The following is a 137,915-nucleotide window of genomic DNA, read 5'->3' on the forward strand; positions in this document are numbered from 1 at the left end:
TCTCACCACTTACCACTTAATTTGGTGTTAATTATTGTCTTCTCCTTCCCAAAATTAAATTTTATTGCAAATTGTTTTTTTCTTTTTCGGGGGGGGGGGGGGGGGTGTCCAACTTGAGTTAGCCCCCTCCATAAGGTTTTAACATATAAATCTAAATTCATATAATTTTATATATATATATATATATATAGGGTTTTATATTGTACATTTATATTACTTATAAATTTAAAATGTAATTTTATAGGAATTATATTATGTTATATTAACATAAAAGAATACATGTGCTTAAAACATATGTACATAATATACTTTCTCAAGGGCATATGTTGACATAAAATAAATTATAATGTTATGATATTTTAATTATAATTAAGCACATTTTAAACCAAATTAGAATGCTATATTTATAATTTTTCTTAAAAAATACTTTCCTTATAACATATGTTTATTAATTTATTCTATTTTATGTTTATAGTAACATATAAATTATATAAAAAAAATTATATGTTCACAACATTTTTACAATATTTTTACAACAAGGGGGGTCCAACTTGAGTTAGCCCCCTCCATAAGGTTTTAATATATAAATCTAAATTCATATAATTATATATATAGGGTTTTATATTGTACATTTATATTACTTGTAAATTTAAAATGTAATTTTATAGGAATTATATTATGTTATATTAACATAAAAGAACACATGTGCTTAAAACATATGTACATAATATACTTTCTCAAGGGCATATGTTGACATAAAATAAATTATAATGTTATGATATTTTAATTATAATTAAGCACATTTTAAACCAAATTAGAATGCTATATTTATAAATTTTCTTAAAAAATACTTTCCTTATAACATATGTTTATTAATTTATTCTATTTTATGTTTATAGTAACATATAAATTATATAAGAGAAATGATATGTTCACAACATTTTTACAATATTTTTATAACAAATCCGAAGTGACAGGTTGTTACTGATTGTTATTACTGAAGTAAAAAAGTAATCTTAGTGTTAGGTTCAAATTTGAACCAATAACAACTAACCACCTATGATTTGTTGTGAAAATATTGTAAAAAATGTTATGGACGTAGTACCTCTCATTATATAATAATATGTTATAGCAGAATGAATTATAATTATAATACTATGTTAATTCCCAATGGTGTAAGAACATAGACCATTTTACTCAAAAAAGAAAATCATTTAAACAGAGCTGTTGAAGAGAGAGGGTGAGTTTGAGCATGTACTCTACACCACGCTGCTGCTGCCAACTAGCCGATCATATCGTGCATAGTCAAGGATAGCAATTTATACAGATATACTACTTCCTATAGGTGCCATGGTTCAAGGATAGCAATATTTGTACCATGTCTGCTTCACATTTTCATAAATTATTCTTATTATAAACCAAGACCGTCAACGGACTTCAATTGAGGCATGGGACCATGGTGATTTTGCAGGGCAGGAATACGAAAGACAGGCACAGAAGCTGATAGTGAATGTAAAGGATTTGTTTGCGGAAGCAGTTGACAAAGTGGCAAAGTTAGAGCTCATTGACAGCGTTGAAAAGTTAGGCCTAGACAGCCATTTTGATGTGGAAATCAAGGAGGCTCTAGACATCATATCATCCACTAAGAATAAAAATCCTAGTTCAAAAGAGGATCTCTACACTACTGCACTATGCTTTAGGCTTCTTAGGCAGCATGGCTATGAAGTTTCACAAGGTAAAATAATCTTAGCATTTAAAAATCCTGTTTTTCTTATTCAAGTTCGTCTCCAATTATACTTTGCTTTCTAAATCCAGTACATCATGTGGAATGCAGATATGTTTAGAGGCTTCCTGGATGAAAAAGCCGGTTTGTTCAAGAAAAGCACACGCACAAATATCAAAGAAATGCTTGAACTTTTGGAGGCCTCACACTTGGCTTTAGAAGGTGAAGACCTCATGGATGCTGCTAGAGATTTCTCAACAGAAACTCTCAAAGATTGCATTCCTAATTTAGACTCTGACCTTGCTGAACAAGTGTCCCATGTTTTTGAGCTTCCGTCACAAAGGAGATTGCAGTGGTTTGACTTCAAATGGCACATCAACGCATATGAGAAAGACAGACATATGAATGCTATGTTACTTGAACTTGCTAAACTTCATTTCAACATAAAGCCACACCTCAAAAAGAGATGAGGGAATCATCCAGGTGAGTATAGCGACAAATAAATAGTAATCTGTGAATATCTTAAACAAGGAACTCACCATGCACAACGTATATAATATAGCAGGAGAGAAATTGAGAAAAAGATTTTTTTTTTTTTTTGGAGAAATTGAGAAAAGAACTAACTTTTTCCTTTTGTGTCATTTAGGTGGTGGAGGTATCTGGGCCTCTCAAAGGAATTGAGTTTCGCTAGAGACCGACTGGCTGAAAGTTTTATGTGCTCGGTGGGCTTTGCTTCTGAGCCTAAGTACACATATCTAAGAAAATTGCTAACTAAAGTCACTAATCTGATAGCGATAATTGATGATGTTTATGGCACACTGGAAGAACTAAAGCTGTTCACCAATGCCGTAAATAGGTAAGTATTGCAGCATATAAAATAGGCACATATGCTTGTTTTAATTCTGACCAAAATATTAATTTTGGGTGGGATGTCAGTGAAACTCAACACCTGCCGGAGTGTTTGAAGAATTGCTTCCTAGCACTTTACAATACGGTCAATGAAATCGCTAATGAAATTCAAAAAGAGAAGGGTTCGAATCAATTATTACCTCATGCAAAAAAAGTGGTACTTTTTGAGAATATCCTTTTTTTTTTTTCCCCTCACTATCATGTGGAATATACACAATAGGTAGATATCAGTCATTGGATCTTTTATTGAAAATCTTCTTTTTTCTTTTTTTTTGGGTTGATAGTGGACAGATTTTTGTAAGCAAAGTGGTACAACATGGGCTACACACCATCCCTTCAAGAATATCTAAGCAATGCATGGACTTCATCGGCTGGCGCTATATTTTTGGTTCATCAATTTTTTTCTATGGGACATGAGGTAACGAAGGGAATGGAAGATTTTCTGCAATGATCTTGTGACTTCTGTGGTAATTACTATTCCTTTTAAGTGAATAAAGAACCCTATAATAATTATTTTCTTATTATGCATTCCTTATAGAACATTTATTATATTTTTGTTCATTCATTACGGAGCATAAGTTGGTACAATAACTTGTAACAGGCTGAGCAAGAGAGAGGCGATGCTCCTTCATCAATTGTATGTTATATGAGAGAAGCGAATGTTTCAGAGGAAATAGCCCGGATGCACATTCAAGGAATGATAAAACAAAACTTGGAAGAAAATAAATGGGCAATGCTTTAATCAATATCCGACGCAGCAATTTGTTAATATTGCTACAAATACTGCGCGTATGACACATAGCCTTTACCAAAATGGAGATGGATTTGGTGTTCAAGACCAAGGCACACGGGAAAATATCATGTTTTTGCTAGTTGAACCTTTCATGCTTTATTGAAATGTGAGAGAAGGAAACACTAAGTTATCATATTCCATGAGCTAGTACCTAATAATTTTCATTAATAAAACTTGCCATTTTATTATTTATAATGTTTGTATTCTAATAAGAGTAGTTTTATTATACACACTCTGTTACACACATTTATATACAAAAATGAAAAATCATTTGAAATTGTGATTTAAAGTAATAATTTTCAAGTTGTAAATTATTACTTTAAGTCACAATTTTAATTACTTTTTAATATTTGTAAATGTGTATATAACATGTATGTAATTGCTTTTATCCTCCTAATAACGCACGACATGTGATTTGTAACTTGAATCGGTATCTAGGTTAAGTCATAAGTGCATGGTCTTGTCCTTACCATGCAAAATAAGTATGATGGGTTTGTAAAACATTTTACGTAGTGTAATGAAAGTGTCTTATCTTGTGTGTGTGGAATACCCCTCCTTTTAAACAAATATATTTGGTGTTTTGTTTTATATATGTTTAATTGTATGTATCTACTATGATTTTCGTATTCTTGACTTGGAACTCTAAAGTCGTGGGCCTTGTGGCTGAAAAATAAATGGCTTGAATCTTGGCTAAAACAACGAATTTCTCACAGGCACCATAACAATTAGCCCTTTAATTTATATTTAAATTAATTTTATATATAGTTTAATAAATTTATACATATTTTATTTACATATACCTAAGTCAAAAAAGTTAAGTGAGCCTTTATATATTTTTATATCACTTAAATAATATTTAATTTTTTTCATCAATTTAATTAATGTTCTATATTATTATTTTTATTTAAAATTCATTATTTTCATGATTTAATATAATTAATTCATTTGAATGATATTAAGGATTTTATAAATTTTACTACATAAGCATTACAAATTTACGTGTTAATTTTATCCAGTTAGATAGCCCACTAGCAAGGAGGCCAAAAAGAGGTCTGCAGCCATCTACTTCCCCAGATAATGGGCTGAATTGAAAACTAATCCTAACCTTTTACATAACATTTAATTAGGGCAAGACTTAAGTACGGTACTTAGGTGTTGTTCATTAGGTTTTCCTCTTAAGATTTTGCCATGTGGCATTTTTCTTATAAGATGAATGTGTATTTTTTAGTTAAATAGCCATATGACAGAATCTTAAGAATGAAACTTAAGTAACAACACCGTACATAAGTTTTGTACTTTAACTAAGCTAAGGATCCTAGGTTCCTAGTTTGGCCATGCGACCATGCCCATGCTAGGTTTTTCATAAGAATAAGGTAATCCTAAATCTTAATCCCGCTTTCCCCACATCTTCATGAGAGAAATAATACAAAAAATAAAATGGTAAACTTAATCCAAATCATTTATTAATTCAAGAGAACCGGCCTCACTTGTCAACGCCACTAAAACCAATGTGTGATTTGTTAATGCCATTACCATTGGCCCATTGTCAATTCTTGTATCCAATCTAATCCTAAGACAAAACTATTGGCCATTACCATTACCATTGGTCTATATATAATCAATATGTACAAGGTTTTGCGGTTTGACTTCAAGGCCTCTCGATCTCTTAGCCAGCCCAGACAAAACTAGGTTTTGACAAAGACCAAGATAATGATATCATGTACTATCCCTTGGGTTTTTGAAACCATGTCAGCTAAGTCACTTTTTTTTTTTTTTTTTTTCTTTTGGTTAAAAATTAAGTCACTTTCAATCACCATCGAGTTTAATTAATAAGACAAATTTTAAGGGACAAAGTCTAATACTATGATTAATAAATAAAAAGATGATATATGTCTCTGTAAGGTTTGTAATACACGTATTCACTTAAAATAATTGGGTAAAATGTCTTAAACTTACTTTAACAAGCCATATACATTGCATCTATCTGCGCATGATTTTGAGTTATCAGAAACATATGAAGTACTGACTTTATTACGTCTTTGTTCAATCAAAGGAATGACACACCTATATAAGAGTTTGCAGGGCCTACTGTTTCAAGTGCACAAGCACGTGATTTGCGTGGTCCTATTGCTAGTGACATAATTTGCAGATAAAATCAACTAAAACATGCTGCACTAATTAGAATGGAGGTAAAAAAAGATAAATCACATATTTCTCTTCAAGGCAGAATGGTAAGCTTAACCCCATGAATATTGCTCATCTGCATTACCCGACCCTTTAAATCAGTACTTCTAAGTCTGCTATGGTCATACGTTGTTTTTTTTTTTTTTTTTTGGATAAAATGCATCTAATAAAAATAACAATGTATATAAACTCCTGCATTCTTAGGCTTCCAATCACAAAATCTTCAAGAAAAATTTCACTTAAGACTAAATATAGTTTGAAAAAAACAAGCCGTCCAAATAATCTAAATAACAACTCATTCTATACGTTGTTAAGAGTATAATACAAATGATTATTTGTTTTTTTCTTTTTCTTTTTTCACTTACATGCTCTGTTTTGGACCTATGGTATTAGAGTAAGATAATACAAATTTTCCCTAAAAATCCATATAAGAAGAATTCAATCAACATGTCTCACAAGCCACAACCAACATCAGTACTTTAAATCAGAAATCCCTTTCACATCCAACAAAAAACCCAAACCAGACCAGGGACATGGAAAATGGAGAGGGAGAGAGAGAGATTTACTGCACCTGGGAGATAATATTATCCAAATGAATACTTAGGTTTATTATTCAGATCTAAGTTAAAACAATAACAATCATATAATGTAAAGTAGTAGAAATATAAAGAACACAATGATATGATGACCCAGGAAAACCAAATCGGTAAAAAACCTAGGGAGCATTTAACCTAGTTATTCTCAAGGTAAACAACAAATCCACTATGAAAGAATTGAAGTTTGTACAATAGAACTTAGACCACTAACATTCTATTGCTACCTCGAGTAGAAAACTTACTACCACGACCCCATGATAACTCCGAGTCCACGGACTACTTCTTTTCTTGGCCTTTGCAACATCACAACCTCACCTGCTTGTGACTTTGAGACTTCACTCAAAGGTTTTGGATCTCCTTAAATGTTGATCTTGTATGCAGCAACTTCTACAACACTAGATCTTAAGATTCTTCAAGGAATAATATCGATAGAAGACATTAGAAAGCTTTTGGGTACAAAACCCTAGATCTACAAAAGAGGCACAAGATGCACTCTAATCTCTCTAAAAAATTTTGAAAACCCCACCTAGGGTTAGTTTATAATTTCCTTTAAATACTGGAAAAAACGGCTCACAATTTGGGCTTCAAACGGTTAAGTTATGGGCTTTTTACGTTTGCTGATATTCGATTTTCGATTGATCGAGTACCAATCGAACGAAACAGCTTGTAACTCATTTTCTTCATCCTGAACTTGAGTTTTTTTGTCTTGGACTTCAATGTAGACCATTCTAAACCAATGAGACTTAGTTTTTGTCATGCTTTGTCATGATTTGCCAACATTACAAACTCAAAACCTAACAATCTCCCCCTTTGGCAATCCGTGACAAAACACACATACAACATAATGCCCATATACAATAAAATGCCCAAATATATCACAAATCCTAATCTAAGACTCCTAACCTAGAAGTTGCAAGAAGAGGTAGAAGGTCTTGATCAAAATGTACCTATCTTTCCTAAAAACACTCAAAAGAACACATCACCACATGTGTGGAAAGAAAAACATATAAACAATAATATGAAACACAATATGAAAACAAAAGTAAACTAACTCTCCCCCTAAGTTAGATACATCAAAAAGTTTTTATATTCTCCCCCTTTCAAAAACAATTTTATCTCCTCCTAAAAAAACATTTTAAAAACCTTTTTAAACAGGATTCCTATCACATTTCATCTATTTCTCCCCCTTTTTGTCACGTATTGACAAAGAAAACTCAAATAAAGAGTAAACAAAAACATATGCAACAAAAGTCAAGAGCAAATAGAGAATCAAGGAAACAAAAGAATCTAGCTCTATAGAGAATAGAGGCAGCTCCCTCTATGAAGAGCAACAACTCCTTCTAAGAACAACAAAGATTAAAAAAAAACTTTTCTCCCTCTATAAAAATAGGAAAAGCAAAACATGTTTTGGGAAAAATAGTTTTGAGGAAAATTTAGCTCTGATACCACTTGTACGTTTTTAGACCCTTGTAAACTAAATTGTTTAACCTAATTAATTAACCAAGTGAATACTTAGGTTTATTATTTAGATCTAGGTTAAAACAATAATAATCATATCATGTAAAGTAGCGGAAAATATAAAGAACACAATGATATGATGACCTAGGAAAACCAAACCGGGTAAAAAACTTGGGGAGGATTTAACCTAACTATTTTCAAGGTAAAAAGCAAATCCACTATGAAAGAATTGAAATTTGTACAATAAAATTTAAACCACTAACATTCTATTACTACCTCGAGTAGAAAACTTACTACCACGACCTTATGATAGCTCCGAGTCCACAAACTGCTTCTTTCCTTGGTTTTTGCAACAACACAAGCTCATTTGCTTGTGACTTTGAGACTCCACTCAAAAGTTTTGGATCTCCTTAAATGTTGATCTTGTATGCAGCAACTTCTACAACACCGGATCATGAGATTCTTTAAGGAATAACACTGGTAGAAGACATTAGAGAGCTTTTGGGTACAAAACCCTAAATCTACAAAAGAGGCATAAGATGCACTCTAATATCTCTAAAAAACTCTGAAAGCCCCACCTAAGGTTAGTTTATAATGTCCTTTAAATACTGGAAATAATGGCTCGCGATTTGGGCTTTAAACGGTCAAGTTATGAGCTTTTTACGTTTGTTGGTTTTTGCTGATATGCGATTTTCGATTGATCGAGTACCAATCAAACGAAACAACTTGTAACTCATTTTTTTCATCCTGAACTTCAGTTTTTTTTTTTGTTGTTGTTGTTGTTGTTGTTGTTGTCTTGAACTTCAATGTAGACCATTCTAAACCAATAAGACTTAGTTTTTGTCATGGTTATATATAGAAAGAAAAGTGATTGTAGCCTTGTGTTATTTATTATTATTTATTTTCGTCATGCTATATTTATATATGTAATATAATAAAATAATCAAAAAGTTTAATAAACCAATTGAATTTAATAAAAAATAAATAAATAAAAAACTTTAACAATTATTTCTATTAATTGGTTAGGTTAGTTAAATTGACCAAGCTCAAAAAAAGAGTGCACCTAATTGAAATTAAAATCTTCAAATTGAAATGAGACTCGTAGTTAATCTGTGCCAACATTACAAACTCAAAACCTAACAATTGGTGTGTTTGTTCTTTTATAGTTGACATTGATGACTATGGTCCCTAGCAATACTTTGGTTAGATGCATCTTTAGGTTGTCTGTGGTCCCATGGAGACAAATTTTTTAGTTGGTTGTGTTTCTTGTCTCTAACCCCATGTTAAATGGTATTTTTTGTGCAACTGAAATTATTTTGCTTTTGTCATTGTTGCTCTGTGTGCATGTGTTGGTTATGTATTTAATTACTGTTGTTTGTGCATGTGTTTTAACTCCTGCAGATGGCTGCTGAAATTCATTTTGATTTTACTATTCACCATAGTGGGACTTTTGAGTGGAACCCTGGTTTTGAGTATGTAGGTGGTGAGGTATCTACAATGGGTAATGTTGATCCAGATCTACTAAGTCATTTTGAGATACAAGACATTTGTGCTGAGACTGGGGAACCCATTAACAGTAGGATTTATTATTTAATACCTGGTGGTGACTTAGAGTAAGGGTTAAGGTTAATTACTTCAGATAATGATGTGACCTACATGTGTGAACTAAATGCTGAATGCCCAACAAATAAAATCACACTTTATGTAGAACTTGAAGTTGAACCAATTGCTGTTGAAGAAATTATAGTTAAACTAGATCAACCAATTGAAATAGACCAGCCATGGGAAATGAATGATGAAGATGATGATACTGATTGTGAGGAGGTGACCAATACTGTTAGATCATTTGTGGTTGACCAAAATGATGTTAGTGAAGAACCTGTCGAGGGTTTAAAGGATGGTAGTGTTGGTGGAACTGTGCATGTGGATGACCATGCTACCCATGGATAAACTGTTGGTAGTGAAGATGTTCATGTGAATGAACCTAATTGGCTAGATAAAGGGTATGAAGGACTAGATTATCTTGATGACATATTTGGTGCTCAGAACAATGAGGTGCCCAATATGAGAAAGCATCAAAGAGATACTGAAAATGTAAATGAGGGAGATGGTATGAGAAAGCCAGTTACAAATAATGGAAAGAGACTAGAAGCTGCTGCCAGTGATTAAGCTGTTGCCAGTGATTAAGCTGGTGATGATAATGATTAGGCTGAAAAAGCTCTTGATGATGATGACACTAGGAGCATAAACAATTTAGAGAATGAGGATGAAAGGGTGAGATGTCTAGAGTTTAATGAGAAGACTGGCATGAGTAACCCTCAGTTATGTAAGGGTATGAAGTTTCCAAATGGAAAGGTGTTTAGGGCTGCCTTGAGGGAATATGCAGTGAAAAAATTTGTGGACATTAAGTTCAAGCTTAATGAAAAGATCAAAGTTTTTGTCCACTACAAGTATGAATGTGGTTGGAGGGTATATGCATCACAGATTTCAGGGGAGTTAACCTTCCAGATAAAGACTATGGTTCCAACTTGTACATGTGAGAGGACATTTAAGCATAGTCAGGTCACTTCTACATATGTGGCTAGGAAATACTTGGATGATTTCAACAAAAATCCTGCTTGGGCAATTTCTGGTGTAAAGCATCGAGTTATGTAGGATGTGTCTGTGGACTTGAGCATAAATCAATTGTACAAAACTAAAAGGAAAGCTAGAGAGTTCATATTAGGTGATGAGAGGTTGCAGTATGGGAAGCTTAAGGACTATGCAGAGATGATAAGAGTAACTGATGTGGGGAGCAAGGTGATTTTGCAAACAGAGATTACTAAGCCTAACACACAACCCAAGTTCAAGAGGATATATGTGAGATACAATGCACAGAAAGTTGGATTCTTGGTGGGGTGTAGGCCACTTGTAGGATTAGATGATTGCCACTTGAAGGGCAAGTTTGGTGGACATATATTATCAGCAACTGCAAGGGATGAGAATGACAATATTTTCCCTGTTGCATTAGGTTTAGTTGAGCAAGAAAAAAATGATTCTTGGGTGTGGTTTTTACAAACATTTGCAGATGATATTGGAAGGCTAGATGAGCTGAATGTGGTATTCATTTTAGATAGGCAGAAGGTAATACAATTCACTTGCTTTTTTAGGTTGTTGTTTGTTCTTAATCATTATATTTCTACTTTTTAAAAGTTTTGTTTTTATTCTTAGGCAGATGGTGTTCATTTTTGTTCTTTGGATGTTTTTTATTGTATTTATGATAACCAAGGATTGATACCTGCCATGGAGATATTGCTCCCAACAATTGAACATAAATTTTGTGTGAAGCATATTTACAACAACTTTAAGTTAAACTTCAATGATTTAGAATTGAAGGCTGCATTATGGAGCTGTGTTGCAGCAACAACAGTTAAGGAGTTTGAGAAGAGAATGCAAGATATGAAGGAATTGGACAAAGAAGCATTGGAGTATCAAGCAGACATCCAACCAACCCAATGGACCAAGTCACATTTCCCTTTAAGGGCCATCTCTGATTGTTATGTGAACAATCTTAGTGAGTCATTTAATTCTATGATACTAGAAGTTAGGGATAAGCCTATCATTGTCATGCTAGAGTGGATTAAGGTTAGGTTGATGACTAGAACGTACAGTAAGAGGACTGAGACTTGAGAGGCAAAAAGAATTTGTAAGTAAAGCAAGAATGTGTTCACTATGACAATTATATTACAAATCTATTTTTGATGCAAGGCAATTCTTTTTGTAGGGACAAAAGGGACAAGGAACAAGCACTGAGCAACCAAGTCAGAGTGCAACTTCAGTACCTTAGCCAACAAGTTAGCTAGCCAAAAGGTTTGTAAGGCAGCCACCCTGGTTTGTCAACCAGGCAGCTAGCCACCTAGGCAACCACCAAGGAGGTTTGCAAGGCAACCACCTTAGTTTGCCAAGCAAGCAGGTAGGCAGCCAACCAGCCAACTAGCCGGCCAGCCAGCCAAGCAACCACCAAGGATATTTGCAAGGCAACCAACTACCTAAGCAGCTAACCAGGCAACCAATTAGCAAGCAAGACAGTCAACAAGATTAGCAAACAAGAAGGCCAACCAAGCAACCACCATTCAGGCAAGGTAGCCACCTAGATCTACAAACAAGGTAGCCAACCAGCAAGCAGGGCACCCAATTGGACCAGTAAACAATGCAGCCAAGCAGACAACCAGTCAACCAACAAGTGGGGTAGCTAGCCATTCAACAAGAAAGCCAACCACCCATCAAGTAAGTCAACCAGCCATAAAAGCATCCACTGAGGCAGCCAACAAGCAAACCCTACACATAGCCAACTGAAACATCTGCTTCAGCTTCAAGCAGACCACCACCATCTGTAGTAGATTCAAGCACACCACCACCAAGTAAAGCACCCACAGTTTAATGGTTCTCATGCAGCCAGCCCCATCTCTCATACTCTTAAGGAAACATAGGACATAAGAAAACTTCAATTTTAGTTATATACATAAACATAAATACCACCCTTTATACTTACATAAAATACTGGATTAGATCTTGATATGGAGTTGCTATGTATTTTATAGCCTCTAAGGGGGTTGGTACCATCAAGGGTAGTTGGGAGCAGTCATCTGTTCTCATATGGGAGAGAAGGTGGATTAAGAGCTGAGATATCTGGTGCAATGTTTTCAACAGGCAGGGACAAAGGTAAGGACAAGAGCAAGGGCAAGGGCAAGGTCTTTGGGAAATGAAGATTGGAGAATATGCAAGCAGAAACTTTACTTTTTTTGTTATTGTGCATGTCTGATAGTGGCATGTCACCACTTTTTTGTTATTGTGTAGAACATTATATTCTAAAGTTATTTTGTTATTGTCTTAGTGGGGATAGAACCACCTATTATGTAGATGAAATTTGGCAGTGTTTAGCCATTAATGTTAGGTGGAGTCCACTTGTTTTGAACAATGCTTATTATATATGTATGGAATGGTACTCTTGCTTTAAAACATATTTCTTTATGCTTCTTCAATTGATGTAAACAAAATCTTGTGGGGTGCATGTCCTTGACTACCTAATTGATGTAAAACATACACAATCTTTATAAAGAAGAATAGATTGCATACCCTATTCAAGTTACAAGAACACATTACATAAAGAACACATTACAAGGCAACATTACACATTACATAAACAAGGCAACATACTCTATTTAAATTACAAGATCACATTACATAAAGAAGGTAGCATTACATAAACAAGAACATATTACATAAAGAAGAACACATCACATAAAGAATAAATTGCATACTCTATTCAAATAAACAACAACATTACATAATGTCAAATACATGGAATACACTTGTCAAAAGTGGTAGTACCCAAAATTATACAATAACTATAACAACTTGCCTTCAAGGCAGACTCAATGGCTTTGTTCCAAATTCTCCCATCCTACTAAAAAACACAAAAAAATAGCAAAAAACCCCCATGACACAACAAGTGCAGATTTGTACTTCTGTAACTTCTCTTTAGCTATCCTCTCTCTCACCCTAGCTTTTTCTTCCCTTCGCTTGGCTATTTTTTCCCTCTCAATAGCTACTGTTTCCCTATCATTAGCCTTCTTTTCCTTTTCCTTTGCAACTCTTGCTTGATTTTTGTACATATTGTATCTTGCAAGGACAATGGGTGCAACTTTAGACCCACGATTACATGTTTTGCCATCTAACCACCTAAAGTATTTACAAGTAGGTTCATCATCCTACAAACAAAATCAAATTAGGGTTATTCATAAAGCCAACAAAACCAGAAAACCAACATAACCAGAAAATAAAAAAAATTAAAAAAGGAAAAAAAAATCTGAAAACTAACCATTACTCACCACATCATAGTAGCTGCACCCATAAAACCTTCTCCCAAAATTGTTCAAGGTTAGAGCAGTTCGTAGTCGACAACGTCAGCAAAGCATGAATGGTGACTGGAACCCGAGTAATAACTTGAAGAAGACATGTTCAGATTTCACTTTGGCAATCGGAGTGCAGAGAAAAATGGGTTTGGGGATTTTTAGGGATCTTGATATAGAGGAAATGGGTTTGGGGTTCTAAGGTAGAGAGAGGGAGAGAGCTCATTCCTTTTTTTAGGGTTCTAATTGGGTTTTAATTTTGGCTTATATAGTAAAGGGGATTTTCTGATGGAAAGGGCAGAGGCGGGTAACGGGGGTCTAACGGAGACCACCTCAGGTGGGTTAAGTGATAATTTTTAAACCACAGGTGAATACTGTTAAAATGGGCCAAACCACAGGTGGCTAAAGTGCAATTTCCCTTTTTTTTTTTTAATAGAAGGATTAAGAAAGTTAATAATTTCCTTTTTAATTTCCAAAAATACCTCTAATTTAATTAACTTATCCTTATTCCTAAAACATAAAAAATGGGTTTAAAACCGTAAAGTTAAACAGACAAAAATTAAAAACAAAAAACCTATACTAGATAGATACAAAGTTCCTATCCAACTTGTCACCAAAAAAAAAAAAAAACCACATTAGCCTCGTGCTCAGAGGCTCCTTTAATTTTTTTTTTTTTTTTTTGGAAAAAAGTTAATAATCTCAATTGATCAAAATTTGGATTATTGTATTTTCTAATCACAAAAATATCTAGCCATTGAGCACGCACTCATTTATCTTTTTTTTTTTTTGGTAAAGATTAATAGTTTTCATTTATTATAATTTGAAGTAGCTACATTAAAAAATAAATAAATAAATAAATAAATAAAAAGAAGAAAGAAAGAAAGAAAGAAAGAAAGAAAGAAGGTTTGCCACTGGTTTTGGCTGCCACTGATGCATTAGGCTGGCAAAGCAGATGCAACGATTAAAAACAAAATTTTAAGTCCAAGCCCTCCCCCTCTCCATAGCATCCGATTGCCATAAAAAATCTCTCTAAATAGATTAATAACAGACAAAAATTTTGTTGATCAACGAATACCTTTTACCTTTATTATTTTTAAAGAAGAGTTATTAGATTTGTATTTTCCTCTCCCATTAGCCAATCTAATCCTATTGGATAGCCTATCAGCAAGGAGGCCCAAAAGGTGTCTGTTTCCCCTACAGCATGGGCTATATTAAAAACCAATATCCTACTTTCTTTTTACAACCTAGCTTTAACAAAGGATCCTAGGTTCCTAGCTGGGCCAGGTTCGCTTGGGCTGCTTGTTATTATGTCTAACCTTTAGAGCTACAATCTGGACCATTCCCTCATAGAAGGCCGTAGTTAGGAAACACGATTGACCCATTTGATGTACTTCAAGTTCAAGGCCTATAATCCATATATACAAGGTTTTTGTTTTACATCATAAGAGTGTTAGTATTGGTGGTGCTAAAAAGTTAAATTGCTATTTTTAGAGCTTTTTAGCACCATCTTATACAAAAAATGTACAACACAAGTGGTGGTATAGATAAAATTTTTACCTACTTAGCTACAATGCACAGCCATTTATGGCTATACACTGTAGCTCAAAGCTAAAAGAAAATAATATTTTTTATTCCCACTGCTCATTAAAATAATGTTTCTTTCTTTCTTTTTTCTATTTCTTTTTTCCTTTTTCCATTTCACTCATTCTCTCTTTCTCAAAAACAAAACTCTCACCTCTCTCTCAATCTCTTGCCCATCATCCTCCTCATCAAACTCTCACCTCCGATTCGTCCATCATCCTCACCGTTTTAATCGGCATGAAGCTTAATTTTTTTTCCCTCTCTTTTTTTCTTTCTTTCAGTGATGGAAAAGAGAGAGCTAGCGAAATGAGGGAGGAAAGTGAAAGAACTTTTACAAAATGAAGACGGTGAAAATAGCCAAATATCACGTTTTGGAAAAATTTTTGGCAAACTAGCACTGTTTCACGTTTTGGAAAATTTTTTGGCAAACTAGCACTGTTTTGGAAATATTAAGCAATTTACCACTTTTTTAGTACCCGAGTTTCACAAAATCGAGTTCTAAATAGTACTCGAGTTCATTGAACTCGAGTTCCTAGTAAGTTGTCAGTGTGACATTGTTGACCTGGAATTTGTGTAATTAAAAAAATAATGTGGTACTCGATATTACTAAAATTGAGTTTCTTTATAGTACTCGAGCTTCATACCATTGGGTACCTTTTTTTTTCGTACAAAACTTTTACTTAGGAAATGTTAACTTGTTTTCTGCACAACTATTGTGTTGACTCTATCTATATATACAGCTATATATGCTATATGCCATTCTTATCCTTGAATATCTAACTAAATGGCTTTCTTTGTTTGCTCCTTACTCTTGTGATTGTTGTGTCCACCAAACTAAGGTTGCCTATTTCTCCAAAGCTTCAACACTTTCATGAAACTTGTCAAGTCAAAGAAAATGACAAGCATTTATGGCCAAAGTGTCATCCATTTCGGCCAAACGAAAACATGCATGAATTTGGTTTGCATGTTAGGTGTTGTTCCTGGCCATCTTCTTTGACAATTTATGAAGAACATTTAATGCAAGCTCTTGCATTTTTTCACGCATGAAGCTTCTTGAATATCATGCATCTTCCTGACATGGGCATGCAAGCCATTTAATGGTTTGTTGGCTAATGTCAAGCTACTAAGTTTGACTATTTAAGCCATTTCAACAAAAATAAAACGTAGAGAAAGGAAAAAAAAGAAAAAAGAAAAAGAAAAACAAGGTACTCAACTGCACTAAGCTCGAGGACTATAAAGAGATACTTGATTTCAATAATATCGAGTACTACATTATTTTTTGGCAAAAAGCACCTTTTAATCTCTACATTTTCAGGCTATTCCCATTTTAGTCCCTACATTTTATTTTTACCGCTTTTAGTCCTTATCCTAAAAAATGCTTCCCGTTTTCGTTACTGTCGTTATATCAGAAACGGAGAAAGCTGACGTGGCAAACGACAGGAATAAATAATACTAAATTAATGTCCACGTGGCCTAAATTAATAATAACAATTTTTTTTTTGGCATTAAAAAAATGCCATGTTCGCATCTAAATTAAAAAAAATTAATTTATTAATTTTAACTAAATAAAAAAAATTAAAAAAAGAATTAAAAACTAAAAATCATATGAATTGAGATCTAAGTGTGTTTTGAACAAGAGCAACAAGAACACAAACCCATATCCAAGAACACAAACCCAAAAATTAAAAAAATTAAAAAAAAAAAAAAACCTAAACTCAAAATTCTGAACAAATCAAACTTAAATTCTCTAATTTCAGTCAAAGCACAGCCATGAATCAAAGCAAAAAATCTTAAACCCAAATTTAATCAGAAACGGAGAAAGCTGACATGGCAAACGACAGGAATAAATAACACTAAATTAATGTCCACGTGGCCTAAATTAATAATAACAAATTTTTTTTGGCATTAAAAAAATGCCACGTTCGCATCTAAATTAAAAAAAAATTAATTTATTAATTTTAACTAAATAAAAAAAATTAAAAACAGAATTAAATACTAAAAATCATATGAATTGAGATCTAAGTGTGTTTTGAACAAGAGCAACAAGAACACAAACTCATATCCAAGAACACAAACCCAAAAATTTTAAAAATTTAAAAAAAAAAAAAAAAAAAACCTAAACTCAAAATTCTGAACAAATCAAACTTAAATTCTCTAATTTCAGTCAAAGCACAGCCATGAATCAAAGCAAAAAATCTTAAACCCAAATTTTAATTTCTCTACAAACTCACCCAAACTCAAATTAGCTACCCAAAAAAAAAAAAAAAAAAAAAAAAAAAAAAAAAAAAAAAACTCGATATTGGTAAAAACCCAGCAAGATTGAAACCCAGCAAACTCAAGTGGTCTTTCATAGTTTTTTGCAAAACAAACCATGCGACTAAAAACCAGTGGTAGAACCCAGATTGACATACAAACCTGGTGGTAGAAACTAAGATCGGCATCCACAAACAATCCCAAAACCCATATTGAGGAGACAAAACTAGATCGGCGGTGAGATTGGCAGACTTGATTGACGTTGCAAACTGAGAAATTGAACCTAAGAATTGGCTGTGACAACGATGGTGGAGCCGGTGATGAGTTGCGCCAACGAAATATGGAAGGGGAGAGAAGAACCAAGAGATGGAAGGTGATGAGCCCAAGGGTGAGTGATTGGCTGGGTTGCAAAATGTTTTTTTTTTTTTTTAAATTTTTTTAAATTTTCTAGGGTTGTGTTCTTGTTGTTCTTGTTCAAGACACATTTAGATCCCAATTCATATGATTTTTAGTTTTTAATTTTTTTTATTTAGTTAAAATTAATAATTTTTTTTTTTAAATTTAGATGCTGACATGGCATTTTTTAATTCCAAAAAATATTTTTTATTATTAATTTAGGCCACGTGGACATTAATTTAGTATTATTTATTCCTGTTGATGTAACGGCAGGAATCAAAACAGGAAGCGTTTTTCAAGATAGAGACTAAAAGCGGTAAAAATAAAATGTATGGACTAAAATGGAAATATTCTGAAAATGTAGATACTAAAAGGTGCTTTTCGCCTTATTTATTTTAATTACATAAATTCCAAGTCAGCAATGTCACACTGGCGACTCACTAGGAACTCAAGTTCATTGAATTCGAGTATTAATTAAAACTCGATTTTGTGGAACTTGAGTACTAGAAAAGTGGTAGATTTCTAAATATTTTCGAAACAATACTAGTTTGCCACAAATTTTACCCAAACATGGTATTTGGCTATTTTCACCAAATGAAGACCATAGACTCACCTGTTTCTACTCTGGGCAATTGCATAAGCTTGTAAATTGTAGGAAAGAAAAAGAAGAATGGTGCGAACTGAGAAGAAGGAAACAAAGAACTGAAGAAGAAGAATGAAAAAGGAGAGAAGTATATTATATTATTATTATTATTATTATGGAGTGGAGATTTTTTTAAGGTCTTGTGGTGCATATTAAACATTGGAAAGTGAAGCATTATATTTTAAAAGTGGTTGAGATGAGACATGAGAGTGATGGTTGGCAGGTGAATTAAGAGAAACATGTACTTCTTAAAAACATCATTGTGTACTAAAATAAGAAACCCGTGCAAAGCATGGGCCAACAACTAGTGATGATAAAAAACAATAGTGGATAAAAATGACCATAATTGTCTTCTATAAATGAAATAGGAGAAAGTTCAGTCTCATCTAGTTGGATATAATATTTATGGCTCACTTAAAATAGTTACATACAATACACATGCCTCACTTATCATATTCGTGAAACGTCTACCAAATATGTCAACTCACTTCTATCTTAAAATAATTGTACTAAAACCAGTGGATGCTTGGTGGCCATACGTATGAATTATGTGGAGCCACCACTGTATGAATGAAACAATTGAGCCAAAGTCCTGTGAGTTGATGGCGTGAGTAAACTCAGTGCCCATGGATTTGAAACCATGCTATTGTGGCACTGTTGTTGTGGGGTAATCGAGTTCTTGAATGCAGATTTGTGGTGGCACTGTGGAGGCGGCCACAAAGAGAACCCTAAGGAAGCATGAGTGCGCCGATTTGGCCGGCACACCCGAGTTGGATTTGCGTGGATGCGCCATGCGGCCATGGACAAATTTTTTTTTTTTCAAAGTGGCCCGATTCGGTCTAAAACGGTCTGAAATAGGACCCAATTCGGTCCGATATGGGCCGATACAGTCTGATTTGGTCCGATATGGGACAAAATACTGTTTAAAAAAAGAAAACGTAAAAGATTAGATCAAAACACACTATTTTGTCAGCAGGATTTAAAGGAAACAACCCTAAAATCATCTAAATTCTCACTTTATTATCTATTATTGTTCTTAAATTGATATATATTTACCATTATATGAAAAAAAAGCCTAGAAAATACAAAAAAAAAAAAAAAATACATTTAATAATTAATAAATAAATGTATTCTGCTGCGTCCGTATCCTACTTTTTCAAAAATTTCCCTATCGCTGCATTGCACCCCCATCCACTCCCGAACCCAAATCCACACTCGTGCTTCCTTGGAGAAACCAATGAAGGTTGTTGAGTACTATGAAATAAAGGAGGTGCAGCAACATAGATGAATTTGGCTTGTGGCAACAGTGTGTCCTTGCTAAGGCGAGGTGGCCTCTCTTGACGGTGGCTGGTGTTTTGGTGGTGGCAGAGATTTGGGATTTGCGATGGTAGTCACGAAGAAACTGGATTGGTGTCCAATGGTGTTGTTATGAAGTATGGTTGGTGGTTTGTTGAGTAGTTAGATCTTGTGGTTGATGTTGTTGCTGTTAGTGATAAGCAGAAGCATGAAAGAGAGAGCACACACAAAAATTTTTATGGTTTGGCTTGTGTACACGATGGGAAAGCTCTTGATGGCCACATATTAATATTAAACACTTATGTTACAATAAACCTATAGAGTTTTTTATATTAGAGAATACTTCACTAACCGTAGACTAACCATAGACTAACTTAACTTTAATATGCTTGTTCTACAAGTACATATCCCTATAATTTGTTTGGGCAATTGAGCCATTAATATATCTAACATGATACATGAAAGGCGATTTGCCAATCATAATCCAAACAGGGTAAAAGGGGTATTTATCCCTAATTTGAAAACTATGTAGCAAAATACTCATATTTCCAAAATATTTAGCAAAATACCCTTGTTTTGAAACTTGATTTTAACAAATCGATTTCTGTGTAAAACTCAATATCCTCAAAATTGAGTCTTCTGTATATTTTTAAATAGAACTTGACATTAGCAATGTTGAGTTCCACTTAAAATTTCAAAAAAAAAAAAAAAAAAAAAAAATTAAGTGGCAAAATATGCATAGAACTCAACATTGCTAATGTTGAATTCGACCTGTAACTTGATTTTGTTAAAATTGAGTTCCAAAAATAGGGGCATTTTGCTAAATACTTTGAAAAAAAGGGCATTTGTTACATAGTTTTCAAATTAGGAATAAATACCCATTTTGGCCAAGCCAAACATATGGAACTATGATTAACTACAATCTCTTTTCAGCATATATGACATAAGAATCATTCCCATCTATATTCTATGAGAACATTATTGTGACTACAATTTTTGTGCCATAACTTTTATAAGTTCAACAAGAACTCTAAGTTAGTAGCAAAAGAATATAGAAAACTTCTCAAAAGAAAATTTTATTGCTAACAATTTAATAAATTAATCGCCTCCTGCATCTAATTAAAGAGTATTTATACAAAAAGTTCTCCTACTCCTTTTAAGTTAAAGAAATAACAAAGTGCTATTTTTACTAGAAACAAAAAGTAACTTAACTAGGAAAGGAAAACAAATAAAATCCTTATTAAACTAGGAAAAGGAAAAAAAAAATATTGTCATAACTAATTTGCAACATCTTCCTCGGATTGGAAAAAACTCGTAGTCAAGTTTTGAGTCTTCATTGGAATTTGTTTCCATGATAAGAAACAAGATACTTCTCATTAAACATGTTACATGTACATATGACTTGGAAGCTTCAACCGGTAGGCATTAGAATTAAGTTCATAAGTGGCAAAGTTTGGCTACAACAATATAGGAAGATAACATATATCCTTAAAATATTCATTGGAATAGGAAGATGATATATCATCTTTTTATAGTTGGTTATAGCTAAATTTATAGCCAATCATTGTTTTTTCCAAAGGACGAATCTTTCGAATAGCTAGCTAGCTTGTTGTACTCTCCCACAAGAAAGAGATCTGTGGTCAAAATTGCCCAAAAAAATCACTTACCTCGATTTCCACTTCACAACGTTTCTTCTTTGTGACCAGTTAATACTTAGTAGAAAGTCTCTCTTGTAAGTTCTAATACTTGGCAGAAAGTCTCTCTTGTAAGTTCTTAGTGGTGGCCATATGAACCTCTTGCATTTGCATGATTAAATCTTCGTTTGGTTTGGGTGTAGTAAAGTGGAAAGAGAGGAAATGGGGAAGGGATGAAAAGGGGGAGGGGAGGGGGAGGATAGAAGATATTTTAGTTTTCCCTCATGGTATTTAGTTGGGGGTGGAAAAGTGAACTTTTTTGTTTGATTAAAAAATAAAAATGAGATGATGGAAAATAGAGTTTGTATAAATTTACTCTCATACTCCTATTAAATTTATAAGGAAAAGTAATTGTAAGGACTCGATTTGTAACGATCCCAAACTGGTCTTGGGTTCGTACGTTAGAGACCCAAATAATAAAATTTGTAGAGCGTGGGCTGAAAGGCTAGGCCTTGGTTATCGGATAGTGGTTAGTCATGATACTCATGGTGGACGCCCAGAAGTGAACTAAGGTTGTCCAGGGATCTCGTCCAAGAAACTTCATGTTCTTATTATTCCTCTCTCTTTTTTGGGTCTCCTTCCCCCCCCCCCCCCTCTTTTGGCACACGAATCCTTACATTATATAGCCCTTCTCAGTTGATCCCTACCTTCCATCTGTTGATCAGGCAGACACCTACTCGAGTGCCTGTCCCATCAGTCGCCTCCCCCTACTTTTTGTTAGTTGTAACAACCAAAACCACACTGTTCAGGAGTTTTTTCCCATCAATGCGGCTAGGATGTTTGTTGGCGCATTCAATGCGGAGGTGACGTCTTCTCCTTGAATTAATCCCACATTGTACCCCTGTGCGTGTTCCATTCTTCTCGCTTTTTCTTCTGGGAGCTCTTTGGAGGTTGCCTTTGATGACGTGTCGTTCTTCCCTTTTAGGCCTTGGGATGCCAAGGACATGATCATCCTCGGCTGCATTCCTAGGCTATTTGGTATTTTAATAGTTGTCTTCGGCAACTACTCTCCTCGGCGCGGGCCTTGGGCCCTAATGGAAAGTGGACCGTGATCACAAATTCTCTAGCCCCACAATAGCCCCTCAAAATCCTGTTATTCGGATCCTCGGACGGAGAAGAGGGTTTTGATGACATCAGGTCTCTGTCAAAGCTTGTCAATCCTTGTCATCTATCAGTTCCAGAGACTCTTCATCTGCCTGAGACACGTTCTTGAAGTCTTGGAAGGCGAAACGTGTTTTAATTAAATGCGAGCGGCTCTGTGCTTCCCACGTTCAATGGTGCGATGATGATCTAACGGTGGAGATTTCTTTACCTTTATGGGCGGGAAAATTCATGCAATTACTTTCGATGGGAGGTATAAATAATTTTTGGAACTGATTGGTCTCTTCACTTTTGCACTTAAGAGTTCTAGCGCACATATCTTGGGTTCAGCCAAACTTTCATCCCAATTCAAGTTTATCACCAGCACAAAAAGCCTGTCCGAGGAACCTTTCCTCCTTTCTGTAAGTTTTCTACCTTCACTAACTCGTGCTTTTTCTTTTCTGGGTTTATTTTTCTCTTGTTCCTTTCCTTCTCCCGTCATCCTTTGAGTTTGTTTAGTAGTTCCTAGAGATGGTTAAATTGAAAAAATTGGTTGATACCGAAGAGGCGATGGAAAAGTTCATCGTCGACTATAGGATTCCCCCCAACCTAAGTTTGAGGTACTGCAAGGTGGGGGGAGTGGCATCTACAGAGAAGGACGGGCGAGGTGGTAATTCCCATTCTCGCATTTATAGAGGAGGGGATGAGAATCTCCATGGGGCCGGTAATGAGGAGTTACCTTAGGCATTTCCGATTAGCTCCCACCCAGTGCGGTGCCAATATGTTTAGGATTCTGGGTTGTGTGGTTGCCTTAAACGAAAAAATGAGGCTAAGACTAACCCATCATGACTTAAATTGGTGCTACAATCTCCAAAATTTAAAGGGCAAATCCTACTACATGAAGATGAGAGACGATAGGGTTCGGCTAATCCAGTGCCTCCTCGACTCCAACAAGGGGCTGAACAAGGACTTTCTTATCGTATCTGGTGAATGGCATGATGGCCTTCCTTGCCCAATGGTGGAGGGAGAACCAGGTGGGGTATAGAGAATAGGAAGGTGCCATTCCTTTGCTTCGTCTTAATTTGGTGTGGATCGGTTACTAACCATGTACGTGCCCCCTTTTTTTTTTGTAGATCCACACGCCTTTCATCGACACTTTCATCTGGTCAACCGAGTGGATTTAGAGATTGTTCTTCAAGCAGCGGTTTTTGTAAATGACGAGGATGGTCAAGTCAGAGCCGCTCACAAAATCCTAGGGTACGATCCCATTTAGAAGTCATTCGCCGACCCAAAGCACGTGATTAGCGCTAACAATCCTCAGCTTCCGAAAATCACTGTAGTCGAGGACGGGTTTTTGATATCAGAAGGATCTCCTATCCCTTAGTGGGCTCTTCCTCGTCTCACCAGGCAGCGGAGGGATTTGGGGCATTTGACCAAGTTGACCTATCCAAGGATCCTTCTGGTGACCTGAGTGACCCGGACTTGTCCGAAGTGGAGCTGTTGTTAGTAGGAACATCCTCTCGATCCGAGATGGGTCTTAAGAGAAAGCCCCCGACCAGTTTATTCGACCTCATTGAGGGTCAGCCGGGGAAGGGTACACAGGGAAAGCAGCAATCCAATGTTCCAACTCCCTCGCTCTAGTCCCAGCCCGTCCAGACTAGGTCCTCCTCTACTAAGTCGCAGCCACAATCTCCCCGACCGAAACTTCCTGCTACTCCTCAATCAGCTCTGCCTCCTTAGCTGGAGTCCACTGACTCAAAGAGAAAGAGGAGCCCTAAGAGTAAGGAACCCTAAGAGTAAGGAACCCATGGATAGGGGAAAATTTCAACCTTCCCAAGAGAGGGACGAAGCCCCGCGAGCTTAAAAACAGTTAAAGATCAGGCACCAAAGCCAGGGGAAAGGGATCGAAGCCCAATCCGCGCCGAATGCTTGGCTTCCCGCCCCAATGCTCCACGGGGAGCCATTGTTGGAAAATGCGTCCATGAGGAACCTTGGGGACGACAAAGGCGGTTATGTGGCCGACGCGTTAGGGAGGACCCTGCTGCTTCCCACTGATATGGAAGAGTTGAAAAATATGAGGATGCAGGAGGTTTTCCTTAGCGCGAAGAGGTACCTGGGTATGGTAAGGCTCCTAAAACTTATAATTTCGACAATTCATGCTCCTAGATTCTTGTTCATCATGTGTTTGTTTCAATTCCCATCCAGACTACTTATAGGATGGAGGAAGAAGTTAAGGGATAGAGTAAGGCCGCCGAGCTTGAGCGCAATAAACGTATAGATGCTGCGCGGACCCTTAAAACTTCCGAGACTGACTTCGCGAAGGCCAGGGAAGAGGCTGCCAGAGCCAGGGATAGTGCCGAGGCAGGTTTGTCTGGTGCCTAAAAACAGGCCGAGGAATACACGAAGTGCCTATTTGCTGCTGAGGAGCAATTGCAGATTGCTAAGGAGCAGATCAGTGATTTAAAGAAGAAACTGATCAAGGCAGACAATGCTAAGGGCGTGGCAGAATTTGCCAGGGATGAAACCGTGAGGGCCAAGCAGGAGGCTAAGTTTGCCAGAATCGAGGCTGAAACTGCTAAGGACAAGGCCGAGGAGGAGGGCTACGAGGCGGGGGTGGCTGAAACCCAGGCCTCCGTTAAAGCTCAAATCCCTGGAGTATGCAGGCTATACTGCTCCCAGGTTTGGAATGAGGCCCTCAAACGAGCCGGGGTGGAGGCTTCGTCCGACTTGTGGAAGGCGGAGAGCGTATTTTATCCTCCAGCCATCCATGAGACTACCTCCGCCAGGTTCGAGACTATAAGCGCTCCATAGGAGACTGAGGCTGCTCAGCCAGAAGCTACTTAGATCATCGTCATTCTTGGCGAGTCGACTGAGGGAGGAGAGCCTCATGATGAGACAGAAACACCTGGAGGCCTGAATCCCGAGATTCCTCAAGAGGCTGCCGAGTCTACGGTCCGTGCTTAGATCTCTGGTGCCGAGGAGCCAGCCATTTTTGTTCAACCCTTTCAGGTCATTCCCCTCACTGATGTCCCCAAGAGCACCGAGACTGTTCCAGCTCAACCTTCCCATGAAGGGGATGTCTCCTAGGGCCCCGAGGCTGATCTTGCTCGGCCTTCCCAGGTTGTGGCCAAAACGAAATCGAAGAAGTAGAAGCCCTGACCAACTTTTGTATTTGTTTCTAGTTTAATTATTAACTAGTTTCCCTTTTGTTTTGAGGACTTTAGAGTTTGCTGGCAGTTTGAACCCTTTGACCACTTATGTGAAATTCTTTTATTCCTTTTTCCTTTAAATTACATATTTGTTGCCCTTGCCGATATTTACTATTGTTGCGAACCTCATGGTTTTTGAACTAGTTATTTTAACATGTATGAATGGTTGTGCATACAATTTATTTAGGATTACATCCCGGAATTCTAACTTACCCATGCCCATGGGGCGTTGAACTTGTATCTGAACATACTTCTAGGGAGCCAAAGGTATTATCCGAGGTGTCGAGTGTGTTGTTAGGCCGAGCCTGGTACTTAGATTTTCTTTAAGTAGTTAGTTTCCCCATAGGGTTGAGTCCGAGGACCATGCAATACTTTGGTTCTGTCCAAAACTTAAGTAGTTGGTTTCCCCATAGGTTTGAATCTGAGGACCATGCAATACCTTGATTCTGTCCAAAACTTAGAATTTCTTTAAGAAGTTGGTTTTCCCATAGGTTTGAGTTCAAGGACCATGCAATACCTTGGTTTTGTCCAAAATTTAGGATTTTCTTTAAGTAGTTGGTTTTCCCATAGGTTTGAGTCTGAGGACCATGCAATACCTTGGTTCTATCCAAAACTTAGGATTTTCTTTAAGTAGTTGGTTTTCCCATAGGTTTGAGTCCGAGGACCATGCAATACCTTGGTTCTGTCCAAAACTTAGGATTTTCTTTAAGTTTCGAGGATTAGCCCCTCAGCCAAGGTGTGAGGCGTTGACTTGATGTTGGAAGCCCCTAGAACCGCCCGTGTCATTGGTGCTTCGAAGCGTAGCCCCTAGTGGAACTCTATATTAGGGCAACAACAACGGGTTGCTGGAAGTGATGGAGGGGCTTTCACAGGCCCTGGTTTGACAGGAGCTCGATCCACCGTCTGTGCCAACGCACAAACCCTCCCTATAGACAGCGCCAATTGTAAGGACTCGATTTGTAACAATCCCAAACTGGTCTTGGGTTCGTACGTTAGAGGCCTAAATAATAAAATTTGAAGAGCGTGGGCTGAAAGGTTAGGTTTTGGTTACCAGACAGTAGTTAGTCATGATACTCATGGTGGACACTCAGAAGTGAACTAAGGTTGTCCAGGGATCTCGTCCATGAAACTTCATGTTCTTATTATTCCTCTCTCTTTTTTGGGTCTCCTTCCCCCCCTCCTTTTGGCGCACGAATCCTTACATTATATAGCCCTTCTCAATTAATCCCCACCTTCCATCTGTTGATCAAGCAGACACCTACTCGAGTGCCTGTCCCATCAGCCGCCTCCCCCTACTTTTTTTTAGTTGCAACAACCGAAGCCACACTATTCAGGAGTCTTTTCCCATCAATGCGGTTAGGACGTTTGTTGGCGCATTCAATGTGGATGTGACGTCTTCTCCTTGAACCAATCCCACACTGTACCCCCGTGCGTGTCCCATTCTTCTCGCTTTTTCTTCTGGGAGCTATTTGGAGGCTGCCTTTGATGACATGTCGTTCTTCCCTTTTAGGCCTTAGGATGCCGAGGACATGATCATTCTCAGCTGCATTCCTAGGCTATTTGGTATTTTAATACTTGTCCTCGACAACTACTCTCCTCGGCTCGGGTCTTAGGCCCTAATGGAAAGTGGACCGGGATCACAAATTCTCTGGCTCCACAGTAACAAATTATATTTTTATTAAAAAATTGTGTATGGATGGACACTGCATTAAAAAAAAAAAAGAATGAGAAGGAATAGAAAAAGACAAAAACCAAAAAAGAAAATGACAAAAGAGAAAATAAAAACCAAAACATTGCATAGGGACATTTTTGTCCATAATGTGTGGGAACTTCTATTTTCTCCCCAATTTGGGGGAGATTGCATTTTGATGGACTTGAGATTAAGCTACTTGGGCCCCATTGGTTTAACCTCACATTTTCTCCTCCAACCAAACACTCAAAATATCATTTTCTCTCTAATTTTCGCTTCCCTTTTTCCATCCCCCCAAAAATCACTCCAAACAAATGGGTGAAAGTAACTAAATACCATATTTGGCAGAAATATTTAGTATTCTACCATTGTTTACGAAATAATTAGTGATCTACTACTATTTTGAAATTCAAGTTTGTCGTGTAATTTGAGTTCGATACAAAATAGCAATCAAGTTTGCCGTGTAACTTGATGGCTATTTATTTTTTAATGAAATTCGAGTTCCTGGAACTCGAATTACACGACAAACTTGGTGGCTATTTTGTATGGAACTTAATTTCTTAGAATCTGAGTTACACGACAAACTCAAGTTTCAAAATAGTAGTAGATCACTAATTATTTTACAAACAATGGTAAAACACTAAAAATTTCGGCCAAAGATGCTATTTGACCATTTTCACCCAACCAAATGGGGCCGAAAAGTTCTCCCTGATATTGTGTGTATACATAGGCCTAAAAGGCCAAACTATGTAAATCTTTTTCTTCCTTGTGTGTGTGTGTTTTTAATTCTATTTTTCAATTTTTGTTTTGCATAAACTCAATATTTTTTGCTACATTCACAACAAATACCACTATCTCAACAAGATCCTTTCTTAAAAAAAAAAAAAAATCGTTCTTTTCATTTAATATGCCCATACATTTATAAAATTGCAAATGGATCAAATTTATAATTAAAAAAAAAAACTCATAATTGATCATACAGAATTTATGTGGTATAACAAGTTTCAAAATTCTCTATAATATTAAGTAGAATATACCATATCTTTTTCAAATTTGAGCGAGAGCATTGCACCTACTCAGTAATATGTGGCTCCGCCACGTCCTACTGATCAGATATTTAAGAGTTGCTAGGTTTTAAGTATGATTTTTTTTTTTTTTTTTGACTGAAAATATATAAGGTTCTACGTAGGCCCTAGATTATTGCTTTCTGAATTATTGCTTTCTTATATGTGTCATTTTGTGTGCCTCGTTGCCTATATAAAACAGTCCGAAGCAAATTTTGGAAATCCATCAGCTTTGCATTCCTCAACTCAAACTTTCTTAACTTTTCCTTTAGCTTTTCCTTTTAAGTAATTCCATCTGTATGGAGTTTAAGAAACAATTGCAAGCTTTGCAGCAAACTTTACCATGCCAGACGAATCCTCCAGCCAGTGATGTGGTACATCAAAGACGATCTGCCAATTATAAGCCAAACATTTGGAACTATGATTACCTAGAGTCTCTTTCCAGCATATATGACGTAAGAATGGTTCCCAACTATGTTCTATTTGGGTGGAAATATTATGTTTTTTGTCCAAAAATCTAGAACCACATTTTTTTTGTGTCAAAATTTTTGTATAATTCTAATTCTGAAAAAGTAATGATTTCATGTGAATGTAACATAAAAACATATAGCCATATGAGATAGTTGTGGAAAAAGGTGTGGTCTTAAAATTACTTCATTTTTATTGTTTCCCTTTCTTATTTTATGTTTTGTACGGTTTTATGTATCAGAAAGATTACAAATTTTATTACATAAGCTTTAGAAATTGAAAGATTAACTTTAAATTCAAAACAAAAAATAATAATACTTAAAATTTTATTTATTATGTTGTTGATGTGAATGACATTTATTACTATGCAGTAGCTTTAGCATTCCCTTAAAATTTTATTTGTTTGTGTATTATTTGCATAACATTCATATAATGTGCCCGTACATATAAAAGTTCTACAATGAACATCTTGATTACTTTGAGGTTAATTTGCAATATTCATCTCATCAACTGGATGCTTTTCTAAGTCGATATGTTATTAGTGGACAAAACCACGTTCTAAATTATATATGTGGGCGTTTGTAATGTTCTCCAATCAAACCTAACTTGAGATTTATTAGCTAACTAATCTATTAATTCACATGCTAACTCAATTAGATGATAGCGTGAACATAACAAAATTAAGGTTTTGAAAGAAATTTTTTTTAAGGAAAATGCTAAAGTCGTAAACTATTTTGCAGGGGCAAGAATACGAAAGACAGGCACAGAAGCTGATAGTGAATGTAAAGGATTTGTTTGCGGAAGCAGTTGACAAAGTGGCAAAGTTAGAGCTCATTGACAGCGTTGAAAAGTTAGGCCTAGACAGCCATTTTGATGTGGAAATCAAGGAGGCTCTAGACATCATATCATCCACTAAGAATAAAAATCCTAGTCCAAAAGAGGATCTCTACACTACTGCACTATGCTTCAGGCTTCTTAGGCAGCATGGCTATGAAGTTTCACAAGGTAAAATAACCTTAGCATTAAAAAAAAAATCCTGTTATTCTTATTCAAGTTCATCCCCAATTATACTTTGCTTTTAAATCTAGTTCATCATGTGGAATTCAGATATGTTTAGAGGCTTCGTGGATGAAAAAGCCGGTTTGTTCAACAAAAACACACGCACAAATATTAAAGAAATGCTTGAACTTTTGGAGGCCTCACACTTGGCTTTAGAAGGTGAAGACCTCATGGATGCTGCTAGAGATTTCTCAACAGAAACTCTCAAAGATTGCATTCCTAATTTAGACTGTGACCTTGCTGAACAAGTGTCCCATGTTTTTGAGCTTCCATCACAAAGGAGATTGCAGTGGTTTGACGTCAAATGGCAAATCAACGCATATGAGAAAGACAGACATATGAATGCTATGTTACTTGAACTTGCTAAACTTAATTTCAACATAGTTCAAGCCTCACTTCAAAAAGAGTTGAGGGAATCATCCAGGTGAGTATAGCGACAAATAAATAGTAATCTGTGAATATCTTAAACAAGGAACTCACCATGCACAACATATATAATATAGCAGGAGAGAAATTGAGAAAAAGAATTTTTTTTTTTTTTTTTTTTTTTGGAGAAATTGAGAAAAGAACTTACTTTTTCCTTTTGTGTCATTTAGGTGGTGGAGGAATCTGGGCCCCTCAAAGGACTTGAGTTTCACTAGAGACCGACTGGCTGAAAGTTTTATGTGCTCGGTGGGCTTTGCTTCCGAGCCTAAGTACACATATCTAAGAAAATCGCTAACTAAAGTCACTAATCTGATAGCGATAATTGATGATGTTTATGATGTAAATAGGTTAGTATTGCAGCATATAAAATAGGCACATATGGTTGTTTTAATTCTGACCAAAATAATAAATTTAGGTGGGATGTCAGTGAAACTCAACACCTGCCAGAGTGTTTGAAGAATTGCTTCCTAGCACTCTACAATACGGTCAATGAAATCGCTAATGAAATTCAAAAAGAGAAGGGTTCGAATCAATTATTACCTCATGCAAAAAAAGTGGTACCTTTTGAGAATATCTTTTTTTTTTCCCGATCATTATCATGTGGAATATACACAATAGGTAGATATCAGTCATTGGATCTTTTATTGAAAATCTTTTTTTATATATTTTTTTTTGGGTTGATAGTGGACAGATTTTTGTAATGCATTATTTGTGGAAGCGAAGTGGTACAACATGGGCTACACACCATCCCTTCAAGAATATCTAAGCAATGCATGGATTTCATTGGCTGGCGCTATATTTTTGGTTCATCAATTTTTTTCTATGGGACATGAGGTAACAAAGGGAATGGAAGATTTTCTGGGGAAAAATCAAGAAATTGTGTACAATATATCTATGATAATTTGACTCTGCAATGATTTAGTGACTTCTGTGGTAATTACTATTCCCTTTAAGTGAATAAAGAACCCTATAATAATTATTTTCTTATTATGCATTCCTTATAGAACATTTATTATATTTTTGTTCATTCATTATGGAGCATAAATTGGTACAATAACTTGTAACAGGCTGAGCAAGAGAGAGGCGATGCTCCTTCATCAATTGTATGTTATATGAGAGAAGCGAATGTTTCAGAGGAAATAGCCCGGATGCACATTCAAGGAATGATAAAACAAAACTTGGAAGAAAATAAATGGGCAATGCTTTAATCAATATCCGACGCAGCAATTTGTTAATATTGCTACAAATACTGCGCGTATGGCACATAGCCTTTACCAAAATGGAGATGGATTTGGTGTTCAAGACCAAGGCACACGGGAAAATATCATGTTTTTGCGAGTTGAACCTTTTGTGCTTTATTGAAATGTGAGAGGAGGAAATACTAAGTTATCGTATTCCATGAGTACCTAATAATTTTCATTAATAAAACTTGTCATTTTATTATTTATAATGTTTGTATTCTAATAAGAGTAGTGTTTATTATACACACTCTGTTACACACATTTATATACAAAAATGAAAAATCATTTGAAATTGTGATTTAAAGTAATAATTTTCAAGTTGTAAATTATTACTTTAAGTCACAATTTTAATTACTTTTTAATATTTGTAAATGTGTATATAACATGTATGTAATTGCTTTTATCCTCCTAATAACGCACGACATGTGATTTGTAACTTGAATCGGTATCTAGGTTAAGTCATAAGTGTATGGTCTTGTCCTTACCATGCAAAATAAGTATGATGGGTTTGTAAAACATTTTACATAGTGTAATGAAAGTGTCTTATCTTGTGTGTGTGGAATTCCCCTCCTTTTAAACAAATATATTTGGTGTTTTGTTTTATATAAGTTTAATTGTATGTATCTACTATGATTTTCGTATTGTTGACTTGGAACTCTAAAGTCGTGGGTCTTGTTGCTGAAAAATTTAATTGAATCTTGGCTAAAACAAAGAATTTCTCACAGGCACCATAACAATTAGCCCTTTAATTTATATTTAAATTAATTTTATATATAGTTTAATAAATTTATACATATTTTATTTACATATACCTAAGTCAAAAAAGTTAAGTGAGCCTTTATATATTTTTATATCACTTAAATAATATTTAATTTTTTTCATCAATTTAATTAATGTTCTATATTATTATTTTTATTTAAAATTCATTATTTTCATGATTTAATATAATTAATTCATTTGAATGATATTAAGGATTTTATAAATTTTACTACATAAGCATTACAAATTTACGTGTTAATTTTATCCAGTTAGATAGCCCACTAGCAAGGAGGCCAAAAAGAGGTCTGCAGTCGTCTACTTCCCCAGATAATGGGCTGAATTGAAAACTAATCCTAACCTTTTACATAACATTTAATTAGGGTAAGACTTAGGTACAGTACTTAGATGTTATTCATTAGGTTTTCCTCTTAAAATTTTGCCATGTGGCATTTTTCTTATAAGATGAATGTATATTTTTTAGTTAAATAATCACATGATAGAATCTTAAAAATGAAACTTAAGTAACAACACTGTACATAAGTTTTGTACTTTAACTAAGCTAAGGATCCTAGGTTCCTAGTTTGGCTATGCGACCATGCCCATGCTAGGTTTTTCATAAGAATAAGGTAATCTAAATCTTAATCCCGCTTTCCCCACATCTTCATGAGAGAAATAATACAAAAAATAAATTGGTAAACTTAATCCAAACCATTTATTAATTCAAGAGAACCGGCCTCACTTGCCAACGCCACTAAAACCGATGTGTGATTTGTTAATGCCATTACCATTGGCCCATTGTGAATTCTTGTATCCAATCTAATCCTATATATTGGATAGCCCATCAACAAAGAGGCCTTTTTTTTTTTTTTTTTTTTGGAGAAAGAGGCCTAAGTTGTGAAACACGATTGACCCATTTGATGTAATTCAAGGTCTATATATAATCAATATGTACAAGGTTTTACGGTTTGACTTCAAGGCCTCTCGATCTCTTAGCCAGCCCAGACAAAACTAGGTTGTGACAAAGACCAAGATAATGAATTAATGATATCATGTACTATCCGTTGGGTTTTTGAAACCATGTCAGCTAAGTCACTTTTTTTTTTCTTTTTTTTTTTTTTCCGTATTTGGTTGAAAGTTAAGTCACTTTCAATCACGAGTTTAATTAATAAGGCAAATTTTAAGAGACAAAATCTAACTCTATGATTAATAAATAAAAAGATCATATATGTCTCTGTCAGATTTGTAATACACGTAATACACTTAAAATAATTGAGTAAAATGGGCCAAAATGGTCCATTAGCATTAATTTTTGAAATATTTAGCAACAGAGCACTGTTTCGAAAATAATTAGGGAAATACCACTTTTTATGGTACTCAAGCTTGGTGAGCTTGAGTACCATCTTTTCATTGGTCAAACATTTTATAAAAAAAAAAAGGCCGCTATAGGGCCCGAAAACGTCATTATAGGGCCTAAAAACGTCACTATAGGGCCCCTTGAACCTGTTATGGGGACTATAAAAAAATTTTGCAGGAAAACGCCGCTATAGGGCCCAAAAACGTCACTATAGGGCTTAAAAACGCCACTATAGGGCCCCTTGAACCTGTTATGGGGACTTCTAAAAAAAATTTTGCAGGAAAACGCCGCTATAGGGCTCGAAAACGTCACTATAGGGCCCTTGAACCTGGTATGGGGGCTTAAAAACGCCGCTATAGGGTCCGAAAACGTCACTATAGGGCCCTTGAACCTGGTATGGGGGCTTAAAAACGCCGCTATAGGGCCCGAAAACGTCACTATAGGACTTAAAAACGCCACTATAGAGCTCCTTGAATATAGGGCGATGGTGGATTAAAAAAATATGGTACTCGACCTCACCAAGCTCGAGTACCAGAAAAAGTGGTATTTCCCTAATTATTTCTGAAACAGTGCTCTATTGCTAAATATTTCAAAAATTAATGCTAATGGGCCATTTTGGCCGAGTAAAATGTCTTACACCTACTTTAACAAGCCATATACATTGCATCTATCCGCGCATGATTTTGAGTTGTCAGAAACATATAAAGTACTGACTTTATTACGTCTTTTGTTCAATCAAAGGCAGTGGCGGAGCCACATACAAAGGTGGGGGGCCAAGGCCCCCCCAAAATTTAAAAAAATTATTTTATAGTATGTATATTATTTTCATTTTTAAAAATGTAGCATGTAAAAATTGAAGTTGGCCCCCCCCAAATTTTGAGTTATTTCAATGGTGCTCTTAAAAGAAAAAGGAATTGTATTAAAATCAAATAATTTAAGAGGTTTAACAAATTAAATTATGTAGAAAAGATAAATTTTTGTACATGTCTAATAGAAGAAATACATGACTTTTATATACTCATTAAAATTTAGAAAATGATAAATTCTCTTAGTAAATTAATTTATATACATGTGTGTGTAGAAGTTTGTCTTAACTAATATATTAGCATTACAACTTGGCCCCCCCAAACCAAAATTTCTGGCTCCGCCCCTGATCAAAGGAATGACACACATATATAAGAGTTTGCAGGGCCTTCTGTCTCACGTGCACAGGCACGAGATTGGCGTGGTCCGCGTCTGTACTTGATACATGATAGGAACATCACCGGTGAATACAATACGACTTATTTAATAATTATATCAATTTTTTATTAATTCTTTTATGAAAGGACAATACTCAAAATCCAACAACCTAGAAGCTCATTCGGGAATCGGAATTTGATTAATAACATTTTGGAAGTTTTTGAACCGACGAACCATATTTCCTCAACCCACTGAAGGTGATGTTCTTAAATAGCTACTAATAGACCCAGACCAACATTTCATTAACCATGATAATGACACGGGGGCGGCTGCATAAGCACCTGACTTTTTAAATAAAAAAAAATTATATATATAAATTATTTTTTTATTAATTTAATAACCTTAAAAGTATTTTTGCACAACTTGACTTAAATCTTATACACACTGATCACAAATCAATGCCCAAAATCAAACAACATAGATCAACTCAACCCAAAACTAATTAACAACACAAATCACTCTTCCTTTCTCTTATAAATCTCATCTCATCTCTGTTTTCTATCTGACTTTCTATGTATCTCTGACCCAAAAAGTAAAAGGTGAGTATTTGTGAGTTCTGAATATCTTTTTTTATTATAAATTTATATTATATATGTGTGAGAAAGTGTGTGTGTGTTTGATACTAATTGTGTGCATTATTTATTTATTTATTTTTTGATATAATGTTATCTGTGTGAATTATGAAGTGTGTGAATGTGTACATGGTATAAATATAATATAATTTTATATAATTTAATAACCAAGAAATACAGATGATTTGTTACATGCGTATATTGTTATCATGTTATAATAACTTTTTGTTATAAAACTAGTGATTCAAAGAAAAAAAATAGTAAAGTTAGTGATTGTTTTTATTATTATTAGTAAACAGTAATCTTATTAGAACACACATGAAAATAGTAATACTAATGTTTTAAATTAGGTTTATAATACATTACATAACCAGAGTACAACTACGTATAAAATGGCCTAATCTTTGTAATTGTAGACTGAGGTTATAAACAACGGATACTAGATACACACAACTAATGTGGGATAAACATCCCTAGTTTTTTTTTGAAGTTAGCGATTGTTAAATGTATTATTTATGTTTGGATGGGTGTGATTATGTGCGTCAATAATTTATAAAAAACAATAACAAATAAATAATGAAAATTACATAAAAATAAAAATGTTATACATACTTAATAAAATAAAATGGTCACATCTACATTGACAATAGATAATCACAATTGATAATAAACTATCATGTGATGATTTTAAAATATGAAAACTCGTAGAAAGAAATTATAAAATTTCATATATTTGTGTTTTTTTTTTTTTTTTTGTCAATAATACATATTCAAGTTCTTTTTTTATTAAAATTTTTTTAATTTAAGTTTCTTAACGACCCCCTTCAAAACATTTCCTAGAGCTGCCACTATAATGACAAAAGGAGAAAATTTCTAAATACTATGTCATTAATTCAACTCGATTATTTAGGATATACTAAAATGGAACTCTAGAAATCATCAATGATTAATGTTATATGAAATTTTGCAACAATTTTGTTTTAATGGACAACATCAAAAAGTCCATTAGAATATCATCTATTATTTTGTTGTGAGATCTAGTTTTGATATTATATATATATATATATATATATTTATTTATTCATGATTGAAAATTTCCATTTCAAAGTTATGATAGAAATTGTAAGAGTAAGAATAATCTCTCTATAAATAAATTGCTAGACTATTGATTTTTTATTCATTACTGGCCATATTGGCATGATCATGACGCTAGAGATTTCTCAACAGAAGTTCTCAATGAAAGCAGTCCTAATTTAGACTGTGACCTTGTCATCACCTTGCTGAACAATGAGCTTCCATCACAATGGAGAGTGCAGTGGTTTGACATTAAATGGTACATCGATGCAAATGAGAAGTACACAATTATGGACCATGCCATGGATTATTCTTTGAACTTGCTAAACTTCATTTCAATATATATAGCTCAAGCCCAACTTCAAAAAAGATCTAAGGGAATCATTCAAGGTAGCTACCAAAGAAGGTGATACGTCATATGTCATACATCACAAAAGAAAAGGACTCACTTGTACTTTTATGTCATTTAGGTGCTGGTGGAGTAATCTGGACCTCACAAAAAACTTGAGCAAGAGACAGATTGAGATCTGTATAAATAACTAAGGCTATTGCAGCATACAATAGCAATGGTTAATTGCACGCGCAATAGTATATTGCTATCGCATCAGATCTCAATCAACAATAGACTAGCCAAAATGTAATATGCGCACTCAATAGATGACTAGACGTTGCTTTCAAGCCTTAGTACACACGTATTAATAAATGGCTTACAAAAGTCACTAATTTGATACTAGTAATTGATGATGTTTACTGTTTAGTTCATTAACATCTAATGTTCTAAAAAAAATCAATTTTTACAAATCAAAAAGTTATTTTTACTATTTTAGCACAGCATTTAAATTAAAGATGTACGTACACATTATATCCAATATGCTATTTTAGCATACAACCCATTAAAATAACCTAAGATAACTTGTACAGCATGTAGATACATACATACATACATATATACATATATATATTGATGTACGTAGGTCAGATTGAGTGGGGTGGAAAAATTTTTAACCAATCCACCATTGGTATGTTGGAAAATTCCAAATTAACCACTGCCCAACCTGCTTGGAATAATATCATATCCATGAGGGGCATGCAGTGTGGAGCGGAGCAGGACGGGGACATTGAGTAGGTTGTTGCAAACGCATAAAGCTGCCACCAATAGAGTTGTCGCCGTCGCACATGAGAGAGAGAGAGAGAGAGAGAGAGAGAAGAAAAAAATAGTATTGTTACAGTGATCTACTACTAGCAAATGCTAAAAAAATTGGCAAATGGCACATTAAATGGAAGTCATTTTTTTTGGTATTTGGTGAACCAAAATAGCATTTTGGATGTTTTGGCACACCCAATTCTAGTGCTCTTATGGTACAATGGAAGAACTAAAGCATTTCACAAATGCCATGAATAACCCCCTTGAAAATGTTTGAGGCATTTGGGCTCATGTTAAGATTGCATCATGGGTTCGTTTGGTTAGGCGTTTTGAGAGTATAAAAATCATTTTTAAAACCCAAAATTTTGTTTTGTCACCACAACTCCTCATAACGTTTTTACAAACACTCATTTTAAACTCAAAACATAGTTTTCCAACAGTTTATATGAACACACCCTAAATATATTAAAATAGCATACTTTATATGGGATTGAGAAAAATGCTAACCAATGAACTTGTGTGTTATAAATAACTATGCTACACACCTAATATCACAACTTAACGAGATGGTCAATTGTGAATGGTAGAGAAAAAGTAATAACCCTATGAAAAAATTGGTGGATAGAAAATTTTCATAATTAACCATATCAACATGTGAAAATGAGTGTGAAATTTGTGTTATAACAACATAGTCGAAAAGGGACCGCAGGATGATTCTAGCACACTCTATTAAGTACTTCCTTGTCCATTGCCTTAGGATACCCATTAACCGACCCAATTATCAATATAAAATATGCACGTATTTATTTTAGAGTAGCAAGAATTCTAACAATATTATTTAATTCAAGTCAGGGGTAAGTGAAACTCAACAACTTCTAGAGTGTATGGATATTTGCTTCCTAGCTAGTACTGTACAATACGTCTAATGAAATTCAACAACTTAGAGGGTGTAAGTGAAACTCAACAACCTCTAGTGCATGGAGATTTGCTTCCTAGTACTGTACTACGTCTAATGAAACTCAACAACTTCTAGAGTGTATGGAGATTTGCATCCTAGCACTCTACAATACGTCTAATGAAATCGCAAATGAAATCCAAAAGGAGATTCGGGTTGGAACCAATTATTACCTTATCTTAAAAAAGCGCTATGCTCACTGTTCATTTTTCATCATGTGAAATATAAAATATAAATAAAGATTATTGTTATTAGAACTTCTAATGAAAATCTTTCTATTTTTTGGTTAATAGTGGACAAATTTCTGTAATACATTATTTATGGAGGCAAAGTGGTAAAATAGGTTAGGATCCTCTAGAATTTTTAGGATAATTATGTAAAGTTTTTAAAATTTTAATATCCATTAATTTTTAAAAAGTAGATTATATTTAACTTCAAAGATTAAATGATGGACATATTAAAAGCTTTAATGACTATTTCAAAAACACAAGCCAGACATTTAGGAACATAATATTAATTAACCCACAAAACAAAATAAAAACAATCCAATGAATTTTAGAGAACTTCTACATCCATAATATTTTCACAACACTTTTATAATAAATCTTAAGTGACAAATCTTTCTTAGAAAAAAATCCACAATTGAAATTACTTTTTTTGCCTTCCTATAACAACATAATAACAAGTTAACAACTTGCCAAATAGCACTTATTGTAAAATTGTTATGAAAATATTGTAAACATAACATTTTTCAATAATTTTACTTACATAGCACACATGGTGACCAAGCATTTAATATCACATAGACGGTTAAAAAGCAAGCGTATGATTTTGAGATTTAAGAAACATTGTAAGTTTTATTTTCTTCTCCTTCAATCAAAATTAGATGTGCTGCAAGCATGACTATTTGTTTCACGTACCCATGCAAGTATGCACTAGACATAAAATTAGCAACTTCAATTGCTCCTGTGATTAATGTGCTCCAATTTTACGTGGGTTCCAGTTAGTTCAATTAGTAAAGTCTTTGATGGTTGAATAAGAGATTTGGGGTTTAATCCTCGCATACACCAAAAACTGATTAGTATCTTGGTCTAATGATAAAGAGCTATTATTAGGAGTGGATGCCATAGGTTAAAACTAGCATTGTCGACTATCGTATATGCGTATATTACACAACTATTTCATGTGTCAAACTTGCCAATTTCGTACTCATACATGCATGTTGTTACTCGTGCATGCATACATTTACGATAAAACAACGTGTGCCATACCCATGTGTTCAAAAAATTAATGGATGCTCTTGAAACACGATGATGCAGTACTTCTTTCTCTCACATTTATAAGAAATTTCACCAATTTGTGAGATTCTTTATAAAATGTAAAAGAAGTGCATCACTACGCTCTGATAGCACATAATAATTACTCAATTCATTCTCAGGAGTCAGGACAACCAATTATCCATCAGTCAACAAGCCCACAAACACAAAAAAAAAAAAAAAAAAAAAAAAAAAAAAAAAAAAACTCAAAATGTGATTGGTAGCATTAACAGTAATTAATTTTCATGCATCTTTTCTTCTTTTTTCTAGAAAAAAAAAACAAAAAAAAAAAAAAAAAAAACCAAAAAACAAAAACAAAAAAACCAAAACAAAACAAAAATTCCATGTGTATTCAACTAACATCTCTATATGATAGGAACACCGCCCGTGAATATATAGTTCAAGACTCCTTTAATAATTATGTCAAAACCCATTATTATTACTATTATTGTTGTTGTTGTTGTTGTTTTGTGGATAAATGGTCAAAATCCATCAACCTACAACCTCATTTGGAAGTTGATAATATTTTGGAAGTTTTGGACCCATTTAAGGCACTTCCTTAGCCCACTAAAGATGATGTTGTTCTTAATTTTAAACAACTACAATAGACCCAATTCAACATCTTCTTACAGGGATCACTTATGACCTCCTATGCACATTGCCAATCTCTACTCAAGCTACTAAACCAAATCCAAATTTCCATTAATACCACACTTGAGGCCTTAAATGTCATTATTGAGTCTTTGAGTTATGAAACCTCCTTTGTGTTTTCCAATACGGATTTACCACACAATGAGTATAAGTATATGAGTTATATTAACGAGTACCTTTAGGACAATTGTATTAAATGATATTAGAAAAATTTTAATATCAATTTTATGAAAAATATAAAAAGCCGTTAATAAAATTGTTTTATCATTTTTCCATAAAATATTTCTAAAAATAGTTTCTAAACCAATGTCCTTAGGGCATTTTTTAACATTTCTCTAAGTGTATTAAACTTTACACATCTCCACTGTTTCAAAAGGGAGGAGTGCCCCCATGGTTATTGACAATGAAAGTGCTCTCAATATTTGCCTTGGAAAACAAATTGTTGGGCATTGGAGTGGAAGAATTGGCACCATCTAGTCAAAGTGTATGGGAGTAAAGGTGTATGACAATACTAAGAGTCTGTTTGGTTGGGAGAATTAAAAAGAGATAGCATAGAAAAGTGGAAGAATAAAAAATCTTTAGTTTTTTCTCACATTATTTTATTTGGTCAGGGGTGTAAAAATGAAAAGAAAGAAAATGTTATCTTAATAAATTTACTATTATACCCTTATTACATAAGAAGATGATATTTTAAATTGTAAGTAATATGGGTAAAATAGTAAATCACATGTAAAAACACATTTTCTATCCACTTTTCCTCTCAATTTGGGAGGATGGTTCTTGGTGGGTCAGGTAAAAAATCCATTCTCCCAATTTTCTATCTACCCTTTTTTTTACCACATAAAATAAGGGAAAACTCCACGTTTTTCCATCATTCCCATTTTCTACCCAACCAAATAGACCGTAAGAGAAAAATTTTGGGAATAGTACCATTGACGAAACAATTCAGGTAGTTGTACAAAATATATAATTTCAAGTAATGCACATCCCTGCTTGTTTCAACATGCTTTTAGGTTGACCTTGGATATCCATGAGCATAAATTAAGTAGTTCCATCCTTGTTGCACCAGAAAGTAAAATTTCCTCACAAGAATTATATGGTGACAATCCATGGAGGTACTCAAGTAAGTAATTATATGTCCATTCATATAGGATATATTTTAATTTCTATAAAATTCACATAATGAGCCTATTTAATTTTTTAGCAAGATCTTTCTCAAAAAAAAAAAAAAAAAAAAAAATTAGCAAGATAATTGTAGGCATCCCATTTTGAAATCGGGCATTCTCTCAAGGCAACATTATAATTTTAAAACAGTCTAGGTGTTAGAATTTCATTATGACCATTCAATGAACAAAAATTATGTTCCAAAATACATATGAGTTCACAATGATAAAAATGACATGCTGAACATGATGATCGGATCATTTGATCAAAAGATCAAGCCATATCAAGTTAAATTCAACGTTTGATATGCATTCTAGCATTAAAGGCTAAAACAATGTAATTATGATTCATTTATCATGATTGGTGTAGAGAGGGAAAATTCCCGACCTATCACAAGCTGACACATCACATTACCAAGTCCACAAAATACAGCCAATTACAGAACACCATGTATTACTGCTAGGTTTTGCTATCACTATTCAGAAGCCAACAGAAATTTGCCAAGTGTCATGCAAGAGCCAATCACGCAGCAGCGCACGTGTAAGCGATGACTCAAGCAACCTCGCACGTGTAAGCGATGACTCAAGCAGCCTCGCACGTGTAAGCGATGACTCAAGCAACTTCGCATGTGTAAGCGATGACTCAAGCGGACCAATCAAGCTGTGACATGTGTCACCAATCAAGCTCCGCCACGTGTCGCTCACCCACCCCAAAACTCCTATAAATAGAAGCCTTCCTGAGACATTTAGGGGGACCAGAATTCAGAAGTGAAAAAGCTCTGTGAAGATCAAGCCTCAAAACCTTCAAGAACTTCAAGAACTTCAACCCCAAAATCGAAGAACATTCGAAGCAGAATCATCCAGATCATCTGCTTAGATCTTAAAGTTCACGGGAATCAAGCCAAAAGTGTCCGAAAACATCAACAAATCACAAATCAGTGAAGCTCAACGGATTCAAGCCTCTAAAGCTCCGAAGAACTTCCACCACAAACCTTCGAAGACGAAGAACACGAAGAACAAAGGATTTCTAAACAAGCTCATAGCCAGAGATTCATTGTAATTCTGTTTCAGTAATCTTCGATCCATCCCTCAACCAAATTGAAGGATATTTTGTGTTCAAGTCAAAACCACATTACCACAAATCCAATCAATAAATCTTGCAAGGAGATCGAATCAGAGGATCACTCTTTTGTAATTTCAGAGAATTGTACCACACAATCATAAATACAAATTCGCATTTGTGAAACTATTTTACTTGTTTGATTTATTTCGAACTAGAAATTTAGTCGCTTACAAATTCTGGCACGCCCAGTGGGACATCTCTGCCTCTCATCTCTTTCTTCTTCAAAAGAAAAGAAATTTGACATCATTTGCTACTAGCTTCAATGGCCTCTAGCAAGAATGTCCGAAAATCAGTGGTTGATGATTCCAGTACTGATGAGTATGTCGGCCCAATCACTCGCAGTCGATCCAAAGCTTTTGATCGACTCCAACCTCAACCAACCCAAGAAAACCAATCTCCTGCTGTCATCTCTTTGGACTCTCTTGCAAATAGGAAAGCTACCACTGAAGATTCATCTGCCTCGAAAGATTTGGGGACCAGTAATGAATCATCCCCAACAAAGACCTTTTCTATCAACTCTTCACCCGTGATGAGAAACTTAAGGAGTGAAGCACCTCTAACTCATCCTGTTTCATCATTTTCTCCATCATCTATAGAGGTCATGCCAGTGATGATGACTAACACCTCTACCATGGAAGAAAAAATGGCTGAAATGGAACAAAGGGTCATCCTTCTCACAAAGGCACTTGAAGAAAAGGATGTCAAAATTGCAACCCTAATGAACAAGCTGGAGGTACAAGATTCGGGTGAATCAAGTCTTGACCCCGAGCAGCCACCTGGCTTTACCTTCAAAGGAGGAAATGCCAGGGGTGATAAAGAAAAAAGAGGTGAAGGCACTTCTCAACATGGACATTCCACCTCAATGGCCTCGATGTCTGTCCAACAACTGCAGGATATGATTACAAATACCATTCGAGCACAATATGGAGGTTCTTCCACAAGTTCTCTCATATATTCCAAACCCTATACAAAGCGCATTGATAACATGAGAATGCCAAATGGGTATCAACCTCCCAAGTTCTTGCAATTTGATGGCAAAGGAAACCCTAAGCAACACATTGCTCACTTTGTAGAAACTTGCGAGAACGCAGGGACGCAAGGAGGCCTCTTTGTAAAGCAGTTTGTTCGTTCACTGAAAGGGAATGCCTTTGATTGGTATACAGACTTAGAGCCCGAGTCAATCGATAGTTGGGAACAACTTGAAAGGGAGTTTCTCAACCGATTCTACAGCACACGACGCACGGTAAGCATGATGGAGCTTACCAATACTAAACAGTGGAAGGATGAGCCCGTCGTTGATTATATCAATCGGTGGCGTTCTTTGAGTCTAGATTGCAAGGATAGACTTACTGAAATATCTGCTATAGAGATGTGCATCCAAGGCATGCATTGGGGACTTCTTTACATCCTTCAAGGAGTAAAGCCTCGAACATTTGAAGAGTTGGCAACTCGTGCGCATGACATGGAATTAAGTATTTCTAGCCATGGGAATACGAAACCTCCTGTACCTGAAGAAAGGAAAGAAAGACGGGAAATAAGGAAAAACGACAGGAATGCAAAAAGTAATATCAAAGACTCAATGAATGTCAATCCTGCCCCAGTCAAAATTTCAACAAGAAATGTGAAGGCCAATGAAAAGAGGCCCGAAGGAGGTCAACAGCGTGAGACGCGTCGCTCATCACTTAAGGAGTGGGAACAAAAAGTCTATCCTTTCCTAGACGCTGATATGCCTGAAATGTTAGAACAACTGCTCAAATTGAAATTAATTGAATTGCCAGAATGCAAACGACCGGAAGAGATGAGAAAAGTTGATGACCCGAACTATTGTAAGTATCATCGCATCATAAGTCATCCAATCCAAAAATGTTTTGTTCTTAAAGAACTCATCATGAAGCTGGCCAAGGAAAGGAAAATCGACTTGGATTTTAATGATGTTGCTCAGTCAAACCTTGTCACATTTTCTTGTGGGTTACCTAGTTCCATGTCTCCAACTACTAAGCAAGGGACAAATACCACGCTCATCCATTTTGGTTCTTTGGAACCGGTTCAAGTTCAGCTCTCACAAAAAGCACCTGATTATAATTCAAATGATGATAAAATGTCAACGATGGATGAGGAAGAAGGTTGGACGATAGTTACTCGCAAGAGATGGAAGAAGAAACGAGCATTCCCTCTTCATTTGATCACCCGAGAGTCCAGAAGAGCACAAAACCAGATTCAGCCTTGGTCAAAAAGAATGAGTGATAAGAGGCAAGGGAAACTGGGAACAAAAGTGTATGAAGATTCAGCACAAATCCAAAAATCTCGAAAGCTCATCACATTGGAAGAATTCTTCCCCAGAAAATTCTTTCAAAATGACTCAGCCGAGGCCGTCCACACAATTTCTCGTTGCGAAATCCAGGACGAAAAAGAGGACGTTGACCATGGTGATCCAAAAGAGACCGTGTCATCCTTGGAGGAACTCCAATCTCAGGTCGATGAAGTTGAACCCTTGCAATCCTCCACATCACCAAAAGAAGTGCTCACCCAAACTCTTGAGGAGCCAGAGATATACGCCCCTCATACCAATACGCTTCAACAAACACAGGGATGTTACGCATGCTCTCCAGATTTAACTTTCACTGATGAGGATCTATTGTTAGGCTCTAAGCCCCACAATCGCCCACTCTATGTCTCTGGTTATGCTCGTGAACAAAGGATCGAGCGTATCCTTGTGGATGGAGGTTCAGCCGTTAACATACTTCCAAAAATGACCATGAAACGACTGGGTTTTACTATGGAAGAATTATCACACAGTCGTTTGGTCATCCAAGGTTTTAATCAAGGAGGACAACGTGCAATCGGCGTGATCCACCTAGAATTATCCATTGGGGAATTGAAAAGCAACGTCTTGTTCCACGTCATTGACGCTAGGACGACCTACAACATGTTGTTAGGACGTCCTTGGATCCATGAAAATGGAATAGTGCCATCAACTTTGCATCAATGCTTCAAGTTCTTTCAAAATGGAATAAAAAAGGTCGATGCCGATTTAAAGCCTTTTGCAGAAACCGAAGCTCATTTTGCTGATGCAAAATTCTATGCAAAAGAAGACATTTCTAGCGAGGTTCTTCCAGTTGAGATCCCGTCTATGAAAAGTAAACAGGATGAAAAGGAGCATGTTAAATTCATCGCCAAAAAGGACATTTCTTCCCCAAAGAAAGGCCCAGAGCCCTTCCTCCGGTATATACCATTATCGCATCGCAAAAATGGACAATCACCATTCGCAGAATGCCTTCAACCTACAAAAGACATGGGAAGACCTGCAAAGCTCACGATGGAGGATGTAGCCATATTGAAAGAAAATCATGTCATGCCTTTAACTTCATCCACAAACCCTTTGCCCTCGAAGCCGTTAAATGGATTCGTGAGGTCTTCGCAAAGTCCGATAGAGCATGGTATTCTACCAAGTGAGCGGACGAAAGAATGGTTCGACCCAAAGGCATATAGGCTGTTAGCCAAAGCAGGCTACGATTTCTCAAAACAAGAAGACTTAGGGAAGCTAATTCCAGAAGCCACCGGAGAAAAGATGCATGGCCTTAGCAAAACACAAAGGAAAATGCGGCTTGAAGGGCATGAAATTCATATCCCAAAGACCGGATTAGGTTATACTCCCGAACAACCAGCTCAGATATGGATCAAGAAAAGAAGCGATCCTTCGAGTTCCCAATACATAACGGTGGAGGTCGGCGAAAGTTCAAATCAAAGAGAAGACCATTCTTCACCCCATGTCTCAGTGTTTGATCGCATCGAGGCCTCGTCATCACGAATCACAGTGTTCGACAGGTTAAATACAACTTGTTTAACACCAAATCGGGACACTCTTGCTTGTAAATCAGTCTTTGATCGATTGGGGGCAACGAAAAGGCCTATTGATAGTCATTCTCAAAGTTCAATAAACTTTGACGTTCAAGGGGAGAAGAAAGCCAATGATGAGATCCGCAGTAGCATTCCTTCACGCATGAAACGTAACTTTACCTTGGAGATCAACACTGAAGGATCGCTCAAAGTCAAAAGACGAACGATTGTACATACAAGTCAGTCACCCGTCCATGATGAGGAGATTGAAGAGGTATCATCCTCGTTTCATATTACAATAGAAGAGGGTACACTGTTAGATGCTGAAGCAACCAATGAAGAGGTCGATGAAGCTCCTCCAGCCTTGGAAGATGGAGGACAAGGTACAGTTGATGAACTTAAAGAGATCAATTTAGGAACTGTTGAAGAACCCCGGCCAACTTTCATCAGTGCGCTTCTTACCCCTGAAGAAGAAGAAGGATACCTCAAGCTCCTAGTAGAGTACAAAGATGTGTTCGCTTGGACTTACAAGGAAATGCCTGGGCTCAATCCGAGTATTGCTCTACACCATTTGGCAGTAAAGAAAGGCGTGCGCCCAGTCAAACAAGCTCAAAGACGGTTTCGGCCAGAGCTTATCCCTCAAATAGAAACCGAGGTCAATAAGCTCATTGAAGCAGGCTTCATTCGTGAAGTGCAGTACCCGGAATGGATTGCTAACATCGTCCCTGTCAAGAAGAAGAATGGACAAATCCGAGTGTGCGTTGACTTTCGTGATTTGAACAATGCATGTCCCAAAGATGATTTTCCATTACCCATCACTGAGGTCATGGTTGATGCCACTACCGGTCATGAAGCTTTATCTTTCATGGATGGATCTTCGGGTTACAACCAAATTCGAATGAATCCTAAGGATGAGCAGCTTACAGCTTTCCGTACCCCTAAGGGAATTTACTGTTACAAAGTGATGCCTTTTGGACTAAAGAATGCTGGTGCTACTTATCAACGGGCCATGCAGAAGATCTTCGATAATGTACTTCATAAATACGTGGAGTGTTATGTCGATGATTTGGTGGTTAAAACAAAAAGGAGGGAAGACCATCTGGCAGATCTACGATCCGTGTTCACCCGCTTGAGAAAGTATCAGCTTAAGATGAACCCCCGCAAATGCGCTTTTGGCGTAACATCTGGAAAATTTCTTGGTTTCATTGTGAGGCACCGCGGTATTGAAATTGACCAGTCCAAAATTGAAGCAATCCAGAAAATGCCAGAGCCCAAGAATCTGCGAGAACTTAGAGGCTTGCAGGGAAAACTGGCCTACATACGACGATTTATCTCGAATTTGGCTGGTCGATGTCAACCTTTCAATAGATTGATGAAGAAGGATGTGCACTTTGAATGGGATGAGGCTTGCAGCAATGCTTTTGCACGCATCAAAAGATACTTACTTAATCCTCCAGTTTTAGGTGCTCCTATCCTAGGAAAGCCTTTGGTGCTGTATATTGCGGCCCAAGAAAAGTCTCTAGGTGCTCTTATGGCGCAGGAAAATAAAGAGGGGAAAGAAAGAGCCCTTTATTATCTAAGTCGAACTCTCAATGGGGCTGAATTAAATTATTCTCCTATCGAAAAGATGTGCCTCGCTCTTTTCTTTGCCATAGACAAACTGGAGCACTACATGCAAGCATATACAGTCCGTTTGATAGCAAAGGCGGATCCGATCAAATATGTCCTCTCCAGGCCAGTGGTTTCGGGTCGTATAGCTCGATGGGCAGTCTTGCTACAACAATATGACCTTGCATACATTCCACAAAAAGCTGTCAAAGGACAAGCATTGGCAGATTTCTTAGCTGATCACCCAGTTCCATCTGATTGGGAGTTCTCCGATGATTTCCCGGATGAAGATGTGTTTTACATTGAAGAAATGCCACCATGGATTATGCTTTTCGATGGGGCTGCACGTCGAGAAGGAGCGGGGGCAGGTGTAGTGTTTGTTTCTCCACAAAGACAAATACTTCTGTACTCGTTCTCATTAAGCGAACTTTGCTCTAACAATGTAGCTGAATATCAAGCATTGATTATTGGTCTACAAATGGCCATTGAGATGGGCATAACTCAGCTTGAGATCTTTGGGGATTCCAAATTAATTATCAACCAAATCTTGGAGCAATATGACGTCAAGAAAGAAGACCTCATCCCCTATTGCAAATATGCGAAGAAATTACTAGCGAATTTTGAGGCCACCACATTGGAGCATATACCAAGGAAGGAGAATAGACAGGCCGATGCTTTAGCTAATTTGGCTACTGCCTTAGCATTATCCCAAGAAGAGACAACCAAAGTCGCTATTTCCCAAAGGTGGGTGGTACCTCTCGTGGTTGAAGAAGAAGAAGAAGAGCAAGCCAACATCATTTCTGTATGCCTTGTCGAAAAAGAAGATTGGCGACAAGTGATCATTGAATACCTTCAACATGGAAGACTCCCGGATGATAAACGCCACAGGACTGAAATTCGGCGGAGGGCTGCTCGATTCATTTACTATAAAGACACTCTCTTCCGCCGTTCATTTGATGGATTGTTTCTCCGTTGCTTAGGAGAGGAGGAGGCTAAACAAGCCTTAGAGGAGGCTCATTCTGGCATATGCGGCGCACATCAGTCAGGTCCTAAGTTACACTATAGGATCAAACGAATGGGTTACTATTGGCCTACAATGGTGCAAGATTCCATGGAATGCGCTACGAAGTGCGAAGCTTGTTAATATCACGCAAACTTCATCCATCAACCGCCAGAACCTCTACACCCAACTGTAGCTTCTTGGCCTTTTGATGCATGGGGTCTTGATGCGATAGGGCCATTACCAAAGTCATCCGGTGGCTACTTGTACATCTTGGCCGCAACTGACTACTTCTCAAAATGGGCGGAAGCTGTACCCCTTAGGGAAGTGAAGAAAGAAACGGTGGTCAATTTCATTCGAACTCACTTGATCTATCGGTATGGTGTCCCTCGATATATCATAACTGATAATGGCAAACCATTCTACAATAGGCTGATGACAGAGCTATGCGAGAAGTTTGAATTTAAACAATACAACTCCTCCATGTACAATGCCCCGGCAAATGGACTAGCTGAAGCGTTTAACAAAACACTTGGCAGTTTGTTGAAAAAAGTGGTATCCAAGACAAAGCGAGACTGGCATGAAAGAATCGGAGAAGCATTATGGGCATATCGAACAACATTTCGAACGCCTACTCAAGCAACGCCATATTCTCTTGTCTACGGAGTGGAAGCCGTCCTTCCTTTAGAACGCCAAATCCCATCATTACGGATTGCCATTCAAGAAGGATTGACTGGAGAAGAAAATGCCAAGCTCAGGATGCAAGAATTAGAGGCACTTGATGAAAAAAGGCTTGAGGCCCAACAACGCCTTGAATGCTATCAAGCTCGTCTTTCAAGCGCATTCAATAAAAGGGTCAAACCACGATCATTCCAAGTTGGTGACTTAGTCCTCGCCGTTCGAAGACCTATCATCACAACTCATCGTACAGGCAATAAGTTCACTTCAAAATGGGATGGACCTTATGTTGTGCAAGAAGTCTACACCAATGGAGCTTACAAGTTGATTGATAATGATGGTGTAAGGATCGGCCCCATCAATGGGAAGTTCCTTAAACGCTTCTATGCTTGAAAATCAAGAATTGCTCCTCGGTAAGAGCTTAAACTACCCACTGTAGCGCTGCAAAAGTACATGATGTCTTCCCATTACCCTTCAAAGCGTACCAATAAGGAGAAATTAATCTCACTCCATGTCAACAATTGCGAGTGTGGCGTAGCGGTTGGACGCCCGTGTCACCCTTGAGGCCATCTCGGGTTCGATCAGTGGTGATACCCACTATTACACACTGCGCCCCCCTTTTTTCAAAAAAAAAAAAAAAAAAAAAACACATAAGAAAAACAAACAAAAAAAAAATAAATAAAAAAACAAAAATCTTTTGAACTACGTGATGACTTGATCCCTCTCCGGGGTACGTAGGCAACTTAGTATCTTTTACTGAGTTCAGTCACGCACTAAAAAAAAATTATTGAAAAAAAAAAAAAAAAAAAAAAAAAAACCAAAAAAAAAACCAAAAAAAAAAAGAAAGAAAGAAAAAAAAAATCATCAAAAAAAAAAGAGATCATATAAAAAAAAAGGATCATAAAAAAAAAATCATCAAAAAAAAAATCATCAAAAAAAAGATCATAAAATAAAATAAAATTTGTTGAACTACGTGATGACTTGATCCCTCTCCGGGGTACGTAGGCAGCTTAGTACTTGTCACTAAGTTCAGTCACAGGAAAAGAAAAATGATGGCCAGTCCAACTTGAGGAGTTTTCCAACAGTCATCAATGCGCTTTTAAGGTCCCTTTGGTTGGCAAGACATTGCTTAAAGACAGATGATTGTTTAATAGGATGATCAAAGATCGTTGTAGTAGAAAATGAAGACTCTAAGGAGTTGACGTTGCTTAACTTTCTTTGAAATGATGATGAATATAAGTTGATGCTTGGTGTTGTAGAATAAAACAAAATCTCCAACTTCTTTTGCAAGAAATGAAGTCTTCATGGCATTGCTCATTTTCTGTGGCCATCCTCCCACATCTCTGAGATATACTTTGCATCATTTATCTCCTGGGGGCATCTCCTTGTACCTTCCAAGTCTAGGCTACATCGTCTCTCTTCTAGGTTGTGCCACTTTATAGCTCTGAAATTAGAACCACATCATCTCCCTTCTGAGTGGTGTCATTTCACATCATGTCTCTGAAATCTGGATGACGTCAATTTCCTCCGGAATGATGATAAATTATATATCTGAAGTCGGTGTGGCATCATCTCTCCTCTACGAGCATGTTCGTGCATCTTCAAAATCTTGGTAGCATGTTTCAACATCTTCAAAATCTTGGTAGCATGCTCTGGCGTCTTCAAATGTTATGCACTCTTGATGTCTGAGTTATGTTGCCTCTAAAAAAAATTGGTGCGACTTCAATACGAGTGCAAGTGCTAATGTGAAGTATTGTCGTGGCTTCATGGCAAAAATGAACGTTGGCATGGCTTCGGCGAAAATAGAGTGTTGACGTGGCTTCATGGCTTTGGCACAAATGAAGTGTTGTCGTGGCTTCATGGCACAAATGAAGTGTTGTCGTGGCTTCATGGCACAAATGAAGTGTTGTCGTGGCTTCATGGCAAAAATGAAGTGTTGACATGGTTTCATGGCAAAGATAAACGTTAGCATGGTTTCATGGTAAAAATTCTTGATGTCTGGCTACAGTGCTATACGCCCTTGATGTCTGAGCGATGTTGCCTCTGAAAAATAGCTTTATGACAAAGATGAATGTTGGCACGAATGAAGTGTTGACATTGCTCCATGACAAAGTTGAATGTTGGCACGGCTTCAATACAAGGACAGATGCTGGCACAGCTTCGTGGTAAAAACTCTTGATGCGGCTACGTTGCAAAGACTCTTGAAATTGCTGCGTTGAAAAGACAAGTGTTGGTGCAGTTTAATTGCCAAGGAAAGCATGCTACATAACAAAAACAAGCAACAACAAAGAATTTGTCAAAAGAAAATCTCATGACACGTCTTAAAAAAAAAAAAAAAAAAAAGTGTGCTTCAGTTTCAATCACTAGCCTGTCAAAAAAGAAAAAAAAAATGTTAGTACAAACAAAGCATAAAGTATATATATATATATATATATATATATATATATTTCTCTGCATAATTTCTCTACACTTAAAAGATACTACCCACTGCAAGCTGCTTGTACAATTTAATGAGCACCCGAGTGGCTTTATATAGAAAATGTATGAGGTAACAGACAAAAAAAAGAGAGGAAAAATGCTGCCACCAAAATGTTTAAAGTCAGCCTTTGCAACCCGAATGCACTCAAAATCAAAAAAATCTGCACCGAATGTTGAAATGCAAGATGACATACAGCATACGGTAGCTCACCAACCACCTCATGACCTACAAAGTCCAAACTCAGCTCCTGCCCTGTCAGAACGGCCACCGCAAAGGTAGACCAGAAGGCCATAAGTCCAACAATGACCCGCGGCTTTCACACTCGAATCTGTGCAAATCCAGACACCGTTTCAGGAAACTAAGCGTACCACTCGATCCAGCGTGCCCCGATATGCAAAACCCAAAAATTTCAAGCCCAGAAACGGCCGCATCCGCCTCCATGCGCCGCCACAGATTCGCGACGACCCGCGGCCTAAACCTTCAAATCTGTGAAAATCTGCCTGTGATTTTACAAAACTGACCATACAGGGGTCTTGAACGGCCTTGTATTAACAAAACCCAAAAATTTGAGGCCCAAAAGTCCAAGCACGCGCCGCCAAAAGATTCGGCGGCGCGGCCTTCAGTCCCACGCGCCGATTAGGACCGCTAGAACTCGCACGTGCCACACGAGTCCGATGACGTCATGGATGACGTCATCCTCCACACGTGCCACACGCGTCCAAGAGCAGTGACGTCATCCGTGACGTCACCACCCACTACGGTCTGACCCTTTGACCCGGTTTGACCCGGATTCGAACCGCCTTAAAAAAAAAAAAAAAAAAAAAAAAAAAAAAAAAAAAAAGGGAAAGAGAAAATGCTTGGACCAAGCAGACTTTTGACCTTGACCAGAAAATCAAAATTTTCAAAACGGACTTGTCTCACTCAATTTTTCGAGTACATTCCGATTTTGGGACCCATTTCTTCATTCGAAGTTCAGAAATTGTGCAAACGTCCAATTTCCAAAAAAGTTGACTTTTGTGCAAATATTGACCAGAAAATCAAAATTTTCAAAACGGACCTATCCCACTCAATTTTTCGAGTACATCCCGATTTTGGGACCCGTTTCTTCATTCGAAACTCAGAAATCGTGCAAACATCCAATTTCCAAAAAAGTTGACTTTTGTGCAAATGTTGACCAAATGTCAAAATTTTTGAGATGGACCTATCTTGCTCAATTTTTCGAGTACATTCCGATTTTGGAGTCCGTTCCGTCATTTGAGACTTGAAAATTGCAAAAATGACTCAATTCCAAGTGTTCAAAACTTAGGCCTTTAAGATCAAAATTTGAGATTCATCCATTTAATTGGGATCCCCGTAGGGTTATTCTCTAGATTTCATCAAGACTTGCCTTTCAAAGTACAAATGAACTTTCACAAGTGTGTCTTAAAATTACACTAGGTCATTAGTTCAATCTGCTATTCCCGTTCGGTGCCTACCAGTCTCCAATTTACCATTCCCGTTCGGTGCCTACCATTCCCACCTACCATTTCCACCTACCGTTCCCACCTACCGTTCCCATCTACCATTCTCACCAAAAATTCTCAACTACCATTCTTAACTACCTACCTACCATTCTTCATCTCTCTACTATAAATAGGAGGGCCGGGTTCATCAAAAACTCATCCAAAAAAAAAAAAAAAACACTGAATCATGAAATGAAGATTTGCCTCTTTCAGATTTTCAAGTCCTCATTTTCACAGCCATTTCTCACTATGGCCTCATCATTCTCAACACCTAGCAACCGATTTTGCTTCATAATCGGTTTGAGATCAACCCTCCCATGGGTCGGTCGAAACCCTATTTACAACATCATTGCAGTTTTGAGATCCAAACAAACTTTGTTTCTCCACTTAACAACCACCTTTGTCCATAAAATTACTCATAACAAGGTCTGCATTGCGGTTCCACGTTTCCTTGGACTTGGTTGGCCAGGAAATCCAAGTCCGGCAGACACACCTGTTCCTAACCTCAGGGCTCCTGTAGTCTCTTTCCAATTGCTTGGTCTTCCAGCAGCAGCAGTGGTTCGGAACAAACAACAACTTGGCTGGTTTCTAAGACCAGAATCACAAGTTGGTTCCATCTTTCATTTTTCTGTGCTTTTCCAACAAGAGGCAGTAGATGAAGATGGTAAAAAGTGTTGGGGTATCCTACAAATTGTTGTCCATCCAACACTTAAAACAACCTCCAAGGCGCCAGCTCATCAGAATTCAGCTTTTGGTGCCGGTAAATGGTCATCAAAGCTTTATTCCATGTCCCCACTACTATGGGACCCAAAGGTCATCGTTGCTGGTACCTCAAAACTCATTTTCTGAAATTACTCCAACTTAAAATCAGCTTGAAGGATTTCAGAAGATACTCTTCTGAAATTACTTCAACATAACGTCCGTCAGCATGGTCCTATTACACAGGCGCATTCGATTACTTGCTGTCGGACCCCATGCAACACACAGTCAGTCCCATATTCAAAGTTGTACTTCCCATAAACATCTACACCAGAAAGGTCCCAGCATACAAGGCCAGCACCATGGTGGTGTATGCTTTGCCCATTTGCTTTGCTTCATTTCCATCTTCTTCGTTGCCACTACCAGCATACCCAGAATACATAAGCTTCTGAAATTACTTCAACTTAACTTGAGTGATACAATTATGCAGGCGCACTCAACCACTTTCCCACCTGTCCTCGTTGTAATCCAAAGCGTGATCTTCTGAAATAACTTCACCAGAAGTTCTTAAAAACACGAGGTTAGTTCCATGACCCTGCATGCTGTATCCAGCCACCATTCTCTCATCTTCCCCATCTTCAACATCTTGTGATCGCCGCCAACGATCCAAAATACTCTTCTGAAAGTACTTCAACTTAATCTTATCCTTCTGAAAGCTCTACCACCTTCAACAGCTCCACCACCTTCAACAGTTCCACTACCTTCAACTACTTCACTTAAAGAGTCAAGTACCAAAAATCCATTTTTCGAAACTCATTCCCACACCACACTCCGAGATCGTGTGTATGAACGAGTCTCGAGGGGGCATTTGTAGAGAGGGAAAATTTCCGACCTATCACAAGCTGACACATCACATTACCAAGTCCACAAAATACAGCCAATTACAGAACACCATGTATTACTGCTAGGTTTTGCTATCACTATTCAGAAGCCAACAGAAATTTGCCAAGTGTCATGCAAGAGCCAATCACGCAGCAGCGCACGTGTAAGCGATGACTCAAGCAGCCTCGCACGTGTAAGCGATGACTCAAGCAGCCTCGCACGTGTAAGCGATGACTCAAGCAACTTCGCATGTGTAAGCGATGACTCAAGCGGACCAATCAAGCTGTGACATGTGTCACCAATCAAGCTCCGCCACGTGTCGCTCACCCACCCCAAAACTCCTATAAATAGAAGCCTTCCTGAGACATTTAGGGGGACCAGAATTCAGAAGTGAAAAAGCTCTGCGAAGATCAAGCCTCAAAGCCTTCAAGAACTTCAAGAACTTCAACCCCAAAATCGAAGAACATTCGAAGCAGAATCATCCAGATCATCTGCTTAGATCTTAAAGTTCACGGGAATCAAGCCAAAAGTGTCCGAAAACATCAACAAATCACAAATCAGTGAAGCTCAACGGATTCAAGCCTCTAAAGCTCCGAAGAACTTCCACCACAAACCTTCGAAGACGAAGAACACGAAGAACACGAAGAACAAAGGATTTCTAAACAAGCTCATAGCCAGAGATTCATTGTAATTCTGTTTCAGTAATCTTCGATCCATCCCTCAACCAAATTGAAGGATATTTTGTGTTCAAGTCAAAACCACATTACCACAAATCCAATCAATAAATCTTGCAAGGAGATCGAATCAGAGGATCACTCTTTTGTAATTTCAGAGAATTGTACCACACAATCATAAATACAAATTCGCATTTGTGAAACTATTTTACTTGTTTGATTTATTTCGAACTAGAAATTTAGTCGCTTACAATTGGTCTTTAATTGGATTAAATAAAATGAATTATATATTAAAATCCCATTGAATTAATTTTTTTAATCTATTTAAGACCTATTGAACATTCATTGTTATTGCATTCGGCCAAATAAAATACTTTACATTCTCTATGTTTTGGGTAATTCACAATTTCCTCACTTATCTTTGAAACCAATTAATTTTCCTCTTTATCTACATAGTAAAAATGTAGTTGTTACACTTTATCAACATGGGTCATTCTATTTCCATTGTCTCTATCATTTTCCTACATCAATTTTATTTCCTTACTTTAGTTTCAACATATGTTCTTTTGGGTTGGTGAAATATATATTGCCTAGTACATTGGGTACGAGCATCCTTCTGTAAAACCTTTACGAACAAACATTTTGTTATTTTTGTAAAAGCGGAAGCTTTAATACCAATTTCTTAAGAATGACAGAAGTGTAAATATCTATTTGTTGCATATATAACCAAATAATAATGGGTAGTTTTACTCACTTTTATTACATGGTTCAGCTTTTGGGCCATGGGCTATGAAGTGTTGAGAAGAAAATTTTACTAACAAAAGTAGGAGATTACAAAGCCAAAAATCTTTCAATCACCAGAATCAAGTGACTAGAGAAACCTTAAAATCTCAGGATCAAAGTCACCGCTTAGAAGTTTATACAAAAATACCAAAGAATAGAGAAGCCTATTCTAATACTGCGACACTAATATAATTGACTATATATATATATATATATATGTATGTATGTATTAGTTCTTGCCGCAGTACAAGTGCCCTATAAGGAATAATATTCCTTAAGTTGTTTAAGGCAAAATGCCTACTCAATTGGAGTCCATTACATGCCCAATATAAAAGTATAACTTGGGAAGGAATAAAACATATGTGACACAAGTTGATGCACCTCAAATTTAAGCCACCAATTATAACAATTATTATCATTATTTCCAAAAAAAAATTAAAAGAAACCCCAAGTTTGAACATCCTCAAAATACATTAATTAAACTGTTTCCCAACAAACACATTAATTTCGAATAGTTGTGAGTCGGAACATGTCTGTAAAAGCATTCCAACAAATGCCAAAAGGAAAGGTGGGTTGTAGTTTCCTCCCCAAACGGATTTAAAACATTTTCCTTTTAGTAAACTACAATTGCAGGACGCTTAGGAACTTAAAGAGATCTCTCATGATTCACTGGTCAACTAAATTGGGACAACATATAGAATTAATACATACTAGGAAAGTGTTACGTTCACAGTATTTTCACAATATTTTTACAACAAATCATAAGTGGTTAGTTGTTATTGGTTTTAATTTGAACCTACAACTAAAATAACTTTTTTGCTCCACTAATAACAACCCGTAAGAATCTATCACTTAGGATTTGTTACATAAGAGCATCTCCAACAGATTATTTAAATTTTTGTATTATTTGGACAATGAATAGTGACATTTAGCTTTTACTTACCTACTTTTTTAAATACATTTTCCAATATATTCTCTATCCTTTTCTCCATCTCATTTAAATATCATTTCTTCATTTATTCTTCATTCTTTTTTTTATCATCATATATTCTTCCTATATTCATTCCCAACAATTATATTTTTCAATGAAAATTGTTATATCCACAATATTTTTTGTAATACTTTCACAAGAATCACATCAAAATCTTATGTGGAAAGTTGTTACTAGTTCTAATTTGAACCCACCGTTGAAATTATTTTTTTACTTATCAATATTAGCTAATAACAATCTATTATTTAAGATTTATTGTGAAAATATTGTAGTAACATTTCTTAATTGCCATTTCTTATTTTTTATATTATTTTTCCTTTCTTAATTTCATCCATACGTTCCTTTTTTTTTTTTTTTTTCTTTTTTCTCTTGGTTTTTTCTCCACCGCACACGTATCCCACTCCTATCTCTATCTACCCTTCTTTGTCTTTCTCTAGTTCATTCTAGATCACTTTCTTCAACTATCTCTCTCTCTCTTTCTTTCTCTAGCTCTCTTTTTTTTTACTTTTTCTATTTCTACTTGATTCTAGAACACTCTAATAGGCCAAAAACAAATTGACCCCCTATGATAAATTAATTGATTAATTAGCCAAGTTTATTAATTTATCAAATTAACATGCAATGTACGTGGCAGCATAAACGAATCACCAATTAAACTAAGTATGCAACGGAAAATAAATTGACATGGTGATTTATTTACGAATGGGGAAAACTTACATGACAAAAATCCCACTAGGTGATTTTAAGGTCACCACTTCCGAGAATCTACTATTATCAAAACAAGCGGTTACAAGTAAAGAAATCTCAGTACTTTATTCCAACCTACAATTGAACCCTTACTCCAATACCCAATTGGACTTGTGATGTAGTGACAATCTCTCCTTGTAATGTATGGCTTCCAGTACGTGACTAACTAATTGCGTGAATCCCAATACACGACTTCAATAGCCAATTAGAGAAGGTTGTTGGCTGCAAAATTCTTCAGTTCATCACACGATAAAGATCGAGAAGCTCCTTGGTTATAAAACCCTACGGTGCACAAATACAACAGCTTCTTTACAAGAAAGATGAACTAGGGCAAATTTTGTCTCCGGTCACAATTTGCTTGAACAAACTTGTTCAACACTTGTGCAACTTGTGTTACCCTTGACGGACCTTAAAATAATCATTTTATATGTTTAGGGTTGTGAGAAAAAAAAGCCCAAATACACAATCATGGATTGAATGAAAAACAGTCCTGAAAAACTGAACTTTATAAATCTTAACAAATACCTATCTGTCGAACTGCTGTTGAGCCATAGGCTAGAACAGCTCTTCAAGGCTCAATAGATTGCTAGCTGTCGAGTTTTAATGAACAACACTTTTCACACTTGAATCTTAGACAGACTTGCATGGTTTTAACACTTGAATTTGAAACCTTATTTCTTGAAGTATTAAACGGCATTCTCCTTTTTTTTTTTTTTTTGTCTTGGTTTGATTAGTTTTATTTTATCGTTCAGATTTCATTAGGTTTATGAGAAAGATTGTTTTTGTGTTTCAAATCTTTCGATTGGGTTTTGTGTTTTTATTTCAATTTTTTTTTTTTGAGAATAAAAAATCTCATAATTGATAGCACAAAATTTATTTAAAGGGTGGTATAACAAGATCCAAAATTCTCCAAAATTTTAATATACCATGCCTTTTTCAAATTTGAGTAGGTGCAATGCACCCACTCAACAATATGTGGCTCCGCCACTTATAAGATAGAAGGTCTTCCGTACTTATTAGTTATGGCCTTTTCTTATTTTTGTCATTTTATACGCCTCATTGCCTATATAAAGCAGTCCAAAGTAGGTTTCGAAAATCCATCGACACTGCATTCCTCAACTCAAACTTTCTTAATTTTTCCTTTTAGGTGATTCCATCACTATGGATTGTAAGAAACAATTGCAATCTGTGCTGCGAACTTCATCATCCGAGATGAAGCCTCAAGCCAATGATATCGTACATGAACGACGATCTGCCAATTATAAGCCAAACATATGGAACTATGATTACTTACAGTCTTTTTCTAGCATATACGACGTAAAAATCATTTCTAAATATTTTCTATGAGAATATTATCGTGATTAAAGTTCTTGTGCCACAACTTTTACAACTTTTATACGGTTAATATTTAGTAAACGTTTGTCCCTTTCATAAAGACTTACTATGTTTTTTTTTTTTACAACTTTGATGTTGTGTCAATAAATTCTCTCATCTTCTATTTCGAAAAATAATTATGGCTTATTTTTCTGTTCTATTTCATACTCTACCATAGAGAAATGATAATAACTTCTTATGCAATTAATTTCTATAGTGTAAAATATGATTGTTGTTGTATTTGTTTCTCAAATTGTAACTCATCAATAGGGAATATAAGTGCGTGTAAATAGACTCTAAGTATTCAAGTTATTTCATTATGGACACAGTATTTTTCCAAATCAGTTTAAAGGAATTTTTTCCTTCTTGTTATATGAGGATTTGTAAGATCATTGACATGTCATATTTAAAAACTTTATGACTTAATGAATATGGAGGTCGTTGGAATTTCGTTTCCTAAACTCTATCCTTTAATTATTGTCCATTCTCATCTTTAGAGAGCCCCTCTGCACGTAATTTTCACTAACACAATTAAGATTTGGGACGATGGTGTTTTTGCAGGGCCAAGAATACGAAAGACAGGTACAGAAACTTAAAGAAGATGTAAGGATAATATTTGCGAATGCAGTGGACTCTGTGGCAACGTTTGAGTTGATTGACAGCGTAAACAAGTTAGGCCTAGCAAAGCACTTTGATATGGAAATCAAAGAGGCTCTAGACACCATTGCATCCACTAAGAAGAAAATTTCTAGTCCAGAAGAGGATCTCTACACTACTGCACTATGCTTTAGGCTTTTTAGGCAGCATGGCTATGAAGTTTCTCTAGTAATCTTCGAATTTAAATCATGTCATTTATGTAGCCAATTCTAACTAATCCGTTGAAAATCCATAACTGACCCCAAAAAACTTAGAAATTAAAACTTGGTTGTTGTTTGAAGTCCTAATATCTAACACCAGTACATTCTGTGCAATTCAGATATGTTTAGAGGCTTCATGGATGAAAAAATTGGTTTGTACAGAGAAAACACAAACATAAATATTAAAGAAATGCTTGAGCTTTTCGAGGCTTCACACTTGGGTTTAGAAGGTGAAAACATTCTGGATGTGGTTAGAGAATATTTCTCAACTGCAACTCTCAAAGAAAGCATTTCCAGTTTAGACAGTGACCTTGCCAAGCAAGTGGTTCATGTTTTGGAACTTCCATCACAAAGGAGAGTACAGTGGTTTGACGTCAAATGGCACATCATTTCATATGAGAAAGACAGTCACATGAACTCTAGCTTACTTGAACTTGCTAAACTTCATTTCAACATAGTTCAAGCCATACTTCAAAAAGATCTAAGGGAATCATCCAGGTAGCTTCCAAAGAATAATGTGATTTGTGAATATATATACATATATGTTATACACCAAACTCACTTTGCATTGCACAAAATATTAATTGGCATGAAGAAAAAGAACTTAATTACTTGTACCTTGTGTTATTTAGGTGGTGGAGAAATCTGGGGCTCACAGAGTATCAAGATTGCAGCTCACATCAGAAAGACAGAAAAGAGATAAAGCAAAAGAAGAAAGCAACGAAGAAATAAGTTTTCTGTCTAAACGACATTAGTGTAGTGTTGTTGTTGTAGTTTTGTATTTTCTATATGTAAAACTACTTGTAGCTTTCAATGTATTTAAGTTGGAGGAATTTCACATGTGGAATAACAGACTCCTACACGTGCCGTAACTGATTTTGGGTTGTAACTGATTTGGGATATTTTTCCAGGTCTCTGTTTTAGTATTTAGACGCAGAGCTTGTACAGATTCATTATTGAATTGAGATCATAATTTTCATTCTCTCTCTCTCGCATATTATCTTCTCCTTCATAGTTTCTGTATTTTATTATATGGTATCAAAGCTTGAGCCTTTATCAATGGCGTCAAACACAGAAACTACCTCATCTACTTCTTCACACCGCGAGCTTTCTCCAATGGAAGATCCTCGCAGTCCATTCTTTTTGCATCATGGTGAATCTCCTGGTGCGATCCTCGTTGCTCCACACCTGACTGAGGATAATTATCCAACCTGGTCTAGAGCAATGATAATGGCTTTGGATGCTAAGAGCAAACTTGGCTTTGTTGATGGCTCCATCACTGTTGCAATGGCGATTACACCGCTTGAGAAGCAAGCTTGGTCAAAATGCAACTCGATGATCTCATCTTGGATCTTAAATTCTGTTTCACCTCACATCAAAGCTAGTGTTATTTACAGAGACACAGCTCGTGCAGTGTGGAATGCACTCAAGATCCGTTTCCAACAAGCAAATGGACCAAGAATTTCTCAGCTCTAGAAGCAGATTTCCAGTATAATGCAAGGAGATTCTACAGTAACAACATTTTTCACTGATCTTCAAGCTACTTGGGATCAACTGTTGAATCTCAGGCCCTTGCCAAGCTGTTCATGTGGCAAATGCACTTGTGGAGTAAATGATAAGATTACACAGCTTTATCATCAAGACTCAATAATGCAATTTCTCAACGGATTGAGTGATTGTTATTCACAAGTCAAGACTCAAATCCTTATGATGGAGCCTGTTCCATCAATAGATAAGGCTTTTTCATTGGTAATCCAGGAAGAAAGGCAAAGGTTTTCAACCTTTAATGGTACTCCTTCTATTGAATCAGCTGCACTTGATGTTAAGAACCAAGTCTTCAATCAAGGTTCTCCTTCAAACAATAGCAATGGTAGAAATTTCAAGGGCAATGCTGGCAAAGGAAGACCTGTATGCAGCCACTGTGGGAAGCTTGGACACATTATGGAAAAATGTTACAAACTTGTTGGATTTCCTCCAGGTTACAAGCAGAATGGATGGATGGCCAAGGCTAATCAGGTTATGGTAGATGATACCCAAGGTCAATCTGAATTTTTGCAGCAGAATAATCCCTTCCCTTTCACTTCAGAGCAGTATCAACAGTTGCTCTCTCTACTGAATTCTCATGCATCCACTTCTGGTAATTCCAATGATGCTATAGCCACAGCCAATTCTGCCATTTCAGGTAATCTTTGTGACTCTTTTCATGATTCTGTCTGCCTAAGTATGCAACATTCCATTTTTGCCAATAATCCAGCTAGTAAAACAATCTTTGATAGACAAACTTGGGTCCTTGACACTGGGGCAACAGATCACATTGTCCATTCTGTCAATTTGTTCACTAAAATCACCAATTCTGTCTCATCATTTGTCCAATTACCTAATGGTGAAAGAGTTCTTGTCACACACATTGGCACCATTCAAGTGACAGCCAGCCTTATACTTGAGAATGTGTTATGTGTTCCTGCCTTCACTTTCAATTTGATCTCTGTGAGTCAATTGACAAAAAGATTGTCTTGTTGTTTCATTTTCTTGTCAAATTTGTGTTTTATACAGGACCTTTCTTGTTGGAAAATGATTGGAGTGGGTAAACTACATAACAACCTCTACTTGCTATCTACAACTCCTTGCAAATCTGATTCTGCAGCTTCTTCCATTTTAGATTCTGTTTTTGGTACTTTTGTCAATAATATTTCTAATGTTCCTGTCATAACCAAGCCATTTCTTTGGCATCTTAGACTAGGACATGCTTCAGATTCTAAGCTTCATGCCTTACATGATTGTATACCTGATGTAAGCAATGTTCATAGCAATAAAACTTGTACTCTTTGCCCCATTGCTAAACAGAAACGTTTTCCATTCCCTTTCTTTAATCATTTGTCTGCAACTCCTTTTGATCTTATTCACTGTGATGTATGGGGCCCTTTTGCTAAGTTCACTCATGATGGTTTTAGATATTTCCTTACCATTGTTGATGATGCCACTAGATCCACATGGGTGTACCTTATGAAAAACAAATCTGAAACCAAACCCTTGTTAATTTCTTTCTTCAATATGATATCCACATAGTTTAGCACTAAAATCAAGGCTATTAGGACTGATAATGCTCAAGAATTTACTCTAACAGAATTTTATGCTAAGCATGGAATTCTGCATTAGCACTCTTGTGTAGCCACTCCACAACAAAATTCAGTTGTGGAGAGGAAACACCAACACATATTGAGCATTGCAAGGGCCTTAAAGTTTCAGTCCAATGTGCCTCTTACCTTTTGGGGTGAGTGTGTCTTAACTGCTGTGTATATTATAAATAGGCTGCCCTCTTCTACCCTTGGCAACAAAACTCCATTTGAGAAACTTTACAACAAAATCCCTTCCTATGATCATCTAAAGGTGTTTGGATGCCTTTGTTTTGCATCTACCTTGTCCCACAATAGGTCAAAGTTTGATCCTAGATCCTTACCATGTGTTTTTCTGGGCTATCCTTATGGGGTTAAAGGTTTCAAGGTGCTTGATTTGGCCACCAAGAGAATTTTTGTCTCTAGGGATGTCCTTTTTCATGAGACTGTCTTTCCATTCATCTCTTCCACATATTCTTCTTCCCCTCATTCCACAATTACCTTACCTCATCTTTTTCCTTCCCCAGATCCTTACCTTGACCCCTTACCTTTTGTTGCCACTCCTATTGTTGATTCCCATACCCCATTCACTCCTATTACAGATTCTACATCTGTTTTGACCACTCCTATCTTACCTCCTACTACTTCACCTTTATCCATTCCAGATATTACATCTACCCCTTCTCTTGATTCTAATCTTCCTCATTCTGCAGACCCCATACCTGATCATATTTCCAATTCTATTCCTACTCCCATACCTACTTCCCTTCCTGCTTCTATTCCTGCCTCAGTACGTGATTCCATTCCTGCTTCCATTCCATCCTTAAGGAAGTCTACAAGAATCAGTAAAGCTCCTACTTATTTGCAAGATTATAAATGCAGTAATGTTGTTCATGATCAGTTTGCTCATTCCAATTCAACCATCAAGTCTGGTTCCAGCTCCTCCATGTCAGGTCCTAAGTATCCTCTCTCTGATTATATTGATACTTCTGGTCTTTCCCCTTCTTATGCCCATTTTTGTTCCTTAATCACTGCTATTTCTGAGCTTAAGTCCTATTCTGAGGCTATCAAGGACCCTAAGTGGCAGAATGCTATGGCTGATGAGATTGCAGCCTTGGAATCCAACCAGACTTGGTCTCTTACTTCTCTTCCTTCTCACAAAAAGGCCATTGGGTGCAAATGGGTATATAGAATCAAATATAAGGCTGATGGAACAGTAGAGAGGTACAAGGCCAAACTTGTGGCCAAAGGATTCACTCAACAGGAGGGTTTAGACTTCACAGATACTTTCTCTCCTGTGGCAAAGATGACTTCAGTGAAGACTGTCCTTGCTATTGCTGCTGTGAAGGGCTGGCACCTTGTTCAACTTGATGTGAACAATGCTTTCCTCCATGGTGATCTCCATGAGGAAGTTTATATGCATCTGCCTCCGGGTTTTCATAGCAAGGGGGAGCATTTGGTGTGCAAACTGAATAAGTCATTGTATGGTCTTAAGCAGACCTCAACACAATGGTATTCTAAGTTCTCATCTACCATTTTGAAATGTGGTTTCAAACAATCTAAGTCAGATTACTCTTTATTCACCAAGAAGTTTAATCAGTCATTTATAGCTCTCTTGGTGTATGTTGATGACATCCTTATTGCCAGCAATGATACTCATGCTGTTGAAGAACTTAAAGTGTTTTTGGATCAAGAATTCAAGTTGAAAGACCTTGGCAACCTGAAATTTTTCCTTGGTCTCGAGGTGGCTAGATCAGAACAAGGCATTTCTTTATGCCAAAGGAAATACACCTTAGAGATACTTAAAGATGCTGGGATGACAGGTTGCAAACCAAGTAAGGTTCCTATGGAACAAAATTTGAAGTTAAGCAAGTTTTGTGGAGAATTACTACCTGATCCTAGTGTTTACAGGAGACTAGTAGGAAGATTGTTGTATCTCACCATAACTAGACCAGACATTGCTTACTCAGTACAAAAATTGAGTCAATTTATGTCCAAGCCATGCAAACCTCATCTGGATGCAGCTTATAAAGTGCTGCAATATCTTAAAGGAACTCCTGGGCAGGGCATCCTTTTCTCATCCAAATCAGATTTGCATCTAAAGGCATACACAGATGCAGATTGGGCTTCTTGCATTGACACTAGAAGATCCACTACCGGATTTTGCATTTTCTTAGGTGATTCACTCATTTCATGGAAGACCAAAAAGCAATCTATAATCTCTAGATCCTCTGCTGAGGCAGAATATAGGGCCATGGCAGTTACTACATGCGAAATAACTTGGCTTCTGGCCTTGTTAAAGGATTTAGAGGTTTTTCATCCCAAACCTGCTATGCTTTTCTGTGACAATCAAGCAGCCATATACATAGGTGAGAATCCTGTGTTTCATGAAAGAACCAAGCACATAGAAATAGATTGCCACTTGGTCAGGGACAAAGTTGAAGATAAGGTCATTCGATTGTTTTTCACTCCTACTCATTCCCAGCTAGCTGATCTCCTCACAAAGGCTCTTAGTGGTCAACAGTTGCAAGCATTACTATCCAAGATGTGTATTGTGAATATCCACAATCCCAATTCTCATCTTGAGGGGGAGTATCAAGATTGCAGCTCACATCAGAAAGACAGAAAAGAGATAAAGCAAAAGAAGAAAGCAACGAAGAAATAAGTTTTCTGTCTAAACGACATTAGTGTAGTGTTGTTGTTGTAGTTTTGTATTTTCTATATGTAAAACTACTTGTAGCTTTCAATGTATTTAAGTTGGAGGAATTTCACACGTGGAATAACAGACTCCTACATGTGCCGTAATTGATTTTGGGTTGTAACTTATTTGGGATATTTTTCCAGGTCTCTGTTTTAGTATTTAGACGCAGAGCTTGTACAGATTCATTATTGAATTGAGATCATAATTTTCATTCTCTCTCTCGCATATTATCTTCTCCTTCATAGTTTCTGTATTTTATTATACAGAGAACTTGAGTTTTGCAAGAGACAGACTAGCCGAAAGTTTTATGTGCTTAGTGGGCCTTGCTTTCGAGCCTGAGTACACATCTCATAGAAAATGGCTTACGAAAGTCGTTATTATGATACTGGTTATTGATGATGTTTATGATATTTATGGCACATTGGAAGAACCAAAGCACTTCACAAATGCCGTAAATAGGTCAGCATTGCAGAATATCACTGCTGAAAACTTTCAATATAAAATAGGGTTAAATATACTTTCAGTCCTAAACTTTTGGGCTGGTTTCATTTTGGTCCTCACACAGTTTTTTTGTTTTACTTTGGTCCTTAATAATAAAATGCTTATGGATCACATAATTATAATAAAAAATAAATAAACTACTTTAGGCAAAGCACTTCCTGAGTATTTTTAATAGAAATGTTTAGGGTTTGAATAAATTTTCTCCATTCTAAGAGCATCTCTAATAGGCTCTTTAAAGTCAATTTTGGAGAGCAAACACAAAAAACTTACTCCAACAGCTTCTCTATCTCTATATTTTTTATTGGAGTTGTTACAGTTCCTCTCTTGAAGTAGAGAACACTGTAGCATTTACTGTAGCACCTTCAAAAAAATTCATCTATTAAAATAATCACCTGATTGAATTAAAAATAATTTTTTCTTCTTTCTTCCGTTTCTCTTTCTTCCGTTTCTCTTTCTTCCTTGCTCTCTCTTTTGCTTCTCATTAGAAAAAACTCTCTCTCTTCTCATAAGGAAATAAAGATAGATGAAGGCCAACTCTCTTTACTAGTTGTGTGTGTGAGTGAAGTGAGAAGAAAAAAAAAATGCAAACATAGAGGAGAAGTCAGAAGATCATGGTCGGCTGTGTGTGTGTGAAGTGAGCCGAAGAGGAAAGACAATAAAAACAAAAAGGTAAGCACAGAAGTCAGAAGAATGGGGTTCATGTGTGGAGAAGAAACAAAAAAGTAGATACATAGGAGAAGATTGGGTATGTGTGTGGAGGAGAAAAAACAAGAAGGAAAAAAGAAGATAGAAATAATTCTTGAATGTGAAATGTATGGATGAAAAAAAAAAAGGAAAAAAAATTATTAAAAAAAGGAGAAATATTATGTCACAATATTTTTATAATATTTCACAAAAAATTCTAAATGATAGGTTATTGCTGGCAATTACTAGTAAAAAAAAATAATTTAAGTAGTAGGTTCAAATTAAAACCAGAAACAACTTACAACTTAAAATTTGTTGTAAAAATATTATGAACATAACACTTTTAAAAAAAAAATGAGGAAAAAAAAAAGATTAAAGAAATAGTAAAGTGTATTTGAAAAAGTAGGTAGACAAAAGGTAAATGTAACTATTCACTCTCCAAATAGTACAAAAATTTAGAGAAGCTGCTAGAAATGCTCTAACTATTAAAAAGAAAAAGACAATGTTAGATAAAAGTTTAGTATGAAAATAATTAAATGAAAATGAAAGTAATTTTCTTTTCTTTTTCTTCATCCCTCCCTCCTCCAAGTTTCTTTGCAACCAAACATTTTTTTTTGGGGGGGGGGGGGGTACATTTAAGTATTTTGATAGAAAATTTTTTAGCTGACATAGCCTTTTTGCCAACCATGTAGAAATTTTTTTTTTTTTTTTTTTTTTTCAAATAAGTGATACATAGGCATTATGTTAGTCATGCTTGTCAATTAGGTGTTGGCAAGGATAACAATGAAGCACACAGGTACGAAAATGAAACAAAAAAATGACCAAAAATGCTTTGAGCCCCTGTTTATTTTAATGTAAAAACATTTCAAGGAAAATTATTTGTTTTTCAATGTTTAGTTATTTTCCTGAAAATGCTCAAAAAATATTTGTTGGAGTTGGTCTCATATGAAAAATCATAAATTTTATATTTATATTTAATATAAATATGAAATAAAAACTTTGATTTTTCACTTTAATAATATAATAAAAGAACTTAAATCAACCTGCACAATCAAAATTTTTTTTAAAAAAATTACACTAATAAGCATATTCAAAATAAGTGTGCAACAACAAAAGTAAATAAAAATAATAATTAACAAAAGCTATCAACTGAACTAGCATTCACAAGGATAATTAAGTACAAATAATTGAAACCTCTAAGTGATACTTATAAAGATTTTTTGAGAAACTATTAAAAGTCTGGAGTTGATTCCCATAATTTTGAGGCATTACGTGGTTATTTTGGAGGTTTTATAAGGTATTTTCATCATTTTAATGGTTTTTTTTTTGGGGGGGGGGGGGGGATATTTATTTTTTAGAGGGTATTTCAATCATATTAGATTTGAAAATATTTGGGTCATTTTTTAGATTCAAGGCTATTTCAGTCATTTTGAAGATTTAATGGATAATTTGATTATTTTAAAGGATTTTAAGGTATTTCAGTAGTTTTGAGCATATTTTGGTTATTTTGGAGATATTAAGGGTATTTTAAAATAGGCAAATAATTGTTTTATAACATTAAGAATTATTCTTACCAACATATATATTAATTCAGGTGGGATGTTAGTGAAACTCAACAGCTTCCAGAGTGCATGAAGACTTGCTTCCTAGCTCTCTACAATACTACTAATGAAATCGCTAATGAAATTCAAAAGGAGAAGGGTGCTTGGAACCAATTTTTACCTCATCTTAAAAAAGGGGTACTTATCTGTTCATTTTCCATAACAATTGAAATTTACTCATTTGTTCATTTTTCATCATGTTTAATTGGAATACATACATATATATATATATATATATATATATATATATATATATATATATATATATATATATATATAAACACACACAATAGGTAAAGATCATTGTTATTGAAATTATAGTGAATATCGTTTTCTTTTTTTCTTTTTTAATAGTGGACAGATTTTTGTAATGCATTATTTGTGGAAGCAAAGTGGTACAACATGGGCTACACTCCATCCCTGCAAGAATATCTAAGTAATGCATGGATTTCATCGACTGCCCCATTACTTTTGGTCCACGAATTCTTCCATGGGACATGAGGTAACAAAAGGGATGGAAGATTTTCGGGAGAAAAACCAAGAAATTGTGTATAATATATCTATGATAATTCAACTCTGCAATGATTTGGGGACTTCAATTGTAATTACTCTTTCCTTGGAAAATATTTTTACAAATTGCTAATGTGCCTTTAGCATTTACCAAATAATTATTGGAAGATAAAAAAAATGCGATGTCATTGACAAGTCCAAATTAGAACTAATAAAAATTTGTCACATCAATAATTTGTAAAAATATTATAAAATAGTTTATATCTCTGGTATTACTCATAAGGAAAGAGAAATGCTACAGACACAAATTATTTTATAATATTTTACAAACTGCTGATATAGTTTTAGCATTTTCTAAAAGATTATTGCTAAATAAAAATGTGATATTAGTTGTAGGTTAGAACTAATAAAAATTTGTCACATTAATTATTTGTAAAAATATTTTAAAATATTTTGTGACGGTAACATTACTCATTCTTTATTGGTTGTATAGAACATTGATTAATTATTATGTCCATATTAGAACAAACTAATTGGAATAGTAACTTGAAACAGGCTGAGAGAGCAAGAGGTGATGTTCCCTCATCAATCCTATGTTATATGAGAGAAGCTGATGTTTCAGAAGAAATTGCACTGAAGCGCATCGAAGACATGATAAACAAGTGTTGGAAGAAAATAAATGGGCAATGCTTCAACCAATTGCCAATGCTGCAATCATTTGTCAATATTGCAACAAATAATGCTCGTGTGGCACATAGCCTTTACCAATATGGAGATGGATTTGGAGTTCAAGACCGAGACACTCAGAAAAATATCGTGTCTTTACTGGTTGAACCTCTCGAGCTCTACTGAATTGAAATGTCAAATTATGGAAAATGGGTCAATTTGTCTGCTATGAATCTATGATGTTAGAACTTAGAACTTAGAATTGCAATAACTCACTGGATGGTGATTTGAATAGCTAGGTTAAGTGCATGGCTTTGTCTCTAAAATAATGCGATGAACTAGTGCTTGGATTCAATGGATTGTAACGTAATCTATATTCGGTTCATAATTAAATAAAACTGCTTTTAATATTTGATGTTTTGATAGATATTTTTGAGTGTCTGTGACCACTGCGATTTCCTTAATATTGTTGATGTTGACTAGGAACTCTAATAAAGTTATGACTCTGAAAAAAGATAAGATTCTCTGCAGTAATTTCGTACTACAATAATCACCATAAGTATCGTATTTGATTCCTTCGATCCTTAAAGAATAAAGATAGGCAAGCCTTTCTCTCAAAAAAAATAAAAGATAGGCAGGCCTACTAGCTAGTAGGCCTGCCTATCTTTGAGAGTAAAAAATTAAAAAACATAGAAAAACAACAGAGATAGTGAGATGCCATTGGTATTGATTTGAGAGCTCTAAAGATTTTTTCTTTTATTTTTCCATGGAAAGAAAGGAGGTTTAAACAAATCGTTTTTTATTTGAATGGAACTCCTAAATTTTTTTTATTTAAAAAAAAAATGGTCACTTGAGAATTGCAGTAAAAAAAAATAAAATAAAAGAAAAGAAAGGAGATCTTCTTGTATCAAAACATCAATTGAAAAATTGATAGGAAAATTCTTGGACTACCTAATAAGAATGTGGAATAAGGAACCTCGAGAGGAGGCTACAAATGTTGCAAAATGAGCAGCAATAGCTCATTGTGGGGGAGATAGGTGCAAGGGTACATTTATAAAATATAAATTAAAAAAAAAAAAAAAAACTAATGCAACGATGGATATTGTTGAGAATTTGTCATCAGGAAATAAGGAGACCTTTTTATATCAAAACATCAATTGAAAAAATTATAGGAAAAATTCTTGAACTACCTAGTGAGAATGTGGAATAAGGAACATTGAGAGGAGGCCACAAATGTTGCAAGAGACTAGATAAGAAAGAAAGAATTAATTAATTACAATATCTCTTCCATCTTCCGGATTTTCCAATTTCAGGCCTATTGTTTTGTGTTATCACGTTAGTGCAAATATTTGTAATCTCTAGGTCTCTAGTAAATTAATTCTCTTATTGTTTCATGGACATGAGGCATCATCAAACCACTTAAATCCTTGATATTCTCCTTTCTTATTAGACTACTTGTTCTTGGTTTAATAGTTTTTTTTTTTTTTTTTTTGGGTGTAATCTTCTAAAGTTCATACTTTCTAAGTATCTATATGCACAACCTTGAGTAACAGGTTACAGGATCCTTGCTTTTCTTTTGAACTTGATTTTGTTGATAATTATTCAATTGCTCGATCTAGATCGCAATAAATGAATGTCTCACCCTCTCACGTACTAATAGATCTTATTAATTAAATTTATTATGAGTTTATCAACAAATTAAAAAAAAAAAAAAGTAAACTACTTCCACAAATTATTTTACAATATTTTTACAAAATGTTGGCGTGACCAACTTTTTATTAGTTTTCATTTAGGTACACCATTAATATCACTTTTTCATTTACCAATGAGCATTCATCACATCAACAGTTTATAAATTTTTTTTATAAAATAGTTTGTATCACTAACATTATTTATACAAGATAAAAATTCTACTTTAATCTAATTTAAGTGTATATATCTGTAAAATTTCTTTTTAAATACTTAAACTCCTATCCTTGTCTCACATCCTATAAACACTTGTGAGATTTACATATACATACATATACATATATTATGTAAAACTACTGAATAATTACACCTTCTTTTTTTTTGGTAAAAAAAAATTACACTTTTGATTGCATGGTTTTGACCCTCAATTATTTGGTTGGTGGACTTTTCTTTCCTTTTTCATGCCGTCCATGACTGATTGGGCTGGCGCACTGACATTATTTATTTGATGTTCAACACGGATTGCGTGCAATCCAAAAGGATTGGTTGGCCTTATTAATTTATTGTTTCTCCTATGAGGATTGCATGCAATCCAAAAGGACTCGTTGATAAATATCTCTGAAGCAAATCAAGCTCGTGCAAAATGAATAGCATCATAGCAAATCTTCTGATGGATTTTTTTTTTTTCTTTTTAATGATAACGTGATGAAAAAAAATAAATAAATAAAAAGGTTTACGCGGTTTGTCCTTTGGGCCAATTTATATGGAGCAATAGTCCAAAAAGTTTAGAGTATGATTGGTAATTTTTTTTTTTTTTTTTAAATAATTTTTTTTTTTTAAAATAAAAAACGTGGTTGGTAATTTAAAATGGACAGAAAATAAAAATTGTTTTTAAAACTTAATTTATGAAGGAAACTGAAAACATACAAAAGACAGTTTTTAGTTTCTAATTTTCAAAAGTTAATAAAAATACACATTTAATTTAATGAATCTATCTTATTTAATGAGTTAGCATTACAGTTCAAATCCATGTAACAACATATTTTAATATTTTCTATTTTTTTCTTCAAAAAACTATATTTTTAATTTCAGCTAACCAAATATGTTTTTTATTTCAAAAATACAAGAAAATTGTTTTTCTTTATATTTCCAAAAACAAGTTTTTAAAAATAGAAAACAAAAACTGTTACCAAACATAACATTATATTTTCTTGTTCACTTCTAGCTTGTTTGAAGACCAATTTTAAAAATATTTTTCTTAATTTAAAAACAAAAAGTATTGGTCCCACACAAATACAATTTGTTTGGTAAGCTGTTTAGATAGAACAATTAAATGTTAGAAAATGCCTATTTTGCTAAAAGTTTGGTTTTTGTGAATTATATTGCTAAAAAACTTAATTTGCAAATTATTTAATTATGTAACCTCTTTTGGAACTCGATTTAATGAAAGTCTAGCTATATGCAGTAGCTGCTAATGTGGCAATGTGAGCCCAATTTTAACAAAATGGAGTTTTATTTTAAAATTTGAACTCGATTTTGGAAAATCAAGTTCCAATTAAAAAGATGCTATATAAATAAATAACTTGTTGAAGTGGCTTTTTTAGTTATATAATTCGGAAAAAGCTATTATTTAACCCAAAAAAAGTGTTTAGAAAATTATTCTCAAATTTATTGTGCAAAACAATATTTAAAAAAAAAAAAAAAAAGCACCCACTCTCCTCAGTTTTTATGATTAAAATCACTCATAATTTTTTTTTTCATTTTTATTAAGATCTCTCTCTCTCTCTCTCTCTCTCTCTCTCTCTAGGTTTTTATTGTTAATTGTTAATTATGTTCTATTTTTGTTAGTTGTTAGTTGTTAAATTTTAGTTTGCAATTGGTGGTTATGGACAGTTGTGAGGTGGACTACTGCATCTGATTTTTTTTTTTTTTTTTTTTTAATAGTAGAAGGATTGAGTTTAAATTTTTTTTTTTTTTTAAAGTGCCAAACCAATTGGGGGCGTGGGAAAACACTAGAAAATTAGTTTGAGAATAAATTCTCAAAAACACTTATTTTGAAAACAAAAAACCAAATAAACCATTAAGTTGTACAATTTTGATTACAATGACTTTGGTATAAATTTTTTATTTTTTTATTTCGAGTAAAGAGTACTTTGGAATAATTTAAATTTAAACAAAACTCATAATCTATGGAATCAAATTAAATGATTGATATTGTAATCGTTGCGGCATCTTGCCACACATTGATTGCTGTCGAGTGCATAATCCATAACATTAATTTGGACTTCATTAATATGTAATGTGTATTCACAAAGTAGTACTCATGACTGATACTTTGTACGATATTGCCAAGATATATATAATCTCTTTATCGATTTTTTTTTTTAAATCACTCATTTTTTTTTTTCCAGTTTCTTCCGTTTTTTAGTTAGAATTAATTTAGCTAAAATTGGGTCAACATTGGCCTTACTTTTAGTTAGCATAAACAACCACGGATGGTGGCTGTGGCCGGGTGGCAACAATGGTTGGTGGTGGCTTTGGATTTGTATGGTTATCGTTGATGGTTGTGGCGGTTAGCGATGTCAGTGAAGAAGAGTGAGATAGGCAAGAGAAGAAGAAGTACAGAGAAAAATAATAAGTGTTCATTTAGCATAATTAATTTTGTCAATTTATTTTACTATTTAACTTATTTTTGTTATTATTTATGGATCCCATTACATTTTTTTGTACTATTTATGCGTATCAGTACTATACTATTTCAACTAACTTTTATTTTTACTTAAGTATTTTCACTAAAAAATTTTCAGTTTTAACAAAATAAATAGATATTAAACATATCCTAAATAAAAAGAAATAATAATTAAAACATTTAATTAAAAACATAGAAAATAAGAGAGTTTGATACAGGACCACCTGACAATGTGCCAAATAAAATAGAAATCATGAATGCTCCTAATTTGGTAGGGCCCGTAGGGCTGGCCAGGCAAAGCTATAAAAGGGTTAATATGAAACACTGCAATATTGATATTTAAGGGACCACGAGGACCACGGCCATTAATATTGAAAAAGGAGTCTCATTCAGTCAATATGAAACCCTGCAATCTTTTTCTGTCTGTAAGGATCTCTGAGCCATTCTTCGGCCTTGTCCCCCTGGATTTTGGCAAATAAAATCTTCTACAAGTATATTTAAGGTTCATCCTGAATTTGGGCCCAATAAAATTAAACTTCTTCCTCCGAATAAAATTCGTGGCCCTTTATATAAAAAAAAATAGCCCAAATCACAACAAACAATCATCAAAAACATCAAAACATTTAACAAGTTATACCAAAAAAAAAAAAAAAAAAAAAACATTTAACAAGAAGCCTAGTTTTTAGCCTTTCAAAAACAAAAACAATAATGATAAGTTTAAAACAAAAAGAAAAAAAAGGTTAAGCTACAAATTTGGTCCATATTCTTTACATCATATTTTAATTTGGTCCATAATCTTTCAATTGTATCAATTGGGTCAATAACCTTCCAATGTTGTGTCAATTTAATCCTTACTGTTATCTCTTAGATGGTAATTGTCGATGTGACAAACAGTCAAAATAAAAAATTAGTTTATTACCACATCAATGAAAATTAGTTTTTTTTTTTTTTTTTTTTTGGTTGTTAGTCATGTCAGCAATTTTCATTAAAAAAATAACGGTATTAACTAAATTGATGCGATACCGAAAGATTAGGGACCAAATTAACACAATGAAAAAGTTAGGAACCAAATTGGAATATGGCGTAAAGAATAGAGACCAGTTTACCCAAAAAAAGAAAATCTTTTAAACAGATCTATTGAAGAGAAAGGAGGAGTTTGAGTGTGTATTGGACACCACACCGCTGCTGTCAACTGGCCGATCATATGCTTCTTATTATCTATTTTCTCGCTTCTTTGACCTTGCCTTCTTTCAACTCATGTCTGCGTATCTTACTGTTTTCTACTCTGTGTTTTTGGGATAATGGTAAAGTTAGTACTTTCAAGTTTGAAGTTGGCTTTATTTAAAAGAGTGTCGACTATGGGTGTGGTCATGTGGGTGAGTCATGACTGGATTTGTTATACCAGTATTGTCTGAATGTATCAAAGCAAACTATCACTCAAAGGCTTTGTGGAAAAAGATTAAAAATAAATAATGAAAAAAAGAAATTAAATTCATTATCAAAAATCAAAGCAAATAAAACCTCAAAGGTCATGTTTTGGAGGTATATTAACGTAACATTAATTTGTTTATTTCTTGATTTTACTCTACTGGTTCTGTTAATTATTGTGGGAGGGAGGGATCCAAACCAAAGAAATGAAGCCCCATAGGTCTAGTATGAGGAAGGGCAAAGGTCCAATCAAATGCCAATCAAAGCCTGACACGTGGGCAGAGGTAATTGGACATTATTTTTTAACAATGGTATATGAATAAATTTATATAAACTTACTTTTTTTATAATTTCACTTTTTCACCCACACTTTTCTATCATCTCACCATTTTCTATCTTCTCACTTTTTTACCCCTCCAACTAAACACACCCTTACAGATCATGCATTTTTTTGAACTCGCTAAACTTCATTTCAACATATATATATATATATATAGCTCATGCCCAACTTCAAAAAAGATCTAAGGAAATCATTCAACTAGCTACCAAAGAAAGTGATACGTCATGCGTCATACGTCATACATCACAAAAGAAAAAGAACTCACTCGTATCTTTATGTCATTTAGGTGCTGGTGGAGTAATCTGGACCTCACAGAAAACTTGAGCAAGAGACAAATTCAAATTTGGTTAAATAGTTAATGGTATTGCACCATGCAATAGTAAATTAAAGGTTGTTTTAAAACTTTTACTTTCAACCCTTAAATAAAAAAAAATTTAACCTTCAACTTTTACCATTTTATTTTAACACTTTATTTTTTAACTTCTTTCTTACATCCAATGATTAACTGTACAGTTCAATAGCATATTGCTATCCCACCGAATCTCAATCTATAAGATACTAGCCAATTGTAATCACGTCTTAATAAATGGCTTACAAAAGCCACTAATTTGATACTAATAATTGATGATGTTTGCTGTTTAGTTCATTAACATCTGATGTTCTTTAAAAAAAAAAAAAAATCAATTTGTAACATATATATATAAACTAATAACTAATATCCAGACTACATAGTAAAAATGTAGTCATTACGCTTTATCAACATGGGTCCTTCAATTTCCACTGTTTCTATCATTTTCCTACATCAATTTTATTTCCTTACTTTAGTTTCAACTTGGAATCATCAATATATTTAACGATGCTAATATTCTTTTGGGTTGGTGAAATAAATATCACCAAGTACATTGGGTGGGAATAGTGGAGCACCCTTCTGTAAAACCTTTACCAGCAAACATTTTGCTGTTTTTGTAAAAGTGGAAGCTTTAAAACCAATTTGTTGAGGGTAGCATCAGCGTAAATAGCTATTTGTTGAGTATATAATCCAATAAAAATGAATAGTTTTACGTGGATCAGCTTTTGGGCTATGCAGTGTTGAAAAGCAAATTTCACTAACAAAAAAAGGAGATTACAAAGCCAAAAAGCTCTTAATCACTAGAATCAAGTGACTAAAGAAACCTTAAACTCTCTAGATCAAAGTCAGCGCTTAGAAGTTTATACAAAAATACCAAAGAATAGAGAAGCCTATTCTAATACTGTGGCACTAATATAATTGACAATATATATATATATATATATATTAGGTCTTGCCATAGTACAAATGCCCTATAAGGAATAATATTCCTAAAGTTGTTTAAGGCTTAATGCCTATTAAATTGGAGTCCATTACGTGCTCAATACAAAAGTATGAGTTTGGCTTACCTGTAATACTTTTTAAAAAAGAATCTTCTTTTATTTTAATAAGAGACTGTCATGTCACCCACTAATTAAATAAAAAGTGAAGATTAAAACTCACTACCACTTACCATTCTATATTTAAAATAAAAGAACATGTCTAATTAAAAATGTACTCAAGATAAGCCAAATCCCAAAAGTATAACTTGGGAAGGAATAAAACATATGTGGCACAAGAGCACCTCAAATTTAAGCCACCAATTATAAATATTATTATCATTATTTCTCAAAAAAAAATAATTAAAAAATCCCTAGTTTGAACATCCTCAAAATCTCTCACGATACACTAATCAAACTGTTTCCCGACAAACATCTTAATTTCCAATAGTTTTTTGGGTTGGAAGTACATGTCTGTAAAAGCATTCCAACAAAAGCCAAATTAAATTTTCCAAGAAAGTTGGGTTGAAGTTTCCTCCCCAAACAGATTTAAAACGTTTTCCTTTTAGTAAACTACAGTTGCAGGACGCTTAGGAACTTAAGAGATCTCTCAAGATTCACTAGTCAACTAAATTGGGACAACATAGAATTAATACATACTAGAAAAGTGCTACGTTCACAATATTTTCATAACATTTTCATAACAAATCATAAGTAGTTAGTTGTTATTGGTTTTAATTTGAACCTACAACTAAAATAACTTTTTTGCTCCACCAATAACAATCCATAACAATCTATCACTTAGGATTTGTTACATAAGTATCATAATACATGCCACTCACAGTGTGGGGAGAGAGGGGGAGGGGACAAATGTTGGGTAAGTAACAAGTTTTTTTGTCAATTTATCCCTGTTTCTCTCTTTGTTTGATTGGTGAGTAACATTTAGATTTTTTTTTTTTTTTTGGGATCACTTTTACAAAATATAAAAGCAAAAGATGTGTCTTTGTTTTTATTTTGAGAATTGAGATAATGCGTCCCTTAATTTGTTGGCTTTAAGTGAGGAGGCCATATTCCATCCCATTGAACATTGAAGTAAGAATTGCGTTTCCAACTTTGACAACTATTTAGTCCTTCCTTTCTTTTTCATCTACTTCAAGGAGACTACGGCTCTATGCTGACTGAAACCTTAAGTCTTACAACTTTGGTCTTTTATATACGTAAACATGGTTTAGCAAGAGAATTAAAAATTCTTAATTTTTTTTTTTTTAATATAAGATAAAAATTCTACTCTAACCTAATCTAAGTGTTTATGAGAGTGTAGAAACAGAATCGGTAATACACAAGCAATAATTACATAAAACTTAGCTAAGTTCTACAAGAACTCTAAGTTCGTAAACAAAAGAACAGAGAAAACCTCTCAAATTAAACTTTCATTGATAACAATTTAATAAATCACCACCTAGATGTAATTAAGGAGCATTTATTGAAAAAGTTCTCCTAACTCCTTTAAGAAAAAGAAACAACAAAGTGCTACTCGCTACTAGAGAAAAGAAAGCAGCTTAATTAGGGAAATAAAAATAAATAAAATCCTAATTCAACTAGGAAGAGAAAAAAAAAATGTCATAACTGCTTTGCATCATCTTCCTTGGGTTGGAGAAAAACTCGTTCTTGAGTTTTTTTTTTTTTTTTTTTTGCTATTTATTTTCAATTATTACTGAAATACCCACTCAACAATATATGGCTCCGCCACTTCCTTCTAAGATAGAAGGTCTTTCGTAGTTATTAGTAATGATATTTTCTTATTTTTGTCATTTTGTATGCCTCATTGCCTATATAAAGCAGTCCAAAGTAGGTTTCGAAAATCCATCAACACTGCATTCCTCAACTCAAACTTTCTTAATTTTTCCTTTAGCTTTTCCTTTTAGGTGATTCCATCACTATGGATTGTAAGAAACAATTGCAATCTGTGTTGCAAACTTCATCATCCGAGATGAAGCCTCAAGCCAATGATATCGAACATGAACGAAGATCTGCCAATTATAAGCCAAACATATGGAACTACGATTACCTACAGTCTCTTTCTAGCATATACGACGTAAGAATCCTTTCTAAATATACTCTATGAGAATATTATTGTGACTAGAGTTTTTGTGCCACAATTTATACAACTTTTATGTGGTCAATATCAGTAAACGTTTGTCCCTTTCATAAAGACTTACTATTTTTTTTTTCACAACTTTGATGTTGTGTCAACAGATTCTCTCATCTTTCATCTCGAAAAATAATTATGGCTTCTTTTTCTGTTCTATTCCATACTCTACCATAGAGAAATGATAATAACTTCTTATGCAATTAGTTTCTATAGTGTGAAATATGACTCTTAACACATTATTGTATTTGTTTCTCAAATTGTAACTCATCAAGAGGGAATATAAGTGCGTGTAATTTACACCCCGAGTATTCAAGTTATTTCATTATAAACAGTGTATTTTTCCAAACCAGCTTAAAGGAATTTTTTGGAATTTTTTCTTACTTATTATATGATGATTCGTAAGATCATTCACGTGTCATATTTAAAAACTTTATAACTTACTAAATCAATGGAATGACTAAAAATGAATGTGGAGGTCGTAGGAATTTTGTTTCCTAAACTCTGTCCTTTCATTATTGTCCATTCTCATTTTTAGAGAGCCCCTCTGCACGTGATTTTCACTAACACAATTCAGATTTGGGACAATGGTGTTGTTGCAGGGCCAAGAATATGAAAGACGGGTACAGAAACTTAAAGAAGATGTAAGGATAATATTTGCGAATGCAGTGGACTCTGTGGCAACGTTTGAGCTTATCGACAGCGTAAACAAGTTAGGCCTAGCAAGCCACTTTGATATGGAAATCAAAGAGGCTCTAGACACCATTGCATCTACTAAGAAGAAAATTTCTAGTCCAGAAGAGGATCTCTACACTACTGCACTATGCTCTAGGCTTTTTAGGCAGCATGGCTATGAAGTTTCTCAGGGTAAAATAATCTTCGAATTTAAATCATATCATTTATGTAGCTGATCCTAACTAATCTGTTAAAAATCCATAACTGACCCAAAAAAACTTAGAAACTAAAACTTGGTTGTTATTTGAAGTCCTAATATCTAACACCAGTACATTCTGTGCAATTCAGATATGTTTAGAGGCTTCATGGATGAAAAAACTGGTTTGTTCAGAGAAAACACGCACATAAATATCAAAGAAATGCTTGAGCTTTTGGAGGCCTCACACTTGGGTTTAGAAGGTGAAAACATTCTGGATGTGGCTAGAGATTTCTCAACTGCAACTCTCAAAGAAAGCATTTCCAGTTTATTAGACAGTGACCTTGCCAAGCAAGTGGTCCATGTTTTGGAACTTCCATCACAAAGGAGAGTACAGTGGTTTGATGTCAAATGGCACATCAATTCATATGAGAAAGACATTCACATGAACTCGAGCTTACTTGAACTTGCTAAACTTCATTTCAACATAGTTCAAGCCATACTTCAAAAAGATCTAAGGGAATCATCCAGGTAGCTTCCAAAGAATAATGTGATTTGTGAATATATATCTTATACCCCAAACTCACTTTGCATTGCACAAAATACTAATTAGCATGAAGAGAAACAACTTAATTACTTGTACCTTTGTGTCATTTAGGTGGTGGAGAAATCTGGGACTCACAGAGAACTTGAGTTTTGCCAGAGACAGACTAGCCGAAAGTTTTATGTGCTCAGTGGGCCTTGCTTTCGAGCCTGAGTACACATGTCTTAGAAAATGGCTTACGAAAGTCGTTATTCTGATACTGATAATTGATGATGTTTATGATGTTTATGGCACATTGGAAGAACTAAAGCACTTCACAAATGCCGTAGATAGGTCAGCATTGCAGAATATCACTGCTGAAAACTTTCAATATAAAATAGGGTTAAATATACTTCTAGTCCTAAACTCCTAAACTTTTGGGCTGGTTTTATTTTGGTCCTCACACAGTTTTTTTGTTTTACTTTGGTCCTTACTAATAAAATGCTTATGGATCACATAATTATAATAAATAATAAATAAACCACTTTAGGCAAAGCAACGTGTAGCTTAACTAACAATTCTCTAGTATTTTTAATAGAAATGTTTAGGGTTTGAATCATTTTTCTTCATTCTAAAAGCATCTCCAATAGGCTCTCTAAAGCTAATTTTGGAGAACAAACACACCAAAATTTCACTCCAAAAGCTTCTCTATCTCTATATTTTGGAATGTAGTTGCTACAGTACCTCTCATGAAGTAGAGAACACTGTAGCATTTACTGTAGCACCTTCAAAATTTTTTATCTATTAAAATAATCACCTGGTTGAATTAAAAATAATTTTTTTCTCTTTCCTCTGTTACTCTTTCTTCCTTGCTCTCTCTTTCACTTCTAATCATAAAAAACTCTCTCTCTTCTCATCAGAAAACAAAGATAGACGAAGGCCAACTTTCTTTGCCGGCTGTGTGAGTGAGTGAAGTGAGATGAAGAAGAAAGAAAATAAAAAACAAAAATGCAAACACAGAGGAGAAGTCAAAAGATCATGGTCAGTTGTGTGTGTGTGAAGTGAGCCGAAGGGGAAAGAAAATAAAAACAAAAAGGTAAGCACAAAAGAGGAGGAGAAGTCAAAGGAATGTGGTTGTGTGGAGAAGAAACAAAAAAGTAGATACATAGGGGAAGAGTGGGTATATGTGTGGAGGAGAAAAAACAAGAAGGAAAAAAGAAAAAGAAAAAAAGAAGATAGAGATGATTCTAGAAAGTGTAATGTATGGATGAAAAAAAAAATGAAAAACAATTATTAAAAAAAGGGAGAAATATTATTTCACAATATTTTTACAATATTTTCACAAAAAATTCTAAATGATAGGTTATTATTGGCAATTACTAGTAAAAAAAAAAAAAAATAAAGTAGTAGGTCAAATTAAAACCAGTAACAACTTACCACCTAAAATTTGTTATAAAAATATTATGAATATAAAACTTCTCAAAAAATAAAATAAAATATGAGGAAAAAAAAAGAATAAGAAAAACTAAAAAAAAAAAAAATTAAAGAAATAATATTTAAATGAGATGAAGAAAAAATAGATAATCTGTTGGAATGTGTATTTAAAAAAGTAGGTAGACAAAGGGTAAATTTAACTATTCACTCTCCAAACAGTACAAAAATTTGGAGAAGTTACTAGAAATGCTCTAACTATTAAAAAGAAAATGACAATGTTAGATAAAAGTTTGCTCTGAAAATAATTAAATGAAAATGAAAATGAAAGTAATTTTCTTCTCTTTTTCTTCATCCCTCCCCCCTCCAAGTTTCTTTGCAATGTTTTTGTTTTTTTTTGGGGGGGAGGGGGGATAAACAAAAGAAAATAATTTTTTTACAATGTTTTTGTTTTTTTTGGGGGGGGGGGGGGGGGGGGAAAAATTTTTTTACATTTAAGTATTTTGATAGAAATTTTTAGCTGACATAGCCTTTTTGCCAACTATGTAGCAAAATCTTTTTAAAAAAAAAAATAAATAAGTGATATGTAGGCATTATGTTAGTCATGTCATGTGAGTAATTTTTGTCAATTAGAGCATCTCCAATAGCTTAGGTAAAAGAAAATAATCTCTAACCAACAAAATCAAACAACTAAAAGAAAAAAAAAAATTTTATTCTCTCCTCTTGTTCTCTTTCTGCTACAAAGGGTGATCTGCAAAGGAAGAATAAAAAAATATTAAAAAAAAGAATGAAGAAATAATATTTAAATGAGATAGAGAATGGATAAAAAATCTGTTTGAAAATGTATTTGAAAAAATGGGTAGCTAAAAGGTAAAAGTCATTGTTCATTCTCCAAACAGTACAAAAATTTGGAGAATTTGCTAGAGATGCTCTTAGGTGTTGGTAAGGATAACAATGAAGCACACGAGTACGAAAATGAAACAAAAAATTGAGGACCAAAAATACTTTAAGGCCCTGTTTATTTCAATGTAAAAACATTTCAAGGAAAATTATTTGTTTTCCGATGTTTAGTTATTTTCCTGAAAATGCTCAAAAAAATTTGTTGGAGTTGGTCTCATATGAAAAATCATAAATTTTATATTTATATTTAATATAAATATGAAATAAAAACTTTGATTTTTCACTTTAATATATTAATAAAATAACTTAGATCAACCTACACAATCAAAATAAAATTTTAAAAAATTACACTAATAAGCATATTCAAAATAAGAGCGTAACAACAAAAGTAAATAAAAATAATAATTAACAAAAGCTATCAACTGAACTAGCATTCACAAGGATAAGTACGTACAAACAATTGAAACCTCTAAGTGATACTTATAAAGTATTTTTGAGAAACTGTTAAAAGTATGGAGTTGATTTCCATAATTTTGAGGCATTACGTGGTTATTTTGGAGGTTTTATAAGGTATTTTCATCATTTTAATGGTTTTTTAGGGGTATATTTATTTTATATTTTTTTAGAGGGTATTTCATGAATCATATTAGATTTGAAAATATTTGAGTCATTTTTTAGATTCAAGGCTATTTCAGTCATTTTGAAGGTTTAATGTATAATTTGGCTATATATTTTATAGGATTTAGAGGCATTTCAGTGGTTTTGAGCATATTTTGGTTATTTTGGAGATATTAGGGGTATTTTAAAATAGGCAAATAATTGCTTTACAACATTAAGAATTATTTTCACCAAAATATTTAATTCAGGTGGGATGTTAGTGAAACTCAACAGCTTCCAGAGTGCATGAAGACTTGCTTCCTAGCTCTCTACAATACTACTAATGAAATCGCTAATGAAATTCAAAAGGAGAAGGGTGCTTGGAACCAAGTTTTACCTTATCTTAAAAAAGGGGTACTCATCTGTTCATTTTCCATAATAATTGAAATTTACTCATTTGTTCATTTTTCATCATGTTTAATTGGAATACATATATACACAATAGGTAAAGACCATCGTTATTGAAATTATAGTGAATATCTTTTTCTTTTTTTCCTTTTTAATAGTGGACAGATTTTTGTAATGCATTATTTGTGGAAGCAAAGTGGTACAACATGGGCTACAGTCCATCCCTGCAAGAATATCTAAGTAATGGATGGATTTCATCGACTGCCCCATTACTTTTGGTCCACGAATTCTTTTCCATGGGACATGAGGTAACAAACGGGATGGAAGATTTTTTGGAGAAAAACCAAGAAATTGTGTATAATATATCTATAATAATTCGACTCTGCAATGATTTGGAGACTTCAGTGGTAATTACTCTTTCCTTATACAACATTTTTATAAACTGTTGATGTAGCTTTAATATTTTCCAAATAATTATTGGTAGATAAAAATGTGATGTCATTGACAAGTTCAGATTAGAACTTGTAAGAATTCGTCATATCAATAATTTATAAAAATATTATAAAATAGTTTATATCTATAGTATTACTCATTCTTTATTGGTTATAAAGAACATTGATTAATTATTATGTCCATATTAGAACAAACTAATTGGAATAGTAACTTGAAACAGGCTGAGAGAGCAAGAGGTGATGTTCCCTCATCAATCCTATGTTATATGAGAGAAGCTGATGTTTCAGAAGAAATTGCACAGAAGCACATCAAAGACATGATAAACAAGAGTTGGAAGAAAATAAATGGGCAATACTTCAACCAATTGCCAATGCTGCAATCATTTGTCAATATTGCAACAAATAATGCTCGTGTGGCACATAGCCTTTACCAATATGGAGATGGGTTTGGGGTTCAAGACCGAGACACTCGGAAAAATACTGTGTCTTTACTGGTCGAACCTCTCTCGTGCTCTAACGAATTGAAATGTCAAATTATGGAAAATGGGTCAATTTGTCAGCTATGAATCTATGATGTTGCAACTTAGAATTGCAATAACTCACTGGATGGTGACTTGAATAGCTAGGTTAAGTGCATGGCTTTGTCTCTACAATAATGCGATGAACGAGTGCTTGGATTGTAACGTGTAATCAATATTCAGTTCTAGTTAAATAAAAGTTCTTTTAAAACATTTATATTTGATGTTTTGATTGATATTTTCGACTCTTTGAGTGTCTGTGACCACTACGATTTCCTTAATCTTGTTGATGTTGACTAGGAACTCTAAAGTTATGTCTATGAAAAAAAGATAAGAATCTCTGCAGTAATTTCGTACTACAATAACCACCAAAAGTATCATATTTGAGAGTGAAAAACAACAGAGATAGTGAGATGCCATTGGTATTGATTTTTTCTTTTATTTTTTCCATGGAACGAAAGGAGGTTAAAAAAAATCGTTTTTTATTTGAATGGAACTCCTTACGTAGTGTGTGTGTATATATATATACACATTGTTGAGAATTTGCTGTCAAGAAATAAGGAGATTTTTTTTATATCAAAACATCAATTGAAAAAGTCATAGGAAAATTCTTGGACTACCTAGTATGAATGTGGAATAAGGAACATCGAGAGGAGGCTACAAATGTTGCAAAATGAGCAGCAGTAGTCGCTCATTGTGCAGGAGATCATCCTAGGTACAAGAGACTAAAGAAGAATGAAAAAATTAGTTACAATATCTCTTCCATCTTCTAGATTTTCCAATTTCAGGCCTATTGTTTTGTGCTATCACGTTAGTGCAAATATTTGTAATCTCTGTATGATTTAGTAAATTAATTCTCTTATCGTTTCATGGACATAAGCCATCTTCAAACCACTTAATAATCCTTGATATTCTCCTTTCTTATTAGACTACTTGTTCCTTGATAATCTTCTAAAGTTCAATAAATGCATGCCTTATCCTCTCACATAATAATAAATCTCATTGATTTTGCTGATAATTATTCAATTGCTTGATTTAGATCACAATAAATGCATGCCTTACCCCTCTCACATAATAATAAATCTCATTAATTAATTAAATTCATAATAAAATTTTATTCATGTGAAAGAAACCAGATCCTCAAAAAAAAAATAATAATAATAATAATGTGAAAGAAACCATGTATTCATTATGCTTCGTAAAACTGAATAATTACACTTTCGTTGATTGCATGGTTTTGACCCTCAATTATTTGGTTGGTGGACTTTTCTTTCCTTTTTCTTGTCGTCCTTGATTGGTTGGGTTGGCGCACTTACCTTATTTATTTGATGTTCAACACGGATGCAATCCAAAAGGACTGGTTGATAACTAATCAAATCAAGCTCGTGCAACCACCGCACATTTTTGGTGTGGTGGTTACTTCACAAGTATAAGTGTTTGTGGGGTGTGGGGACAAAGACCGGGGTTCAAGTCTTCAGGAGGGAATTTCATACATATATACACTAAATTAGGCTAGAATAGAATTCTATTTTGTATCGAAAAAAAAAAAAAAAAAAATCAAGCTCGTGCAAAGTGAATAGCATTATAGCAATTCTTCTGATGGTTTAAACTATTTGTCGATTTAACATTATGCTCCTACAAAACTAACAAAAAAATAAACAAAAGTCCGGCTCATTTCTTGGTTTTTCCAACAACTTTGTGGCCCTAATATATTTAGATTGTTGTCCAATAATTTTTTGGCCTCCATGTGTTTGTGGTACAAAGTGTAGAATTTTATGATAACGTGATTGAAAAAAAAAAAATATATATATATATGAAAGTTTACGCGGTCTATCTTTGTGGCTTATCTCTGTTGGATAAGAGTCTAAAAAGCTATATTTTTTTCGCTCATTTCTAACTTGTTGAACTTAGAAGACTTATTTTAAAAATAGTTTTCTTAATTTAAAAACAAAAAGTAGTTGGTCCCACACAAATACAATTTGTTTGGTTAATACAATTTGTTTGGTAAGCACAACCATTAAAAAATGCCTATTTTGCTAAAAGTTTGGTTTTTGTGAATTATATTACTAAAAAACCTAATTAGCAAGTTATCTAATTATGTAACCTTTATTGAAACTTAATTTAACCAAAGTCAAGCTATATGCAGTAACCACTGATGTGGCTATGTGAGCCTAACTTTGGCAAAATTGAGTTTTACTTTGAAATTTGAACTCGATTTGGCAAAACCAAATTCTAAAAAGATGCTATATAACTAAATAACTTGTTGAAGTGGCTTTTTTAGTTATATAATTCGAAGAAAAGTTATTATTTAAAAAAAAAACGTTTAGGAAATTATTCTCAAATTTATTGTGCAAAACAATATTTAAAAAACACCCACTCTCTTCAGTTTCTGTGATTAAAATCAATCATAATATATATTTTTCATTTTTATTAAGATCTCTCTCTCTCTCTCTCTCTCTCTCTCTCTCTCTCTCTCAAAGAACTTGATTTAACCAAAGTCGAGCTATATGCAATAACCACCTACTGATGTGGCAATGTGTGCCTGACTTTAGCAAAATTGAGTTTTACTTTGAAATTTGAATTCGATTTTGGTAAAATCAAGTTTCAAAAAGATATTATATAATTAAATAACTTGTTAAAGTTGCTGTTTTAGTTATTTAATTTGGGAAAAGCTATTATATAACAACAAATAAAAAATGTTTAGAAAATTATTCTCAAATTTATTGTGCAAAACAATATTTAAAAAAAACACCCACTCTCCTCAGTTTTTGTGATTAAATAAGATATTTCATTTTTCACTCATAACAATGTTTAAAATAATAAATAAAAAGGAATAAAAAGAATATTTAATTAAAAATATAGAAAATAAGAGAGTTTGATGCAGGACCACCTGACAATGTGCCAAATAAAATAGAAATCATGAATGCTCCTTGTAAGGACTCGATTTGTAACGACCCAAAATGATATGGGGTTCGCACGTAAAAATGCCCAAACAATATAATTTATAGAGCGTGGGTATTAAGAACTAGATTAACTTTTGTAGAATGAGAAGATTCACCCTCACGTATATTGAAGGCTCAGGGCTGGCACAACAATCAGTTTTTTTTTTTTTTTAAATAGATACAGTTCTTTTGTTTTTCACGTTTTTCTTCTTCAGTCTTTTCTTTTCTTTTTTCTCTTTTTTTTTTTGTTATCTTCCGATCCCCCTTCCTACGTGTTCTTCTTTCAGTTTATATACCACCCTCTGTGTTCCATCCTCACCACACACGTGTAGGTTGGGTTCGGGGGATTTCTTTCTGTCCCATCTAGCGCCTCCTGGAACTTCCTATGGGCAGCTGTAAGGCTGCTTCATTACTGTTCAGATATCACCTCCACATTAATGCGGCCAGAGAGTTGGTTGAGAGGCAATTAATGCGGAGGCAACTGTAGTTATAAATATTTGTTTGCCTTTTCTTTCTTACCCTTGGTCTGTTATCCCATCTTCAGTGGTGACATAGTTCCGAGGTCCAATTGTAACAAGACCGCGTCCTGATCGTCCTCAGACGCATACTGCCGAGGAGTATGGTGTCCTCGGACAAATACGGAACTCTACTTTCGTGATATTGACTACCCCCCCCCCCCCTCGGTGGTTACCCTTACGACCTGACTTGGGCCTCCTCGAAAGGATTTGCATCCTCGGATGGGCCACAAGCCCAGCGATCTTGACCTTAATGGGTCTGTTGATTGACTGGCCCCCACAATAGCCCCTCAAAATCCTGTTTTACGACTCCTCGGGAGAGAAGGTGGATTTTGACGTCATAAGCCCGTACCTATGCATGTTTTGGGGCATGCCCCTAACGCTTCAGCATCCCGATTTTGGCAACATTAAATTTTGGCAACGCACTTGTCTCCCACGTTCGACGGTGTGATGTAAATCAAACGGCAGAGGGCCTCCCTTGTTTTGTGAGCGGGAACTTTACCGCTCACAATCCTCATATGACTATAAAGGCGTTCTCAAATTAACTCTGTTTCTTACCTTCGATGATTACGTGGTTCCAGAGCTCATACATTGAACCTGCCTTTCTCTATTTTCGTTATTTTCCTGGCGACTACAAATAATCGTACTTTGTCCGAGATCCTTCCTTTGAACTTGTAAGTCTTCTCGAAGTTTTTACCACTTTTATTTCAAACCCAACAGTTTTTCTGCTTAGTCTTTTAGAAAAATGGGGAAACAAAAGAATCCATTTCGATGTCTAGTTGAATCCAAGGAAGGTATTAGAAATTTTCGCTCTAAGTATAAAATCCCCTCAACGGTGGGGATGAGGTACGCAGCCCAAGGGGAATGGGCTGATGCTAGACAAACTGGGGAAGTAGTTATTCCTATGATTACCTTTATAGAAGGCGGGATGACTATCCCCATGGGTAGTATCACTAGGAGTTACCTCAACTTCTTTAGGCTATCCCCCACCCAGTGTGCTCCAAATATGCTCAGGGTCCTGAGAAGTATAGATGCTTTAAATAAGAGAATGGACATAAAGTTAACCCATCATGATGTGAATTGGGTGTACAACCTCCATCACTTAACTAGTCAGGGGTATTATCTCAAGTCAAGATATCCTGAGGTAAGGCTGATTCAGTGCCTTCCCACTTCAAACAAGAACCTGAAGGAGGATTTCCTTATTCTCTCTGGGGAATGGCACGATGGTCTGCCTTGCCCGACAGTAGAGGGAACACCAGGTGGGAGCGTAGTCATAGATCTATAATATTTAGTTTGCAAGCACATTTTGTTTACTTTTTCTTTTTTCTTTTTTTTTTTTATCTCCAACAATTTTCACTTTCGACTCAACGGTTTTGCAGATAGACGCTACACAAACCCCAATCTTAAGTTAGTCAATAAGACGAACTTGGATAAGTTACTGAAAGCCGAGATATACATGAACGAAGCTGACGGTCAGCTCCGGGCAGCACACTAAATTCTCGCCTATACTCCCCTGTCTTTTGCTTTTCAGGCGCCAAAGTGCGTGATTAGAGCCCGCGACCCTCGACTTCACCGTATCAGTGTTGCTTATGAAGGGTTCATTGTTCCAGAGGGCATTCCGCTTCCCCAGTACACATCTCGCACAGAGCCTCTTTTCGTAGCCAGCGTCTCGGCAGGAACTTCTTCATCCCTACCTACCCTCAGGGAAAAGGAAATAAAAGGGAGAAAGGAAGAGGAGAAAGACGAGGAAGAGGTTATAGAGGTCTTTGAGTCCTCGGACGACTTTAGGATTTTTGATCAACCTGTAAACCCCGGGGAAAATCCTGACGAGATGGGGATACAAAGAAAACCCCAGAGAAGTTTGCTGGAGCTGATGGAAGGTCAACCGGGAAAGAGTGTGACTGCAAAATCAACACCATCCCAGGCTTCATCTCTTCCCGCTAGGTCTCCTCCTCCTGCTCCTCGTCAACCTCCTCGGCCATCATCACAGTCAGCGCTTCCTAACACTGCCGAGCTAAAAAGGCGCAGGGAACAGAAGGGCAAGGAGGTGGCAGACACAAGCAAGTCTCGTCCTACTCGCGAGGAGGATGCCTAACGAGTTGCAAAGCAGCAGAAAACCAAGCACCAAGCCTCGCGGGGCCAAGAGAGATCTGATTCCCAACATTCTGAACCACAAGCATGGTTGCCAGCACCTATGCACAGTGGGGAGCCCCTGTGAGATGATGCATCTATAAGGGACTTCAACGGCGGCATAGGATGTCACGTAGCCTCGGCCATAGAGGAAGCCTTATTGCTCCCGAAAGATATGGCCGAAATAAAAAATATGAGGAAGAATGAACTCGTCCTCGACAATAAACGATACTTGGGCATGGTAAGGAGTTAACTTTTTGTCTTTTTCATTCTATGATTATTACTCACCAATATGCACTTTTCCCTGACTATAATGTTAACCTTTTTCCTACAGATCATCCAAAATACTTTCAAGCTAGATAAGATGCTCAACGCCTGTTCTGATCAGCTAGACGATAAAAGGAAAAGATGGATAACGGCTGTACAGACCTTGTCCAAATTTGAACAGGACTTGGCCGACATAAGGAAAAAGTTACAGGTCGAAGAGCAAGCTCGCAAGAGCCCCGAGTCGGCATTAGAAGGCTACCAAAAGTAGGCCGAGGACCAAGGGAACCGTCTGCGTGAGGCGAATGCCGAACTGAAGAAGGCTCAGGAACAAGTCCTAGTTCTTAGGAAGCATTTGGAGGAAACTCAAAAGCTAAGGGAGCGAGCTGAAAAGTCCAAGGAGCAAGCCGAGAAAGCAAAAATCGATGCCGAACGGGTAATGAACGAAGCTGAGCAGAGAGGCTACGAGGTTGGTATAGCTGAAACTGAGAAGGCTTTGAGAGCCGAGGTTCCGGCGGTGTGCCGTATCTACTGCACAAAATCTTGGAATGAGGCCCTTAACCGTGCTAGGGTTGAAGCTTCATCTGAGTTACGTAAGCCAGAGAACGTATTCTATTCCAAGGCGATCCGCCCCTCAGTTCTTCTACCCCATCAGGCTGATGCTCCTTCTTCAGTCATTAACCTCAACGAGGAGGTTTCACCTCACAGTTTTCCTCCCCTTGGCCAGCCGGAATCAGTTTTCCTCCAAGAGCTTCCCCAGACAAGACCACCACCGCTTCGAAAGCAGAGACGGCCTCCCAAGGTTTTCAACAAGATTTGGCCTCCACAGTCTTACCAACTGGGGGCGTTACTAAAGCCAAAGAGGGAATCACCACTTCGGAGGCAGACACATCTGCCGGCCAGAACCCAAAGATCCAATTGAAATTGAAAAAGTAGAACTTGTTTTGTAGTCTAACTAGACATTTAGTAGGGGACTCCCTTGCTCATTTTCTTATCGCTTTTACTGCTTTATGTTATTTCTGTAGTCGTTCACTGTGTTATTGTAATTTGGATAAGTTCATTTCAACTATCTTTCGCTTGTATGGGGCAATTTTACTTACACACATCGTCAATTGATAATTAGCAATAGGCAATAAGCATTAATACAACGGGGTCTTAGGGAGACGTTTTAGATATGCACGTATTCTTTCCAATCAATTGTAATTCTTTACGAAAGTTCATAAACTAAATAAAATTATGCCTTCAGTACCTTGATTGTACGCCAACTGACGTCCATAGATTTCTCTCTAATTCTCCAGTAAGTGTTACAGGGCGTTAATTCCCATTAAGTTTGTGATCAGAAGATCTATCACAACTCAGTTACTGTTCAATACTTCAATACACATCATAGGGTGTTAATTTCCACTAGGTTCGTGGTCTGAGGACCTAACACAATTTAGCTTCTGTTTAACATTTCAATATACATCACAGGACGTTAATTTCCACCAAGTATACGATCCGAGGACCTGACATAACTTAGTTTCTGTTTAACATTTCAATATACATCATAGGACGTTAATTTCCACCAAGTTTGCGATCCGAGGACCTGACATAACTTAGTTTCTGTTTAACATTTCAATATACATCATAGGACGTTAATTTCCACCAAGTTTGCGATCCGAGGACCTGACATAACTTAGTTTCTGTTTAACATTTCAATATACATCATAGGACGTTAATTTCCACCAAGTTTGCGATCCGAGAACCTGACATAACTTAGTTTCTGTTTAACATTTCAATATACATTGTAGGACGTTAATTTCCACCAATTTTGTGATCCGAGGACCTGACATAACTTAGTTTCTGTTTAACATTTCAATATACATCATAGGACGTTAATTTCCACCAAATTTGCGATCCGAGGACCTGACATAACTTAGTTTCTGTTTAACATTTCAATATACATCATATGACGCAGGAGCACAGGATGTATGGCTAACGTACATTAAAAGAAATATTTGAATTGAAATACTTTTATTAATAATAATACCTCTTGAGATTATTTACATTCCAAGGATGAAGTACAGCTTTTTCATCTAGGTCTTTTAGATAATAGGCTCCTATTCCCGCTACAGAAGTGATCTGATATGGCCCTTCCCAATTAGGTCCCAGTTTTTCCCAATTTGGATTCTTGGTGGCCCCCAGAACTTTCCTCAGCACCAGATCTCCTACGGCTAACGGCCTCATCTTCACATTACTATCATAGCCCTGCTTGAGTTTATGTTGGTAGTAAACTAGTTGAACCATCGCGCTCTCCCTTCGCTCTTCAATCAGGTCTAAACTTTTCTCCAACATCGCATTATTACTATCCGAAGAGAATGTATTGGTCCTTAACATTGGGAATCCAGTTTCTAGGGGGATGACGGCCTCGGCCCCATAGGTCATGGAAAAGGGAGTTTCCCCCGTTGAACGTCGGGGTGTTGTCCGATATATCCATAGAACATGTGGCAATTCTTCCACCCACTTTCCTTTCGCGTCATCCAGTCTCTTCTTAAGCCCATTGACTATTACTTTGTTAACAGCTTCAGCCTGCCCATTGCCTTGAGGATAAGCCGGAGTGGAATACCTGTTTCTTATACCCAGTTCTGAACAATATTCCCTAAAGGCATTGCTATCAAATTGGAGTCCGTTATCTGAGACAAGAGTGCGGGGAGTTCCAAATCGCGTAACAATGTTCCTCCAAATAAACTTCTTCACATCTACGTCTCTGATGTTCGCCAAGGGCTCAGCTTCGACCCATTTAGTGAAGTAGTCTGTGCCGACCAGCAGATACTTCTTGTTTCCTAGGGCTTTAGGAAAAGGGCCGACAATGTCCAGCCTCCATTGGGCAAAAGGCCAAGGGCTGGAGAGAGGGTTAAGAACTCCTCCCAGTTGATGGATATTTGGAGCATATCTTTGGCACTGATCGCATTTCCTAACGTACTCTTGCGCTTCCTTCTGCATATTTGGCCACCAATATCCTTGTGTGATGGCTCGATATGATAGAGACCTTCCTCCTGTATGGCTTCCACAAATGCCCTCATGCAATTCTTCCAGGATTGATTCTGCAGTCTCAGGAGGCACACAGAGCAGGTATGGCCCAGAGAAGGACCGTTTATATAACTTTTTATCTTCAAATAGCCAGTACCAAGGAGCTTTCCTTCGTATTTTCTCAGCTTCCACCTTATCTTCGGGCAATATGTTACTTTCAAGAAATTTTAATATGGGATCCATCCAGTTTGGCAACAAACTGGTTTGATTGATTTGGCAAAATCCTTTTCTGGTGAGGTGGGGGTACACAGGTCTTCAACGATGATCACCCAAGGAAAATTTCGTACTGAGGAGGTGGCAAGGGTTGCCAAGGAATCAGCGTGTGTATTTTCACCTCGAGAAATATGCAATAAGTCGAAAGACTCAAACTTCGTTTGCATACGCCTAACCTGGTCAAGATACCCTTGCATCCTTGGGTCCCGGGCCTCCAGCTCTCCTCTCACCTGGCCGACTACCAATCTCGAGTCTGAGAATAATTTCACTACCTTTCCACCCATTTTTCGTACCATACTCATTCCCATTATCAAAACTTCGTATTCTGATTCGTTGTTAGTAGCTGAGAACCCTAATCTTAACGACTTCTCGATGATGACCTCCTCGGGGGATATCAACACCAATCCCAATCCTGCTTCCCGTTGGTTTGCGGCCCCATCCACGTACACCCTCCAGAAGGACCCTCCTTGTGTGGATATTAGGCCAACCGATTTTTCATCCATGTGACCTTGACTCACATTAACTTCTTCTGGCCATTCGGCGAACTCAGCCATCAGATCGGCAAGGACTTGACCTTTCACAGAGGTGCGAGGCATGTACTTGATATCGAAAGCACCCAGAATTGTGCCCCACTTAGCAATTCTTCCGGTGTAGTCAGCACTTCTGAGTATGGACTTAAGAGGCAGTTGGGCCAAGATAACCACGGTATGGGCCTAAAAGTAATGCGGAAGTTTGCGTGTTGCATGGACCACCGCCAATATGGCCTTTTCTAATGACAAATATCTCACCTCGGCCTCATGGAGGGATTTACTTACATAATAAACTGGCCTTTGGACGCCATTGTCTTCTCGTATCAAGATGAAACTAACTGCATGAGGGGCAACCGCCAGACAAGCAAACAACACCTCATCCACCTTAGGGCTAGACATGATAGGTGGCTTGGATAGGTATTCTTTCAACTACTGGAACGCTACAGCACACTCCTCGGTCCATTCAAATCCTTGCCACTTATGCAATAAACGGAAAAAAGGACGACACCTCTCGGCCAACCTGGAGATGAACTGGTTCAACGCAGCAGTCATCCCAGTCAGTTGCTGCACTTCTTTTGGATTCCGAAGTGCTTGCAAATCGTTAATGGCCTTAATCTGGTCTGGATTCACCTCAATTCCTCTATGGGTCACCATGTACCCCAAGAACTTCCCGGAACCTACACCAAAGGAGCACTTTGAAGCATTCAAGCGTAACTTATGTTTTCTCAGTATCCCGAAGATACTCGTGAGATCTTCCACATGTTCGGACGCCACTTTACTCTTTACAACCATATCATCGATATAAACCTCAATACTTCTACCCAATTGCGGTTCAAACATTTTCGTCATCATGTGTTGGTAGGTAGATCCGGCGTTTTTCAAGCCGAAGGGCATCACCTTGTAATGGTAGTTCCCAATTGAGGTTACAAAAGCAGTCTTTTCTTGATCATCGGCGGCTAGCGGTATTTGGTGATACCCTTGGAAGGCATCCAAGAAACTCATCCTAAGGTGACCCACGGTTGCATCCACCAACTGGTCTATCTTCGGCATGGGAAATGGATCCTTGGGGCAAGCCTTGTTGAGATCCGTGAAGTCCACGCATACCCGCCATTTTCCAGTCTTCTTTTTTACTACCACCGTATTGGCCAACCGTTGAGGATAAAAAACTTCCTTGATAGCCCCAGCCTGTTTGAGCTTGGCAACTTCACTTCTAACCGCCTCGGCGTGCTCCTTTGATGGTCGCCGAGGAGGTTGCCTCTTGGGCATAACGGCGGGATTCACGTTGAGTCGATGACAAATGAAATTCGAGTCCACCCCTGAGGCTTCATACGGGTTCCATGCGAAAACGTCCACATTGGCTCGGAGGAATTCCAACAACCTCGCCTTCTCTTGCAAAGGCAATTTAGCCCCAACCTGGAAGAATTTCTCCGGATCACCAACAACAATTACCTTCTCCAAATCTTCACACTCTACCCCATCGGCTGGTACGTCCAAGCCTGATGCTGGGGACTTTAATTGCTATAATTCATTGTCGGTCGTAGCCGAGGTTTCTGCTTCTGGCCGATGCTGTATAGCCGCTACTAGGCATTGCCGAGCAGCCGCCTGACTCCCTACTATTTCCAACACTTGGCCTCCAGATGGATACTTCACCTTCTGATGCAGAGTAGACGAGACTGCTCTAAGGGTGTGAAGCTAAGGTCTACCCATAATAGCCGTGTACGAAGAAAAAACATCTACGACAATAAAGTCCACCTCCACCACATCCGTACCTGCTTGCACAGGCAGCCTGATCAGTCATTTGGGAGCGACCATCCTTCCCTTAAAACTTACTAGAGGAGAGTTGTAGGTTGTTAAGTCCTCTAGCTTCAAACCTAACCCCTTGTACAAGTCTAGATACATTATATCCACAGCGCTACCCTGATCAACCATCACCCTTCTGACATCATACCCGCCAATTCTCAACGTTACCACCAAAGCATCCTCATGGGGCTGTATGGTCCCAACCATGTCATCATCCGAAAAGCCTAGAATCAGGGGGACATGCACCCTGGCTCTCTTCAATGCTTGGGAATGATCCTCGGCCGGGGATCAGAACACCGACAATATCCTGGAAGGGCAAGATCCAGTCCTTCCCGGGGCCGCAAAGATAACGTTAATCGTACCCAGAGGGAGTCTTGATGAAGCGTCCCCACGCACCTCTGAACCTGCTTGGCTCGCCCTTCCACTAGAGTGATGCAAGAGTTGTTTTAATTTCCCTTCACGGACCAACTGTTCCAAGTGGTCCCATAAATTCCTGCAATTATCCGTCGTGTGCCCATGACCCTGATGATAGTGGCAGTATAAGTTCGGGTTGTGTTCCCTAGGTTCTCCCGCCATCTTGTTCGGCCATTTGAAGAATGGCTCGTTCTTTATCTTCTCTAAAACTTGCTGCACTGGCTCTCAAAATATTGCATTAACCACCTGGGCGTCCGCCGAACCCGACTACCCAACAAAATCCCTCCGGGGTCGGCTGCTATTATAACGATCCGACCTAAAATCCCTCCTCTCCTGAGGGATCACTTTGGCCTTCCCTTTTCCCTGAAGTTGATCCTCCTCTACCCTTCTGTACTTATCTATCCTGTCCATCAGTTGGTGCACACTGGTAACAGGTTTACCCGTCAGGAATTTCCTTAAATCGTGATCGGCTGGGAGGCCAGCTTTGAAAGTGGTTATGGCCACACCATTCCCTCTATTTCATTAAACATTTACCAGTACCTATCCGAGTAATTCTTGAGAGTCTCGCCCTCTCGCATAGACATAGCCAGCAAAGATCCCAAAGGCCGAGGAGTCCTGCTGTATGTAATAAAGCGAGCACCAAAAGCCCGGGTTAGTGTTTTGAAAGATCCAACAGAATTGGCCCTTAAGCCGTTGAACCACCTCATCGCCGTTGGACCCAAACTCGATGGAAAAACTTTGCACATCAAAGCCTCGTCCCTGGAGTAGATAGCCATTTTCTGGCTGAAAAAGCTTATATGTTCTACCGGGTCCGACTGGCCATCATACAGAGAGAACGTAGGCTGATGGAATCGCCGAGGAAGAACCGCATCGTCTATGTTTCTCGTAAAGGGCGACTTGGAAATTTGACTCAAGGCTTTGTTCATGGCATCGTTACCCAAGCCCTTGCTAGGTGGACTTCTACGTTTACGTCGATGGCAGTGCTCCTCCTCATAGGAGAAAGTCTCGCTTGGCGGAGTTCTCGATCTCCGCCTATAACTAGCTTCATCCGACTCCCCAGATGATGGTTCGGAGCAAGGTAGGGAGTGTTCCCGCCGGGCATGGCGCAACTCTCTCTTCAAATCGGTAATCTCACGTTGCAGATTCCCGTCATGCTTTGCGTGGGAGACGTGACTCTTCCCACGAGAGTGGCTTCTGGTGGTATGAGTTGTACGTACACTCCCCTCATGGCCCTCTCTCCGTTCGGGACTCCTACAGGGATCACCATGCTGGGAGCCCCTTGACTCTGCCTGGTGCGGGTTGGCATCCTCCTGATGCAGTCCCGCCGCATTGTGATGTGGACCCACTTCCTCCATCAGAAATGTCGCACCGGAAGTCTTTTAAGTTAATACAAGCTCTCCCCATAAACGGCGCCAATTGTAAGGACTCGATTTGTAACGACCCAAAATGATATGTGGTTCGCACGTAAAAAGGCCCAAACAATATAATTTATAAAGCGTGGGTATTAAGAACTAGATTAACTTTCGTAGAATGAGAAGATTCACCCTCACATATATTGAAGGCTCAGGGCTGGCACAACAATCGGTTTTTTTTTGAAATAGATACAGTTCTTTTGTTTTTCACGTTTTTCTTCTTCAGTCTTTTCTTTTCTTTTCTTTTTTTTTTTTTTTTTTGTTATCTTCCTATCCCCCCTCCTGCGTGCTCTTCTTTCAGTTTATATACCACCCCCTGTGTTCCATCCTCACCACACACGTGTAGGTTGGGTTCGGGGGATTTCTTTCTGTCCCATCTAGCGCCTCCTGGAACTTCCTATGGGCAGCTGTAAGGCTGCTTCATTACTGTTCAGGTATCACCTCCACATTAATGCGGCCAGAGAGTTGGTTGAGAGGCAATTAATGCGGAGGCAGCTGTAGTTATAGATATTTGTTTGTCTTTTCTTTCTTACCCTTGGTCTGTTATCCCATCTTCAGTGGTGACATAGTTCCGAGGTCCGATTGTAACAAGACCGCGTCCTGATCGTCCTCGGACACATACTGCCGAGGAGTATGGTGTCCTCGGACGAATACGGAACTCTACTTTCGTGATATTGACTACCCCCCTCTGTGGTTACCCTTACGACCTGACTTGGGCCTCCTCGGACGGATTTGCATCCTCGGATGGGCCACAGGCCCAACGATCTTGACCTTAATGGGTCTGTTGATTGACTGGCCCCCACACTCCTCATTTGGCAGGGCTGACAATGAAGTATCAGAGATAAAGCTATAAAGGGGTTGAGGGACCACGAGGACTGACAATGTGCCAAATAAAATAGAAATCATGAATGCTCCTAATTTGGCAGGGCTGACCATGAATTATCAGAGATGAAGCTATAAAGGGGTTGAGGGACCACGAGGACCACGACAACTAATATTGAAAAAGGAGTACTGCCATTCGGTCCCATGAAATTGATTGCAATCTTTTTCTGTCAGTAAGGATCCCATGTCTCCGAGAGCCATTCTTAGCCTTTGTCCCCCTGGATTTTGAGGAATAAAATTTTCTACAAGTATATTTAAGGTTCATTCAGAATTTGGTCCAATAAAATTAAACTTTCCCCCTCTAAACAAAATTCTTGGCCCCTTGTATCAAAAGATAGCCCAAATAACAACAAACAATCATCTTAAACATCAAAACATTTAACAAGAAGCATAGTTTTTATCCTTTCCAAAAAAAAAGATAAACTACGTATTTAGTCCATATTATTTACACCATATTTTAATTTGGTTCATAATCTTTCAATTGTGTCAATTTGGTCACTAATCTTTCAATGTTGTATCAATTTAATCATTACTGTTATTTCTTGAATAGAAATTACTGACGTGGTTAACAGCCAAAATAAAAAATTAATTTATTATCACATCAACAGAAACTCTTTTTTTTTTTTTTTTTTAATTTTATTGTTAGCCACATCAACAATTTCCATCCAAAAAATAACAGTATAGACTAAATTGACATGACACTAAAAAGTTAGGAACCAAATTAAAATATGGTATAAAAGATAGGTACCAGTTTACCCAAAAAAAAAAAAAAAAAGAACCATTTAAATGGAGTTGCTGGAGAGAGAGGGTGAGTTTGAGTGTGTATTGGACACAATGCCGTTGTTGCCAACCGACCGATCATTGTGCAGTGAAACCTTGTCCACATAGTTGTCCGATTCGCTTGGTATCATCTATTTTCTCGCTTCTTTGATCGTGCCCTCTTTCAACTTATGTATACGTATCTTACTATTTTTTTGGGATAATGGTAATGTTAGCACTTTCAAAGTTTGAATTGGCTAATATATTTTAAAGAGTGCCGACTATGGGTGTGGTCATGTGGGTGAATCATGGGTGGATCTATGTGGGTCAATGGGTTTAGGTGTAATTTTAAAAGCTTGGGCTTCTATAGCTTGCAAGTATTTCAAAGTGCAGCAGAGGTCAAGTTTCAATGTCAGTGCTACTGAATGTCTTTGGTTTTTTTATTTTTGTAATCTTAGAGCATTCACATCAGTCTCCTTAGATTTTTAGCTAAACTAACCTAAAAACCTCTAATTTTTCTAGTTGGGGTCCTTGTATACAAGGAACCTTCTTAGAAAGAGTAAATCTAGTGTCACAATAATTTCCATTACTTTTGCCACAATTTGCCTATGTAGCAAGTTGTAAGAGCATTAGTATTTGGTCTCTCAAATGTAATATGTTGGCATATTTTAGCATCAAAGTCCCAAAATGACCCATTATTCGGTCTTGTAATTGTAAAAAATTTACAATTGAGCTACAATGCCATCATAAATTTATGATGGTTCTATAGCTCAATTGTAAAAATAAAATATTCATTTTTATTTCTTCTTTCTCTTTCTCTCTGACTCACTTCTCTCTTTGTCTTGTACTCATTCCTCTCTCTTCTTCATCTTCTCTACCTTCTCTTCGTTTCTCCCTTTTCTATGTCTATTGGTATGATGGGTTTGCTACCATGGGTAATGGGTTTGCTGGCTGGTGTGGTGGCATGGTTGTTGGTGAGATCGATGTGGTGGGTTTGCTGTCATGGGTAATGGGTTTGCTAATCGGTGTGGTGGTGTGGATCTTAGTGAGATCAGAGTAATGGGTTTTTAGATTGGCGTGGTGGTGTGGTTGTCAACGAGATCGGTGGTGGTTTTTTTGTGGTTCTTGCAGTGGGTTTCTCTTGGTGGTTGTTGGCATAGGTTTCTCTTGGTGATTCTTGCGGTGGTTGCTTTTTTGTGTTTTTTTTTTTTTTTTTTTTTTGAGAAACTTTTGTGGTTGTTGTTAGTAGTGGGTTTGGTGGTTGGCAAGGTGGTAGCATGGTGGTGGTTGCTGGTTGGTGTCGTGATGGGTTTGCTTGGCGGTGGCTGGGTTTTTTTTCTAGGTGTCGTGGTTGGGTATGCTTGGTGATTATGGTAGTGGGTTTTCCTAGTGGTGGCTTAGTTTTTTTTTAAAATTATTTTTTATGAAGAGGAAGAGAGACAGAGAGAAAGAGGAAAGAGGAGAGGAAAAGAGAGAAAGAGGTGGTAAAATTAATATTTTAATGAATAGATGAGATAAATAAGAAATGAGATTTTGGGTGTATTGTAAAATGGTATTGGATAATAGATAAAGTAGTTTTTGAGATGGTAAAATGAGATATTTTGTAAAAAGCGATTGTGAATGCTCTAGGTGGTGGAAATAAAATGGTGGTCCATGATTCCATCACTCACGGGTCGCCATGTGGCAAAATTGTGATAAAGTTGTGAAATTAGTTGTAATACCAAACTTACTCTCTTAGAAATACACTTTTCCCATTTCCCATGCCCACCCATGTGATTTGCACTTCACCCTTAGTAAATTCCTTTACTTTTGTCATATCACTCTCTACTACTCATTATTTTGTTCTCACCTCTGTTCTCTCTTCCGTGTCTTCTTCTTCTTATTTTCACCTACTCTATTCAATATGTTCATAACCTCTCAATACAAAGTGCATACCGCCGGATCTTTAATTTCGGCTGATATTGACCAAAATACCCGAAACAAAACACAAATTGGATCCAAACAAAACCCACCTATGAACATCTTTATGTTGAGCAGTAAGGAAGCCGAGGTTGTCATATTGGGTGTCATGATACCATGTACTGACACCCTTTTGTTGGAGATCGAAAGAGGTTCATAGTGTTGATGTTGATCGGTTCTTTAGAGAGAGAGACAAAGAGTCAAGTGAGAGAGAGAGAGAGAGAGAGAGAGAGAGAAAGGAGGAGGAGGAGAAGAAGAAGAAGAAGAGAGAAGAGTTAGCGGGAAGAGAAGAGAGAAAAAATTTTGATTTTATTGGAATAGCGAGAATACAAACTCGCTCCTTGTGGCAAGGCAAAACTAAGAGTTAAATTTTATTTGGCAGTTTATTGAGATTGATGCGTAGGCTTTTAGTGAGTATTTAGCTATATTTTTAACCTCAAGCTAGTTTATTGAGATTGACGTTAGCGTACTGTAGCTTCCCCCGTGGACAATTATTGGCCACACATGCATGTGGGATAATTCTCTCTCTCTCTCTCTCTCTCTCTCTCTCTCTCTCTCTCTATATATATATATATATATATATATATATATATATATATATATATTTTTTTTTTTTTTTTTTTTTTGGGTAGAAATATAATTCTAGTACTTTTAGTCTTTTAGAGCATTCACGGTTTTAAAATTTTTAGCATTTAGCAACTCAAAAAGCCACTTTATAGCATTTAACACCTTACTTCACAATACACCCAACATTAAAACTTCTATTTTTTTACCACTTCATTTAAATATTCTTTCTTTATTATTTTTTATTCCATATATATATATATATTTATTCTTCTCTCTCTGTGTCTCTCTCTCTCTCTTTCTCAACTCAACAATCCTACGCATTGCCAACCACCACAATACCAATAGCCATCAAAAATATCAAAACTCAATCACACCCGACAGCCACCACAGTACCTATAGCCACCATGCCCAAAACTCAAATATTACCAATAGCCACCACAAACCCACCACCCACAAACCCACCAAGCCACAACCCATTGAAAACAAAAAAAAAAAAAAAAAAAAACACTGCCACAACCACAACAACCACTATTATCAACACCACAAAATCCATTAAAATAGACCAACACCGCCAACCACTACTATCACCACCGGAAAAAAAATAAAAAAATAAAAAAATAAAAAATAAATTCAACCACAAACAAGAACCCAGCAACCCACCGCTACTGAGAAACACCCCCATCGACAAAACCCATTCCAAAATCAACCCACCACCAACATGAGAAAGAGCTGAGACAAAACCAACACCACCATAAAACCATTGCCACAACCCCAACAAACCCAAAACGAAAACAAAAAGGAGAGAGGAGAGAGAGCGATGGCAAGATGGAGAAGAGATCACCTTGAAGCTTTGGCTTTAGATTTGGTTGCAACCGAATAAATTAAATTTTTTTTTTTAATTTACGTTGAAGAGAAGGGAATTTGGAGAAGAGGGATGGTTTTATGTGATGAGAGGGAGAAAAGAGAGCTACTGGGCAAGGGCACAGTGATAGAAGAGAGATGAGTAGTGGGCATGGTGACAGAAGAGAGAAGATATAAAGAGGAAAGAGAAATAAATTTTTTTTTTAACAAAGAAGAGGGAGGCAACAAATAAATTAATATTTTTTGTGTGTATAAATTATAGTTACAATAACTCTATAGATAGCAGTTTATTGTAGCTAGAAGCTACAATATTTTAGATTTAGCTCCTTTGATGTAGTGGGCTTTTTAGTGTTTGTGATGTAAAAATGACAATTTAGCACCTTTATGAGTCTTGATGTGAGTACTCTTAGAGCATTTGCAGTGGGCTTGTAAAATGCCAAATGTAAGGTACATTTGGCATTCAGGCCCAAAACGTACTCAGCAACTGGAAATGGGAAAGTGAAAAAGCCAAATTTTTTGGGCATAGTGTTACAGTACCATCCCAAAGGTAAGATGGTACTGTAGCACTTTATCAAAACATTATATTCTATTTTATTCCTCTTTCTCTCTCATCACACCATCTCTCACTCACTTTCCTCTCTTTCTCTCTCTTCTCTACAATCAATGGAGCTCCACCATGATCATCAACCTATGGGTAAGCATCAACGGAGCTCCATGGATTTGGTTGTGGGTGGTGATGGGTTTACTAATCGGTTTTGTCTTTGGGTTTGGAGGTGAGTTTTGGTGGTGGATCATGGTGGCCGTGGGTGTGGTGGTTTGGTGGTGGCCTGGCGTGATGTGGGCGTTGATCGGCGTGGCGTTGTGATTGGCTTTGTTGGCTCCATTAATGGGTTTTTTTTTTTTTTTTTTTACATGGTTTTGCTTTTAGTTTGATGGTCCAGTGGTGGTGCTGGGATACATGAGGGTGGTAGTGTGTTCACTGTGTTGCTATTTGGAGGCTGTTTGGTGGTGAGAGAGGTAGTGTGTTTATTGTGTTGCTCTTTGGAGGTTGTTTGGTGGTGAGAGAGAAATAGTAAAAAAAGAATAAAAAAGAATATTTAAATAAAGGAGCAAAAAAATATAGAGTTTAGGGATGTTGGGAGTTTTGTAAAATGGTAGGGTATAAATGATAAAGTAGGTTTTAAAATGGTAAAATAGAATAGTTCGAAGATACTAGTTGGAGATGCTCTTACGCAGCTATTGTTTCTTATTTCATTTGAAGAAATAAAGTTCACTTAAGTTGGAGCATGGGTGAGTTTTATCTTTTAGTTTAGTTGAATAATTAATTACATAATGAAATAAAAGCGTAAAGATAATTATTGCATAATAAGAACAAATAAATTTCTTTCAATATTTCATAGTTGAATAATGTCACATAAATATTAATTATGTAGTTAAAAATTTATTGCGTTTGACATCTGACTTCCAAATTTGTCAATATCTCAATTTTAGAAAATATTTTAATATTCCAATTTCAAAAAAATTCTCAAACAACATTTCCAAATGTTGATATTAAGTGGATTTTCATTTTTTTTAATACTCCGCGGCTCCCCTCCCCCTCCCTCCAACATTCTGGCTTAGTCTTTGATCCCATGCCGGGACAACTTCTACTTTTTTCTTAAACATATATACTATATAGGCTTGTAATAGAATTTCGATTATTTGGAGCTAATGGTCGCTTAATTTTCTCTTGAACATTCTTCAATAATAGCCCACACATTACAATTTTCTTCCAATTTTCAACAACTAATTTCTAAGCCAATTATAATATGAAAATAAAATAAAACACTTTTATAGTGTCCTAGTTTTCTTGTGACTAATCAACCAAAAAAATCAAAGATATATGCCCCTATGTTTTGATGGATTCTCAATCTCTCTCCGTTCAAAGATACCTTACATTTTTTGTATACACTTCATTTAGGAGACTAGATAAGGTCATTCATCTTCTTCTTTTTTTTTTTTTTTCTTCTTTTCTTTTTCTAGATTTTGTTTCTATAAGTTGTAACCAATGGTAAGGTCTCACTCTCACCACAGATCATTCACTCTATAATTTCACTCCCACATCAATCCTGTAAGAATATGTAAATTTATTCTCCAATTGCTCTTTTTCTTCTCAATTATTTTAAATGTTGATGTTTTTATTGATCCTTTTTTTTTTAAGTCTATATATATATATATATATATATAGAGAGAGAGAGAGAGAGAGAGAGAGAAAGAGGTTCAAGTTACACCTAGTGTAACTTTAAAGAGTTATACATTTTTTAAACTATTAGATTTAAATAGATCCAATAGTCAAAAAAAGATCCTCATTAATCCTAATATTCTAATTGATCTCATTTATTATCCCTTATTTAATATATTCTATACTTATTTATTCCATACATTCTCTCTCTCTCTCTCTCTCTCTCTCTCTCTCTCTCTCTCTCTCTCTCTCTCTCTCTCTCTCTCTCTCTCTCTCTCTCTCTCTCTCTCCATGGCTCTTCCAACTCCATGGCTAAGTCTCCAACAAAAAGAAAAAGAAAAAAAAAAGTCACAACCTGCCTAACTTTGATTAATAACAAAACTATTACTATGCCGTTTTGCTATTATGGATGAGAACCAATTATGCACGAATAAACGTAGTTTTGCTATGCCGTTTTATTGCTTGGTCCTTTGACATGTAGAGGATAATTATAGTTGGAAAGCATTACAATTTGACTCCCCTGATGGTGTAATCCTTTCGAGAAGCAGGGTCCACTACCCAACCTTGCTGTAGGACATCTGCACATGCCAACCAAAAGCTCTTTAGCAATGGAAAATCAAGGATCTGACAATATATCTAACATGCATTACTTCTAGATGACAACCAATTCTATCTTGTCAACAAGCGTACAGAACTACAAGCAATGTGACAGCATCACCAATTCTAGCCAACAACAATTTAACAATAGTTGCAAAGGAACAACTGAAATTAAGCATTGCACAACCTATGGTATTACATCTAAGTCACTAACTATTTTTCTAATACAAGATTTTAAATTAAAAACTTTTCTTTTGCAGAACCATAATGAATGTCAACATATCATACCAATAGTATTGGAAACAACATAATTAGCAAGCCACGATGGGATTTATACATCAACTATTACTATCTTTGAACAATCATGGAACTTCATTTTTCTTAAAGGGCTTCCTTAGTTCCTTTACCATAATCATCCAGCATGAGTTATCAGGAATTAGAATGGGCTAATTAGGCATTGCTGATTTTTTTTTTTTTCCTACTGAGCAACAACAAAGATAGGATCTAAATTGCAATCAACAAAAAATACACATTATTAGCCAACATGCTATGAGGCTCAGAAAAACAATGTGAGACCTTTCACAAAAGGCTTTATAAAGCTTTTGTGTGGACTTAAGTAACCAAATAAAATTTGAAATAGAGGGGGACCATCCATTACTAGTGTATGAAGTCATCTATAAATTTGAGGTTTTGGTTGTATACCCCTTTGGATAGTTATTTATCTTTGTATTTTCTACTTGTGTAGCATAACAATAAGATCACTATCTAGAAGATAGACAAGACCAAGCAATAAAATGGCATAGCAAAATCATGTGTATTCGTGTATAATTGGTTCTCATCCATAACAGCAAAACGGCATAGCAATAGTTTTGTTATTAATCAAAGTTGGGTAGTTTGTGGCTTTTTTTTTTTTTTTTTTTCCTCTGCCAGTGACCTAGCTATGGAGGTGGAAGAGCCATGGAGGAGATAGAGAGAGAAACGTGCAAAGAAAAAAAGAGATACGTGCAGTGGAGAGAGAAAGAGTGAGGTGTATAAATTTTTTTGGGTTTAGAAATAAGTATGAAATGTATTAAATAATGAATAATAAATGAGATCAATTAGAATATTAGCATTAGTGAGGTTTTTTTTTTTTTTTTTTTTTTTTAATTACCATTAGATCTACTTAAATCCAATAGTTTAAAAAATGTGTAACTTTTTAAAGTTACACTAGGTGTAACTTGAACCCAACTTTTATATATATATATATATATATATATATATATATATAAAATTCTTAATTATCATTTGTGTTTTTACAATAAACTAGGAGAGTTCAAATCCAAGTTCTTTTTAGGGAAAGAACCAAATGTTGCCATTAAGTTACATGATTTTAGGCATTGATTCTTATTCATATTTGACTATATATATGAGAGAGAGAGAGAGAGAGAGAGAGAGAGATACCTATCCCTCGCTTAGCCTTTTTTTAAAGTTAAGTTTTGCATCTCATGACCCACTATGCATAGATAAGGGACTTGGGCTTCGATGAAGAGTGTCATGGGCTTCAAGTCTAATATGCAGGGGTGAAGAAATCTAGGCTCTTAGGCCTAACAAGTGAAGAAACAGACTTTGGGCCTGTGGCAGGCTTTCATACCCATCTCATATAGTAATGTGCTTTTCGGTCTTTGAGACCGTTTTGTGTGGTGCTGAGTCTCACACCAACCCATTTATACATTAGAAGATTTTTGGGCTTAAAAAAAAAAAAAAAAAATCCTCTTGGCTTCATTTTCAGTTTGAAGACACTTGACCCATGCTTGTTTCATGTATTTTCCTTGTGTTAGGCTATTTTGCTGACGTGGTTTGATTTTTCCAATAAAGTTATCCTGTCTGTCACATGAGAAGAGAAATTTCGCAACCAAAAAAAAAAAAAAAAAAATTGCTTATCATAGGATCAAGAACTTTTACTTGTTCTTCTTAATTAAATATAAAAAATAAAAAATAAATAAAAACTTTTACTTGTACATGACTTTCACATGATCACGTCTACTCACAACTTCTATTTAATCAATTGCATGTGATAGTTGATATATATATATATATATGAGATGGGTTCAAGTTATACCTGGTGTAACTTCATAAGAGTTACACCTTTTTTGGACTATTGATTTGTATTAGATCTAAGGGTGAAAAAAGCACTCATAGTCATGTATTTATTGTTCCCTAGAAATTAGTAACTAAGTCATTAATTCCTCTTATTAAAAATAGAAAAAAAAAAAAAAAAAGCATTAACTCTCTACTCTTCATCATCATCTTCATCTTCTCTCCCTTTCTCACATGGTCTTGTGTTCTATTTTTTAACCGTTGAGGCAATATTTGAAGTTTGCACAATATGTTTTGGTGTTTTTCACTTCAGTCATTGGAATGACAAAGGAATTCCAGTAAAAAGAAATCTAAGGGTGAAAAAATAAATCACTGTGTCAACCATAAAGCTAGAGAATATATGCTACCTTTAAGAACTTATTTCTAATTTTAATAAGATAAACAGAAAGGAAAAAGCTACCACAGAACTAAGCCTCTTACCAAACCCCCGCAGGGAATGCTCAAAATACCTACCCGCTTGATTGGACCATAAGACTCAAACTCCCTTTTGATTCTGCTTTCAGTTGTCTCATAACTAAGTCTAGCCATCTACCTCTTTCAGTCAAAAAAAAAAAAAAAAAAAAGTCTAGCCACGAACAAAGGGACTTCACAAATTTCAGATACAAGATATAATATAATAAATAAATGATCAAAGCAATCAAACACTTTGTCATTGGTGGTGCAACACGAAAAGCATGCCCCATGAAAGAACAACTTCACAGGTGGTAGCAAATGAACGAAGAAATCAAACACTCGCAGACATAAAATAATAATAAAAACTTCACTTGTTTCTTGAACTCGCCCTTAATTTCCATTGTTGAGGGTGAAAGTACATAGAAGATAGAACACAAGACCGTGTGAGAGAGGGACAGAAGTTGAAGATGATGATGGAGAGCAGAAAGTTAATGGTGTTTTTTATTTTTCTATTTTTAATAGGAAGAATTAATGACTTAATTACTAATTTCTAGGGAACAATAATGACATGATCATGACTTTTTTTTCACCCTTAGATCTAATACAAATCAATGGTCCCAAAAAGGTTTAACTCTTATGAAGTTACACCAGGTGTAACTTGAACCCATCTATATATATATATATATATATATATATATATTTGGATAGAAACAAATACTTGAATTGTTTCTTTATAATAGATGACACATTGATTTATAAAGGTTAAATATAGTTAGTGACTTAGTGGCATACATAAGTTAGGTTGGGGGAGTGTTTCAATTCAACTCACCATGGTTAGATTTAAAAAAAACACAATGCAACTCAACACATAATAGGGATCCAACCCAACCCACATGAATTGAGTTCAACCCATGGGAAGGACATTCATAAAAAGAAAAAGAGATGAGCATAAAAACAACAAATTTATAAGATTACCAATACAAATAACAGCAAATTTACTAATCAAACCTAAGTATGTGGATGGTTCATAAAAATCAACACAAACTATTTTGTTAGTGCATCAAATCAACACATATAAAAGCATATTTATAAGATTATAAATTTATTGACAGTTCATCAAACAAAAAAGAATAAATAATAAAACCAAATAATATATATTTTAAATATAATTGAGTTAGGTACAAGTCGGATTTATAAATTTAACGACTTACTCATTGTGAAATAAAGGCCTTGTTTGGTTTGTCTTTTCCCATTACTCAAAATTCATCACTCAATTTTCGTCACTCGTCACTCATCACTCATCACTATCACTCAAAAATACCCCAATTTCTAATAACTCTGTTTGTGGCTTGTTTGGGTGAAATATCTCAGTGAGTTTTGAAATTCCATCACTCACCTTTATGTCAACTCACTGGGTCCCACAAATATCAATTAAAAATCTGTTGTACAGAATGGTCATAAATCTTACCCGCGTTCTCTCTCTCTCTGTCTCTCTTCTTCACGCTCTTTCCACTCCAAAACGTCCCCAGCATCCAGAAACCCAAAATTATCAAAATGGAACTGTGCAAAAGCCCAGCATCATAAATTGGAGTGATGCTCATCTTCCTCACCTCGAACCTGTCTGCGCAATACCCCAGTTCCTCTCAGCATTTGGACCTGGCTTGAGGATCTCGTTGCCCCTCACTTCCCCGCCTCCACTGCGTTAGATCCCTCCCTCAACTCGAACTCCAGAAAACCCACACGAAGGAATCCCAGACTCCCAACTCTGAACATAACCTAGGTATCCAACGTTGCTCATCTTCCTCACCTTCAACTTGTAAACTCATCGCGGCACTGTGGGTCTGCTGAAGAGAAACTCGTGAGCCCTCTGTTGGTACATGCACTAAATTTCTCTCCGTTCTCATGATTTTGCCTTTATATTTCATAAATATTTTACTGCAAATCTTGTAAATTGGATTTGAACAATCAAATGCTGTGAATACTCTGCTTGGATTTGAACATTTTTATGTTAGGTTTTTTTTAATATGAAGATTGTAAGACCTCTGTCTTTTGAGACCTCTGTCTTTTGCTTATTACGATGGGTGATTTCCCTCTGCTTTCGACTATAATCCATGGGTCTGTTGAGGTCAGAGAGTTTTGTTTGGGTAAAAGATGATAATTGTTAGTATATAATATTTTAGACATATATCTGACATGCGTTCTTTATCTCTTTGAACATTTGTTTTTAAAAAATTTTGAGAAACAATTATCTCTTTGAACTGCAACATTCAATTTTATTGTTATGTGAACTCTTTACTTACCCGAATTCATGTACCTAATTGGAGTTGATTTGAAGCATTGGATGTGCAATAAAGGATTTGATTAATATTGTAACTTTATAGGCACCACTGTACCTCTTTATTTGAAGAAATGCCTTTAAATTTTCATATCTTATTAAGTGTAGCACTCATCCTAAAACATAAACACCCAAACAACATAAGTTCATAAAAGGCAAAGAAGGACAGGCTGGCTGGGCTGGTCTAGTAGAATTTGCAGGCACTATTTCTAAATTGAAGGGTGTGATAATAAGCTAAACTAAAAAATAAAAATAAAACTATAGCAGGACTACAATCTGCACTAGTGTCATTGACCAAAATAGGAAATAAAATCTGCATTACTGTCATCTCTTACTGCATACATGTTGATGAAAACTTTTAGTACATGGTTGGCTATGTGTTGAATGACAGTGAATATGCCTTGTAGGGCTGGACGATTCACCACAATGTCGGAGGCAAGTGCCAGTAGCTATAACTCCAACTATAGGGGGCATGTGTGTGACATGAATCAGTGCGTGTTGCGGACATCTTTGCAGCTCCATAATTTCGGTAGACGGTTTTATGGCTGTAGACATTGGAAGCCTATAAGTATCAGCTGCGCACTTACTATCATTGTTGTTTCATGGTTAAAGTTGCTATACTCCTCAGCTCATGTACTTACCAGCTTTGTTTAATATGCAGGGCAGTGACGAACATTGTAAGTGCTTTAAATGGTTGGATGGCATCCCATGTAGGCGTGGAGCTGAAACAGCACCGATTGTCATTGCGAAATTTACTAGGCTTGAGGTCGAGGCAACTATGGCAAAAAACAATGAGATGGAAACCCGTGCAATGATAGCAGGCCTACTCCACAGGGAAAGAGTAGCAAAGCGTAGTGCTGAAAAAGCAAGGGTTTCCCTTCATATGGCCAATGCGCGAGCACGTAAATATCAAGTTGCTCTACTTATGTCATGGTTGGCAATTGTGGTGTTTATTATATTTTCACTTGGTAATAGGGAGGTTGGATTACGGCAAATGTGTCTGCCATGACCTTTTTAATTTTTATTAGTTGTTTGGAAATGTATTGTACGTGTTGGGAGTGCCTTTTAGTGTAGGTGTTCGACCTGACAATTGTATATGTTGAATGATAGACTTATTGTATAATTCGTATACATATAATTGTTGTTTTGTAATGGTAGACATTTTGGTAGCATTCTTATTTTTTGTCATTCCTATTGTTTATGATTCAGTTGTGTTGTTAGTATATTTAAGCATTGATATGAATAAAAACAAGGCAAGCAGAATAAATTGCCAAAAGTTCAGTTGTGTTGTATATGGCTGTACTAGGATAATAAGTGTACTATTAATAAAAACTTACGTGTTTATCAAAAAAAAATCTACACTTTTTAACAAAATAAAAATTAAGAATTTGTTATTATCTCAAAAAAAGAAGAAAAGTGCACTATATATATATGTTAGGTTTGTAATATGTTTCAAAAGAATAAATTACTTATTACAAACAAAATACTAGTATAAAAAAAAATTAGTCCTTTAAAGAAAAACATTTTTGATAAAGCCTTTAAAGAAAAACTTAGAGAAACTCCTGATATTGTCCCAATCATTCCACATTGGAGGCTAATGCCACTAGTTTGTATTGTGAACAGGCTTTGTTCTGAAACTCTTTTGGCTGTGTTAGTGTTTTATGAATTTCCCTTTCTACCAAAAAAAAAAAAAAAAAGATTACATGCCCTGTTTTGAGTTCCTATATATTTTACAAGGTGATATAACATAATTATCCACCTATAACCATATCAGATACACAATAATTGGTCCTTGAAAAATACTCCATTGCAAAAAGGTATTACATATAAAATGCATTGCGAAAAGGTATTACATATAACCATGTCCACCTATACTTACATTACCAATAGGTATTACATACACTAGGTATTACATACACTTACTTTAAAATTGCCAAAAAGAATTACATCAGAAATGTCAATAGATTATTGACATTAGCCATTACATGTAAGCATGTGTACAGTTAATCTTAATTACAAAAAAAAATGCATCATAATGTCCAAAAGGGTGCATCACGTGTCATGCTAAGTGACTTCTAGTCACGGTACCTAGACTTATACAAAAGTCCCAACAAAATGTCATGGGACTGGGTATTAGCTCTATACAAGTCCCAACAAAAAGGATGAATCCTTAGACATGCCAACCATTAACGTCGATGTCGCACGTACTCCTCCCATATGCGGTCAGTTATATCATCCCTGAATTCACCCATTGCTCTCTTCGACGCAGTAGACATCTCCCTCACATGTCTTCTTTCGGCACTTGCACTCGACTCAGGAGAGTTCCCATTGTTTCCGGTTTGCATATCATCCCTACCAAGGTTCTCCCATGTGTTAAACAGAACATCCCTTCGATTATTGATGCGTATAAAATTATGTAACGCACAACACGCAAAAACAACTAAACGCTGACGATATTGCTTATACTTTGCCATGTTGCTCAAGATGGGAAAGCGAGCCTTCAAGACTCCAAAACACCTCTCAATCACCATGCGCAATGAAGAGTGTCTATAATTAAACAACTCTTTCCCCGATTTTGGTTGCCTAGTACTCCTCCTCCTGAATTCTTGGGCATGATATCGGGTGGCCTTATGTGGTGGAAGGAACGATGCACCAATGGGATACCCCGAATCAACCAAGTAATAGGAACCTACAAGAATAGCATATCCAAATCAGTAATAATAAGGGGATTAAATCAGTAAAATAATCTAAGCAAAGGAACTATATTCTAAACAAAGAAACTATGTAACACATTGCACATAGTGTAGCAGAGCTGCCACACCAGTGCAGCCCAAGCTGCAACACAGTGCAGCAGGTAGTGCACTACCTGCTGCACTGTGTTGCACTACCTGCTGCACTGTGTTGCAGCTTGGGTTGCACTTTGTTGCAGCTTGCAGCAGCTAGTGCACCAGCTGCCACACCAGTGCAGCCCGAGTATTATCAGACAATTTCTTCAATATCTCATCCTTTCATCTTACTATTGAAAGATTGGCTAATATTTCATATTAATACAATACATGAATTTAGCTATTAATTAATAGCAAATAAGATTTTGATCTTCATATCAGCATTAAAGCCCCAAGGATATTATGCACTAGTCTTCACATGCATGGAAACTGTAACTTTCCAGGTTTGTACTAAAACATAGCATATAGAACTTTTTTACTTTTTGCAGAGGTGTTAGTTTTTCCAGACATAGAGGAGCTAAAAGATAATTATTTGTCAACCTATGAAGATCTAACAAGACAACAGTTTCTTTTGTTAGGACACCCTAGTAGCTGCCACACCAGTGCAGCAGCCCAAGCTGCAACACTGGTGTGGCAGCTGCTGCAACAAAATGCAGCAGCTAGTAGTTGCCACACCAGTGCAGGGGCTGCAACACAGTGCAGCTTGGGCTGCACTGGTGTGGCAGCTAGTAGCTTGGGCACCCTAGTAGCTAGTAGCTGCCACACCAGTGCAGCCCAAGCTGCACTGGTGTATCCTCTCAATATAATTATTGAAAAGTCCTAAAATGTATCCTCTCAATACAATTCATGATGCTAAAATCTTGTCATAATGCTTGTCTATCCTAATTCCTAAGCCCATTCTTTTGGTGCAACTGGAATGGAATGTGGCTGGTTTATTTTTCTTGTTTAGCATTCTGGTCTGGTAATTAAAGTCCTCAATGAAAAAGTAAAAGAAAATAAAATATCTTTTTGGAGTCCTAAAATGGATCAACTCTGTACAATGAAATGATGCTGCCAAAACAAAAGGACTTATTTCAACTGATAGTGTAAACTAGTAGAATAATTCCATTTGCACCAAACATCATCCTTGCCATTGCTCATTGTAAATTAATAATGTTAATTATTTTTCTTGTTATTGGTTATTTGGTCTATGGTTGAAAGCTTGGCCTTTTCTAAATTTCATAATATGCATCCTTTTTAATACTTGAAGTTAAATTATGATCTTGTAGCAGTGTATGAAAGTAGTTTCAATTTCTATCTAGGTTGACAAGCTTTACCCTATTAGCTGTTTAAATTTTATTTAATTTCAATTTTTTTTTTTTGGTATTCCTTTTTCATTTTTGTATAAAGCACTGAAATTATGGGAATTTGGCCATATTGCAATTGGCCATATGCTAATAAATACCTCCAATGTTTCTGCACTGGTGTTAGGACACCCTAGTAGCTGCCACACCAGTGCAGCCCAAGCTGCACTGTGTTGCAGCCCCTGCACTGGTGTGGCAGCTGCTGCACTAGCTGCTGCAACACAGTGCAGCAGCTAGTAGCTGCCACACCAGTGCAGCCCAAGCTGCACTGTGTTGCAGCCCCTGCACTGTTTATGTTCTAAAATAAAAGCACAAGGGCATAAGGGCATTTAACACAAAATGGTTAGTGATTTATCATTACTGATAGTGAAGACAAACATACCTATATATATAAATGTTTTTCTTTTATAAATCTATATATGCATATATAAAAACTTATAAAGGTTCAACTAAGAAGTCAAATAAAGCTAGGGACTCAAACAAACCCACAAATCATGGAAAACATTTACAATATAAAGATCATCATTAATTCACTGTGGAACTCAAACAAAGCCCCAACCATTTCAAAGAACCTACTAATAACCCAAACAAGAAGCTGTAATGTTGCAGCTTGGGCTGCACTGGTGTGGCAGCCCATGCACTAGCTGCTGCAACACAGTGCAGCAGCTCACAGTGCAGCCCAAGCTGCAACACAGAGAACCAATTGTATAAAACCGTATTTGAATCTTCCTACAGAACCAAATGTCATGTATGAATGGTTGTGCATACAATTTATTTAGGATTACATCCCGGAATTCTAACTTACCCATGCCCATGGGGCGTTGAACTTGTATCTGAACATACTTCTAGGGAGCCAAAGGTATTATCCGAGGTGTCGAGTGTGTTGTTAGGCCGAGCCTGGTACTTAGATTTTCTTTAAGTAGTTAGTTTCCCCATAGGGTTGAGTCCGAGGACCATGCAATACTTTGGTTCTGTCCAAAACTTAAGTAGTTGGTTTCCCCATAAGTTTGAATCTGAGGACCATGCAATACCTTGATTCTGTCCAAAACTTAGAATTTCTTTAAGTAGTTGGTTTTCCCATAGGTTTGAGTTCGAGGACCATGCAATACCTTGGTTCTGTCCAAAACTTAGGATTTTCTTTAAGTAGTTGGTTTTCCCATAGGTTTGAGTCTGAGGACCATGCAATACCTTGATTCTATCCAAAACTTAGGATTTTCTTTAAGTAGTTGGTTTTCCCATAGGTTTGAGTCCGAGGACCATGCAATACCTTGGTTCTGTCCAAAACTTAGGATTTTCTTTAAGTTTCGAGGATTAGCCCCTCGGCCAAGGTGTGAGGCGTTGACTTGATGTTGGAAGCCCCTAGAACCACCCGTGTCACTGGTGCTTCGAAGCGTAGCCCCTAGTGGAACTCTATATTAGGGCAACAACAACGGGTTGCTAGAAGTGATGGAGAGGCTTTCACAGGCCCTGGTTTGACAGGAGCTCGATCCACCGTCTGTGCCAACGCACAAACCCTCCCTATAGACAGCGCCAATTGTAAGGACTTGATTTGTAACGATCCCAAACTGGTCTTGGGTTCATACGTTAGAGGCCCAAATAATAAAATTTGTAGAGTGTGGGCTGAAAGGTTAGGCTTTGGTTACTGGACAGTAGTTAGTCATGATACTCATGGTGGACACCCAGAAGTGAACTAAGGTTGTCCAGGGATCTCGTCCATGAAACTTCATGTTCTTATTATTCCTCTCTCTTTTTTGGGTCTCCTTCCCCCCCTCCTTTTGGCGCACGAATCCTTACATTATATAGCCCTTCTCAGTTAATCCCCACCTTCCATCTGTTGATCAGGCAGACACCTACTCGAGTGCCTGTCCCATCAGCCGCCTCCCCTTACTTTTTTTTAGTTGCAACAACCGAAGCCACACTATTCAAGAGTCTTTTCCCATTAATGCGGTTAGGACGTTTGTTGGCGCATTCAATGTGGATGTGATGTCTTCTCCTTGAACCAATCCCACACTGTACCCTCGTGCGTGTCCCATTCTTCTCGCTTTTTCTTCTGGGAGCTCTTTGGAGGCTGCCTTTGATGACATGTCGTTCTTCCCTTTTAGGCCTTGGGATGCCGAGGACATGATCATTTTTTGCTGCATTCCTAGGCTATTTGATATTTTAATACTTGTCCTCGACAACTACTCTCCTCGGCGCGGGCCTTAGGCCCTAATGGAAAGTGGACCGGGATCACAAATTCTCTGGCCCCATAGTAACAAATTATATTTTTATTAAAAAATTGTGTATGGATGGACACTGCATTAAAAAAAAAAAAAAAAAAAAAAAAAAAAAAAAAAAAAAAAAGTGAATGAGAAGGAATAGAAAAAGACAAAAACCAAAAAAGAAAATGACAAAAGAGAAAATAAAAACCAAAACATTGCATAGGGACATTTTTGTCCATAATGTGTGGGAACTTCTGTTTTCTCCCCAATTTGGGGGAGATTGCATTTTGATGGACTTGAGATTAAGCTACTTAGGCCCCATTGGTTTAACCTCACATTTTCTCCTCCAACCAAACACTCAAAATATCATTTTCTCTCTAATTTTCACTCCCCTTTTTCCATCCCCCCAAAAATCACTCCAAAAAAATGGGTGAAAGTAACTAAATACCATATTTGGCAGAAATATTTAGTATTCTACCATTGTTTATGAAATAATTAGTGATCTACTACTATTTTGAAATTCAAGTTTGTCGTGTAATTTGAGTTCGATACAAAATAGCAATCAAGTTTGCCGTGTAACTTGATGGCTATTTTTTCTTTAATGAAATTCGAGTTCCTGGAACTCGAATTACACGACAAACTTGGTGGCTATTTTGTATGGAACTTAATTTCTTAGAATCTGAGTTACACGACAAACTCAAGTTTCAAAATAGTAGTAGATCACTAATTATTTTACAAACAATGGTAAAACACTAAAAATTTCGGCCAAAGATGCTATTTGACCATTTTCACCCAAACAAATGGGGCCAAAAAGTTCTCCCTGAAGTTGTGTGTATACATAGGCCTAAAAGGCCAAACTATGTAAATCTTTTTCTTCCTTGTGTGTGTGTGTTTTTAATTCTATTTTTCAATTTTTATTTTGCATAAACTCATAATTTTTGCTACATTCACAACAAATACCACTATCTCAACAAGATCCTTTCTTTAAAAAAAAAAATAATAAATAAATAAATAAATCGTTCTTTTCATTTAATATGCCCATACATTTATAAAATTGCAAATGGATCAAATTTATAATTAAAAAAAAAAAAAAAAAAAAAACTCATAATTGATCATACAGAATTTATGTGGTATAACAAGTTTCAAAATTCTCTATAATATTAAGTAGAATATACCATATCTTTTTCAAATTTGAGCGAGAGCATTGCACCTACTCAGTAATATGTGGCTCCGCCACGTCCTACTGATCAGATATTTAAGAGTTGCTAGGTTTTACGTATGATTTTTTTTTTTTTTTTTTGACTGAAAATATATAAGGTTCTACGTAGGCCCTAGATTATTGCTTTCTGAATTATTGCTTTCTTATGTGTCATTTTGTGTGCCTCGTTGCCTATATAAAACAGTCCGAAGCAAATTTTGGAAATCCATCAGCTTTGCATTCCTCAACTCAAACTTTCTTGACTTTTCCTTTAGCTTTTCCTTTTAAGTAATTCCATCTGTATGGAGTTTAAGAAACAATTGCAAGCTTTGCAGCAAACTTTACCATGCCAGACGAATCCTCCAGCCAGTGATGTGGTACATCAAAGACGATCTGCCAATTATAAGCCAAACATTTGGAACTATGATTACCTAGAATCTCTTTCCAGCATATATGACGTAAGAATGGTTCCCAACTATGTTCTATTTGGGTGGAAATATTATGTTTTTTGTCCAAAAATCTAGAACCACATTTTTTTTGTGTCAAAATTTTTGTATAATTCTAATTCTGAAAAAGTAATGATTTCATGTGAATGTAACATAAAAACATATAGCCAGATAAGATAGTTGTGGAAAAATGTGTGGTTTTAAAATTACTTCGTTTTTATTGTTTCCCTTTCTTATTTTATGTTTTGTATGGTTTTATGTATCAGAAAGATTACAAATTTTATTACATAAGCTTTAGAAATTGAAAGATTAACTTTAAATTCAAAACAAAAAATAATAATACTTAAAATTTTATTTATTATGTTGTTGATGTGAATGACATTTATTACTATGCAGTAGCTTTAGCATTCCCTTAAAATTTTATTTGTTTGTGTATTATTTGCATAACATTCATATAATGTGCCCGTACATATAAAAGTTCTACAATGAACATCTTGATTAGTTTGAGGTTAATTTGCAATATTCATCCCATCAACTGGATGCTTTTCTAAGTCGATATGTTATTAGTGGACAAAACCACGTTCTAAATTATATATGTGGGCGTTTGTAATGTTCTCCAATCAAACCTAACTTGAGATTTATTAGCTAACTAATCTATTAATTCACATGCTAACTCAATTAGATGATAGCGTGAACATAACAAAATTAAGGTTTTGAAAGAAATTTTTTTTAAGGAAAATGCTAAAGTCGTAAACTATTTTGCAGGGGCAAGAATACGAAAGACAGGCACAGAAGCTGATAGTGAATGTAAAGGATTTGTTTGCGGAAGCAGTTGACAAAGTGGCAAAGTTAGAGCTCATTGACAGCGTTGAAAAGTTAGGCCTAGACAGCCATTTTGATGTGGAAATCAAGGAGGCTCTAGACATCATATCATCCACTAAGAATAAAAATCCTAGTCCAAAAGAGGATCTCTACACTACTGCACTATGCTTCAGGCTTCTTAGGCAGCATGGCTATGAAGTTTCACAAGGTAAAATAACCTTAGCATTAAAAAAAAAATCCTGTTATTCTTATTCAAGTTCATCCCCAATTATACTTTGCTTTTAAATCTAGTTCATCATGTGGAATTCAGATATGTTTAGAGGCTTCGTGGATGAAAAAGCCGGTTTGTTCAACAAAAGCACACGCACAAATATTAAAGAAATGCTTGAACTTTTGGAGGCCTCACACTTGGCTTTAGAAGGTGAAGACCTCATGGATGCTGCTAGAGATTTCTCAACAGAAACTCTCAAAGATTGCATTCCTAATTTAGACTGTGACCTTGCTGAACAAGTGTCCCATGTTTTTGAGCTTCCATCACAAAGGAGATTGCAGTGGTTTGACGTCAAATGGCAAATCAACGCATATGAGAAAGACAGACATATGAATGCTATGTTACTTGAACTTGCTAAACTTAATTTCAACATAGTTCAAGCCTCACTTCAAAAAGAGTTGAGGGAATCATCCAGGTGAGTATAGCGACAAATAAATAGTAATCTGTGAATATCTTAAACAAGGAACTCACCATGCACAACATATATAATATAGCAGGAGAGAAATTGAGAAAAAGATTTTTTTTTTTTTTTTTTTGGAGAAATTGAGAAAAGAACTTACTTTTTCCTTTTGTGTCATTTAGGTGGTGGAGGAATCTGGGCCTCTCAAAGGACTTGAGTTTCACTAGAGACCGACTGGCTGAAAGTTTTATGTGCTCGGTGGGCTTTGCTTCCGAGCCTAAGTACACATATCTAAGAAAATCGCTAACTAAAGTCACTAATCTGATAGCGATAATTGATGATGTTTATGGCACACTGGAAGAACTAAAGCTGTTCACCAATGCCGTAAATAGGTTAGTATTGCAGCATATAAAATAGGCACATATGGTTGTTTTAATTCTGACCAAAATAATAAATTTAGGTGGGATGTCAGTGAAACTCAACACCTGCCAGAGTGTTTGAAGAATTGCTTCCTAGCACTCTACAATACGGTCAATGAAATCGCTAATGAAATTCAAAAAGAGAAGGGTTCGAATCAATTATTACCTCATGCAAAAAAAGTGGTACTTTTTGAGAATATCTTTTTTTTTTCCCGATCATTATCATGTGGAATATACACAATAGGTAGATATCAGTCATTGGATCTTTTATTGAAAATCTTTTTTTATATATTTTTTTTTGGGTTGATAGTGGACAGATTTTTGTAATGCATTATTTGTGGAAGCGAAGTGGTACAACATGGGCTACACACCATCCCTTCAAGAATATCTAAGCAATGCATGGATTTCATCGGCTGGCGCTATATTTTTGGTTCATCAATTTTTTTCTATGGGACATGAGGTAACAAAGGGAATGGAAGATTTTCTAGGGAAAAATCAAGAAATTGTGTACAATATATCTATGATAATTTGACTCTGCAATGATCTAGTGACTTCTGTGGTAATTACTATTCCCTTTAAGTGAATAAAGAACCCTATAATAATTATTTTCTTATTATGCATTCCTTATAGAACATTTATTATATTTTTGTTCATTCATTATGGAGCATAAATTGGTAGAATAACTTGTAACAGGCTGAGCAAGAGAGAGGCGATGCTCCTTCATCAATTGTATGTTATATGAGAGAAGCGAATGTTTCAGAGGAAATAGCCCAGATGCACATTCAAGGAATGATAAAACAAAACTTGGAAGAAAATAAATGGGCAATGCTTTAATCAATATCCGACGCAGCAATTTGTTAATATTGCTACAAATACTGCGCGTATGGCACATAGCCTTTACCAAAATGGAGATGGATTTGGTGTTCAAGACCAAGGCACACGGGAAAATATCATGTTTTTGCGAGTTGAACCTTTCGTGCTTTATTGAAATGTGAGAGGAGGAAATACTAATTAAGTTATCGTATTCCATGAGTACCTAATAATTTTCATTAATAAAACTTGTCATTTTATTATTTATAATGTTTGTATTCTAATAAGAGTAGTGTTTATTATACACTCTGTTACACACATTTATATACAAAAATGAAAAATCATTTGAAATTGTGATTTAAAGTAATAATTTTCAAGTTGTAAATTATTACTTTAAGTCACAATTTTAATTACTTTTTAATATTTGTAAATGTGTATATAACATGTATGTAATTGCTTTTATCCTCCTAATAACGCACGACATGTGATTTGTAACTTGAATCGGTATCTAGGTTAAGTCCTAAGTGTATGGTCTTGTCCTTACCATGCAAAATAAGTATGATGGGTTTGTAAAACATTTTACATAGTGTAATGAAAGTGTCTTATCTTGTGTTTGTGGAATTCCCCTCCTTTTAAACAAATATATTTGGTGTTTTGTTTTATATAAGTTTAATTGTATGTATCTACTATGATTTTCGTATTGTTGACTTGGAACTCTAAAGTCGTGGGTCTTGTTGCTGAAAAATTTCATTGAATCTTGGCTAAAACAAAGAATTTCTCACAGGCACCATAACAATTAGCCCTTTAATTTATATTTAAATTAATTTTATATATAGTTTAATAAATTTATACATATTTTATTTACATATACCTAAGTCAAAAAAGTTAAGTGAGCCTTTATATATTTTTATATCACTTAAATAATATTTAATTTTTTCATCAATTTAATTAATGTTCTATATTATTATTTTTATTTAAAATTCATTATTTTCATGATTTAATATAATTAATTCATTTGAATGATATTAAGGATTTTATAAATTTTACTACATAAGCATTACAAATTTACGTGTTAATTTTATCCAGTTAGATAGCCCACTTGCAAGGAGGCCAAAAAGAGGTCTGCAGCCGTCTACTTCCCCAGATAATGGGCTGAATTGAAAACTAATCCTAACCTTTTACATAACATTTAATTAGGGTAAGACTTAGGTACAGTACTTAGGTGTTATTCATTAGGTTTTCCTCTTAAAATTTTGCCATGTGGCATTTTTCTTATAAGATGAATGTATATTTTTTAGTTAAATAATCACATGATAGAATCTTAAAAATGAAACTTAAGTAACAACACTGTACATAAGTTTTGTACTTTAACTAAGCTAAGGATCCTAGGTTCCTAATTTGGCCATGCGACCATGCCCATGCTAGGTTTTTCATAAGAATAAGGTAATCTAAATCTTAATCCCGCTTTCCCCACATCTTCATGAGAGAAATAATACAAAAAATAAATTGGTAAACTTAATCCAAAGCATTTATTAATTCAAGAGAACCGGCCTCACTTGCCAACGCCACTAAAACCGATGTGTGATTTGTTAATGCCATTACCATTGGCCCATTGTGAATTCTTGTATCCAATCTAATCCTATATATTGGATAGCCCATCAACAAAGAGGCCTTTTTGTTTTGTTTTTTTTTTTTTTTGGAGAAAGAGGCCTAAGTTGTGAAACACGATTGACCCATTTGATGTAATTCAAGGTCTATATATAATCAATATGTACAAGGTTTTACGGTTTGACTTCAAGGCCTCTCGATCTCTTAGCCAGCCCAGACAAAACCAGGTTGTGACAAAGACCAAGATAATGATATCATGTACTATCCGTTGGGTTTTTGAAACCATGTCAGCTAAGTCACTTTCTTTTTTTTCTTTTTTCCGTATTTGGTTGAAAGTTAAGTCACTTTCTTTTTTTTCTTTTTTCCGTATTTGGTTGAAAGTTAAGTCACTTTCAATCACGAGTTTAATTAATAAGGCAAATTTTAAGAGACAAAGTCTAACTCTATGATTAATAAATAAAAAGATCATATATGTCTCTGTCAGATTTGTAATACACGTAATACACTTAAAATAATTGAGTAAAATGTCTGACACCTACTTTTTTTTTTTTTTTGATAGGAGTCTGACACCTACTTTAACAAGCCATATACATTGCATCTATCTGCGCATGATTTTGAGTTGTCAGAAACATATAAAGTACTGACTTTATTACGTCTTTTATTCAATCAAAGGAATGACACACATATATAAGAGTTTGCAGGGCCTTCTGTTTCACGTGCACATGCACGAGATTGGCGTGGTCCGCGTCTGCACTTAATACATGATAGGAACATCACCGGTGAATACAATACGACTTATTTAATAATTATATCAATTTTTTATTAATTCTTCTATGAAAGGACAATACTCAAAATCCATCAACCTAGAAGCTCATTCGGAATTTGATTAATAACATTTTGGAAGTTTTTGAACCAACGAACCATATTTCCACAACCCACGGGAGATGATGTTCTTAAATAGCTACTAATAGACCCAGTCCAACATTTCATTAACCATGATAATGACACAGGGGCGGCTGCACTTACGACCCACCTGACTTGAAAAAAAAAAAATTTATATATATAAATTATTTTTTTATTAATTTAATAACCTAAAGAATTTTTTTGCACAATTTGACTTAAATCTTGCACACTCTGATCACAAATTAATGCCCAAAATCAAACAACATAGATCAGCTCAACCCAAAACTAATTAACAACACAAATCACTCTCCCTTTTTCTTATGAATCTCATCTCATCTCCGTTCTCTATCTGACTTTCTATGTATCTCTGACCCTAAAAGCAAAATGTGAGTGTTTGTGAGTTCTGAATATCTTTCTTTATTATAAATTTATATTATATATATGTGAGAAAGTGTGTGTGTTTGATACTAATTGTGTGCATTATTTTTTTTTATTTTTTGCTATAATGTTATCCTTGTGAATTATGAAGTATGTGAATGTGTACATGGTATAAATATAATATAACTTTATATAATTTAATAACCAAGAAATACAGAGGATTTGTTACATGCTTATATTATTATCATGTTATAATAAATTTTTGTTATAAAACTAGTGATTCAAAGAAAAAAATAGTAAAGTTAATGATTTTTTTTTATTATTAGTAAATAGTAATATTATTAGAACACATATGAAAATAGTAATATTAGTATTTTAAATTGAGTTTATAATACATTACATAACCAGAGTACAACTACGTATAAAAGGGCCTAACATTTGTAGTTGTAAACTGGGGTTATAAACAGCGGATACTAGACACACACAACCAATGTGGGATAAACATCCCTAGTTTTTTTTGAAGTTGGTGATTGTTAAATGTATTATTTATGTATGGATGGGTGTTATGATGTGCGTCAATAATTTATAAAAAACAATAACAAATAAATAACGAAAATCACATAAAAATAAAAATGTTATACAGACTTAATAAAATAAAATGGTTACATCTACATTGACAAGAGATAATCACAATTGATAATAAACTATCATGTGATGATTTCAAAATATGAAAACTCGTAGAAAGAAATTATAAAATTTCATATATTTGTGTTTTTTTTTTTTTTTTGTCACTAACACAATATATTCAAGTTCTTTTTTTTATTAAAATTTGTTTAATTTAAGTTTTTTAACGACCCCCTTCGAAAAATTTCCTAGAGCCGCACTATAATGACAAAAGGGGAAAAGTTTATTTTCATAATACTATGTCATTCATTCAACTCGATTATTTAGGATATACTAAAATGGAACTCTATGTTCTTTTAAATTCTAGAAATCATCAATGATTAATGTTATATGAAATCTTGCAACAATTTTGTTTTAATGGACAACATCAAAAAGTCTATTAGAATATCATCTATTATTTTGTTGTGAGATCTAGTTTTGATTTTATATATATATATTCATGATTGAAAATTTCCATTTCAAAGTTATGATAGAAATTGAAAGAGTAAGAATAATCTCTCTATAAATAAATTGCTAGACTATTGATTTTTTATTCATAACTGGCCATATTGGCATGATCATCATGCTAGAGATTTCTCAACAGAAGTTCTCAATGAAAGCAGTCCTAATTTAGACTGTGACCTTGTCATCACCTTGCTGAACAATGAGCTTCCATCACAATGGAGAGTGCAGTGGTTTGACATTAAATGGTACATCGATGCAAATGAGAAAGACACAACTATGAATGCTATCTTAAGGACCATGCCATGGATTATTCTTTGAACTTGCTAAACTTCATTTCAACATATATAGCTCAAGCCCAACTTCAAAAAAGATCTAAGGGAATCATTCAAGGTAGCTACCAAAGAAAGTGATACGTCATACGTCATACATCACAAAAGAAAAGAACTCACTTGTACTTTTATATCATTTAGGTGCTGGTGGAGTAATCTGGACCTCACAAAAAACTTGAGCAAGAGACAGATTGAGATCTGTATAAATAACTAAGGCTATTGCAGCATACAATAACAATGGTTAATTGCACGGCGCAATAGTATATTGCTATCGCATTAGATCTCAATCAACAATAGACTAGCCAAATGTAATATGTGCACTCAATAGACGACTAGACATTGCTTTCAAGCCTTAGTACACACGTATTAATAAATGGCTTACAAAAGTCACTAATTTGATACTAGTAATTGATGATGTTTACTGTTTAGTTCATTAACATTTGATGTTCTAAAAAAAATCAATTTTTACAAATCAAAAAGTTATTTTTAGTATTTTAGCACAACATTTAAATTAAAGATGTACACATTATATCCAATATGCTAGTTTAGCATACAACCGATTAAAATAACCAAAGATAACTTGTACAACATGTAGATACATACATACATACATACATACATACATACATACATACATATATATATATATATATATATATTGATGTACGTGGGTCAAATTGAGTGGGGTGGAAAAATTTTTAACCAATCCACCATTGGTATGTTGGAAACCACTGCCCAACCTGCTTGGAATAATATCATATCCATGAGGGGCATGCAGTGTGGAGCGGAGCAGGACGGGGACATTGAGTAGGTTGTTGCAAACGCATAAAGCTACCACAAATAGAGTTGTTGCTATCGCACATGAGAAAGAGAGAGAGAGAGAGAGAGAGAGAGAGAGAAGAGAGAAAATAGTATTGTTATAGTGATCTACTACTAGCAAATGCTAAAAAAATTGGCAAATGGCACATTAAATGGAAGTCATTTTTTTGGTATTTGGTGAACCAAAATAGCATTTTGGATGTTTTGGCACACCCAATTCTAGTGCTCTTATGGTACAATGGAAGAACTAAAGCATTTCACAAATGCCATGAATAACCCCTTTGAAAATGTTTGAGGCATTTGGGCTCATGTTAAGGTTGCATCATAGGTTCGTTTGGTTAGGCGTTTTGAGAGTTTAAAAAAGCATTTTTAAAACCCAAAATTTTGTTTAGTCACCACAACTCCTCATAGTGTTTTTACAAACGCTCATTTTAAACTCAAAACATAGTTTTCCAACAGTTTATATGAACACACCCTAAATATATTAAAATAGCATACTTTATATGGGATTGAGAAAAATGCTAACCAATGAACTTGTGTGTTATAAATAACTATGCTACACACCTAATATCACAACTTAACGAAATGGTCAATTGTGAATGGTAGAGAAAAAGTAATAATCCCATGAAAAATTGGTGGATAGAAAATTTTCATAATTAACCATATCAACATGTGAAAATGAGTGTGAAATCTGTGTTAAAATAGCATAGTCGAAAAGGGACTGCAGGATGATTCTAACACGCTCTATTAAGTACTTCCTTGTCCATTGCCTTAGGATACCCATTAACCGACCCAATTATCAATATAAAATATGCACGTGTTTGTTTTAGAGTAGCAAGAATTCTAACAATATTATTTAATTCAAGTCGGGTGTAAGTGAAACTCAACAACTTCTAGAGTGTATGGAGATTTGCATCCTAGTACTCTACAATACGTCTAATGAAATCGCTAATGAAATCCAAAAGGAGATTCGGGTTGGAACCAATTATTACCTTATCTTAAAAAAGCGCTATGCTCACTGTTCATTTTTCATCATGTGAAATATAAAATATAAATAAAGATTATTGTTATTAGAACTTCTAATGAAAATCTTTCTATTTTTTGGTTAATAGTGGACAAATTTCTGTAATACATTATTTATGGAGGCAAAGTGGTAAAATAGATTAGGATCTTCTAGAATTTTTAGGATAATTATGTAAAGTTTTTAAAATTTTAATATCCATTAATTTAAAAAAAGTAGATTATATTTAACTTCAAATATTAAATGATGGACACATTAAAAGCTTTAAAGACTATTTCAAAAACACAAGCCAAACATTTAGGAACATAATAGTAATTAACCCACAAAACAAAATAAAAGCAATCCAACGAATTTCAGAGAACTTTTACATCCATAACATTTTCACAACACTTTCATAACAAATCTTAAGTAACAAATCCTTCTTAGAAAAAAATCCACAATTGAAATTACTTTTTTTGCCTTCCTATAACAACCTAATAACAAGTTAACAACCTGCCATATAATACTTATTGTAAAAATGTTGTAAAAATATTGTAAATATAACATTTTCCATTAATTTTACTTAAACAGCACACACGGGGACCAAGCATTTAATATCACATAGACGATTAAAAAACAAGCATATGATTTTGAGATTTAAGAAACATTGTAAGTTTTAAACTTACTTCTCGTTCAATCAAAATTAGATGTACTGCGAGCGTGACTATTTGTTTCACGTACCCATGCAAGTATGCACTAGACATAAAATTAGCAACTTCAATTGCTCCTGTGATTAATGTGCTCCTATTTCATGTGGGTTCCAATTAACTCAATTTGTAAAGTCTCTGATGGTTGAATAAAATATTTGGGATTTAATCCTTGCCTACACCAAAAACCGATTAGTATCTTAGTCTGATGATAAAGAGCTATTATCAAGAGCGAATGCCATAGGTTAAAACTGGTATTGTCGACTGTCGTATATGGGTATATTACACAACTATTTCATGTGTCAAACTTGCCAATTTCATACTCATACATGCATGTTGTTACTCATACATGCATACTTTTACGATAATATAACGTGTGCCACACCCATGTGTTCAGAAAATTAGTGGATGCTCTTGAAACACGATGATGCAGTACTTTTTTCTCTCACATTTATAATAAATCTCACCAATTTGTGAGATTCCTTATAAAATGTAAAAGAAGTGTGTCACTATGCTCCGATAGCATGTAATAATTACTCAATTCATTCTCAAGAGTCAAGACAGCCAATTATCCATCAGTCGATAAGCCCACAAACACAAAAAACTCAAATTGTGATTGGTAGCATTAACAGTAATTAATTTTCATGCATCTTTTCTTCTTTTTTCTAAAAAATAATAATAAATAATAATTAAAAAAAAACAAAAACAAAACAAAAATTCCATGTGTATTCAACTAGCATCTCTATATGATAGGAACACCACCTGTGAATATATAATTCATGACTCATTTAATGATTATGTCAAAACCCATTATTATTACTATTTTTGTTGTTGTTTTGTGGATAAATGGTCAAAATCCATCAACCTACAACCTCATTTGGAAGTTGATAATATTTTGGAAGTTTTGAACCCATATAACGCACTTCCTTAGCCCACTAAAGATGATGTTGTTCTTAATTTTAAACAACTACAATAGACCCAATTCAACATATTCTTATAGGGATCACTTATTATTTATGGGAGAATATTATTTAGAGGTGCTACAGTAATTGCTACAGTGTTCTCTACTTGTAGAGAAGCATTGGAGCAATTCTAATCTAAAAAATGGAGATGGAGAAGTTGTTGGAGTGGGTTTTTGGGCTGAACAGTGGAGTTTTTTCTCCAAAAAATAGATATAGATAAACTATCAATGATGCTTTAAGTATCATAATACACGCCACTCACAGTGAGGGGAGAGAGGGGGAAGGGACAAATGTTGGGTAAGTAACAAGTTTTTTGTCAATTTATCCTTGTTTCTCTCTCTTGTTTGATTGGTGAGTAACATTTAGATTTTTTTTATTTTGTTTTGGGACCACTTTTACAAAATATAAAAGCAAAAGATGTGTCTTTGTTTTTATTTTGACAATTGAGATAATATGTCCCTTAATTTGTTGGCTTTAAAATGAGGAGGTCATATTCCATACCATTGAACATTGAAGTAAGAATTGCGTTTCCAACTTTGACAACTATTTTTTCCTCAAAAAAAAAAAAAAAAAAAAAAAAAAAAAAAAAAAAAAAAACTTTGGCAACTATCTAGTCCTTCCTTTCTTTTTTATCTACTTCAAGGAAACTATGGCTCTGTGCTGACTGGAACCTAAGTCTTACAACTTTCGTCTTTTATATATGTAAACATGGTTTAGCTAGAGAATTAAGAATTTTTATTATTATTTTTTTTTATATCAAATAAAAATTCTACTCTAGATTAATTTAAGTGTTTATGAGAGTATAGAAGCAGAATCAGTAATACACATACAATAACTACATAAAACTTAACTAAGTTCCACAATAACTACATAAAACTTAGCTAAGTTCCACAAGAACTCTAAGTTCATAAACAAAAGAATAGAGAAAACCTCGCAAATTAAACTTTTATTGATAACAATTTAATAAATCACCACCTCCATGTAATTAAGGAGCATTTATTGAAAAATTTCTCCTAACTCCTTTAAGAAAAGGAAATAACAAAGTGCTACTCTCTACTAGAGAAAAGAAAGCAACTTAATTAGGGAAATAAAAATAAATAAAATCCTAATTCAACTGGGAAGATAGAAAAACAAATGTCATAACTAATTTGCATCATCTTCCCTTGGGTTGGAAAAAAACTCGTTCTCGAGTTTTGAGTCTTCATTAGAATTTAAATGTCAGATGCATAGATTATACATTGCAAGCTTCAAAAGGTAGGTATTATAATTAAATTTATATAAAATTTCCAAAGGATAATTTTTTGAACAGCTAGCTTGTTTTACTCTCCCATGAGAAAGCTATGAAAATTGCCCGAACAAAAATGTTAGAAATGTATTTAATGATTAAATTTATCATATTTCAATAACTTAAATTTTTGGGATAATCGGTAATATTAGGCCTCACCTATTAAAAGGGATTGAATTTACCAATTTTTTTTTTGCTATTTATTTTCAATTATTACTGAAATAAACTTATAATTTTTTGCTACACTCACAACAAATACATATCGATCAATATATAGTTACGCTATCTCAACAAGATCCTTATTTAAAAAATATTATTAAAAAAAACTCTCAAATTTTTTTTTGAGAATAAAAAACCTCATAATTGATAGCACAAAATTTATTTAAAGGGTGGTATAACAAGATCCAAAATTCTCAAAAATTTGAATATACCATGCCTTTTTCAAATTTGAGTGGGTGCATTGCACCCACTCAACAATATGTGGCTCCGCCACTTCCTTCTAAGATAGAAGGTCTGCCGTAGTTATTAGTTATGGCCTTTTCTTATTTTTGTCATTTTGTAAGACTCATTGCCTATATAAAGCAGTCACATGGATGTGGTATTATTATAAGCATCAGATGAATACATCTCCCCCAACTAAATTAGGTGAATTCTATTTGAAAAAAATGAGATATATGTATTTGATGCATGATATATTTTCTTTTCTATAGGATAGAAATATCCCCATTAAATACCGTATGACTTATTTAACAATTATATCAATTTTTTTTCCTTTTATGAAAGGACAATACTTAACATCCATCAACCTAGAAGTTCATTTGGAAAAAAAAAATTGTCAAAGGACAATACTAAACCATACTTCCTCAACCCACTGAAGATGATGTTCTTAAATAGCTACTAATAGACCCAGACCAACATTTCATTGATCATGATAATGACAAAAGGGGAAAAAAATATTTTCTTAATACATGTCTTTCATTCAACTCAATTATTTAGGATATACTAAAATGGAACTCTATGTTCTTTTAAATTCTAGAAATCATCAATGATTAATGTTATTTGAAATCTTGCAACAATTTTGTTTTAATGGATAACATCAAAAAGTCTATCAGAATAACATCTATTATTTTGTTGCGAGATCTAGTTTTGATTATATATATATATATATTCATGATTGAAAATTTCCATATTCAAAGTTATAATAGAAATTGAAAGAGTAAGAATAATCTCTCTATAAATAAATTGCTAGACTATTGATTTTTTATTCATTACTGGGCATATTGGCATAATTCAAAATTATTCATCAAGTCCTATACATGGTTTAATTTAGTTATGTCATCTTTTTTGTCTTATTTTCTATGTTTTAGGACTACTCTTTAGGGTTTTGACCCATTATATGTTGGAATGCCAGGTTTTTTTTTTTTTTTTTTTTGGTATTAATGCATTTTTTTATAGATATCATGCGAAACTCTTTTTCTTCTCATTAGAGATATTATGAGAATGAATCTACTATTGAACTTAATAAGGTTAAAGCATCCACTTTATAATAATTGCTTTTATCATCAGATTAAGACACTAATTAATTTTTAAATATAGACAAAATTTAAACTCCAAATATTTTATTTGAGAAACTTAATTATTTGAGTTAGCTAGAACTCACTTGTATATCTACATTTGTTAATACTACTGCACTATCCTTTAGGCTTCTTAGGCAGCCTGGCTATGAAGTTTCATAGAAAATCTAGCACACGTGAAAATATCAAAGAAATGCTTGAACTTTTGGAGGTCTGAGGCCTCACACTTGGCTTTAGAAGGTGAAGACATAATATTGGATGATCTCATGATCATGATGCTAGAGATTTCTCAATAGAGGCTCTCAACGAAAGCAGTCCTAATTTAGACTATGACCTTGTCGCCTTGCTAAATAATGAGTTTCCATCATAATGGAGAGTGCAGTGGTTTAACATCAAATGGCACATCAACGTATATGAGAAAAACACAACTATGAATGCTATTTTAGGGTGTGTTTGGTAGGAGGTGATATAGGTGGGATGAAAAGAAAGAAGAGAAAAGAGGAGGGAAAATGGGAAAGAGTGTTGTTTGGTAAGGGGGGAGGGAGGATGATTTTCTGGTGGGGCCAAGCATTTTCCGCACTGGCCTACACAAAATTTGTCTCTCCAAAATGAAAAGAAAACTGGTTGGAGGGAGTTTGATGGTGAAATGACAAAATTACCCATGTGCAGTGCACATGAGCAAAGTCCAAATGGCCTTTTTTTATTTTTAATGGTTTCCTGGGCGTGAATGTTGCCTCCCTTTTTTTTTTTTTTTCTTTTTTCTTTTGATTTCCTAAGTGTGGGCGTGGTGCTCTGTGGGTTTCTTTTTTTTTTTTTTTTTTTTTTTTTGCTTATCACTTTTTTGTTTTAATTGGACATCATTTTTTAACAAGGATATATGAATAAATTTATATAAACTCACTTTTTCTATCCTTTCACTTTTTCACTCTCGCTTTTCTATCATCTCATCATTTTCTATCTTCTCACTTTTTCACCCAACCAAATACACCCTTAAAGATCATGCATTCTTTTGAACTCGCTGAACTTCATTTCAACATATATAGCTCAAGCCCAACTTAAAAAAGATCTAAGGGAATCATTCAACTAGCTACCAAAGAAAGTGATACGTCATACGTCGTGCATCACAAAAGAAAAGAACTCACTCGTATCTTTCTGTCATTTAGGTGCTGGTGTAGTAATCTGGACCTCACAGAAAACATGAGCGAGAGACAAATTCAAATTTGGTTAAATAGTTAATGCTATTGTACCATGCAATAGTAAATTAAAGGTTGATTTAAAACTTTTAATCTCAACCCTTAAATAAAAAAACTTTTAACTTTTAATTTTTTACCATTTTATTTTAACACTTTATTTTTTAACTCCTTTCTTATATCCAATGATTAACTGTACAGTGCAATAGCATATTGCTATCCCACCGAATCTCAATCTATAAAATACTAGCCAAATGTAATCACGTCTTAATAAATGGCTTACAAAAGTCACTAATTTGATACTAATAATTGATGATGTTTCTGTTTAGTTCATTAACATCTGATGTTCTTTAAAAAAAAAAATCAATTTGTAACATATATATATATATATATATATATATATATATATATATAAACCAATATCCAGACTATATAGTAAAAATGAGTCATTACGCTTTATCAACATGGGTCCTTCAATTTCCACTGTTTCTATCATTTTCCTACATCAATTTTATTTCCTTACTTTAGTTTCAACTTGGAATCATCAATATATTTAACGATGCTAATATTCTTTTGGGTTGGTGAAATATATATCGCCAAGTGCATTGGGTGGGTACAGTGGAGCACCCTTCTGTAAAACCTTTACCAGCAAACATTTTGCTGTTTTTATAAAAGTGGAAGCTTTAAAACCAATTTGTTGAGGGTAGCATAAGCGTAAATAGCCATTTGTTGAGCATATAACCCAATAAAAATGAATAGTTTTACGTGGTTCAGTTTTTGGGCTATGCAGTGTTGAGAAGAAAATTTCTTTTTTTTGGTAAACCAAGAGATAATATAAAAACTAAGAATTCACAAGTCTGTTACAATGCATATTAGCCTTATCAAAAGCCAAAATAACCCCCACCACAGGCGGTGGGTTACAAAAAAAGGAGATTACAAAGCCAAAAAACTCTCAATCACCATAATCAAGTGACTAAAGAAACCTTAAAATCTCTAGATCAAAGTTAGCGCTTAGAAGTTTATACAAAAATACCAAAGAATAAAGAAGCCTATTCTAATACTGTGGCACTAATATAATTGACAATATATAAATATAAATATATATATATATATATATATATATATATGTATGTATAAATTAGGTCTTGCCATAGTACAAGTGCCCTATAAGGAATAATATTCCTAAAGTCATTTAAGGCTTAATGTCAATTAAATTGGAGTCCATTACGTGCTTAACACAAAATTATGAGTTTGGCTTATTTGTAGTACTTTTTAAAAAAGAATCTCCTTTTTATTTTAATAAGAGATTGCAACATTATCCACTAACTAAATAAAAAATAAAGATTAAAATTCACTACCATTTGTCATTCTATATTTAAAATAAAAGGACATGTCCAGTTAAAAATCTACTCAAGGTAAGCCAAATCCCAAAAGTATAACTTGGGAAGGAATAAAACATATGTGGCACAAGAGCACCTCAAATTTATAAATATTATTATCATTATTTCCCAAAAAAAATAATAAAAAAATCCCAAGTTTGAACATCCTCAAAATCTCTCACGATACACTAATCAAACTGTTTCACGACAAACACCTTAATTTCCAGTGGTTTTTTGGGTTGGAAGTACATGTCTGTAAAAGCATTCCAACGAAAGCCAAATTAAATTTTCCAAGAAAGTTGGGTTGAAGTTTCCTCCCCAAACAGATTTAAATCGTTTTCCTTTTAGTAAACTACAGTTGCAGGATGCTTAGGAACTTAAGAGATCTCTCAAGATTCACTAGTCAACTAAATTGGGACAACATAGAATTAATACATACTAGAGAAGTGCTACATTCACAATATTTTCATAACATTTTCACAACAAATAATAAGTGGTTAGTTGTTCTTGATTTTAATTTGAACCTACAACTAAAATAACTTTTTTACTCCACCAATAATAATCCGTAATAACCTATCACTTAGGATTTGTTACATAAGTATCATAATACATGCCACTCACAGTGAGGGGAGAGAGGGGGAAGGGACAAATGTTGGGTAAGTAACAAGTTTTTTGTCAATTTATCCCTGTTTCTCTCTCTTGTTTGATTGGTGAGTAACATTTAGATTTTTTTTTTTTTTTTTTTGGGACCACTTTTATAAAATATAAAAGCAAAAGATGTGTCTTTGTTTTTATTTTGAGAATTGAGATAATACGTACGTCCCTTAATTTGTTGGCTTTAAGTGAGGAGGCCATATTCCATCCCATTGAAAATTGAAGTAAGAATTGCGTTTCCAACTTTGACAGCGTAAGAATTGCGTTTCCAACTTTGACAACCATTTAGTCCATCCTTTCTTTTTCATCTACTTCAAGGAGACTACGGCTCTGTGCTAACTGGAACCTAAGTCTTACAACTTTGGTCATTTATATATGTAAACATGGGAGAAAATGGGCAAATGCCCCTTTTAAAATAAAAAAAAATTTAAAAAAATCTAGCATTTTGCCCCATTTTCCAAACTAATTAGGGAAATATCCTTCTTTTGAAACTCCATTTTCTCAAAATTGAGTTATAAAAAAAAAAAAAAAATTCTAGAGCCCTATAGTGGCGTTTTAAGGAGCCTATAGTGACGTTTTAAGGACCTATAGTGGTGTTTTGTAATCCGATCTCCATGAAGTCGAGTTACATGCAATTTTTTTTCCTTTTTTTTACCTATAACTCGATTTCAAGGAAATCGGATTACAAAACGCCATTATAGGTCCTTAAAACGTCACTATAGGATCCTTAAAAAGGTCACTATAGGGCTTAACTCGATTTTGAGAAATTCGAGTTTCAAAAGAGGGGGATTTCTCTAATTAATTTGGGAAAGAGGGAAAAATGTTGGATTATTTTTTTAAAAAGGGCAAAAGCCAATTTTTTCCCGTAAACATGGTTTAGCAAGAGAATTAAGAATTCTTATTATCAATTTTTTTTAATACAAGATAAAAATTCTACTCTAACCTAATCTAAGTGTTTATGAGGGTGTAGAAGCAGAAATCGGTAATACACATGCAATAATTACATAATTCTTAGCTAAATTCTACAAAAACTCTAAGTTCGTAAACAAAAGAATAGAGAAAACCTCTCAAATTAAACTTTCATTGATAACAATTTAATAAATCACCACCTCCATGTAATTAAGGAGCATTTATTGAAAAATTTCTCCT

General features: G+C 35.3%; 4 protein-coding genes and 3 pseudogenes across 6 annotated transcripts; all 7 read left to right on the forward strand.

Moving 5' to 3' along the window:
- Nucleotides 1-1,401: 1,401 nt before the first annotated feature.
- Nucleotides 1,402-3,528, forward strand: LOC126728782 ((E,E)-alpha-farnesene synthase-like; annotated as a pseudogene).
- A 25,175-nt stretch (nucleotides 3,529-28,703) lies between these two features.
- LOC126727289 ((E,E)-alpha-farnesene synthase-like) lies at nucleotides 28,704-31,783 on the forward strand (annotated as a pseudogene).
- Nucleotides 31,784-43,269: 11,486 nt separating this feature from the next.
- Nucleotides 43,270-54,960, forward strand: LOC126728783 (uncharacterized). Its single transcript, XM_050434563.1, has 4 exons — nucleotides 43,270-43,936; nucleotides 44,048-49,591; nucleotides 49,688-50,472; nucleotides 54,325-54,960. Exons 1-4 carry the CDS (start codon nucleotides 43,270-43,272, stop codon nucleotides 54,958-54,960), a joined length of 7,632 nt encoding a protein of 2,543 aa, XP_050290520.1.
- Nucleotides 54,961-60,807: 5,847 nt separating this feature from the next.
- Nucleotides 60,808-61,620, forward strand: LOC126728784 ((E,E)-alpha-farnesene synthase-like). The gene is made up of 2 exons (XM_050434564.1): nucleotides 60,808-61,086; nucleotides 61,219-61,620. The coding sequence occupies exons 1-2, from the start codon at nucleotides 60,808-60,810 to the stop codon at nucleotides 61,618-61,620; spliced, it is 681 nt and encodes a 226-aa protein (XP_050290521.1).
- A 5,691-nt stretch (nucleotides 61,621-67,311) lies between these two features.
- Nucleotides 67,312-71,080, forward strand: LOC126728785 ((E,E)-alpha-farnesene synthase-like). The gene is made up of 3 exons (XM_050434565.1): nucleotides 67,312-67,391; nucleotides 69,712-69,856; nucleotides 70,784-71,080. Exons 1-3 carry the CDS (start codon nucleotides 67,312-67,314, stop codon nucleotides 71,078-71,080), a joined length of 522 nt encoding a protein of 173 aa, XP_050290522.1.
- A 9,158-nt stretch (nucleotides 71,081-80,238) lies between these two features.
- On the forward strand, nucleotides 80,239-86,386 carry LOC126727283 ((E,E)-alpha-farnesene synthase-like). 3 transcript variants are annotated; one of them, XM_050432867.1, is made up of 7 exons: nucleotides 80,239-80,461; nucleotides 81,118-81,382; nucleotides 81,539-81,917; nucleotides 82,045-82,263; nucleotides 85,107-85,251; nucleotides 85,404-85,652; nucleotides 85,919-86,386. In XM_050432867.1, exons 1-7 carry the CDS (start codon nucleotides 80,306-80,308, stop codon nucleotides 86,261-86,263), a joined length of 1,758 nt encoding a protein of 585 aa, XP_050288824.1. In that variant the 5' UTR covers nucleotides 80,239-80,305; the 3' UTR covers nucleotides 86,264-86,386. The 3 variants fall into 3 exon arrangements, with proteins under 3 accessions (XP_050288824.1, XP_050288825.1, XP_050288826.1); XM_050432868.1 differs by having other exon boundaries at nucleotides 85,404-85,553; XM_050432869.1 differs by lacking the exon at nucleotides 82,045-82,263.
- A 33,598-nt stretch (nucleotides 86,387-119,984) lies between these two features.
- Nucleotides 119,985-123,035, forward strand: LOC126727288 ((E,E)-alpha-farnesene synthase-like; annotated as a pseudogene).
- Nucleotides 123,036-137,915: the final 14,880 nt, after the last annotated feature.

This window comes from Quercus robur, chromosome 5 (assembly GCF_932294415.1).
Source record: "Quercus robur chromosome 5, dhQueRobu3.1, whole genome shotgun sequence".
In the NCBI taxonomy this organism is placed as follows: domain Eukaryota; kingdom Viridiplantae; phylum Streptophyta; class Magnoliopsida; order Fagales; family Fagaceae; genus Quercus; species Quercus robur.

Bases quoted from the DNA above. Each gene is read 5' to 3' on its own strand.
- LOC126727283 (XM_050432867.1), top strand. From the start codon at position 80,306: ATGGATTGTAAGAAACAATTGCAATCTGTGTTGCAAACTTCATCATCC. The intron at 85,252-85,403 runs GTACTCATCTGT...CCTTTTTAATAG, and splicing joins TACCTTATCTTAAAAAAGGG to TGGACAGATTTTTGTAATGC. The intron at 85,653-85,918 runs GTAATTACTCTT...AACTTGAAACAG, and splicing joins ATGATTTGGAGACTTCAGTG to GCTGAGAGAGCAAGAGGTGA.
- LOC126728783 (XM_050434563.1), top strand. From the start codon at position 43,270: ATGGCCTCTAGCAAGAATGTCCGAAAATCAGTGGTTGATGATTCCAGT. The intron at 43,937-44,047 runs GTTCTTCCACAA...TTGATGGCAAAG, and splicing joins CATTCGAGCACAATATGGAG to GAAACCCTAAGCAACACATT. The intron at 50,473-54,324 runs GTAAGGATCGGC...TGCCTCTTTCAG, and splicing joins AGTTGATTGATAATGATGGT to ATTTTCAAGTCCTCATTTTC.
- LOC126728784 (XM_050434564.1), top strand. From the start codon at position 60,808: ATGGTGTTTTTGCAGGGCCAAGAATACGAAAGACAGGTACAGAAACTT. The intron at 61,087-61,218 runs GTAATCTTCGAA...ATCTAACACCAG, and splicing joins ATGGCTATGAAGTTTCTCTA to TACATTCTGTGCAATTCAGA.
- LOC126728785 (XM_050434565.1), top strand. From the start codon at position 67,312: ATGATACTGGTTATTGATGATGTTTATGATATTTATGGCACATTGGAA. The intron at 67,392-69,711 runs GTCAGCATTGCA...ATATTAATTCAG, and splicing joins TTCACAAATGCCGTAAATAG to GTGGGATGTTAGTGAAACTC. The intron at 69,857-70,783 runs GTACTTATCTGT...AACTTGAAACAG, and splicing joins TACCTCATCTTAAAAAAGGG to GCTGAGAGAGCAAGAGGTGA.